The 144,179-nt window shown below is 37.2% G+C and overlaps 4 protein-coding genes and 1 long non-coding RNA gene across 6 annotated transcripts; 2 read left to right on the top strand and 3 right to left on the bottom strand.

The window, feature by feature from the left end:
• Window positions 1-14,559: 14,559 nt before the first annotated feature.
• Window positions 14,560-71,490, bottom strand: LOC120357067. Its single transcript, XR_005574264.1, has 2 exons — window positions 71,319-71,490; window positions 14,560-14,915 (listed from the first exon to the last, which is right to left on the bottom strand). It is a non-coding gene; the product is annotated as an uncharacterized LOC120357067 (long non-coding RNA).
• Window positions 23,404-24,763, bottom strand: LOC105193147 (elongation of very long chain fatty acids protein 1). The gene is made up of 4 exons (XM_011157496.3): window positions 24,645-24,763; window positions 24,223-24,506; window positions 23,740-24,036; window positions 23,404-23,675 (listed from the first exon to the last, which is right to left on the bottom strand). Exons 1-4 carry the CDS (start codon window positions 24,652-24,654, stop codon window positions 23,508-23,510), a joined length of 759 nt encoding a protein of 252 aa, XP_011155798.2. The 5' UTR covers window positions 24,655-24,763; the 3' UTR covers window positions 23,404-23,507.
• A 3,232-nt stretch (window positions 71,491-74,722) lies between the features above and the next one.
• Window positions 74,723-76,866, bottom strand: LOC105196422 (SUMO-activating enzyme subunit 1). The gene is made up of 6 exons (XM_011162360.3): window positions 76,619-76,866; window positions 76,207-76,378; window positions 75,872-76,128; window positions 75,337-75,518; window positions 75,122-75,254; window positions 74,723-75,040 (listed from the first exon to the last, which is right to left on the bottom strand). The coding sequence occupies exons 1-6, from the start codon at window positions 76,711-76,713 to the stop codon at window positions 74,878-74,880; spliced, it is 1,002 nt and encodes a 333-aa protein (XP_011160662.1). The 5' UTR covers window positions 76,714-76,866; the 3' UTR covers window positions 74,723-74,877.
• Window positions 76,867-79,223: 2,357 nt separating this feature from the next.
• On the top strand, window positions 79,224-84,413 carry LOC105202640. Its single transcript, XM_039447629.1, has 2 exons — window positions 79,224-80,508; window positions 80,734-84,413. Exons 1-2 carry the CDS (start codon window positions 79,224-79,226, stop codon window positions 84,411-84,413), a joined length of 4,965 nt encoding a protein of 1,654 aa, XP_039303563.1.
• A 53,674-nt stretch (window positions 84,414-138,087) lies between these two features.
• LOC105203943 (protein C12orf4 homolog) lies at window positions 138,088-142,903 on the top strand. Of its 2 annotated transcripts, none has more exons than XM_011172879.3 (10): window positions 138,088-138,415; window positions 140,175-140,703; window positions 140,932-141,153; window positions 141,241-141,444; window positions 141,559-141,674; window positions 141,786-141,922; window positions 141,999-142,119; window positions 142,188-142,306; window positions 142,376-142,501; window positions 142,594-142,903. In XM_011172879.3, the coding sequence occupies exons 1-10, from the start codon at window positions 138,373-138,375 to the stop codon at window positions 142,705-142,707; spliced, it is 1,731 nt and encodes a 576-aa protein (XP_011171181.2). In that variant the 5' UTR covers window positions 138,088-138,372; the 3' UTR covers window positions 142,708-142,903. The 2 variants fall into 2 exon arrangements, with proteins under 2 accessions (XP_011171181.2, XP_025994888.2); XM_026139103.2 differs by having other exon boundaries at window positions 138,088-138,313.
• Window positions 142,904-144,179: the final 1,276 nt, after the last annotated feature.

Raw genomic sequence — 144,179 nt, forward strand, 5'->3', positions numbered from 1 at the left:
TATAATACATTACGCCGGCCAAATGTGTTCTCGATATTACATATTACACGGCATACCGCAGCCATTAATCTCGGCCACTTGCCGCTACCGTAATTAATGCTAAACCAACACGCGCGATCGCGCACTTTCTCTAGCGAAACCGAATGGAACGTCCACCCTGATGAAACCGCATGCCGACGGTAAGCGTGACGCGCGATTCGACGCGTATCTGCAACAGTGCCGATAGGCAAATCGAATGGCGATCGCTATTGGGGAGGGAACGGTAGTCCTGGCTTGTGCAACTACGCACAGGACGGACAGAAACGAAGACATGGAGGGATAACGAACGAACGGGAGAGAAGATGAGAGAGAGAGAGAGAGAGAGAGAGAGAGAGAGAGAGAGAGAGAGAGAGAGAGAGAGAGAGAGAGAGAGAAAGGAGTCGAAGCAGAATGGGGCGCCCGCAAATCGGACAAAGACGAAAGCTCGATCGTACATGCAATTGCGGTAGCGCGCGCGCGCGTCACAGGACACCCGACGCTATCAAAAGGACGGTAGGTAGGTGCATGCCGATGCATTCATTGTGCCGCGTACGCATACGCGCGCAAGGCATATATCGCCGCCCTTCCGCGCAGAATGCAACGCGCGCGCGCGGGCAGGGACCCGCAGCGTTCGGCCGCGCCAGGATGATTAATTAGTTGTCGCGCGTTCCATGTCACCGTGTCACTCTTGTCACGGCTTTGTCACTTCGCTGCGAGCACACACGCACACGCGTGTCCCGTGCCGCAGACGCGCGCTATCGCGCGCGGACCGGCCGCGTCGCGCTGCCCGCGCGCGCAAAGCAAATTGCATTGTAACCGGGGCTGCAACAGGCGCGCCATTAATCAATGCCTGGGACACGGTGCGCGATGCGTACTGCCAATTTCCAAGTCGCGCCCTCGACGACGGCCCTCGCGCGAACAAAACAGCGGATAGATGCGCGGTCGACAGTATGGAAATGAAGGCGACTGGCCTGGGGACAGCGCGCGCGGAGCCTCCCTCTTGGAACGAGGATTCGATTCTGTTAATCGATACTTGGTAGCGAGTATCGACCAACCATTAATCGTACGATATTATTATAGTAACAAGTTTTCCGAGATCAGATTCCATAAAAAAGAAAAACTAATGAAATTGATGTGCCGGGAAGAGCGCATTAATTTAAGGATTAATTTCGAATTTCGTATATTATCGGCAAAATTGCATTTGCACGGATACAACTCGCGTTGATTTTCTCTTCGCTCGCGATGCATTCAACCGGATTGCACGTCTAGAGTAGCGACAGCGATCCAACGGCAGCCCTCGTACGAAAGGTGATCGGCCAGTAAGCCGATCGATAACAGTAATGTAATCATATCCGCGTGACGTCACGGATCTGCGTCGCGCCCGGATGGTGCCGATTTCTTTTAACGACGCTTGATCACTCGATTTACCTGTTGCGTCGATGGCCAACGGCACTTCGTCGAGACGCATCCCCGCCATAAATATCGGACTCGACGAGAATAAAGATATCCGCGCGACGTCGTTTTCCTCTCTTTCTTCCGCTTTTCCATTTTCTTTTTCTTCTTTTCCTCCAACGTTCCGTCGGGCCACGTGTTAGATAGCTTCAACACGCTTTCCGTTTTATCTTTCCAGGGAATGAAGTTGTTAACTACGTAGCTTCATCCACTTACCATGTTTACTTCCCGTTCTATATCTCTCTATTCTCTTTTCTCCCTTTTAAATATCTCTTTTTAACTATGTCTTGTCCGGTTTGTAATTAGTAAAAGAGCGTTTGTATGCATGTGTATATAATAGAACCATTTTAATGCTGTTTTATTTAATCGAAAAGATTGAAATAAACTCTCATTAACATGGTTAAAAGTATCATGTAAAATGTAATTTAGACGAATTAAAGCTTAACATACAATTCATTTTTAATACTAATTAAAATTAGAATCTACCTTTTGAGCCAGATTAATTATTTGGTACAAATTTAATTAGAAGTCTAATTAAACTACGTTGAATTAATTTCGAAGCAACTTTTAAAAGCGATAAAATATAAATAATAAAACAAAAACAAATTATAATTATACATAATGGCGTACAAACTATGATTTTCTATTCTATACACATTTCAAAATGGTACATCTATTTTTGATTTCACATGTGAAATATATTTGCTCGTTACGTCAATACAATTCACGGAACACGCCGATTCAAGTGTCCAATGCTTGACAGTTAATTAAGAATCAATTTACAGGATTGCGGGTGATGCCTGTAACGCATAGAAATCAATCAATCTACATGCAGATGTATTCACGGCATTCAGAATGAACACTTGCGCCCTTCGTATTTTGAAACATTCTTGTCGCAGCAAATGCTCGATCATGTGCAAATCAATTAGCGGAAATCAATCAATTTATCAGCTTACGAAGAGTTTTCTCGCTTACAAACGTTTATAAAATGTTCATATGCGGAGTGAGGAAAAAGCATGGAAACGTAAAATATCTCGAAATCAAGGCATCTGAGAAAAAAATGTTTCGTGTAAAAGTTGCGGAGTTTCAATAAATATTATACATCAAATAGACGGCAATACCCAATTGATATGAAGGAACTTTCAAAGTTAACCCCACAACTTTTATATGAAACATTTTTTCCTCATATGCCTTGACTTGGAGATAGTTTAGCAATTTTATACTTTTTCTTTATCTTGTATATGTTGTACATATGTACGTTTTGAACATATGTTTATTATATAATACATAAATGCGGGATTAATTCCAATGTTATTAATTTAAGAAGTAAAATAGCATTTATATAATAATTATACGTATATAAGATATGATCCAATATTAAAAATTAGACAAATCTTTTAAGGAAATAATTCTCATGTGATATATACATGATAAAGTATATAATTTTATATAAATTATTTTGCGAGAAATAGAAGTGCACACGTAACATAAGCTGAAATTTTTTAGACTCTGCAACATGAAATATGGATACCACTGTCGGAAGGTAATCAAAACAAGTTAGATATTACGGACTGTCGGAAACACGCACGCTGGGCTGAATGCGATCTAATTAACCAAGAATTTCATCGGCTTCGTAAGAGCGGCTGGATCAAGCTGGATACTGATAGAGCGAGCCAGGTCCGGTGCGCCGTCAATGAGAGAGTGCGGAAATTTCGAAGAGGAAACACGAGCTCGGACTGAAATTTCAGGCGTTAAATATGTAATTGCACCAACGAGTAAATCACCGAAGTAGAGCCAAAATGGAGTAGAGATAAAATGGAGAACAGGGGAGCGTACGCGCGCGGAATGGTTACGAGGAAAAAAAGGGAAAATAATGAACTCAACGGAGAAAGACGACGCGGAAGACGAGAAAAGGACGATTCCTCTTCCACCGTCGCCTTCTTTTCACCCTCGCAGTTCGCTTGACGTGCACTGTCGGACTTAGTCATGACTTTGGCCATACGCCCACAACCTTCGTTTTATTATTTAGTCCGCACAGGAAACGAGCCGGTGGAATTAAAGCAGGTAGAAATTAATGAAAGAAAGTTGAGTGGCTGCTGAACCGACGGCGGTCTTACAGACGAGGCTGCTAGCGTTGAAAAGTCGCGAACTGTAATTAGGAAAACGAAGAAAAAGCAATTAAGGATTTCCAACTCGTGCAATGAATAGCATTTGAGTGAATGCGAAATAAAATACGTTCAATTAATCTACGAGAATATAATACCTAGAAGTAACATTTGTCACACATGTATAATAGTTAATAATCAAATTTGCAGATTGACCGACAAAATTAATCATTCCGCAATTTGTCTAATGAATTCCAAAGAAATCAGTAAAATCTTATCCCCAAGTATTCTCGAAGAGAATGCCTGGAAGATCCACATCATCACTTTCTCATTTCTCATTACTATCGCCCAGCGTGTTGAAAAATTAGATTGTTAAGGAAAGGTGGTCTCGACTCAATTAGAAACTTCCTGTCTGCATTTGAGGCAATCAATCTAGAGTAGAAATCGTCAACATATATTTATTTCCCGTCTTGCTGCACTTGACAATTTACGATCGAATAAAATAACTGAATATTTGCCATATGGCTATCTACTGTAAGACTCGATAAGCCTTATAACATTCCAAAGTTCTCTTCTGCTTAATACTGAATTTACTGCATTTTCAGAAAACAAACTAATGATCTACTTTCACTAACTAAATCATGATGTGCTCGTTATTACAATTATATCAATTGTGAGTTCCGAGTGAAATAAACATATCTGTTGGATATTAATACGTATCCAATAGAAAACGATTTCGAATTTCTCGGAATTTGTTTTCGATTAAATGTTTTAAGAATTATATATTTAAGAATTATAACACGGTCTTAAAAAATTTTTATTTGATAATTAAAATCTAACCTAGATTCCATTAATGAACTTTGATTTGTTCATATTATCTTGAAAATTTCCCACACATCAAAGTATTCATCCTCTTCAAAGGCGGTTCGCCTGGTTTGATTACGCTACCCTACACCGGCCGCCATTTTCGCGCGGGGAAAATCCATCATGATCCCGGATTTCTCCCGGACATCACCGTCATTAAATGATCGCACAAAGCGCGGCGAAGCCTCGGCTTTAAGATCTCAAGCTGTTGCTAAGGGATTGATGGTGTTACCATGGCAACTACTGAGGGCCTATTGTTGCACCCCGCTGGCAGATCCGTGCTCCCCTCCTCTTCTCCTCTCCCTCTGTCCTCTCCTTGCACCGTGTACCCTTGCACGGCATATTTATTTGCATGTACTGTAGGTACGCACGTCTTACGCATGCACACGCACGCCACGCATCTCCAAATGTACGCGTGTGTGCGTGCATGCGTGCGTGCGTGTCGTGCATTTATGCATCTATGCCAGTGGTACCAAACCCCTTGACTGTTCGGGGCAATGTCCTGAGTTTAAAGACGAGGGATCGAGTCGTTGAATCCCGATGGTTAAATTTTCTATCTCGATAACGTTCTGTCGAATCAGCATTATTCGTACCTGATCGATCCTTTTCGATTTCAAGAGAAGAGGTTGTTTGCAAGTAGTCTTATGATGGAGTGTAATGAAATTCAGAAGAGGTAATAATAAAACTCGATCTTTTTTTCATATCTGACTCGTGATTTACTACGACTGTGAAATATATTTCACGTTAAAGCTTTTTACAAATCTAATCTTTCGGCATAAAATTAGAGAAAATTTCGAACGTCAACCATTTCTCATAAATTAACACACAATCTGACATTAAACTCTGTTTCTCGTCCGTTTGATATCATTTGATAGCATAAAATAAAAAGATATTACGTACTTATTTTAAAAGTCACAATGCAGTCGTGTGATTAAATTACAAGAATCTCTCTTTCTCTCGACGTATATGAGATATCAAGATGAGGATAAACAGCAACTGGCAGTGCTATCAAACCCGCGGAAATGTTCGGGCCAACGACCTCCGTTTAAATGCGAGCAGCCGAGCTAGAAGCGCTCCACTGGGTGCGCCGAAGAAAGCCCGTTTAAACTTTTCCACTAAAGGTAAATTATATTCGTCGGGCATGGAGTATTACGGAAGTACCACGTCGGCAAACACGATATTGAACTGGGTCAGAATGAGAACGGCGAATTCGCGCTTCTTCGTGACGCTGCCGCAATCAAAGTCGAGTCGTGGACGGGCAGCTTTTTGCCCGGGTGTCGTTGCAAACCTACTGTACGACTGGTGCCGTTTGGGATAAACTGCTCATTGGGGTTCACCGCAGTTTCTAAAAATATTACGTAAGAAGAATCGTTATCGTTTACTCGACTAATCGGGGTTTCGGGCATGAGACGATAAAAGTTTATCGTCGCTCCTTACACTTTCTTAAAGCTCGTGATACTGTCTGCGGAATAAGTTCTTTGCATTTGAACTTTTTATTTTGAACGAAATATGATTGTGTTACGTGTTCAAAAATAAAGGCAATTTTACCAATTTTGCTCAAATAGGTGATATTATTAATTTAAAAAAAAGTAAAAAATTAATGTGGGCAACATTTTCTCAACAAATTTTCAAACGAACGTTCCATCGGAATATCAAAAGAAATATCTTTGAAGTAATAGAGAGAGATATTTTGACCGTTGCTGTATCAATACAAATTGAACAAGAATGCCTTCTACGGTCGCAGCTAGGTCTTCGTGCTTGTATTTGCTGTGTGATTTTATATACTTTCCTCAAGTTCAATGAACTGCGCGCCGAATTAATTTTCAGTCATAACACAATTCTAAATTGAACAAGATTAAGTAATATCACGTATTATTAAATATTAACTCTTTTCTTCTCTGAAATCTCTTTGTATCCGCGACGATGGCGAATCACAAAGCGGGCGTACGAGAAAATATAAAAAATCGCGATAGAACGCACGCATAATGCATCGTTGAAACGAGAAAGGAGCTGTATGCGCGACACGCACTTTCATCCCGCGTAATTACAATCGTTCTTTGACCGGGAAGAGACCGAGCATAATCGCAAAAACTATCATTGTGCTCCATTCGCTCGTGCACCTGACGCGATCTTCCATATATTTCTATCAATGTTTGAGATATATCGAATCTAAATGTAAAAGATATATTTTTAATATTTTTATAATCCAATAGAACCGCATAAAATTTTATTTTCAAATATACGCGCGTATTTCTCGTACTACATTTTGTAAGCTGTGGTACTACAGGTATAAATAAGGCGAGGGTATCTTCGATGATTACCCTGAGTTATTACTCAGATGCACTCTTATTATATAACAGTCAACTCGCGGCATCATCAACGGATTCCAACTACGATTTGCATTGTGCGATGCATTGTGAACCCCATCTCGGCGAGGAAGAACGGGAGGATAGGGAGGAAATTCTTTCTCATCAGGACCATCATTTCCGGCCTATCTCCACGTCGCGTCCGCTTTGTCGTACTGATTATACGTCGGATTGATTCGCAGAACGCGGGCGCCTTCGTGCAGATGCGTAACGAGGATACGCGCGACGACGTCGCGATGACAAGCGAGCGGCTCCACGAATGCCGTCATGCGTTGTAGATAACGTGCAGTCTCCTTGACTTGAAAGGTCTCCTCATTACGGTCTTCTCATTCCCAGCATAAAGAAGAGAAAAAAATTGGTATCTAAAGCGGTCGATTTTTCCACGACGATTTTATTATGAAAACTAAAATAATTTACGTTCAATGTTAAAAACGTTGCTTTTAAAAGTATAGAAACGCAGAGTTAAATGAATAAATTCAATTATTTCTTCACATAATTAATACGCATAGCGTTGAATTAAGGTGGGATTGGAGAAAAAACGTAATTTGAAAATAAATTGCGACAGAAACTCTCTCTCTCTCTCTCTCTCTCTCTCTTTCTCTCTTGCCGTGAAAAATAAAGTTTGGTTCGGAACGCTTTAAACTTTGCGCGGCACTTTTCGCCTTCGAATGCGTTTCTCCATAGCCGGTAGAAGTTTCCTAACATAAAAAGGTAAAAAAAGCGTCGTTAAAGTGCAAGTTGACTAAACTTAACAACCATTGGTCGTTGGAGTGGCAACAGCAAGCCGCTTACCAAGTATCGCACAACCCTTTTTTTTAAGTACGCGATGTTGAAGCAATTTTGTAAGGCAGGAAAGGAAAAGGGCCGATTTTTAAAGTGAAAAAACAAAGAAACGAAAGCAACGAAAATTAAGACAAGAAGGAACAGAAAAATTTTCCGCTCTGTGTACTGTTAATGGAATGAAATTTAAATAGGCGAGTACGTTCTATTTTAGCAATTATGTGCTTTATAATTCACCTCCAAAAGAATTTTGTTAATTAATTATGCAGTAACGGAACAACATTTCTGGAACTATTTTCCCGTTTCGCATAACTGAAATGAACTTTGTTAAATTGAAAAGAGCGAGAAAGAGAGAAAGAGAGAGGGGGAGAGAGAGAGAGAGAGAAAGAATGGTAAATGCGCACAAAATGCATAAAATATCGCAGACACACAGCGAGAGATTAAATGCGCCCGTAAACGGAAGAAGGAATTATTACGGCAAAGAAAAATTCGAAATGAAAAACAGAAGTACAACGGATACCGACCGGCGCGGCGACCGACACGAAACGGGAGAGAGAGAGAGAGAGAGAGAGAGAGAGAAAGGATCGCTCAGGCTACTACCGGGTCGTAACTTTTTCGCCAGGATTATAAAATTAACGTCGAACCTCGTCCTATCCCGCTACCCTCTCGTATCTCGTGGAAGCCCGTGCAAACCTCCCCGGAGGGCTGCAATAATCGTGAACGTCAAATTTAACGTTTGCGCTCGCCCGATGCAATCCATTAGATATTGCTCGTAAAGAGGCCTCGTATCTCGGCTGCGCATGCGAGCGTATACACGTCCGCCGGAGCGCGAACGGCTTTTTTTTCGGGCGGCCACTTTTAAAAGCACCCCCGCTTTCCAACAGTCCTCCCCCGTCACCGATTCGTTCCCGCGGTCCAGCAGCCGCGCCCGTCAGTCCGGGTGCTCTCGCCGGTGGCAATCAACGATCGCGACAGCTACGTAAAAATTTCCCGGTTTTCGAGGATCGCCCGGGCAATTTGTGCGCGACGCACTGCTGGACCCACTAGTAAAGCAATAGCAAAATCATATTCGCGATGCAACGCTGGAATTTTGCCGTCGGCCGTATTTTTCATAATGACGCTTCCGACTGATTCGTGAGAGATCGACATAGGGGATGAGATTACCGTATCCGTTCGTGACGGTAGCGTCACGTCAATGCCGCGATCCTTCATAGGGTTCTCTCGTTACTCGCGCCGACGCGCGACGCAAATTCTCCGCACCGAGCCGAATCGCTGCATTCGTATATATGTATGACGTTTTCAAATATCGTTTTTTATCGCTTCACGTCTCTCGTGCAGCAGTAGCATTTTATGCCCATGCAACTCGAATTGAACATTGCTCTCGTATACATATCCAATTGCATTGCGACGATTCAATCTATTCGTTAAGCGAATAATTTAAAAGCGCGCATTTTGTTAAAGGGAAACCTTGAATCAGGATTCGATATTCGCATCCTGTTATTTTATATATACATGTATCCTGTTATTATGTTGTGTTTGTCGAGTTTTCGACGATCGGCCATTCGGGATTCACCTGAAGCCTAACCGTTATCTCGATCAATTCCACCCTCCTCGATTCGTTTGTCCATAAACCCGCGCGAGTTCTCGCCGAAAATCGCTCGTTCCAAGTCGTTACCGGATATAGACGGCGCGGTCGTTCGACGTTGGTATATCGTGCTCGATATCTTAACGATACATCAGCCCCGATATCGCGATTCGTCCAGTGTACAATCTACACGGATGCGTATAGTGCAAATAACCGCGGCTGCAAGCCGTGGTCAAACACGGACTACGATAATACGAGTACTAAACACCGGTTATATCGCTGCATTATTGCTCGTACTTACACGCGTATAGCGCTGTGTATTTCAGGAAGGCATCAGAAAAGCAATTCCACCCACTCTTATGAACCCGAGTTCGATAGGTAGTATAAATCATGAATGATACATTGCCTAGACGGTGCAAATAGTTGTACACAGAAAAAATAGTATTGAATATTAATATCTAATTAAAAGTAATATATTTTATTTGACAATCATTCTTTTATGTATAAACAAGTATGTAATTTCTCATAATCTTGCTTATATATAATTTAATCTTCTTTAAAGATTTTTATAATCTTAAATCTCAATAAAATTTTATATTTTTATCTTAATATTACAATGGCCATCTAAAGAATAATATGACTCTTTTGATAATAATAACGTTAAAATATTCCAATTCTTGGTTTGAAGATATTGTTTCTTTTCAACTCATAAAAATTATTATTGAATAATAAGAATATATTTCTTGATGAAATCTATACAAAATTCTTCATGTAAGCAAATTATGTCTGTTTAACGCGCTATTTAATTTTTTTATTTCAATATTTAAGATCTCAAAAATAAAGATATTTTTTAAAACAGGAACGTCTTTTTTGTATAATAATCGTTAATTACTAAATATTTCAGTTTGATACAATTTCATGACGATTAAGATAAAGTCCTGCTAAATATTCTTTTTCGTTTTGATAATTTCATCTTTCCGTTAAAATATTCCGCATTTCTTTCCCCTACGTCAATTATCGATCGCGAAATAATATGACGGAACCGGAACATAGCGACGTGATATAACGTGAGTAACATTTCAGCGAGAAATACACACATACACACATATACGTTCACACAGAAAAACCCTCATAAAAGAACGTCGAGAAGGGTAAAATCCTCCACCACTCCGCTCCGCATATTACTTAATCCAACCGACCTATGCACGCGCATACGTACGTGTTTACGCACACAAGCTATTTGCATTTACGAGCGACGAGCACTTTTTCACGGCCGACGGCATTACGTTTAATTCATAATAAACCAAGCAAAATCCACACTTTTAATTCCTTATCTCCAACGGGTCAGACGAGCGGTCGGGTTACGCATTTTTCGGGTAAAAAAAAATGAGAATTTTTCAGGTGAAGAAAGCATGCAATTCCTGGCGTGTCTGCGTGTACTTTCATTCGCGAACAATGCACGTTTATCGGTATCTCTAGCTTGAAAAGCAGAAGAAAATTGCACGTTCAACACAGGGAACGCAAAACTCGAAGTCAACGATGCTTGAACCGCTGGTTTGTGACCATCGAAAGAAGCCACGATATTCCGTTTGCTGATTTCTTTGGATTTCTTCACTATCACTTTCGCATGTATTTTAGATGGAAAATACAGATGGAAAATATTAAAAAATTTCTGCGCGGTATTTAGAAGGGATATAATTTCAGTAGAAATTACTCTCAGAAAAATACTCGACGGATTAATAATAAATAGATAATATCGTTTCCCCTCTGTATAAGTGGCGTACACATCAATTTTTAGGATTTCATATAAAAACAAAAAAATAAAGATAGAGGGAAAAATTTTATCTTATTAGCAGAGATTATTATGTTTGAATTTAGACATTTGCGCGTAGGAGTAAACTTTTTTTTACGGAGAGAAGACAAAACGTTAAGTCAATTCTATCGCTTTTGATAGCCTTCTTGAAAAATGATCATCATAATTTGATACGATGAGTATGCGAGCATAAAACGCGCGACTAACTGTGGCGCTCTATAAAAAGCGGTGCTTAATGTCAGTTCCATGCAGTTTGTTCTGCAGCAATCTTCGTGCGAGGGAAAAAGAGTAAATACATCGTTACTTTGAAAACGCGTCCAATTAACGGGCGTAATCTCGTTATACTCATCTTAATAAACGTCAAGCCTTTTATCATTCGTCAGACGCGCGAGGATAATGACACACTCTACTTTTCGTCGACCCCGTCTTTTTAAAAAAGAAAATAACTTGCTCTCGTTTATAACAAAAAAAAAAAAAAAAAAAAAAAAAAAAAACGTTGAATCGGAAACGAGACGTGGACGCGGTGGATCCAATCGCAGACGCGGCTTTATTCATGTAACAGGGTAAACAAGCTTGTAGATCAAACGATATCCAGGAGAGTGTATGCGTTATGCATAGAGAAGAGCGACAAACCGTGCTCGGGTTATTTGATCCCTGAAAGCTTGAAATAACAGAGAAAAGATATACGAAACGGAAAGGATAAAGCAAAAAGAAAATTTTCTCATAATTCAACGTTGAATCTAGTCGACGCGTAGATCAGATGCTTGAGCGTCGAGGATCAAACGCTCAAGTGAAACTGTCGAATGACCACGGCGGCAACCGTGGCTTTCACCGCGACTCCAGCCACCAAATGATCGTGATAGATAGAGGTAAATGGTGGGTTTCACAACGTGGGGTCACAGCGTGCAAAATACCGCGGACATCATGACCGCACCGGCTGGCAATACAGAGAGATCCCGGCCTAGGCTTGGATGTTATAACGCTGTTAACACCAGCGATCGCTTTCAATCCACGCAGTTCATCATCCCATATTGATTCCGCTGGGGACCAAGAACGACGGGGGTTGAAAAGAACGCCGGATCACACACCGATTCGTGCGGCTTGCGAGTGACCGCGCGCGTGGTAAAATAAAATCTTTATTACATTTAATCACGCGCCACATTTTGAAAAATACTAATGAAAAGTGATCATGGTGAACAAATTTTTTCTTCACACACATACACACACACATACACAAGAGCCGACATTAATTCCATTGATACTTTTATCCACTTCGAAACGTTGCATTATATTGCATGCATCATCCACGGCGAAAGCCATCGTGGCGAGGCCTAACGAGATCATCAGCGCAAGCTACAATGATAGTCATCATCATCATCATCGTTCTGCACGTGGATTCGATCGCCTACTCAACTGTGTCCCGAGGGTTAGGCGTGGACGATGATGATTGCGCGGGGCTTGATTTATACTTTCATTTGGTTACACCGCGCAGGAAAGATGAAAACATTAATCCTGTTTATTTCATCGGTTTCAAAGCCGCATCTAACGAACGTCCGATAGAGTTAAGTTTCGTAAATAATAGATCGTGAGTGTGATATTCGCAATTCGGCTGTCGTACGCGATCATCCACCGTTCGTTATCTCATATTGACGGCGGCGCGAGGGAGAGGAAGAAAGAGAGAGAGAGAGAGAGAGAGAGAGAAAGTGAACGAAAGGGTAAGAGAAGTAAAGGGTGATAGAAAGAGATAATAAGGGAGAAAAAGAGAGAGAGAGAGAGAGAGCCGAGAGTCGAGAGCTAATAAGCGTTCGTGAATCATCGGTACTGCAGCAGCGGGGTCATCGTATCGAAACACCGCGGTAATGATGATCATCGTCATCATCATCATCGTCGTCTCTGCGGCCAACAACCACTCATTTGCTTTTCATCGAGGGGCACCGTGGCGTAAAAGCCACGTGATTGCACGTCCGTCCGATTCGTCGAACGCGCGGACATGGTGGAACCACATTTTCAGCACCTTTGCAGCGCACCACTCAAATCTCTATCGTTACGATTGGAAATTGTCGATAAATATTCAGATATGTGACATTTATGAATAACAATATTGTACACCTTTAATTTTACTGTAAATTATAATAGCGATAAAGACTCAGTCTTATTGTAATAGTAAACGCAATTTTCTCCATGTCGTATACGAGCTTTTGTAAGAAGAAAAAGAGATGTGCGCCGAATTCCCGCAAAGTGCACCGCTACGTCCCGTATAATTTTGTTTACGATGCACAAAATTGCTCCATACGCCGAGCAGTTTTCCGAAACAGCCCAGGGGACGAGAATCCCTGGCGCGGGCTAAACGGATTATTGAAATTCGAGTTAATTCGTTTACGTGTTTAAATGCGACAGCGAGCAGGCGCGTCATGCGATCGTATGCAGGGAGCGTTGGGCAAATCTTTTCCGGGCGTCCGCGTCGGCTTGCAAAAACAGCCGGTATACGTCCACGGTAATGGCGTTAGTGAGAATTTTAAAAAACAGAGGAAAAAGAGAGAGGCCTACCCGATAATACACCGTGAAAGTTCGCGAGGGTGAAATAGCGGGATGCTATTTCGATAGCGGTGCGCAGATGGCTGCGTCAGGAAACCCGGGAAAATTCGACGCGAAAAATCTTGTAAAGCGTACCCTGCACCAAATTGAGAAGTTAAAAAAAAATTTCATCAAGTTCGGTGGCATTCAGACTATGTATTTTAGACACAATGACTTTTAATAGTAAAGCAATATAACGATATAATTAACTTAATTTTGCAAATCCTTTTTAAACGTATTATCGTATTATCGACAAATCTCATGATATTAATATTTTTTATATTTTCAAATGTATTATTCCAATGTTAAAAAAATGACTATTTCCTATGACATTTTCCTCAAAATGCTTCGCGAAAGAAATAAGAATATTCATTTATCTTGCAATACTTATTTGTAATACTGCTTACAAAAAATCTATTTTAACTTCTAATAAAGGAATATTAAATCTCTGTATACTCTATTATATTGTATACTTTGCTGTGACGCAAAGTAAAGGATTAATAGAATTTCTATCGAAACGGTCAATTCTACGTTCGTTTCAGCTTTTAATTTCACAAAACGGAGTCGTGAACGTCGAAGCAATGGCGAAATGGCTAACGTGCGATTTCAAAGCGTTGACGAGCGCGTTGAAAAATCTGGAAAATCTCGAGCCCGAAAATTCCATTGAACAAAAGGGGGGAGGGAGGGTTACTAGCGATGGTGCTCAACGCTGGACGGTTTATAGCCATTGTGCTTTCGCCCATGGCGCAATCAAAACGAGAATCGAATGGCGGTCCGAGTGAGCGCAATTTCACAGGGCATGAAACACTGACTTCATTATCCGGTTGTTAATCCTACGCCATAGACTCCTCTCCTCTCTCTCGCTCCACCTCTCGCCGCGCTGTTAAATTCGAAATCGACGAGCCACCCGTCAATGTAAAACTATAGTTTGAGGTGTTTGTTGGTTGAGGACAGTTTTCGTAATTTTGTTTGTTCAGATTTGTTCAAATAAACTGACAGGTCAGGTATAGATTTAGTATATTGATTGAATATATGTATTAATAGCACACACATAAAATTTAAATCTATATATTATAATAAATTATTTAAGCATGCTCTTATAAAATGAAATGAATAACACAGATAATTATAATTTTCAAGAAACGTATGTGTATCATTATTTAAAATAACTTTACATAAATGTACAATAATTTTACAAAAATAAATTCTACTAAAACTTGCGACAAATAAAATAATGTTGCTCAAAAACATTCTCCATACACATTTTGCTTACTCAATAATGTCGTAAACGCAATATCAACTCAACATATCCCTCGGACTATTATCCTGGACGACGTCACCGCCTTTAGGTTGCTGACCTGTAACATGCGGAAAGGTTGGTTTATTATTTATCAGTCTATCGTATCCCACGACTAAGCTACCCGTACACGTGCTTTTGAAAAATGCAAGCGTTGTCGCGCACAAACTCCCGCGACTATCACCGATTTACTCGCGAAGAGAGGGGAAATGAGTCGAATGAATTCAGGAAATTCCGACCGGCTCGACACTCTTTTCTTCTCTTTCTCTTCTTCCTTTTTATTTTTTTTTTTCCTACTCTTTCCTGTTCTTCCGCGGACTGACCGCAAAGTTGCCGCACGCGAACGGCCGTTGATGCGCGTTCCTTGAGAACGAAACGCGTGCGTGTGACGTTTCGTGCGTACCTGGGTAAGAGGGCCGGTATGTAGGAAGTAATAAGCGGGGTGAATAGTGGCGTATCCATAATGCACAATACCCGTCCTCCCCCTCTACGTTATGCGTTTCCTACCGCGCGCGCTTGACGCTACGATCTTTCGCTCCTTCCCTTCCCGTGGTTCAGCATTACGTCCCGACCTCTCCAACCATCGGCCACCCTTTTCTCGCACGTATTGCGTAAGACTGCACTTACGCGCATTCATCGCGACAGCCGGATTGACCGGGTCAATGCGCTCGGCTGTGCGTGAATGTTGACACGTCGCATCGCGCATGATGATTCGTCGCTGTATTCAACGACGGTGTTTACATCTATGCTTTGATATTGGCCATATATTGACCAATTTCTTTGACATTTGTCAACTGCAGTTGTACAGATAAAAGTTACACAAGAACGCACACGCACGCGCGCGTTATTACGCATTATAAATATTTTAAAGAGAAATAATAGAAAAAAATCTACGTGAAATGCTCCATTGCTTCTTAATTAATTGTTAGAAACAGAGCTGTTGACTTTTGACAAAGAAAAATCATATTATTAAGTAAAAAAAATGGAAATATAAAATTTTTGTTTACGTACTGTCCACAATATTATTGCGTATACGTAGGTGAGATGATGAAAAATGAGATTACATTAAAGGATAAAGTCAAGTAAAGTATATTTCATCAGAGACGACCGAAATGAAGTTCCTGAGGCAACCAGCCACTATTTGATCGCTATTAAATTATTCATTCGAACAGTCCTCTTCGTGTCCTCCTGAAATGTCAGGAGAAGGTTCAAAGCCCGACGGCGCACGGTTACGAATAATAGAACATATAAATCGCATACCGGTTTTGCAAGCACACGTGTATTGAATTTCCGGCCCATGTCTATTTGTAATCGCGCGCGTACTGATGAAAACTCACAAGAAGTAGTCGGAGAATCGCAGACGAGAGAGGAGCTGCGCTTCGTTCAGGACGAGAAAAATTTAATCAGCGCGCCGCGTTATCGCGCGATTATACATATAAATCACCGAGTACGGGACATACATCACCGCGTGACTCGTTGCCAGGCTTACGCACGTCCTATATTCCCGAGAGCACGGGGTGCGAATGAACGATGCTTCCAGAGTGGAGAAGACAGAAGAAGAGGAGAGGAAGAGGAGGAAAGAAGACGTATTCAACGGAGAAAGAGAGGCTCGCCTGCGGTGCGAATAAACGACGTTTCGCGAGTGCACGTAACGAAAGAAGGGAAGGAAGACTGTTCGAATGGGGAAAGAGAGAGAAAGATAATTTAATGCGCATGTGACTCCTTTCGCATGTGAGTGCGCGCTTCTTTCCTCCTCTCTCTCTCTCTCTCTCTCTCTCTCTCTCTCTCTTTCCCTTTCATATTTCATCCGGCCGTTCACCACCGCCTACCCCTTTCCGTCGTAAAGGAGTCTCTCTGTAAAATCCTCTCATCTGAACGCAGCGTACGGTTCAGAGTCCGCGTAAGGATCCGCGTATGTGTTTCACCAGGTCAGGTCAACGACCCATGCGCCCGGCGGGAAGGGAGTGGAGGCGGAGGGCTGAAGAGTGGAAAAGGGGCGAACGAAGGGAGGGATGGCGAAACGCGGTCCTCCAGATATTGCGCCCTCCTGGTGAATGCACTACTCTCCCTGTGCACGATGCGACATAAAAAAAGAGGAAAAAGCGCGCGCGCGCGCACGCTTCGTTGTAGTTTGTGCGTCACGTGCGTGCGCGGAATCGCGCTCGTTGCTGTCTGCATTATTCAATGGTACATTCGCTTCTGCCAACCCGAAGAAAGCAGCATGATGCTTCCGTGCGTCGACACGATGCGTTAGGCGACGCGAGGTAATTATTCTCTCTCCTTGAAATTTGAATGCAAGGCAGAACGCGCAATGTCCAACGTCGTTACGGTATTATTTATTTTAGAGCGTTTTCAACACAGGTCACGTATTAACAGCAAACGAGGTGGAACTTGTGCTTCAAGATCTGAATATAATGCAAAAAATGTGAAAGTCAAATTGGATAATGAACGGCGCGTTCGCCGCTGGTCTGACGTTGCAAACGCTGAGAGTAAATCGTAATAAGCGAATGAAAGGAAAAATATCATAAATATTTTATATCCCCATTTCAACGTATTAATATCTCATTATTTTATCGCGATTAGAATCGTTTTGATCAACGACGAATGAAGTCCTCGATGAATCTGCCCCAATTGAGGTGGGTCTTATCAATCACCAATTTTAAACCGCACCCTCTGGGAAGCAAACAGGTGCACGTGCCTTGATATCGTCATCACATACATATATGTGACGAAATAGAGATACTATAGAAAATGAAATTCTGTTGCAAATATCAGAAGCAAATTTTGCATACATGTCATATTATTATTAATAAATTAAAAAATTTTATATTTGAGCGCACAAATTTTCTATCAGAGCATGATATTTTCCTCGATCGGTTTACTTTAAGATAGTTATATGCGGAAACGTATTAATAGAGATGTGAGTTCAATATCACGACATTCTAATCTCTTCAGTTGAAGTTGTTTGTTCGACCAGATGACCGGTCGTTAGCGCGTGTATGTGTATTCTACGAGTGAGCCGACCAAGATCCCTTTCATCCCTCTAAAGCGGCCGGATTGAACGCGGAACGGCGCTTTTCGAAAACGAGACGCATCGAGTGAGAACACACACTCTCTCTCTCTCTCTCTCTCTCTCTCTCTCTCTCTCTCTCTCTCTGGAGAGACGCGACGCATCAAGCAACATGAAAAGCAGCATGGTCAAAGGAAAAGAGGCAGAGTGGATTGGGTGGAAATACGAAGGAGTGGGACTCGGTTCGAAGGCGTGGCGTGGGCGCCTGTGGGTGCCCCCGACGAATCACTTCTCGAATCGACTACATTCGCTTTCGTTCTGACTCACATTTCAAGCTTCCCACCGCGATGGCCCTTCGGGACATGACACGGTGGCGATCCCAGCCGTCGCGAAAGGAAATGCGGATCTAATATTTCGCATACGCCCTGCGTTTCTACATGATTGGTACTGAATGGAGAACACCTTTCGACGGAATGCAATATGTGAGGGCAACGAGTACGTTCGTAGCTTCGATTCGAATTCTATGCTATTACGAATGTATGATATTGAGAATGATTGTGCGTTTCCACGCTTTAATATTGTTGCGCCGTACGCGTACGAAGATAACTGTGTAAAAAAAAGTTAAAGTGGAAATATCTGGATAATTGTAAATTGATTGCATACCTTACGCCAAAAGGAATATCTGATAATTAATTTTTAGATACAGACAGACGATACCGTGGATGTACGACCCAAAACACACGGATAATTGGAATTCCTGATATATGTCGTACTGATCGACGGCAACATAATGCAGAGAATGTGCGAGCGAGGAATTGCGGTATTCCATTAGTGAGCGTTTTACTATCCTAATGCACGATAATCTCGCGTGTATGCGTCAAGCTGAAATGGTTACGTAAGTCCACGTGCTGAAAGCATTAGCATTCAATACGTCGAAAAACATTGAACGAAAAAAAAAGGAATAGCATTTTGGTGTAAGAATATTTTCAGGTAATTAAAGTACTCGTGACAATCGTGTGTTATTAAGATTAGAGTATTGACAATTATTAAAATTGACGTACATAATAAAGACTAATGTATATTTAATTCGTTGCAACTATCGCAAGAACCGGTTATTTATCGTAATATCCGCCGTTCCATCAAGAACAATTCTCAAACCGTGGCGAGCTCGCCGACGACATCTTTCACGACGTGACGAGCAATAAATCGACGTGGAAAAAAGAAACTTAGTAGGTTGATACGAGGTTGGCGAACCGGTTTCGGGTTACGTTTAATGCAGATGCGCCGGGACCCCCTACGAAATCTTGTAATGAAACGATTTAGACGCGGAATCTACACCTAAATCGAGTGCTGGCGAGCTTTTCTTTCGCGACCGGTAGAAATAAAGACTGATCCTCTCCTTCAAAAGAACGTCACGAGCCTTTTCAAGTTCGTGCAGCGACATTGTTGACAACTTGGTGCAATCATAAGGGAAAGGTAATATCGCAGCCCCCTAGAGTTCCCTCAGCTGTCGACTCTGCTTCGTATTGGCTAGCTGTAATACTGACTCGCGCGCAAACTAAAAATAAAATTTGATGGTCACTGGTGGACGTTGAAAAAAAATTAGAAGAGTCTAATTTTACGATATCCGTTCAATAAAAAAAAATCATGCAATTTCTCAAATTTTATTAAAATCCCGATGAGCAGTTGTAGGCGTTGAAAGAAAATTGTACAAAGAAGCATAATATAAGAGGATGAGTGGAACTTTTGTAGGATATGGTATCGCCTAATTCTATTCGTATGCAGCGTCAGAAGTCTTTCCTCGAGTATTCGCGGAGAGGAACGAAACGATCGTCTGCGTTTCTGCCGGCGTGACAAATCGCTAGCCGCGGTATCGTTTCGCGGCGACAACGCAACTATTCCATTAAAATTCGCAGCGGTGGCGGCGGCGAACGATAACGACGTCGGAGGTATAGCCGGTGCCGCACTCCGTCGCGGCGTCGTCGCCGTCGTCGTCGCGTAGTCATCGGTGGCGGCGCCGGCTAAGCGCACGCGAAAGTTTCGTCCGTCGCGATGCGCGACGTGACACGTCGCACGTCGCGGCGCTGCTTCAACCGTCGGCGAGATTATATGCGGAATCCGTACCTCGGCGATAAACGGGTTTCTATAGGCTCGTGCGAAATACCGGATGGCTTGACAAGAGCAATTTATCATGCTCGATCTGTATTTGCATACGTCGTCGGAGAGCCCCGTCGCTCATGCCCGCCGCGACATCACATAGTCGAGTGCCTTTTGAAATTTGCGTGTTTGCGAATACGAGGCTGCTCTCTATCTCTCTCATTCTCTTTCACTCCTGTTCCTCCCGCCGCACTCCCGTTCGTTCCACCTTCCGTGCTACGCACGCACACACGGCGATCGCCCTCTGAACTTGGCAAACCCACCCTCTTTCTCTCGCTCCGCAGCTCATCGCTTCAAACGTCCCCGACGAATGCTTGCGAGCTTCTGTTCGAGACAAACGATGCGCGAGATATGAATTCGTGCGCGGGACTTAACTCGATCGTATCGAGGGACCTCCGCCACCGCCGCTGCCACCGCCGCGTTGGTAATCGCGGGACTGCCGGACGCTGAAAGAGATCCATCTATATTCTATAGCGTCCGTCTGCGGTGTCGAGAGAACGTCCGACGACCCGTAAATTCAGTTACGCGTAGGTGCCGTATTTGCTTCTCATCAGACCCACCACCCCTCGTTCGCACGAACGGATGAAGCGATGAACGAGCGATGAAGCAACTTGGAAAACGATGAACAGACAGGCTAACTTGGGTAGATCATATCGGGACTATATTTCACATTTCCGTTTACACCCGAGAGATCTTAAGCCCCTTCTATCTCTTCTATACGCGGCACGACCAGAGCGTCCAGTTTTCTCTCTCGATCAGAATATGTCTAGAGAGCTCGAAGCTCTAGGGCCACAGTGGTCACGCCTCTTTTCAAACGGCCGCCAGGCACAATCTTCGATACAGATAAGTCATGTCCGTCATTTTTCAACACTCGCGCGCCCGATTCTCCCGGAGAATCCTTCCCTCTTTCAACGGTCACACCGGCAATATCGGACGGGCGAACGCGTACGGTGACGATTTCTCATCGGCCGCACCGCCGGACTTTTCCAGCGACGCGAGTTTTATCTCGCGCTTCCACCCTTAATTTGATTAATCGACGAGGATCTTGACCCTCTACGGTGGCATTAATCACCGTCCGGTCGTATGCATACATGGCCGCGGCATTAGGAGCGCCACGTCGGGAGACGCGGACGCGGATGGTCTCGCCATTTGTTAGAACCGCTTGTTTAGAGAGAAGCTTTACACACTCGACCGGCTCTTCCGCCTCGGCGCGCGGATATTAATGGCGGATTAATTCGGCGGAGGTACATCTTCGATGTTACGTGAGAGACTCGTACAAGTTAGGCTCGTAGTGTATCTCGTCATCTGCCTGCAAACTTTTTAGTTGCCGTCACTGTGGCTCAATACCTTTTGAAATTACAATTAGGTTATATATATTTTTTTTTTTTTTTTCTCTTAGAGATCCTTATTTCATAGGCTTAGAAAGGATCAATCAAAAAAGACGTGAAAAACTTAAAGTTGAAACCTATTTAAATAAAAAATAAAGCAACTTAAATATTATAGTTTAATTCATTACGGAATAGTCGATCGTAATGTATATTTTACAAAGTTGTATTTTGATGAATTGTATTTAAAAAAAAAACGAAGGAGAGAAAGGGTTGGAAAGAGAGAGGGACAGTAGGAGAGAAAAAAAATTTTATCGCAGACATGTTATCTTTTGCATAAAAACAATTTTTAAAATTACACAATTAACTAGTAATACTCGTGCAATGTTTAATGCAAACACACATGCATTTGTTTCTATTTTCTTACATTTTATATAAGATCTTATCTCTCCTTATCTCTTTTCCCTTTTATTTTTTTTTACATTAATTTTTTTACAGTGGAAATAAATAATGTCGCATGCATATTATTGTGGTTTTTAATGTTACTTGCAAATTTTTTTCGCGTTATTTTATCTGCATCGTCGAAGCGCGACTTGTTACATTAACGCATATGATGATGTCAGCGCGACACGACCACCTGCAAGAGCAGCAGGCGGGCAAAAACGGCCGATTAGAAAAGACTCACTCGCTATTGCGAGGCGCTAAACGTTCGCCCTGATTTCGAGTCGGTGGCAGACCCCTGCTGCCGGAGGGTCGCAGGTCTTGATTTACTAGCTGTTTATACCCTTTCCAACCCCTGGGGCCTGCATTATAACCGTATTTATACTAATAGCCTCGCCCAGAGTTGCGCTAGGTTCACAGGTCTAGGTGTGATTTACTGACAATGTTGTCGCTATTAAACGCGACGGCGAGAAAAATAAAAAAGCAGCACAATAGCCGTGTGTACGCGGACCAAAGGGTAGCGACAATGACGTTCGGCTATTACCTGTCAGCCATGTAAGATTATGACTTCCGTCTCAAAGAACATCGAAAGGAGGAGAAGCTTTTGGAAGTGTCGAAATAAGCAGCTAACTGTTGATGGAAATTAAACTACGTCCGTTTAAATATCGTATATCACTGTCTGCGAAGAAAAAAAGGAACTCCCAATGATCTGAATAATAAACGTAAAATCAAAGTATCTGTGTGTACGATGCAAATCCATATCAAAATATCTTTGTGATCCTATTTCAATACGCACGATGTATGATCGACTTAAAATCGACCCTTAGTAGTATCTGTCACGCATAATTAGAAATTAATTTACGATTGAAACTGTTGAGCGGTGGACGATATAATCTCCTCTAGAATAAATTGGCGCGACGCTTTGTCAACGAGGCGGCGAAAGATTGAGCTATTCTTCCGCAGGATCGATAAATCAGAAAGTTCTGGAGGATGTCATCGGAGATATAGAACGGTCGAGCGGTACGCGAGCGATTCGAGCGAATGGATGGATGCATGGAAGGAAGGAAGGAAGGAAGGAGGAAGGAGGAAGGAGGAGCCGTGGTGCAGGGATCTCTCCAGTAACAGGATGTAATTATGATGGGTGAGATACGTCACGCATAACCCCCGTATTGACGTCCACAAATCACGCTGCAAGGCCGGCCATGCGGTATCTCGCGCCACTCGAGGGACTACGATCCTCAAACTCAGACGGCCTAACGCGACACTAAATCCAGAATTATGTACGCCGCTGCGCGTGTAGACATCGACGTGGACGCGCGGGATCTCCCGAGGATTCGCCGTGTCAAACGTGGGAAATGTGACGCTCGCGAAATTAGCACTTAAGGCGCACTCGTGAGATACTATCACCTGCACGACGAGGCTAGAATGCACGATACTGGAGTGTGCAGCACGTGCACGCAGACTCAAAGTACGATTATTTACCTTGCAACTTTCGAGATGTTCTCTTACATGCAAGATGCAACTCTTCATGCACGAAACATCATTCTATGCTACTTCATCGTTGTACATGATGAATGGATGTATAGGAAGATTGTGGGATAATAAACACATATGCGTACCCACCTACACATTTAATATTTTATTACAGCAAATATAAGGAGAACGATTTTATTCAGTTAACAACACTCACTTAACAACATTAATAATCTTTACTTCATAATCAGACTACTTTCGACTTCTTATAAGAATTATAATAAAAATTGGCAAATAATAACAAGTTCGCAGTGCCATGAACAATTGATATAATAGAGAGAAACTTCATAATTTCATTATCGCAAGTAGGATAAATACCTTGCAAACAAACTGCCATCAAAAATGCGATATGTACCTAGTTTAATAAGAGCAATATTTAGTATGGATGAATATATCAATGAATTAGATTCAATGCTTACCATTTGCATAAAAGTAAGCCACTTCTTATACGGTAAAAGTCTTGGTTGTATATTTTGGAAAGTACTCAAATAAAAATAGGAATACATTATGACGTGTACAGAACAATTTAATGTCAGCATCAGCATTATAAAACTATAGGAGTATCTCAGTGACAGCCAAACGTAGTATACAGTGACTACATGATGGTATGTGTGTAAAAATGAGACTTGATGGTCTTTTTTCCTTAAAACAAATACTATAGTTTCAATGAGATCAATTAACTTCATCAATAATCCCCACCATATAATTTGAAGTAGCTGCAATAAAAAAATGTTTTAAATTAAATCTATTTATCGTTGCTATTCCAATTGTATTAATCTTTGCAGAATTATATTATTCGTGATATTCAAACGTTCAATTTTTCGATATTACTATTAGTTAATTTAATGCACTAATTTAAATCAAGACTGTCCCTTAGCTTTAACAATTTAAAAGTTTAGTACCTCTTCAGTGTTACTACCGCAAAGTTCATCAAATGGCACGCAGTACATCCACACGACAGCGAATGGTTTACCTTTTGTCACGAAATTAAACACTAGCAAAAAATTTCCAATAATTTGGAAAAGATTGTAACCCTGCATAAATGCTTTACACGAGTACGGTTGTCTATTTTTCATAAATCGTGGACCAGCAAAATAGACGACGAATAGATAAACTAGCGATATAAAAATTATTAACATTGGTGAAGATACAAATAGCCATTTTACCGTTCGTACATCTGTAAAATCTATATAATATAAATTAATACAATTTTGGGAGAAAAAATAATAAGGAAACTTTGTAGTATTCTTTAATTTTTTGTAATAATTTTCTAAAAAAAGATTTTAAAGCTTTAAAATTCCTTTGATCTACATTTAAAACTTACTTGTCATCATTTCTGGAATATAATGATCAAATCTGACAAGTTGAGATAAGTTTCAGACTTAACAAGTGTTTCTCTTATGATTGCTCACATAAAACTAAGTGATAGCATAACAAACTACAGTTTTAAAATCATCAATGCCATGAATATTTATAATAGCTTTACATACGTAAATATGTAAAGTTATTAAATAGATAGACTAGCGATATAAAAATCATTGATATTAGCAAAGATGCAGATGACCACTTTACCATTCGTGCACATGTAAAATCTATATAATACAAATTAATACAATTTTTTGAGAGAAAAAAATAATAAGGAAACTTTGTAGTATTCTTAGGAGCAGCCAATTGTATGGTTTTCAATCGAACAATCCAGTTTTGAAGACTTTTCCAATGTCCGATTATGAAGAGTACAATTGACCATAATTATGCAATATACACCCACATCACAAAATTATAATTTTTTGTTGTAGTTATTAGGTAGTCCGTACATTTTTCTACATTAAACAAAAAAAATTCGAGCCTAATATGTACTTAAAATTAATACAAAAAGTTTTTAAACACAAATAAGTTAAAAATAGGCTAATAAGAATCAGCGTGTGTAGGAAGTGCGCAATCACACGTATTAATATACAATCATTTCTATTACAATCGAACTCGACACATTTCGACTCACTTTGGACTCACCTTCAACGTAACCGCTATAATACCAAAAGTCGTAAATATAAAGTTAAAAAAAGATGCAGTATTTTGACGCATTTTGCAGCCAGCGTAAATTAACAATTAATTAGTGCAGGATTCTCAAAATTTAAACACAATTAAATTAGAATTGAGGCTAATGAGAGTCAATGCGGGTGAAAAGTGTACAATCACACGTATTAATATACAATCATTTATTCATTTCTATTACAATCGAACGTTTCGACTCACTCCCAAAATGAGTAAATGTAGTAATTAATTGTTAATTTACGCTGGCTGCAAAATGCGTCAAAATACTGCATTTTTTCCAACTTTATATTTACGACTTTTGTTATTATTACGGTTACGCTGAAGGTGAGTCCAAAGTTAATTAAAACAATTCTATAATAGGAATAAATAAATGATTGTATATTAATACGTGTTATGATTGCGCATTTCCTACCCGTGCTGATTCTCATTAGCCTATTTCTAATTTAATTGTTTTTAAATTTCGAGAGTCCTGAACTAATTAATTATTAAAAAGTTTTTATTGACAACTTTTTTCAAGAAATACTAATTTTGATCTCAAACTCGAAAATTATGGAGATTAGTAAAATTGATTTCGTGGAGTTTTTTTTTACCTAGGATGCAAAGTTTAATTTTAAGAGAAAAATTATATTTTCGTTGATGGTTTTTTTTATATGCGTAAAGGGAGTTAAATTAAATTTTTCAAGTTTATAACTTTTTATTTATCTATCTGATTATAAGAAATTATAATAAACTAAATTAAAGAAGACAACATTTTAAAAAATAGGACAACAGAACTTCTAAAACTTAAAGATAAAAACAATTCAATCCAAACGGCAGTTCTCAAAAATGATATCTCGATCTTATTCTGTTTCGGCCAATTTTTAAGAATTAAGATTGTCAACAAAAATTTTAAAGGAAAAATTAACTGTATTTGTTTTAACTCCATTTTCCAGACAAATTTAAAATTTTAAGAGAGATCTAATCGACCAAAGAAAAGTTGGTGACCAAAGCAATACTATAAGTGACATGTAAATATACAAAACATTTCTGTCTGTACATGTTTTATTATCGTGATTAAACATTTATGTATACCATATCAGTACAAAATTATCTTTTCAAAAAAAAGTAAAAAAAGGTGCCAATTTATGTGTGTGCGCGCGCACCTTATCTTTAATTTTTTTTAAAAACTCAAGTGGTACTATTTTTTAATCCAACCTAAATGTATTTTTTCCAAAAAATGTATGAAATCTTTAAATTGTGCCAATTATAAAGAGAATATATTGCTGTTTGAAATAACTGCTGTACTACTTTTAACGAATAAAATGCAAGTGATATTATATTTGTTTTTTAAGTAAAACCCAAGTAGCGGTATCTTTAATTCCTTTTTAAATAAAATTCAAGTGATACTGTCTGTGTATTTTTATTGAAACATTTTTCTGTTCTAACCTAAGTGGATGTACTTAATTTAAAAAAGTTTCAATGAAATATGTAACATTTAATCTCAAAGAATTAAAGAGGAAACAGAAATGAGAATGTTTTATTAAAATAAAAAATTTTTAAACTACAAAAAATTGGCGCTGCTAAATGTCTAAATATAATCTAAATAATGTTGTAAAAGATCAGCGCCAATTTTTTGTACTGAACAAGATTCGCTTGGCGACGATAATGACGTATCTTACATGTAAAACATGTATATTGGACTTTGCGTCGCGATATCTCCGCTCGTAGGACACGGAGAGAAAAAATAAAAACACTTTTATTATGCAATTCATCACCAAACTATCGATTGAGACTACTCAGACCTTGATCGGTTCAGCCGTTACTGAGATCTGATAACTCGTTAATGCTTGAAATCGCTGCCTCGCGTAAAAGAGGCGCGGATTTTTCTCGCTTTGCGTTTTTTATCTTTCGTTTAAATTGGCACGAGACGCGATCGCACCTCTTGATCTAAATTTCTAAATAAAAAGTAAATACTATACTAAAAACAGATTTGCATTTGCGCAAATGCAAATCTGTTTTTAGTATAGTATTTACATAAATATTAATTTTAATGATAACGAAAAAACGCATAAATGTATATTTATAATAGAATTTTTATTGACTCTATGCTAAAACGAAGATAAATGAAATAAAGTTTCAAACGGAGGATCTTTTCAAATACCTCCAAAAAATCGTAAATTTCATGAAATATTTCATATTATTATGCTCTAGTAGATCTATATTTTATTAAATTCAATGAATCAATTAATTTATACTTGCTATTTAAGCGGCACGCAGATACAGGAAAGCTGAAGCTAGCCTAGATCTTACAATTTATGCGTGATTTTCTCTGTCGCCTCATTGCGCAGCGTCCTCCATGCAGAACGTGAATATGTTGCGGCGTCGTTCGCAGACGCGAGCTGTTCAATCGTCGCGGATAATTGCATTTGCGTGATGCGTCGATGCAACGCGAATGTGTCTCGGTGGCCGTAGGCGCCACGAAGCATCCGGAGGCTGTCCGGGACTTCCGCCTCGCCGGATGCACCCACGGCTCTACTAGTCCTCCTACCCCCTTCCCCGGGTCCCTTTAAATTCCCTTCGATAATGCCGCGTTCCTATGCGGCTCCGGCCATTAACTGCGATATAGCGGACGATCACGTGACGTAACCGTGGGTAACATCAAAGCCAAAGGCATAGTTGCACCCCAGGGACGGCCTATGACGTTAGCCTATCTCGCTGCAGCTCGCTGCCTGCAACTGCACCGCCTCGAGGCGTCGTCGACGTTACCGTCCGTCCTCCTGCCGTACAGTTGGCTCGAAATTTCGGCTTTAACGCTTAACCACTTTCCAAATTGTCGAGACACACGTGTGCGCAGTTACTGTAGCTACAAATTATTTAGTCAACACGTCCTTCTGTAATGGGAACTTGCTTTTGCACAATATAACTTTTGCGACATCAGCCAGAAATGTGTAACAATGTTTATAGGCGTTCTACAAAAAATAATTGATCATAAATATTAGTTGTTTTACGTAGATATTAGTTAATGCTCAACAATCATAATTGCATCTTGCGTTAACCAATACTTATGATCAATAATGTGATAAAATTTTTTTGTAGAATGCATATAAATATTCATGCCCAATGTCGCAAAGTTATATCGTATGTGCTACACGATGCATGTCATGAACGAACTTCAACGTGTGAGCGGAAGTCGAGAAGTCTCTAACCAAAAAGAAGTACAATTGATATATTCCGGAACCTACAATCAAACATCCGCACGAAGGAAGTAGCAAAGAAATAGAGAGACGCTCTTACATACTACTTACGTGCTCCACACTAGCTTTCTTCCTTCCACCCTTTCCTGCCTTCATTGCGAACGACGAAAAAGTTTCACGGTATTTAAGCAAGTTGTGCACAAAATAGTAACGAACCGTCAACCATATGTCGCCTACTACACAATGTAAAACCGCCCTGCGGGACTTCATAATCGCTCTCGTCCCAATTTGTTCCGTTCTGATTGCTCATGGGACTGACCTGGGATAACCATTACTTACATGGTTCACTTGCTCTACATATTGTGTGTCTACGACATGTTATTTTCTTAAGGCTTCTAAAGGGTGAATAGAGAAAACATCGATTCTTCGGAATCCTATATTTTATAACTTTACGTAACAAATTTTTTTTTTAAGATGATCAAACAAAATAAAAATTTATAATTTAAAGATTTTGCTTGTCAATTAATTGCATTTACTTTTTGAAAAATTAAAAAAAATTGTTTGTATTCTTTTTTGATAAAGATTAAATTATATAATTATTACAAGTAAAACTTATATTTATATCTCACGGCACGTGCTGCAAGCATTATATAAATATTAAAAGTAATATTTATATAATACTTGCAGTATGTTTTATGATTACGCAAGTATAATCACTAATGAAGAGGAGCTTAAAAAAACAGAAAAAAAAATTCCAGAACAAGTGCAAAGAAGCAGGGGAAAAATAGAAAACACAGCAGGAAAGGAGGAAGCGGTGCAGGCGCGCGAGCGAGCGTTTTCGCGACAATAGACAGGATGTGCGAAGGGTTACCATTGCAAATCACAATAGCGACCGCAAAACGCGAATGACAGGTTGAATAGACGTGGCTAGAGAAGCGAGTCCTGACGGTAACCTATTATTACCGGGATCTCTTTTATACGGGCTATTCTGTGGGAAAACCACGCTCCCTAAGAACGGTTTTTAATTCATCAATAGGATAGAAATACCGCATCCTCGTCTTGTAGATTTTCTTTTTTCTTCTTTATTTTTTTTAAATTCCCTAGGTTTGATAAATACAAATATACAATATGCACGACTATAGATCACGTAACGTAATATAAACACGTATCTATATAAAATGAAGAAAATCTACATGAGTCAACTGTTATATTTATTTAATAAAAATTTATTTATTCGAAATGAGAATTACATTTAGATGTCTGTATGAACATTTAAAGAATAATATCAAAATCAAAAAATTTAAATTACAAAAACTCCGGTCTTTCTCGACATGTACTCATTTGCATAAAATTGAGATCATTACACGTATTCGCTCTTATTCCACAATTCCTATTCAAATTGCGAAGAATAATATTTGCTCAGCACTCCTTTGTTCGAAGATCATTCTGTGCAAGCACACGTTTCCAAATTCAAGTTCTGTAAATAGTATTTATCTTTTATTACGAATGTTTTATCCGTTGAATTAATTTTTTTAACTATCTGTCGAATTTTATTCTCGTGATATTACTCGTCTGCAAACAAGTGGACTTGTGTGAGAAGACTGAAAATGAAATAGTCCGACAATAAAATATATCTGCTCGTCTCTTTCCTTCCATTCATGCGTCGTGACATTTTCGTCGGCGTTGTAGAGCTGAAGGCTCAGGTGTGTCGACATTTAATTTGAAACGCTTCCGCGCGGAACACACGATGCTAATCGCCGTCCAAAAGTCAAAACTCGCTTTGTTCGCGCGAAGGACAGGAAGGGTAGGAAATATTATTAAAGAGCGTCGTCTGTGCAAAACCGACTACGGGAGCGAGCGTGATAATACTTGGTGACACGCCATACGTGAACGGATGGCGCATCATCGCGGAAAATTGTGGACCCGAACCTGAAACCCTGCAATATTCCACCACGCAGCCAGGTACTCCGCCTGATTACCAAGCAGCACGTGCCGTGAGATATAATGCCGTCTCCATTTGCCAAGTAGCCGGCGATATAATGCCGCGAAATCGCTTCGCCGTTAATTCACCATCCGCAGTCACGTACGCCTGAGTTATCCCGCCACGATACCGTCAGGGATTTCCGTAAGGGAGTATAGATGGTATTCATCACAGACTATCGAGAATAAATCACTTGCGTCAACGACATCTCGAATTTCTTTTTACACAATTTTTTTCGTAGGCATATTATGTTACAATTTATATGCAGATACTAGTGTAGCGCAAGAGTACAGTATTAATTTAAAATAAATTGCATATTTAATTTAAAATGAATTTTATATTTATCAGTATATAATTATTATATAATTTACATCGTGACATGCGTGATATTTTGATTTGCATATTTCGCATTGCAAAGAAAAAGGACTTAAATATGCATCTTTAAAATATGAGAAGTAGCAGCATTACTAAAGTGATTATCAATTACGTATTAGTTGACAACAATCTTATCAAAAAATCTATAACAATGTTATCTTCATTCATGCTTTTTACCATGAATGAGTCACATCGTCACAGCATTATAACTTTAATAATAGCGCGATTCTAAGCAGCATTGTTGGCGCATAACATTATTGGTAGACGTTAGAAAGGTACACAAATGCACTCCATACACAGTTATTACTCCTCTCTCTTCACCTCTTCTCCTCTTCCTCTTTCTACTGCAGACTTACGAGCCTTCGGGGCACTTGGATAACAGCCATTACGGTTTATAATACAGTTCTGCGCGGAATAGCAGTTGGCGCAATACGAGCCACGGGAAGAGATAACACTGATTTCATTAGCGCAAATGAACTCGCATCACGGCACTCGGCCCGGCCGTTCGTCTGATTAAAAGTCATAAAAGTTTTCGGTCCGCGTCCCGCTTTCCTTCATACGTACGTGCACGCGAGAATACGTCACGCTGACAAATGATCATCGCGTATCAAACGACATTCTCCAGAGTCGCCAGAATACCCGTGTATCCTCGAAAATTGAACAGCCGCGTTCTTCATGGCCTCGACAGTCTCGATAATAGCTAACGACGATAACGTATCGTAGAAAAAACGATGTAATCGAAAAAAAGTTGACTCGTACAATTTATACACAACTAATATATATATAAATGAATCGTATAGATAGATTTGTTATTATATCTTTGTTATTTTAAATATTCAAATATAGTAATGTATGTACATACTGTCCGCGCCATTTATTCTTGACTTATTATTTTCCTGTTATTTTCTTTATAATGTTTAAAAAAGATTATATTGTTATTATTAATACAAATATATGTATAAGATGTTATATTATATATTCTTGACATGTATGATAAAGACGTGTATTTTCGTATACATTTTTAGATTATTATGATATTTCACATTTTATGACGTTATATTAACAATATGACATCAGTATAATCGTACTTTTATGTGAGATATTGGAGTAAGTCATTTTAAATGCGTATGAAAATTCAATTTAGAATCAAAAATTCTAATACAAAATATCCATCGTAATAATTTTAATCTTCAATGACTCCCAGATAAACTCTGATATCAATAACTTTTTGAAATGAAATAATTATATATTGTTCTTCGGTTCATGAATGATTCAGTTAATATTAATTTTAATTACTAATGATTTTCAACTTAATCTTTTAATTGCAACCATGAATCAAAACAGAATCTAAATTTATAATATCTACTCGTAACATTTTAATTATTACATACAAAACGTAAAAATATTTCTGGTTACGTTTCTGTTAAAGAAGTCTAACATGTATTTTAAGATGTATCTTAACAAGTAGCTGTTACACGTGAATTTTACATATAGAAAAATTGCTGAAATGAAATAGTTGTAACAATCTATTTTATAATAAATAGTTAGAATAAATTAATTGTAGTAAAAGCAACCCCCCCTCCTTTAATTTTTATTAACGTATATATTATAAAAAAAATACATATAAAAAATAAATATATTATAGAAAAACTAATAATTCGATATGGCTTAGTGATGTCTTTAAAATTATAAATCTGAATTATTTTTTATTATTCTATTCGTTTTATTTCTTTTCAAACAAAGTTTATAGTAAGTAATATAAATACATCGATAGTGATAATATGTGAAACTATCTTATTGTTATATAAACATAATTTATCGTTTTTAATCGTTTAATGAGCTATAGAAAAAGATATTGGAATTACGACTGAATTTGTAAATGCAGCTGCACGAGTTCAATGAAATGAAAAGGAGGCGGAACGCTGATGGAAAGTAAACGATAAAACGACGTGAGGAAAAAGAAGCGAAAGATTGAACCGCGAGACACTTTGAATAATATTCCAATTCAAAGTCCGTGAGGAAACGAATTTCATATTTCTCGCGTTTCGTGCACCGAAACTGCACCAGCGGTGCCAGCCAGTCGGTCTAGTTTTCTTTATTCGTGTACAAACGAGAGAGATATAACGAACACCTTTGTGAGACGCGCGAAAATATTCTATCTCATTCGCACTTAAATGCATATGATTAACAACAATAGCTAAACAAAATTTAAAAAACCAGCTTTATTTTACAATACATTACAATTTCAAATAATAGTAATTTCTTTTCTTTTTAAAAATTTATCTCGTATTAAAATACTAGTATATATATTTTTCTTCGGCGCATAACGATAACGACAGCCATTGGGAACTGATGATAAGACTTCAATCTCACGAATAAATGTACCGTTCTTGTCGGTAGGAGATAATCATAGGGATGACCACTAAAACGTAATCGCTCTAGTGGGTTTGCATACGCAAAACTGCCGATTACACGGTCCACGATAAGTGTGCACTTCTGACTCTTCTTTGGTCTGTGAAACCATATTCGACAGTAATTAACTGTAATTAATGGTAATTAGACCAACGACAAGAAAGGGTCGGCGTCACCACCTTTTCCCCTTTCGTACGACCTCCGTCAGTGGGATAGGTCAGCACGCCCTTTCGCGCGTGCTAATGCCATATTACCTTCTCCTACGGCTAATGGATCATACTCTTATCCGTGCACTATTCCGTCGTACACATTTACGGTGCACAAGCGATTTCACGTCAATGTACCGCGACGAACTTCGTCACGGCATGCACCTTTTACGAATTTTCAAGTATAAATAATCGAAAATCGATAACGAATTCAGATAATAGTAAAAAAAAGTAACGGATGATGAGAAATATTTAAGGGAGATATAAAAATGTCCTTTGTATATAAATTTAATAAATATCGATAGTAATTATTAAACGCTGGTAATATCTCAATTATTCTGGAGAAATACGAATGGATACAACTTTCGCAATATATAGAAAATCAGGTGAAACAACAAACGAGTGTAAAATTAATAGCGGCTCCAAAGTAAACCAGCACGAATGATACTTCTTATCACGATGATTCGGCCTCGAAACTAATTGAAAGTGGCGCAATTTGAGCGAGTAGCCTCGAGGCTCTTTGACGTTCAGAGTTTCTCAAATTCAGATGTGCCTTAAAGTGGTCAGAGGTATTTTCGTTTTGCGCAAGATCGTTTACTTAAAAGCAAACGTGGTTTGCATACTTCTTTGAAGTATCACGAATATTTTTAAATTCACCCTCGTGAAATTGAAGCATCTTAATATTTTCCTCTTTGCAGTCAACGATCAAAGGCTTGAGAGACACTGTCCCTTACGTACGCGCTGTTGCGAAGGTCAGTCTGTATGCACGCAACCGTCCTCGCACGTCCGAAGGAGAGAGGACCGGGCATCGGCTCGAGCAGACACGCAGCACGCACCGTAAGGCCGTGCGTGTCTCACGCGTTAGACACGGCGACAGGAGGGTGCCCGCGGGGACACACGCATTCGATCTTATCGCCTTCCCGCCTTTACGCAAGCTACGCAGCTACGTACGCGATGCTACATGCTCTTCCACGGCTTCCCGATCGTAATAATTACTGCACGTCGTATCGTTGCTGCCGTTACCCGCCTGACGCTGCAAATGCACTTCGCTCGTCAGGAGCGCACGTTCGCGGGAGGGCGTGAAAACGAGCGAGAAAAGGTTAAGGGATGCTTACGTAGCTACATTTTGTGATCGCAGTTTGTACTGACTAGAATAGTTTAGTTAAACACGATAGTAAAACAAAAATTTAGTTTATATAATTTTATATTGACCTGTGATACATTCGCGATTTAGTATTAGATTTCACAAAAAATTTATCAATCGGTTTATCAAATTTTTAATATACAGGGTGATCTTAATGGTTGTACCCATTTTTTACCGTAGGTGCACGCATTTGTAATTTCTAATATATGTTAGAAATATATATCCGTCGGTAAATCATGCTCCTATGGTAAAAAGTAGATACAATCATTAAGAATCACCCTGTATATATAATATTTTAGAAATTGTCCCAACGTGTTAAGAATAATATTGAGATCTATATCTAACATATTTCACACAAGTTAGAAATCACAATTCTTTTTCACATCTTCGAGATGTGTTCGCAGTATTAATAATTCATTCCGCGCGATGTATTGGACAGAAACACGTAACGGCGCGTAATTTGCATAGAGAAGAACATTAGTTAATTATCGGAGGCATAAACAATGATTGGTGATCGAGGGAAAACCACAACTCACACCACGGTTAAGCCCGAAGTTATTGCCCGGATCATCGTTAAAACTCGAAATGTATCAGTCAGCCACATGTACGCGCGCACAAACGCCGATACGTGCCTGAGTTTTAATCCTGTAAAATGTGTGAGAGCTATCGCGATATCGTAGTCAGTTATCGCACGCTGATATTTGAAGGGACTATCTTTTTTTCCATATACCGTTCGTGCGATATCGAAAATACCTAACTCGCAATAAAATTGTGGAAAAAAAACTCAAACTGAACATAATCTTCGCGCCACACGACACACAACAAAATAAGTCACGTAAAAAAAAAAATAAAATGTAAAATAAAATTAAAAATGTAATCTTACGTATTGTTTTGTTAGTCACATTTGGTAAAATTATTAACTTATTATTGTAAAATTATTTAAAAATTACAGGTAAATTATTGATATCGCAATTAATGTTGCAATAGCGAATCTTTGCAATTACGCATTTGCTTTGCTTATTTAAAAGCTAACAAAATAAAAAATAACTCACGAAACCATCGATGTAATCCCGGTAATTATCCGAAACGCTAGATTAAGAGCCATCGTCGAAATGAAAAAGCTGTTATATTCCGAGGAGATTGATGCGGATAGCGGCAATAAATTCTTCTCTCTCGTCGAGACGCATAACGAGCGCTCCACGTGTACAAAAGTTTATACACTTCACAACCACCACGGAGACGATCAGGGTGACGACCATGACGACGACGACGACGACGACGACGTTACCCGTCCGGTATATCTTGCGACTTTTCGAGTTATCAACGGGGGTTTTATTAATGGCATCTAGACGGGGACCGCCCGGGTTTATGGAGGGACATAAACTCTAAACTGATTAACAGTAGCCAGTAGCCTTCTCTTCCTCTCCCCCTCTCTCTTTCTCTCTCTCTCATTCAGTTCGCTCGGGATATGCAATATATATGCAATCGCGGCTGAACCCAGGGAAACCGAACTACCCCATGCTGCGTCTCGTTAGCAATACACCCACAGTTTATAGGCCATCGTCGGCGGAATTAACATTGCCCAATTAAATTGATAGATGTCTCCGACAGTATTAAATAGGCGATACCCGAACAGGAACGGACGTAAATCGCAAAATCGAATGCGGAATTGGCTTATCGGATTTTATCTTAAGAATTGAAGTTTACTACAAGTTTTCATGAGACAAGAACTTTCAAAAAAATAAGGCATCACATTCTTCAAGAAAAATATGCAGCAAAAAAATATGTGTATTTTATGAGAGGATTAAGTAATCAAAAAAGACAACGTAAAACGTTGATAGAGTGATTAAATGTATCTCGTGCCAATGACGATGACCGATTTTCGTGCTCTTTGATCCACTCTCGTTGTAGTTAAAAAAAAAATCTCCAAAGCTCTTTCTGACCACCGTGAAACGCAAAAGAGGATTAAAAGGTGGCATGAAAATGCCCCCTCTGAAATTTCGCCATTCACCGCGACCTCTTTCTGCTCCACCTTTCTCGCGTAAAAATGAAAGGGTTCAACGGGAGGGTAAGACCTAATTAAGTCATGAACTACACTGCAAAAATCATAATTTATCAATTTAAAGTTGAGAATTAAAAAAAAACAATAACAATGATAATAATTTTATTGCGCGTGGTATTGTATAACTTTGACAGCTAACGAGAAACTATATAAAAAAAGAACGAGAGAAAAAATAACAGCATGTCACGTACAAGAGATAACGCGTTAGCAATACTACCGCTATATGATATCTAACCACAATAAAACAAGGTAAAAGACATAAAATAGCAAAAAACAGAGATAAGATCTGATATTGAGGTTTTAACCTGATAAGAAGATATAGATTGCTCTATCGATTTGCCATTCGACCGATTATCGGTGCAACGACCGCACGTATAAACACACTACGAATAAATAATATCTATTAATTACACTAGCCCGGATGAACTCGTCGCGCACGAGTGCAGAGACTCGTACGATCCTCCGGGTGAGGGTGGTTTTCCGAGGGGGTGGCAGAGTGACCCGGGATGGCGCAGGCAATAAACGGCGAGCGCGGTTTATCACGGTGCGGAATTAAACGGTTTACGACTGGACCACAGATTAGTACGGACGCGATGGACGAATGCGCGGGTGGATCACCGCCGCGCCATCCCCGCGCCATCCCTCGGCGTCACCCCCCTCGATCCGATATGGGTTAGGTTACCAGAGAGTGCGAACCCTCCCCCGCGCCCCGAGACCACTACCGTTGCTCGTCGCCGCGACCCTATCGCGTATTCACGCAACTTTGTCGCGCCCGGTGCCGGTGGTGGAACGCTTTCGATACGAATCGGCCGATCCGCTCGCACGGTCAAAATCCTCGAAAATTTGGGGCTCGATGATATCGCTGGAATCGGCGCGAGATAAAATGTTACTGCGCGTCGATATTTCCGGCCATCTCGCGGTGGTAGTTGCTTAACGCTTCCGCCTCCATTACACACATAAAGTGAAATATGTTTTAATTTTAAACGCGCGCGAAACCGAAATTCTCGTTCGCCCAGTTACTACGTCGTCGTCATTGTTTTCATATAATCTTCTTCCTTTTTCAATTAACTTTCAATCTTTTCAAACATAAAATGTATTTATATAATAATCAATTTTTGTACAACATAAATGATGGACACAAGATCCGTTCGTGTCCGTTCATGACGTGAAATCTCATTGTTATTAAAAGTGGCAAATTAGAAACGAAAGAGTTCAACGAAGACGTATGATATCGTGATCACTCGACGATATCGTTTATCTACCAGACGCAAATCAAAGATGCGGGTTATACCGCGCAATCGACGATCGTTAATTTCGGAAAATTCTATGGAAATGCTGACCGCAGTAACATTCATCGCCCAACGACTGCGTCCCGCAATAATGTATTCTCGGAACATTTCGTAACGAGTTCCGCGACGCGCGAGTGAAATTCACGATAAACGCCGGGGACGTCGCGGCAGTAAAGCGGGATGCACGTTACATGGCCGTAAAATCGGCCCGGATGAGCTCGTCACGGACAATCAGCCCCCGAAGTTTATTCCAATTCCCGATCCCATCCCTCCCTGCAGGCACCGACTGCACACGCGATCACGAAATCGGATCGGGAAGTTCGGCGGCCGGCTGATTTATTCGGGGGCCATTTTCCGAGTTCCTCCACTTCGCGGCGAGCCGAGGAAGGTACTCGATAAAGAGAATCATGATAATTGAACACTCGCGCGCCACTCCACCGATCGATCTAACGAGCTTCTCAACGCTCCGCACCATAGCCGCGCGACTTAGAAGGATGCGACTTAGAAGGATGACGATTCGATCGAGACGATCGTATAAACTCGATAACGGAAACATCTTAGACGCGCTCAAGCTCCGCGAGACAAGCGTTATCAGATTTCTTCCAGCTGATCAGAATTTTCTGTCACGAACGGAAATCCGGAAGGATAGTACGCTTGAGCATTCGTCGATATCATCACCTGTCACTGTAACTTGAAATCTTGCGTTCTCAATATCTCGTGGTTGATAAATTTTAACAAAAATAAAAAATAAAAATAAAAACGTAAATGATAACTTGGTAGAGAATAAAAAATTTTACCTGTATTCAAGTTCTCAAATTTAAATAATTCAATAAACTTTAATAAAAATTCAATTCTCAACAATTTTGTCACGTTTCGTATTGTTACTTATAATAGAAATAATTGTAAGCGTATGCGTTCGCTCAAATATATTTACTCCACTATCGTTAGAAGTGATTACCTCCCCGAGACACACATCATCTCCGCATTGCCCGTGTTTGTTCGGCGCACAATAGGAGCACGTACGCAAGTAAGGTGGCATATCCCATTTCAGCGCGGCGTATTATTTCAATGATCGTCGTGTTCTCATTACCGTGGAGCCGCTGATAGAAGATCGTGGATATAACTCTTTCCACCCTCGCGCGCGCGAGTAAACGAGCGAGGGGTCGGAAAGATATAACGGAGTATTATGCGCGGCGCGGCGTCGGTTTCGCGGTCTGCTCGCCGACGTAGGGCGGAGACGAAAGATACCTGCCGGGGTGGGTATACCTGCGGGCGATCCATGTGTATTAAATTAACCCTCCACGAGGAGCTCGCGTGTCCGGGAATGCTCGAGAGCCCGAGCGCGCGGACACTAAGAATTCATTAGCCGGCATCGCGACGACATTATTTGCGTCCGCGTCCGCGGAGATCGATATATCACGTTTTAGGGTTGATACGAAGATTGATCCGATGATAACGATATCATCTACCTAAAATGAATTCCCCGGGCCTGACGTGAATAGTCGCATAAACTGAGAGCGTAGATTTATTATCGAAAAATTGTTAATAAGAACTTAAACGATATTCGCGTATAAAAATATTTTTGATTATTATATTATAATATTTGGATTATTGCTCTATTTTTAAACGAAGAGTTCGATATTCAAATGCTCGATATGGTACACTTTAATTTTATTTTAAAATAAAGTGGGGCAACGTGTTGCTGCCCATGCCCTCGTGTTTTATTTCTACTTGTCATTCGTACAAAATATATATTAAATATTATCGGTATTGCAGTAAAACAGCTTGATAATCGTGCAAAGCTGCGAGAATTATTTCACAACAACGGCACAAGTGTTTTGAACGTGAATGATAAATATGCAGATTAATAATTCGCGAGCGCTCATGAAATGCAACGATAACAGCTTAAGTGCGTGCATGGCTTGAGTAGGTATGGCAGTAGCCGAATTAAGCGAATTTGACACTGCCCATTTCCTCTTCATTTGCTAAAACAAATCGTACGCGCGTAAACCGGTAGGAGACAGCGCCTGGAGCACTTAGCTGATGAGCGCGTACGTATACCTATTGCACTACGTGCACGCAAGTCTCGCGTGTCCGTCGCGCGCGATGCGCACGCTTGTTTTCCGCGTGTCGAACCGAATTTGAATAAACACACCGCAGGCCCCCCCTCCCGCATATTTACCGGCGCCCAATCGGCTTCTTTTGTCTCACGTGCGTGTCGGCCGACCGTTCTTTTGAAACACGTGTAATCCCACGTCCGCGTACCGTCCCTCTGCAGCAGAGAGTAAATCGCGCGCAAATGCATGCCTAACGTCTCAACTATAATTAACTACATGCAATAATTTTAGACTAGGACACTCGTCGTTTAGTCAGAAAAAAATTTCACGAGAGCTGCATAATAACGTAAAATCTTTGAGATAATTGTAATTGCAATTTAATTTTTCATGCGTGAAATACAAAAAATTTCGTAATCCTCTACCGACGCATCCATAACTAGATCGAACGATGTGAATTCACCTCACCGAGAATTTATTTCAACCCGCACAATCTATAAATACTGTACATCTTGAATTCAAAAGAATCAGATTATTATTAAACATCGATTTTATTCGTGCATTCGGTGACGAATACAATTCGTTGGACAGAAAAAAATCGATAAGACGCAAGAGGGGGTAAATACGTTCACAAATGCGAAGGCGTACGGAGTAGCACTCACGCGTATCCGACGTATATTCATAATGCGGCTGAACGAGGAAGGGGTTAAACGTACTAGTGGTACCGAACCTATCGTTAACTCTTTCCAAAGATCACGTGCACACGGGGGATAACCGAATATTACGGGCTTACACGCGTCAAGAGAAACACTGGATACCACGATGGCGGTATATATTTTTTCTCGCGAATAATAACTCACGACTACCGCTGCCCTATCGATGACACACCGCATTATAAATGCTATAATTGAGTACGACAGGCAACGCCGATCGTGGGATTTTGATTTAACGTACAAGAGAGAGTTGTATGGAATAATTGCACGTTACTAAGTGAATTTCCGGTATCGCGAAACCTGCGACACGTTCATTAGCACGCGAGAATTGTGGGAAAATTTGATCTCTAGAGCAAATATATTGTTTTACGAGACACCATAAATATTGAGCAATGTTACAATTTACTCATATTTTAAAATAATAACTGTTAATAAAAATGTATATATGGCTCTTTGAATTATTAGTCAAAATCATAACAAATGTTTAAGTCTTTTACTGAGCCGCCGCTGTTGCTCATGCGTAATTTACAATGAAAATTATCGTTGCAAAGATATCAAGAACGTCAATACAAGGAAATCATTAAAATAATAATTTGCAAAACGTATGTAAATGACTGAAATTTGATATAAAACGTTTGCATACTTCTTCGCGATGGAATCCAGGAAAAACAATTTACATATAAAATATGAAAAAAGGCGCCGTTCAATCATAAAAAATTTATCCGCCCCAAGTTCTTTCGTAGACTCGTCGATACACGGACCGGAAATACGAAGCGATACAACAATAGTAATAAAAGAACAATTCAGAAGCATCGGCATATAATTACTCCGTATCATGGGATGATAATAATGTATCATCATCGTAATCGCTTTATCGAGTGAACACGCTGTTGTTATTATATGCCATCGTCCAGCTGTATCATCACTCGCATGTTATCATCTTTCATCGACGTTTATTTTCATTATCACTTAAATTACGCACTATGAATAATATTAGAACTAAATATTAAACTCGTGAGCAAACAAATATTGAGAAATGTATAAATAATGAATAATTAATTTACCAAATATCACGATTTACAATAAACGTAATTTCAATTGCGTTAATTGTTTTCAACGTAATCAATTGTTTTCTGAATTTTATTTTCTCTCCATCAAATCATTCTTTCATTGCAATTTAATTAAACGATTGCACGCTGCCGCATATACATATTACATATGCGCAAGAAGTTAAAAATCTGCAAGAGATCTCTTATAAGAGATCAATACACACATTCTGCGTTTTATTCTCCGATTCCATTAGTAAGGGGAACGACAAGAAAGTGCGCTAACTACCGTATCAAATAAACGCACGTCATTAGGCACGAGTCATTATCCATCTAACCCCGCGAACGTCTGTGACAGCAGAACGGGGTTAGAAAAATCGCTGCTGCGCCACACAATGGCGCACTTTATCCGCGTAATTGACTCAATGACCATTTACCAACGTAGAGACCCATCGCGCGGCCGTCGTCGTCATCGTCGTCGTCTTCTTCATCGACGTCGTCGTTGGCCGATGTTACTGCACAAACGACTGCGACTAGAAGGAGCGTTCTTTATCCAGCTGACCCGCTCGAATCGCCGCAATGCAGAGGACAGCCACACGTCACACAAACGAAGGCGAACAATAAGAAAAGAGCGAGGGTGAAGGAGATAAATGAAAAATTCGCGATACGGACGACTGAATGCGCCATAAACTTTTAAATTTAATTTTTAACATTTGTCAATTAAATATGAAAGACCACCGCGTCTGTAATTAACAATTCTACATCTATAATTTGTAACAATTTCTAGACACATGATTTATCAGACGTTATAGAAAAATCGACCGCTCGCGCAAGATAAAAAGAATTCTTCGATTGACATGCTGACGAGATGTGGAACGTTAACCGATAATATGCTGCAACATCCGACTGTCGCGATTTTCCGATGATGGAGGAAGGCTGACATTCGCAGGAAAAAGAAAGTAGCGACCGTGCAGAGAAACAGGGAGCAAGAGATATGGTTGATAGGATGGAGAAAGATCCGAGTGTGTCGCGGAGACGAGAGAAGTGCTCGAATCGCACACATACTCGTACGGACGACGAGCGAGAAGAGAGCGGCGCGTTATTATTTTTCAACTAAATGAATCACGGTTCCGGCGAAAGAGAGAGAGAGAGAGAGAGAGCCGCGGGGAAGAAACGATTCACTTGGCAAGAACGACCGATAACCCGCTATCTATATACCCGCTATCTAGCCGTACATATACGACCGAGATTTACATACGAGGCGCATCGGCTAACGAGCGATTAATGAAATTCGATGCCTCAATCAATCAGTAGCGTCGCGCCTCCGAGATAACTGCGGCCGACATTTGCACATCCGGGAAGCGCGAGAACGTGATCGCGGAATTCTACGAACATCGTTACCGACAGGAGGGGACTCGGACTCGCAGAAATAAACGTATTAGCGCATCGGAGACGATGCGTCGACCAGTGGTTTACTCATTAATGCGTTTTCTGTGGCGCCTTGCTGATTGGTACAGTCGGAGATAAAATCCTGCTGCGATTTTACATGAGAAAGAGATACAGCACCCTCTTCTGTTCTCAACAGTTTGATTGCGATCGATAATTTGCGATTTGGTCGTAAATAATTTTTAGAAAGAAAGGCATTAACACATAATTTCATTCAATCAGTTGACTTTAGCAAAAGGGGCAACAGACTTATATCTCGCAACCATCCTACTGTCTCTCCCTAATTCTTCCCTCAACTTCGATTTCCTTTCTCTGTCTCTTTACTTCCCTTGATCCACGACGGGGAAGTAAATTCCTACTACCTCGCGGGAACAAACTCCTTCTGTATGGAAGTTCGGGAACTTTAAACCGGGGTTTATCGACTAATTTTGCTCGACTCAGGGACAGTACGGGTCTCGGGAGACAGACTTTGCGCGATACCCCGTCCGATTGGACGGTCGACTAGTTTCGAACTCGGTAAACTCGGGGCGAGAGAATCGCGCGCACAGCGCGGCGAAGTTTCGATTCTGAGCGTGGCCGGTGCGATGCACGAGAACGTGGCAATCGGGCGAGGGGTGAGGAACGAAGATTTCGTTAAAATCAACACGGAACCTCACTCAACCTCGACCTCGCTCCCCCCCTCTCTCTCTCTCTCTCTCTCTACTCTCTACTCTCTACTCTCGACTTTAATCCGGTTAAAGTAGTCCGCGTTTCATTTCTGGCATTATACAAAAGATTCGATAGTTATCGGCCAACGCCGATTCAATATACGCCTTTATATCGATCTAACTCGTGCGCGCTCGTTTAGATATTATTAACGACCTACGTGAGAACCGAATCTCTCGCGAACACGTTTATCGAAAACTGATAATGGCCCGAAAAAGTGCTGCAAAATTGAACAGTCGACACGTAAATTATCGCGCGTCAGCGTAATCGTCGACGACGGCGATTGAAACGCTTGAAATACCTATGTGTAAATACGCGAACGGGTCAATATGTATGTATATAAGCGCGGCGAGAGGGCATCGGCCGATTGCGAAATACAGTACGGTAGTCGATTTTCACGAGAACGTGGCAATTTACTTCTTTCATTGTAGACGGAACTGCGTACGGTCGCTGAGATACAAAATCCGACATACATACGCTCTGTGCGCAATCTTCCTCGCCTCTTTCTCGCAAAACAGAAGCGCATCGCGGCCTCGCCACCGTTTCTTGCGCTCCTGCCTACTACTTACGTACGAGCAGGCTCTAATCGAGGCTCGCCCCGGCTATTATTACTGCACGCGCGATGTGCGTAACGCTCGCGCGCGTACATCACGCACACACCCGAACCGCGAAGTCGGTTCTCGCAACGCAAACACAGCCTCCTCGTGTTCCTGTTGTGAAAGTCGATACGATCGCCTGCTTCAACTGCGTCGCGCGCGTCGCCTTGTCTTCTGCTCCATCGTAAATTCGAGTAGCGAGGAGTTACGAGGAGCTCGCTTATTGTTTTAAGAAATTCGATAGCGTTGTCATTATGACGCGTAAAATGATGATAACAAGATCGAAATCGATGTTCACTTTAGCTAAAACGAAGAAAAATCGATAATAAATAATGAAATTGGGGCCAATAAAAAAATCTTGGCACGGCCTGTAATCGAATTGAATGCTTGCACAGAATATACAAAGTTCCAGGTTCCAAGTTGAGGTGTTGTTTTTCGCAATAAATTCTTTACAGCCTTTTAAGATGCTTATGAGCATCGGTATTATTAAATTGCACGTCGATTTAAATTGTGATATTACTTAATCCGGCTTCAATTAAAAACTGTTTTAAAACCGATGAATATGTAGCGCGCAGTTTACATGAAGAGATTGTAAAAAAGTTATTAGTAAGCATCAAGGTCCGCTGCAGATATTGGCTTTCTCGTCTTTGTGATTTAAAAATAAATTTTATCAAAATTACAGAGAGATACAGTAAATATCTGTTTAAAAAATAATCCGAAAAAATCAGACGAATATAAGACTGGAGTTCTATAAGTTCTGTGTTGAAAGGCTTGTCGGACTGCATTTCGAATTTGCATGCAATTTCGTTGAAAGGCCGATAAAGGAGATTAACGCGTTCAACGCCGACGACGCAAACGCGTAGCTCTTCGTCTAGCAGCAAATACTATCTCCCGCTTTCCCCGTCGATTTGTTTTGACACTCGGTGACAATTTCAGACAAATCCATTAATCTATTGCGGTCTTTTGTGTTCGAGATAGGTCCCATTACATTATCAGTGTAAAGTAGAGGCAGCGCGCGGACTGCAGTCCGGGCTACAGCGAAGCCTCGGTCCAGCTGTTGGCATCCAATTAGCCTCGCTTGATAAGCTCAACAATACTAGCATTATTGCAGAACAACCGGCCGTTTGTACGTGCAGCTCGTAACGCCGTGTTACATTTTGACGTTTCCATCGGCCGCTCCCCTTTCGCCTACGCGTTCGTTTATTGTTGCCCCATTTCGTTTACTTCCCCGCGTAGCTTTTTACAGAGCTGCCGTTAAGCTCGCGATCCGATGCGCAACCACGTTTCGCTCCGCCAAGTCCCGGAGAGACTAACGTTCTTTTACGTACAAGCCAAAATTGTTATCGTAAAACGTGGTGAAATCAACAGTGGTAATGTCGCACACACGTGTGCAAAGTGTTCTTTACAACTACATAATATCTGAGAAAATATCTGTTTATTATTCTTTTTTCATTTAAAATGCTGCCAGAGATGGATCTATATGACAAGATGGATCTATACGCAAAGAGTAAACGTTAAAGGAGAAACGTGCCCCACATTCGTTGAATAACGATGAAAACCATTTGAAATTAAAACTCAATAGAATGCACGACAAATACACAGAATGATGATAAAAATCATTTTGTCGAAAATTAAAATAGCAGAGGAAATTCGAATTTCATCATATTCATCTTGATGGTAGAAGGATTAAAAGCAACGTATGTGTCTTTCTTAATAGTAATCTTTTACGTCTCTACAGCGTACTTTGACAATATATACCACGCTCGTTGTCGCATCGGACTTTAGATTCGTAATGTGTCGTGATAAAGAAAACTTGTGTGTCCGTGGCCTCATCCTCGCATCTCTACCCACGCATCCGCAACATCCTCCCGCGATATGAAAGCTATCAGTCATCCTGCAGAACGCGTTATCGTTGCACCGTGCACCGCGAAGCAACTCGCAGGCCCCTGCTCTTCCTCTTTTCCTTTTTTTTTCACGCTCGCCCTCCGGCATCCTCGCCCGTCTCCTCCCCGCCCTCTGCGTCTGTCTTTCTCTCGTATTCGCCATCGTATTACGTGTTACGCAGATACGAGCCATTATTACTCTCAGGGTCGGACCGCCGAACTGACATATGTAAATCGCGTGTAATGCAATACGCATTCGCGCGTGAATCTGAAATAGACGCGCATAATCAATCGACGATCGATCGCTCCGTATTGACGACGCGGGGTCATTCCCCTCCCTCTAATCGAGTGTTAAACAATTCTGAATTTTCTGTCTGCACCATCTCCGGAAGATGAATTTTCAACGAAAGATATAGTTGAGGTAAAAATTAGAAATTGTAATGATCACAGAATATAGCTTTAAAAAAAGAAGTGATCGTCTTTCAGATGCTTAAAAATTTGAGAAAAAAATTTTGCGATAAATTTGACGTAAGTCACGTTCAATCGGTTATCGATTCAAACAGATGCAGTTATTATTCAAGCAAAGTTAGAAGAAAAATGCATTTCACGAAAAAACTAAAAGTTCATTTTTCGAGAATGTATTTCGTGTTGCGGCATATCTCGTCATATCTGTATCTCCCCTAACAAAGTCGTTCATTGTCGAATGGTCTGTGCATACAGCCCCGAATTCTCCGAAGCCTGAAAATATTTCGAGACCGGGGGAAAAAGTGGGCATGCGAGATCGCTCAGTCCAGTTATCACCGAAAAACCGCGTCCGAAGCGTTCCATTTTTGTTGAAAACACGAACACATTTCTCTACCCATGGATCCGGATGGCGCGTCCGACCCTGATCGAGCCTCGCTGCGCTACGCGTATCAACGCGAGGCACACACATGCATGTGTGCACGTACGCGTATGTGTGTATGTGTGTATGTGTGTGTGTGTGTGTGTGTGTGTGTGTGTGTGTGTGTGTGTGTGTGTGTGTGTGTGTGTGTGTGTAAACGCGCGCGTTCGGGAGCCAATGCGTGCACTCTCGTTATCGTCTTACACACGCACGTGCGTGTAGTACGAGGCGTAGTACTACGCCCGCCGCCCTTTCCCCTCAACACCGTTCTGCAGCCACCCTTTCCCCGTTGCAACCAGCGGACCAGCCAGTTCCTTCCCGCTTGCCCCTCCTGCCCGCTTATCCACCGTGCTACACGTGGTCCCCACCCGTACGATCTGTTTTATCACCGTCACGTGGTTCCCTCCCTTTCGCCTCCCTTCCACCGCACCCATCTGACGTCACGCGGTCACTAACCATATTATGTTCGCGGCACTGACCTTAGCCCGCCGCAAAGACTACTTTTAAAACCTTTCTCCAACCTTCGGCAAACGCTCAGTTTTGATTTTGCGAACGGTAAACGGCATTTACCGTTAAGCGCTACCGATTAAACGGCGGAAATAATCGGTATACCGCCGCGATCGCCGAAGGGTGGCTATCAGATATACGGTATAATGCGATATCGACGATTAAATCAGAATTGAGAAACGGAGAGCAAGAGCTAAATTCATCGTCCGTTGGTTATCTTTCGAGAAAAAATATCGCAAACATTCTCCAAGTCTACCAAGCGATATATTTTCATCGTTATAAAGCAACTTGTATTATAAATATTCCACACTCGAGATGAAAATATCATTTTAATATTAGATGAGGAGAGAAAATTGTTCTACATCTCAACGATCTTAACGTCAGATCTTAACGTCAGAACCGATAACACCTCCTCCACTTTCATCCTAGTTTCTCAATTTTATGTACATTATAAAATCGCAATTATTCTACGTTTAAAATATCGTTCGAGATAGCGATTGAAATAATAAAGTAATTACGTTGTAAAGTAATTCATTAAATTGATATTTGAGGATCGCGATGTTAACCCGACCAAACAGGGACCAAGCAGGTTTGTGAACAATTAACTAGCTAAACCGAGGTCTTATACACAGTACGCTCTAACTTAACCAATTTGAAGTGTATTGATTGGACGAATTAATTAATTATTCAGGAAACTTTCGCGGAAAGGATCTCCTTAGAACAGGACAGCAAGAACCGACTTGTCCTCGAGCGTTGCGCCGTTTCAAAGGCATCCTTACGCGAACGGATTAAAGTGTCATTAGGCTCATTAAAATGTATTCAGTATCGGATTCGGGGAAGACGACGTAATTCCACGTCTAACGACCATGAAGTGACATTCCAGTCATCGAGCGACAGTGATTAAAGCGGTCTCTAATCGTCCCTCCTTTTATTCCGCGAGCTCGTATCGACGTGAAAATGTTGCGACTTGATATATCATTATTTTCATGGCATTTGTGTAAGTGAGATTGGAGCGACTATTCGCTGCGATGTCAAGGTGTACGCAACGTCTTACGACGACAGCAAATGGGAGTAGCAATCGCAGAACGAAGAGGGGCACGACGACAAAAATTAGAGGGTAGCCAAGAGGATCGTAAAACGGAGGGTTTCGCTGTCATAAATCTTTCGATGGCCATCGATAACCACACGTTAAATGAATTTATGCGGTCCACATATACGCGAGCTGTCGTCGCTATCATCGCCTATATTGCATCGCCTCACCGCGTTCATCATCATAACCGAATAAATATAGGAATAGAGCGTAATGAATTATGCATTTTATGGCTTATAAATTTGCCGATGACGAAAAAATTATTTGATCAAAGACTACCAAATCTATTAACAACGTATATTTTTCTTCTATATATTTTGCGCAAGAGACAATATTTAAAAAAAAAAGAAGGAAACAAAACTCGTAACTTTATATAGCTTCAGGAAAAAAAAGACCCTATTCATAAATTTCATTTCACACATAGGAAAATTTATGCAGTCAATTACGCGGCTCGGTTGCACGTACAATAAACCTCACTGCGCCGTGTATCAATTTCATACGATATTTTGCCACAGGACGATCCAAGATCCGTGGCACCGTTGACGCGGCTATACTCCACTTCTCCCTCGTCTTATTCGCGCGCGCGCGCGATCGCAATATACTGACAAACCCGTTCTATAATAAAATAATAAAAGACCTTCTCCACGCAGGAAGCAAAAGGACGATGAACATGCGGTACGTGTGCGCGCACACAGGCACATGTAGTATATAAGAGAATATATAGGGTGTGTCTCGAAAAATTATCATCTTTCTCTCAGATAACACAGTCAATACGGGTTTTCTGAAAATTTCCCACTCAAATATCACCAACTCATGGAAAATAAATTTTTTGTAAATATATTTATTTGTATATCACATTTTAGTAAACTGCTTTGTGGAGTTTATTAATCTCATTATTAATCAAGAAAAAACAATGAAAAAAACAAGAACACTGAAAATATCATTGAAATATGTGATATATCTTTTCTAATAAACTTTGATACTGATTTTAAATAGTACTATGCCTGTTGTTTAAAAGTTATCGTAAATTAAAACAAAAATTTAAAAAGTGCCTGCAAATTAAGAAATATCATAATCTTATTTTTTAATATTATATTTCTCTGTCCTGTGTATCATGCTCGGCTACTTCCTATCGTCTCACCCTATATAAGACATGAGCTGCGTGCATAAGTGGAAAAAGGACGAGCGTAGCTGGACGCAAGAAGCACGAGAGGAGAAAAAAGACAGAGGAACTTTACAGTGAGTCAGGAGCAGCGAGCAAAAGAAAAAAAGAAGAGGTAAAAAGGCAGAAGTAACGGCCGAGGGGTCGGAGCACACGTGGTTGAACACGTGTCCACGTGGAAAGAGCATACAACGCGCGGCAAGTTCGTTCCTACCAACTCGGTTGATTCTCGAGTTCGATTAGTCCCAGCGCGTCTTCGTCATCTGAATGTGTGATCGCACGATCCAAGATCCTGCATCTCAAGGGTCATACGTCTGCTTACGAGCTTGAATTTATAAATGAATCTGCCCACTAGTGTGCTATGAATATTGAGAGTAAATTGTTAGACATACGCTCGATAACTGTAATAATAATTACGAAAGAAAAAAAAATTCAAAATTTTAGTATAATATAAAGAGTAACGGCAGGCAGTTAAATTGGAAATATTGTAAGAGTACGAACGAATTATCATGAAGCACAGAGGGCTTTAAAACGGGATTTAAATTCTACAATCATTGTAAAAAGATGTCTCGTGAGCGAGACACAAAAAACGTCCGACAATCTCGAAATTAATTTGGTAAATAAAACTTAAGGATCTGCTATAATTCCGTTAGTTAACGACCGCGGTCGCGTATCCTGCGGCCAATAACTATATCTCAGATTGACAGGGCGCATAATTATTACCGCAATTCTGCTTAATACGGTTCATTAAGCGGGCATATCCATTAGAACTCGCGGCAGATCGGTCAGGAAATACGAATGGTCATCAATAATAAAAACGATGGAGGGGACGGCAAATGCGCGTGCAACGTAAGGTGCATCGGACACGCGATTATGCTCGCTCGCATTATAAATACCGGTAGCGCGACGGATTTACATTAGCAAACACAGATATCACGATTACATCTCCATCATGCGACCCGCTGGGATGCGCGGCTTGCCGTAATATGTTTGCCGTAATGAACGAAGTAATCCTACGAGCGGAGAAACGCGAGTTCAAGAATAGCACCCTCATTCTGTGCTCGAAACCAAGCATCAAGATGTTCTCTACCACTCTTCATCTCGCGAAAGATCAGACTCGCGCCAGAGGAATTTAATCACTTGCGACATTCGTGACATTCTAATAAATCCCTTAAATTCTAATAAAATTCTCATAAAAATATACTCTCATTTTAAATAATCAAGTGAAAGGCTTTTACAACTGACTTTGGAGAGACGTCCCTTTCGTGCGAATATGCAATCACCATATTGCAACGTTAATAAACAGCACAAGAATGTCCAGAATCGCGGTTTTCCTCGTTAAGCCGCATTAGCGTGACCAAACATTCACGTAAAACATTCGCACTGTCTCACCTCTCAGTCATTAAGAGATACTCGATGCGACCCTTTCGGCAGTAACCACGTCCAATCCAATCAAGGTAGCGTCCGACCACACTTACACCTGGACAAGCGAGTCAGAAACAATCACCTATTCTCCCCGTAACCGGAACGTCTCGAATTTCCGATTGCGAAACGGACACGTTCAAATGCTCACCCCCGGGCTCCGGGGGCGCAGAACCGCAGTAGTCAAGGAGACTCGTAGATGGAGGGAGAGATGGCATCGCCGTGGTCGGGCTGGCCAGATCGTACCGGATCGGACTTGGTCCTCGACTACTAGATAGCCCGAAGGATCTAAGCCCGGATCAAGTAGCAGAGACCAATCAACGGATTCTACCGATCTGTCGCGCACAGCCACCATCGCGATTATAACGCACGCTGGATCCTCGCGCATTTGCACAATCGTACCTCACCTCTTCTTCCTCTCTGTCCATCTCTCTATTTCTCCCTTCGTATTTTCTCTATTGCTCGCTCCCACTCTGTCTCTCACTCTCCGACAACACTCACGCGTATATATACGTGAGCGTGCGGTGTACAGTTGTAGGTAACCCGGTCCGATAATTGCCGGTACATCCAGAGGTCCAGATGCTCCCCAATCGAACCGTAGTCTACCTCACCCTCGTCCCTCTTCCTCTTCCTCTTCCGCCTGCTCCTGCATCAAGCCGCCGCGGTTACTCCTCTTACGGAGAGAGAAACCTCAGTGCTGTGGAGATGGACGTGCGTGCGCGTATGCGTGCAGATCCATGACCGTGTTGAGAACGGCCGGTTAGTTCCTGACCATACGCATGGCAGCACCGTTTAATTGGCACTGGACACAATGGATTATGGAACGCCGTGCCGCCCTGGTCGCCGTACCATACCCTCATCGCCGTTGCTGTCGCTCCCGCACTCCACGTCAAAACCATTTCGCTCGTTTTATGTCGGAGAGCGTACTGGTCGGACGAGACGAGCGAGAGATGAGCCGTGGTGGACCACGGAAGGATCCGATCGCGCTTTCGGGATATTGCACCGGATCGTCCGAGAGACACCCCCTGGGACGAAAGTAACAGTGGCGACGACAGCACGTAAACGAAGAAACGATCTCGTTCTTTTCCGCTCTAGCGGAAATCATTCGATCATGTCTGATTCGACGAGGAATCAATTTGGTTGACACGCACGAATGAAAATGACATCGATTCACTGACGTTTCCCTCCCTTCGCTTTGTGCCTTTGGTATTATCGGTCATCGAATTATGAGTATTATCAAAGTGCATATAATAGTACAGTGCAATTGTCAAAATGCCTGGCCGAAAGGATGTCATTGCTCGGCTCATCATTTATCATTATCATTTCTCGTCATATATTTTCGATTATCGAATGATCGTTTATTGGTATTCGTTTATTGGTATTGCAATTAGCCATTAAATGGCATTTTTCATTCATCTCGAAAAAGACCGCACAGCAATAAAGCTTTTTTTTGGCATTTTTACACAACAAAACGATACGGTTTCTCACTTTGTTTCTCTCTATCGCTCATCAATCAGAAGGTATTTGCTTACGCGAATCGTACGTTTGCATTTTAACGAGAAGAACATGGTGATCTATTAACACCAAGACGATCTTACGTGTTTCCTCGCGTAGGACTCAAAATAAGACGAAAGAAACGGACCGTCCGTGACGATTCGTAATTAGGAGAAATACTCTGAATTTTACGAGGATACTTTTCTCTTTTCCTCTCCGCGGACGTGCATTACGATAACGATAATAATGATGGTAATAAAAATGCGACCTCACCTTTTTGCCGGTTCGACAAACTACGCGAACTCATGCAGCCGTGGCCGCGAGACGAGCGAAAAAGATAGAGAGATAATAAGAGGTGACGGCGCAACCGGGCAATATCTGCGGCAGCGCAGATAAATCGTTACAGTTAGGAATTCCGTCTAATAAAACGTGTCCCGGTACCGATATTCTCCCTGGTGACGTGGCAATAACAGACAAGCGAGAGTAGAGAAAAAAAGAGCGAGAGAGAGAGAGAGAGAGAGAGAGAGAGAGAAGAGTTCTCGCTCAACCGAGACCGGCCAATCTAGATGCGCGAGCTACATTTCCAATTTCAGCGACGGCCGAGTACACACGGGTGGAATATTGCCAATTTGGCGTGCAACTGTTTTGTCTGGCTCCGCGAGTAGGAATAGTGCCTACGGTGGTACGGACCGTATTTTTGCGTCCCGCGTTTACCGAGGCCAACTATTACGATAAGCTACGCCGCTCGAATTGAACGTCTGAATTACCGTTGTACACGTGAGCCTCGTGACAAATCGTGTATGTCACGTATTCCATCCACGTGAGTTATTTTATCGGAGAACGTCATGTTAATAAACGTTTTATCATTTCAACTTGAAATTTATATATTTTGTATAGATAATTTACAGCTTCCCTCAAATTCTTCTCAATACGAGTAAAGATATTTGTTGAAAAAGTATGATGCTAAAAAGAAGCGTAGAATTAAGTTCAATTCCTGTGCAACATACTAAAATAGAGGCTAGTATCTATCAATCAGTTTGACTTTAAGGTCGCGAGAGAAGCGCGGGACACCTTACCGGTACTAGGAACTCAAGGCAACCACCGAGATAAATTTCAGGATCGCAACCTTTGCTCTCGCAGATAACGGTGCACCATAATTCTGCCGGAGTTATCGTTCCGTCTTATTTTCTCTCAATATTTCGGAAGCTCATCGTCGCAGTTACTCAATCCCGTTCTTCACGTCGCGCCATTGGGCAGGCAGTAAGCGTCTTGAATTTATCGTTCGGCCGTACCGACACCGCGACGCGTCAAGGGGGCGAATAGGGAGTGAGAGCGCCTTTTCAAAAGGGAGAATCGCATTATGAAAGAGAGAGAACGTGAGGAAGAAGGCGAGGCGGAAGGAAAATAATAAAAATGGACAGTTGCAGTTAGGGCACGGTAGACTGACCCTCGACAATCGTCCTTGGCTATATTTTGAGAGTCTCATTACGCGCTTTTCCCTTATTTCCCGCTTTCCTCTTTCTCTCGTCCGTTTTCCCATATCCTACTCCCTATACCGTCTAACGTGGCGGCGGCGATTCGCCCATAAAACTTGGCCTTTTCCTGCCTCCGGTCCCTCGTTACCAGACACGAGACACGAATTCTGGCGAAGAAAGGGATAAGACAAATCAGGTTCTAGGGGTAGGGAAATCGGGGCGCGCTTCAATGACCCCGGACTCCTGTTCGAGATTTCTTATCGTGACGAAGCGTCTCTCCCGCTGTCGTTTACACTTTTCGAAAAAGAAAAAGAAAACGTTGCTGCAACAAGACTAATGCTTAAAGTCAAGAGGTTCTAAATATAGATAATGAAACAATGGATTATTTTTAGTATTTTTTTCATTAAAATTACATTAAAAGAAAATTAAATTTGACTTTTCAATATGCTAAAAAAATTTTTCTTCCAGAAACACTTAATTGATTATTTTTCTTAAAAAAAAATGATGTCATAAAATTAATTATTTTATAATAATAATTTTAATATTAATCAGTTGAATTAAATAATTAATTGCACATGTAATTACTTAAAGACAGAAGAAAGGCAATAATTCTAACTATTTACATTTTCTTCGTGAAAGTTTCGCGCATTCAAGGATCTAGATGCATCCTGTCCCGGTCGAGACAAGGCATAATTTAACGCGCCCATTGGCCAGGGGTGGACAGTACATAACTCGAACTCCACGACTCTCGTTCTATTCGGGAGACTTGGCGCCCTTCTCACTTATTCCTCATCACCCCATTCGACCCTCGCGCCCATCTTTCTCCCTTTTCTCTCCTTCTACTGTCTCCTCCCTCCCTCTTGCCGTTTCCCCGTCGCTCTCGTAATATCGTACGGTCAGACTACGCTATACAATGCGTCGCATTCAATTCTACACCCGAGCCTGTGTAGGATCCTCCTAGGGTTGTACGGTTGAAAAGAAAACAAGAAGGAGGGAGTGACGAGAGACGGATTTAGCGTAGAAGAGCGAAACGGAAAAGGAGAACGCTATAGGGACACTCTCATGTGTCATTTAACTGAAATACCTCCGATGCGCCGAATTGATTTACAACCGGACGTACGCGGGCAAAAATGGGCGATGTTGTGTGGTCCTGTGCGTGTGTGTGGGTGGCTGGGTCAGTCGGTGCCGATCCACGAAATAGTAGGTGGTGCCCGGAGTTCTGTAGTCTGGCGAAGAATTGTGAGAGTGTCGCGTGGCGAAATTTATTTATTGCCGAGACCGCCGGAGCGGGTCGCACGAGGCACTGAAAGGGTGGCGATAAATACGGTGCGGAGGATCGATGATCGATATCGTGCCAGCGAAACGTTTAATGCCTCGGGAAAAATAGACCGCAATCACGTACAAGTTGTTTGACGATTATTTGCAGATTAATGATTTATTAATAATAATAAATAGCCTTCGTTTAGAATCGCTGATTCCAGTCAATGTCAAAAAATCGATTAATTACAATTTTTCTTTTCATCAAATATATTAAATTTTCATTCCATTTTTTAAATTTCCTTTTCAAAATAAAATTTTTTTTCAAGATAAAAACATTGTTGTCAACGTTAATGTCATTAAGAAGATCATATGACTAGAATTCTCTAGGATAATACATTTCATTTTATTCCTGATAAAATGGATAATCGACTATCCAAACTATGTGTCCAAACTGTGTTAGACTTAGTCTACGACCGAGTTAGACGCCAAAATCAATTATTAATGCTTCATGCCAGAGGCTATTTGCTTTCAACCCGAACTTCCGCGACGTGTGCGTGCAGCAAGTCCACGGTGCGCACGTGCAAGAGAGAGTCTCGTGCTCGCTTGAGCACGCAGCAAAACGTAAGGATGAACAGATACATAGCGCGAGTAATGTAACGCGATATATCGGCGTGCGTGAACCGTGGCAGCCGGTTACATTCGTTATCCGACTCATAACACCATATCAGAAAAGGAAGAAAAAGAGAGGCAATATCTGACAGCAATCGCGGAGCATTTCCTTGATATAACTAATCTAGAGCATTTGATCGACGGATCACATGCTATTAAATAATTACAGTAAAAGAGCTGCGGAGAGCTTCTGTAAAATTAACACTTAAATGTTTTTTTTTTAAGCAGAATCAATTACAAAATTTTAAAGATGGCATGCTAAATTCAGAAGACGAAATATATAAAGCATTTTATTGCGCTAAATCTCGGAGATTTGCGCATTTATATTTCTAAAAGAATGTTCAATCAGTGCTTGCTATAATTAAAAATGCATACAAAATGCAAGATATTGCAAGATCTTCGCGAAAGTAGTATTTAAGACGCGGATCCTTTAATTTACAAATGAATGTTCAGGCGCATAATCCTATATAATTGTAATTAATACATGCGTTTCCGCGAACTTCAAAAGTAGCAATCACGCAGAGTGCTGTAGGTATCGATCAATCGTCAAATTGAAATTGCTACCTAGGTTGGCAAAGTCAAACGTTCAAACCATGACTATCAGCCAATGGTAGTAGTGATGGAAAATTTTTACATACAAATACACTACCGTATATAAGTATATAATAGAAAAAATTACAGATTCATTATTCAGAAAAAAATTGTTTTATCAAAATCTGTTATTTATAGCCGGAAACGACAAATGCTGTTCGGGGCTACTGGTAGATAGCAGTTTCGCATTAATCCTTTGAAGGGCGAACGCCATTCATTACCACAATACTGCATCCCCAACACTGCAACCGTGTCGTGCAACACGTTGCCTTCTACCGAACTGTAGACTCGCATTAGGGAATGGTAGAGCGCAGATGACAGTAGCTCGGTTGATGATGATCATTTCGAATGGATACGTGATCGATCAATCTTTCTAAATTGCATGTGAGTTGCAAGATATCATCTCTCCAATTCTTTCTCTCTTTTTCTGTTCATCTCGCTTGTGCTTTTATATATATATATATATATATATATAATATATATATATATAATTGCCATCTCAGATTTATGCGAATTGCATAACGTTTTCACGTCAAAGACGCAATTCGTTCCAAATAGCGATGCACCGATTGTACCTTGAGGGAGATTAAAGTTTAATGATCATAGCCAGCACTGTCATTTGTCATGAGAGATATAAGCGGCGATGTATCGATACGCGATTGCATCGCAGAAGAGCAGAGGTCTTCTGCCAGCAACACTAATCATGGTAATCTCATCGTGATAGATCCGACAACACGATGTATCGCGAACGGACTCTAGAGTCATTAACAATCTATGTTTTGTGAGCCTATACTTCTTCAACGTATCTTCTTCCGATTTATAAATCGCACGATCTACGATCCCGTTCTACAGGTAGATATCGCACGTTGCACGCGTTATGTCATGGTACATGTCGCACGACGCATTGATTTGTCGGATGCACATTGGAGAAGGCACGCGCGTGCGCGTAAAGCAGATACAGATAGAGATAGATAGAAAGAGAGAGAGAGAGAGAGCGCAGGGGCACAGACGGACAAGCACCTGTAGCAGCTTCCTAGGCTATAATTATCTTGAGTAGCCGGGATCAATCAGGCGTATTTGGAAATTGCATGGAATTGATTAATACTGATGTCACGCTACTGTATCTCAGGTGTAATCGTGTGTACAAGCTGCACGCTTAAATCAAATTTGAGCTCAGTAAACCCATCATGGATTCTGCTTGCCTTTCGTTTGATCGTTGAACATCAAGGTGAATATCGCTAACAATAAGATATAAAAAGGCAAAGAAAAATTGGCCGCTTAGCATTTATCTACATCCTCTTAGTTCCGGTGTGGCGTGAGGTATACGCGCTAAATACGTTATGTACGAAGGTACGCATAAAACGTAGCGTAACAGTGAGCAAGAAACACGAGTTCGCATGACTCAGGGTTTATCGTAAGCAGCGTTGTTATCACAGCGGACCGTAGCATTTGCTCCGTAATGTACAACCTGCTGTGTATTCAGGTTTAGGCTGGATCGAAGCGCACATAACACTATGTTGCATTAACTGCAAGCGCGCGATTATCATCTGCGTAGACTACAATGTTACTGCCTGGACGCGATAAATTGATCTTGATACCCTCGCGACGTACTGGCCGCTCTATCTGTTTATTCCGGACCAGCCGCCGCATTCAGGAGCCGTGACTGCGGCATTGACGGAAGTGCGCCGAGAAAAATGACGAAAGCGTCCTCCTCATTTATGATTCGGAAAAAAACGTTTGTTTTGAACGTCCAATGGCCGATGTAATCCCGTAACGCTGGAATAACATCGGCCATCCTCGCGCCATGTAAACGTCAAAGCGTACTGTCATACGCGGTCGATACCACGGCAGGTCGACGCGCAATACACAGCTGTGTGTATGTCGAGATTAAAGAAAATGAGACGATAACTAGCGTTATGCACCAGCCAGATAATTATCATAACAGGTCGTGCTGCAACACGCAGTAATGCGATCGAACCTGCGCGACGAAAGGGTTTTAGTTACAAAGTTAAGAATCGCTGTCATATTAGCATACGTTATTAATAAATTATAACGCATCTATAATAGTAGTCCATTACGATATAATTTGTCCTTAATCACATGATTTGGAAAATTGCTTAATATATCGTTTAATGTTTACATTTAAAACGATGATTATTTTCCCGTTCAAAATTTTAGTTAAGTTTATAAAACTCTCAAATATTTAATAATCTCCAGACAATTCTGCTGCCTCAAAAATCAAATTCAACAAAAAATATAGCAAGTGTAAAGCGCTTTTTATACCTAAAATTTATATACTTGTACGTGCAATAATCTTCTACCTATAATCTTACTTAATTGATTCAATTTTTAGATAACAATCTCCTTCCAGACGATCCTGTTTCGAAAGTTGAACAACCCACGAAAAAATATGGCAAAGGCGAAATTACACTTTTTGTACCTAAAGGTCTAAATATAGCTGCGGTCGTACATACACACACACACACACACACACACACACACGTATGTTACACCATGATGTCACATGCACGCGGTGCATCGCGTGCGAAGCTGCTGCGACGCAGAACCTCGCGTTACCCGAGGTTACCGCCGCGCGCTCCTTTTAATCTCTTTCCATTATCAGCGATTAGAGTAATACCCGCATCTCGCGCTGCCAGTTCTATGAGCAGGATACGGCGGCCGTTACGCGATTGCGTTTAATCGAAGCTCTAAAACATCGGGACGACGATAAAATTGCGAACGTAGCCGCGCTGTACGCTACATACGCATCCGCGTCAATATATGCAGACCGTGTATCAGAAGAGGGCGAGGAGTTTATGATATTGGCCGCGGTCGCATTACCGAACGGTAATTATATAATTATTTCGCGCCGCTTGAGTCCCACGTGTGTCGGAAATTACGAGCAAGCATATTGCACCGCGTTTCATTACATTAATTTTGTCGCCGCTTTAATTTTCCCCCGCCATCCTTTTCTCATTCGTGAAAGACCTCCGCGAAGATCGATCGGACCAGTCATCTCGCTGTTAAGTGCGCATTTGGCATGGTAACTATTTCCAATCTGATAGAGACGATGCATTCATAGAACGCAAATAAAGAATATCATGGTGGTACCTATTGTTCTGCCATGTTAACAACTTTCATTCGGGCAAACAGCGCGCGAACCCTCTTTCGCTCAATTTCTTTCCACTATCACCGATCGCTTAAGCGCATGACGTGTTTCCAGCTCCCACTGCCGGAAGCACCATCCATTAAGAGCACCGTGTTTAATCAGAACTCTAAAGTTTCTCGTTGGCTCTCGTCGGCTCGGCATAATTGGTCGCTCGTCGAGCGAGTATTTGCGTGGCGCTTTTGACTAAACTCGCGGAAATAAAAAAAGAAAGAAAGAGAGAAGAGAATATGCAAGGAAGAACAGATGGAGGAAGGACAGATGGAGGAAGACAGCGGCAAGTGGGTGGGAGAGATGCCGAGTACGACTGTATCGCCCTCCCTGAAAAAGAATAGAAGGTAGGAGAGGCTCAAGGGGGTTGCGTCCAGAGTAAACATGTCAAGCACAGTGCCACCCATTAATTAGAACCCTCCCACTTCCCCACTCTCTTCTCCCGTTTCGCGTCCCTCCGACTCTTCGCGAGAGAAAGAACGCGAGAGGAAACGCGAGGAACGGTGCATGGGGAATACATATATGCCTCTCTTTCTTCAACCCCCTCCCCCTCTTGTCAACCTTTCGCGGATGTATCGTGCCAAAATCTATCGAGCCAAGAGCCGCCTCCGCGACGAATCAGGGTGGGTGACGCGATGCCAACTCTTCTCTCGCTTGCTGATCGTGCGACAGAGAGTTTAATTAATGGCGCCGCTTTTCGGCCCCGTTCTAAAGTAGACAGAGCCGTGTAGGACTTATACACCGAGACGTTTGTATTTATCTTCAAACGTTTCCCGCAAAAGTAATTTGATTTATGACGTGCGTATGTCTTTCGCGAAGGGGGTATAAATTTTCAGAGTTTCAACCAGTTGTGGAAACGCACCGCGTACCTTCGGAATGAAACCGGCGTCAAAATGTTCATGTACCAGCTGCAACGTAATGTAATAAAGAATTTATCATCGACGGAAGAAGATTAATAAACGTATTTTTGAAAAAAATGTTAGCCTATAAAATTAGTGTTTCTTCGGCAATACGAGCAATCAGATTTGCAAAGTGTTGTCGAGAAAAGACTGATTTTATAAAACAAGAATATTTGTACTGCTTCACATCCATATATAATAAATTTTTCATTATATTTATAATTGTATTCGGACTTTGAACATATATAAACTTTAATTTCGATGCAACGTGTTTTGCGACTTCTTTTATGTAGAAAAATGATTTATAAAGCACAAAATCAAAATTACAAGGACCTCGTTTATCAAGATTCATTCGGGAGACCATTCAGTCTAGAGTAGTCGGTATTCTCGAGTATTCCGGTAAAGCGGCTTCCCACGCTTCACCTGTTCGCAGATCCATATTTCTCGACCGCGATTAAAGTGTACTCGAAACTGTATTACGAAACGAATCGATACCGCCATCCTCGAAACAAGACCGATTTTGGCCGAGACAACGAGCAGGAGAAATGTATAAAGGAGTGGAGCACATGAATACGGTACAAAAGGTTGGACAATCAAAGGACTCGTGCTCGCAGAATGACTGAGAAAGCGACACAACGAAAGGTCGATAAGTCGCGACCGGGCGCTTTCGGCGGGAGCAGAGAAGAGAAAGAGAGAGAAGGGAGAGGGGATCGCCAACCAGGACGACAATATTAGTCGTTCATTATTTCTTGAGCACGTAATTACGCTACCACGAAAGGCCTCTCGTAAAGGCACGCGACCAGCGTGACATATGGCGGACGAAGTGTGCATGCGCGAGGATCTTTCATTTCAGCTGTCTCGAATCTGACTCGTGTGACAAGTCGAAAATTGACATTGGCAATTAGGGATCAGTGGCGGCGGCGTTTTTCATCGAACGCACGCTCTAGTATTGGAAACAAAAAATTACTACAGCTCCTACAAGACAGCGATCATAAATGTCGGATACAATAAATTTTATTATTTAAACACATGTGAACATAAAAAAAGCTTTGATTTCTTTTTTTTTAATATAAAATATTTACGCGGTTCTCTTCTCGATTTTTCTCGATTCGAACAATTAAACATAAATCGGTAATTATTTAATCGATTAGTCATTATGAGCGTTTTTAATAATGTAAAATGTTGGGTTAATATAATAATTGCAAAATCCAATGTATCAAGATTACACCTGAATTTCATCTGGCGACAATCAAATATAAGCGCTCCCTTGATGGACGTGTTTCCATTTGTAACGCAATTAGCGGCGCCAGTACAATTCGCTTAAGTTTCCAGCACGATCATCACGCGAGCAAAGTGAATTAAGACAGACAGAACAGAGGAGCACCGTGCAACGTGAAACTGCGCGCGTCGGCGGACGTGTCAAATTAGGTGGCAATGAAGAAGCCGGTCGTAGGAGCAGCGGGCGTCGCGCAGTTTAAGAATAATACGCCTCTGCTCATCGCGGGTTAATGCCCGAGATGCGAAACAGGCGGAACGATAAAATCCTTGGTGCCGTGACGAGAAACGCTAGCGCCGCCGGTCGGCGTTGGATCGCGGATAAGATTAAGACACGAGACACGGAAAATGAGAGGGTGAGGCGAGCGAGGGGAATCGGAGGAGGTTCCACGGGTTTTGTTTTGAGTTTAACGGCCCCCGACGCGGAATAAACTCCTTGGAAGGAAACCCTTTGGACCCCCCAAGCGTCACGACGCGATGCGAGCCGTCGTCGGCGGTGTCTTCATTACTTTAATGGAGTGCGAGCGCTATACGCCGGAAGCGCCGGTAGGGCTGAGAGGGTGAACGAAGAAGGAGACGGCATCACCTCGAAAGATGTTATGAAATCGGCAGGATAATAATCTCGTGGATGGAACCGGAGAGGAGAATTCGACGAAAACGCTAATAATGGAAGAGCGTCATTCGGCAGTGCCTTTCCTTTGCGAAAAACTCTTAAGAAGTGTTTTTCGCAAAGAACTTAATAACGACACAAAGTAATATCATTTCGAGGACAACGGAGAATAGAAATGATAGCGAAAAACATTTAAATGAAATAATAATTTAAAAAGAACGCGCTTAGTTTACTAAAAGAAAAATCTCATATAATATTCAATACATGCAAACATGTTCGCTTCAATATTTCCGCGCACACTCCGCCTGCAACTTTGCTACGATCAATGTGATTCTCGTGCAATCTCTTTCTTTATAGTTATTAAATCACATGAACTCTTTGACGCGTGCATATACCGCACGTATATATCTCAAGAGGATCGAAGGAGTCGAAGAAATTCAATTCAGAACGGGGAAGAAAAGGAAAAGCCCGATCTGACGCGCTGCATGGAAACGGAAATACATGAGCTTCCGGTCGACGGCCCGCGCTCTCCGGAATACCAATACGAATATCTGTCGGTGACATATTGCTAGCATCGCCGTTACGCCGGAAAACGGAGCGAAGCACGGCTCCTCGTGCTCTCTTCCCTCGACCCATCTCTCGAACGGGGGCCCCGGCTCTCATTCCGTCTCTCTATCTACCGCCACCCCCTCGCGAACTGCCATTTTACTGACAGCCTCTTCTGCGAAAATCGTCTCCATTCGGATTCAAATGAGGCCTCGTTCACACCACGCCACGCGTCATATACCCCTTAGGCACTCGCGGCAGTTCAACGCGTCAGACGAGGGGGCACATAGCGATTCGTCCATTGACACTCAGCATTTTATCGTTATCAGTTCTTCACCGTGCCGCGTCGAAATCCATTCTAATTTCACGTTTTCACGTCGCAAAATGATCAAACGACCAAGGTATTATGGAAGCCAATTTCTCCTCGAATTAAACGCAAAAAGTGCACTCAATTATAATTTGGAAAATGTAATCTTGATTCGAAAAATTTTCAATTCAAATCAAAATAAAATTGTTTATGTAATTAAAATGGATTCTTTGTATACATTTTTTTTTTTTTTTAATGTAACTGCAAGCTCTTCTGTTACCTGGGAATACAGGAGCAAGAAATATTGCAGGGAAAGCATCATGATTTTTAGATTAATTAAAAGCACCATAAAATGTTTATAACACCCGCGCGCATTACTCAGCAGCAATTATTACTCTTTTTATTTTACCACCACCTTTCCGGACAGTCGCGCGCTTGTCCATCGTCTCTAATGAATACCTAACGCGCCCGAAACTCTTCTCGCGAGCCCATAAACTCAGCAGCCCGTGCAGCGAGAGAACAGGCCGGATGATAAAAGGCCGGACAGCAGCCTTTTTTAATTTACATCGGCGCGAGTCTCTCCACGGAGGTGTTTCGTCGTCGGTCTCGTAGCCGGGCGCGAGGGGAGACAGACAAAGATGAGCTGTTCGAGAGAGAGAGAGAGAGCTGCGCCTCTTGAATTATTTAGTTAATTTCCGGTAAACTGAAACTCACGTCGTCGGCAAAGCCAGCCAGCCAGCCAGCCAACGTCTCTGGAACGACGCAGCTTTCCAACGCTTTACGAGGCGAAGAGGAAACTCGCGGAGTGTATAGATAACTATAGGCGCGATCTTAAAGACCGAGAAGGGCGAGAAGTGAAGATGGAGCGGAGTTGAATTGAGAGAGTAAAGTAGAATAGAATTTATCAAGTGTTCTGAAACCCGTGTTCTTTCAAAACACTTGAACATTATAGCCAAGTAACGGCAAGTGGTTATGAATGTAAACATGAAATGCGAGGACAAAGCTACGTACAACTTGAATGTTAGCCAAAATCAATAAGATGAACGTATGTACGCGTCCTGAATTAAAAAAAAAAAGAGGGGAGAAGCGTTGCAGGTATCAAGAAGTACTACCGAAGAATTATCAGACTGTTGCGATAAAATAGATTACAAACAGTTTACGACAACATCGTTAGCCATTCGAAACGAGACACGAGAATGGTATAAAGCAAGGTGCTTAGAAACGAGGAGGAACACGATAGGACACAAAATAGTATCGTAGGAGAAACAGATAGTGGTACACGAGAGATACGACGGCGGAGAAAGAGAAGCTCGGAGAGAGGAATCACGGAAGATGAAGTAGCGAGCGAGGATGGGAGGGAGGAGGAAAGGGAGCAAGACAGCCGCAGCCAGTTAGTACGGTAACGGATCAGACCTAAGTACGTACTTAGTAGACCCCAAGCGCAGCCGGAGGCGTCTTAATCACGTAATTGCTCGCGAAATCCCGTGGCAGTGCAAGCGACTCCCCCTTCTACCCCGTTCACGTCTTGTGCCTAGCAAAGCACCCCCTGTCCTCCGATCCCCCTCCTGATACCCTCATCGACGGCGGTCGAAGTACAAAGTGGGCGCAAACGGCTCGAGGCTCGATATCTTCTTACTTATTCATCCGCCGTTTCGCCTCGGCAATCGAAAATTACTCGGGCGCCGGATTTCAGTGCGAGGGATGGGCCGCCCAAGGCAGCCCAAGGGGTTGCCTCTCTCCGCATGGTGCGGCTCTCTTTGGAGAAACGCGAATCTAATTAAAATCACTGCATGATACTTTTAATGGAAACGCTTAATGGAGCTATTTAAGATGCAACGCGCGATTGATCTGCAATCGATAATACTGGAGATTTACACGATTTAAATTCGAGTCTTTTAGAGCTGTTGTGATAGAGAAAGTCAACTTTCTCAGATTCCGTGCTCTTTGGGCCTCGTTTCTTAGCACGTAATTATTTTACAGCTACCTGTAAAGTACAACATGCATAATGGAACGAAGTAATGTCCTTTTAACTTATTCATCCACCCTTTCGTCTGTACGAACGAAAATTATTCGGTTTGGCGGCGCTCACCGCGTAACGAAACACTGAGGGTGCAGGAAGCGACTCCGCGCTCTAAAGAGCGCCTTTTAGAAGCGCGAATCTAATTCCGAGGAGTGCTTAGAAAAGGACTGACGGTACAGCGCGGGGAGCGTAATTTCATCGGGGTGGCGAATTAAGAAGCCAGACAGTAAACGACCGCCGCTGGGTCGGCAATGAGGATTAATTGTTACAAGACATAAACTATCCGTAACTCAAGTGGATCTGCCAATTGAGAATGAATGCCATCATCGAGTATAGAACGTTAACTTCTCAATGAATTCTGATGCAACAGTTAAACTGAACAAATCGTAAACGCAGAAATGTCGAATAATATTAGCGAAACGTAATAATGAAAGTTTCCTCGTCGTAAGGAATCATAGAACGGAATTGCTGTTCCGCGTGATGAATTAAGAGATTACGGTGCGCGACATAAATGTACGCGTGTCGAATAATATCGCGTCAGAGGTCATTTCTTCCCTGAGCTATATCTCGGTCCGAGCGATATTTGCACGTAAATCACAGCGCGTCGGGAACATTGTCTCTCCGCTACCCTTCGAATGGCGATCACGAAGAAGTGGCCCCGTGCTCAATATTCAATAATTCGCTCGACCATCGAGCACGATGCCGGCGACCCCGTCGACGTTCGCTGACCCCTACTCGTGGACTCGCATAAAATATAACCGAATCAAATCGGAAGCCACTAGGAAGCATTACGTTCCGGTGGGCAGCACGAAATCGAGGTTAAGCTCTTCCGGTTTTCGAAGACGTTCATCGATATCTCACATTAATGACGCCATAAACGCTAATGCCTGTCGGCGGTAGCCGATTATTCGTAAGCGCGTTCAACAAAAGGGCGGTAATTGTTGCGGTGGTTTTACGATCAGCGCAACGATACGAATGACGTTTAATGGTGGCCGCATGAATGCGCAATTCACTGATCTGTTTCGGCAGCAAATATCGTTTCGTTTCGCTGGTTAATTCTCTGAATATTAAATCCGTTTTAGATAATCCTGTAATTCGTTGAAATTTAAGTAAGCCTGTTTATAATTTATAATTTTAATACAATATATGCAGAATTCCATTTATAATTTTATGCGTCGTGTAATACACGAAAAAATTTTTTAATACACTAAAATGCAAAATATATATACTTGATAAAATTAAATGTAGAATAATTTAGTGAAAAATGTTCACGTATATGATGCGATAGGAGTTTCAAGAGTACATCTCGAGCAGCAGTAGTACAAGCGTGCGCTGCAAGTTGGCGACACCAATCGGGCGCACGCTGTCCGTAACTACTTCCATTAACTCGCTATCTCAGGATATTAAAAAAACATTACTGTAATACGATTCAATTAGCCTCAGATTCCTCATTTTGCTTAGATCTCGTAACAACAATGTTGCTCATCAATTTTTACATAATTTATGCACTTTATGCATATACCTTTATATATTTTTAAACTTATATGTATTCATTCTCTAATGTTAATATTTATAATCCTTTTTGTACTTATCTAAAATTGAAATATTATAAATAAATTAATTGTCTTTGGCACAATGGGGGGCAATTCACTTTTACATTGTTCCATTTCTACCGTTCTACCCAGCAATTGAGAATATACCGTGGCACAAATGGTCGCAATCGGAACAGCTAAGGAAGATATTTCACGTTCAACTCGCAATAAGCTGCGGAGCGCAGTAAGAGAACGGCGTGTGAGTCGCGACTTCGTCGTTCGGATGGTGTCGTTTCCTCCCCGGAAAATAATATCCCGGTGGCGAACGCGCGGATATTCGCCCGCTTGAAAATGGTGCGGCCTTACGTCCCAATGGCTTTAACGTTATTTCCGACCGAGATTTGCCTGAAATTTGCTTCCGTGCCGGGACCAGAAGCCCATAAATATGTAATACCTCCCATATCGTGCGGCTCGGTTGCCCCGCTCCCTATTCTCTCTTCGCCGAGCCCCCCTGCCCGTCGAAAACCCCCTCCGTTGTCGTCGTCGCTTTTGGTGACTCTTGCAACCCCTTACGTGTTTTTGCGGGGCTGTAGCTCGCGGCGATGTACAAGGGGAAACGCGGTAAATCATTTGTCCCGAAAGAAAACACAATGCAATATCCCGGTCGTCCTGCTCGAGACGCCGTCGTCGCCCGCGTCTCTCCCTCCTTCTTTCTCCTCTATTTGCTGCCGATAGCTTCTCTTTTCTCTCTTTCTCTCGCTCTCTATCTCTCACTCCATTTTTCGAGGGAATTGCAAAAGCCATAAGTCAGCCCTTATATTGCCGAAAATACTTTAAAGTGCCTCGCAGAGACTCGTATAGGCGCACCTCGAGAAGGCGCGCTTTGCCTCTTACGAAAGCCTAGGACATGTTTTATCGCTGCTGTTAAACGAACAGCAGAAGAATGACACACACAGGCCGAACGGAGGTGGATGCGCTTTCGGGTGACGATTTTCGAGAAGCGCGACGCGCTCGGGGTCGTTAAAATCGCACGAGACCCGCCGCGAAAAGGATAACGCTCCCTTCGGTTATTTATAACGGACATTTTTTACCCCCAACACTTTACGAGTACGCGATTATCGGTCGAGGTTGACAGTGATCGTGCAAATTTTGGCACGCTGACACCGAGATTATAAAATAAATGAGGAAATAAAATATGTTATATGTGTAGATTGATGCTAACTTTCTAAAGTATGCTTGAATTCGCGTATACATTGGTAAAGGAACATTGAATCGCTAATTTTTTCGTGAAAAAATAAAAAAAAAGTGTAAAAAAAATATTTAATCTCTGTGTCAGATCTATGCAATTTACAGATCAATACTACTTTTCCGACTCGAGTGCCGAGCGATATAACGCGGACGCTCTACCATTTATGTACCATCGAGTCGTGCGTCGAACAAGGGTGGCGCGCATTAGAATCCTGGTAAACTTGGCGAGGCGGCAGGAAACTCGGCATATTTTTCTCCCGGTTATCGAGAAAAGAAGGAAGGAGGACGGTAAACCGCGATCCCGAAAGCATTTCTCGACGTAACCTAAAATAATGCCCGACAGAATCGAACAAAAGCATGAATTATGGAGCCGAACCCGTCGCCATAGATCTCACCCACCCGGTAACTTATGATACACTTCCTTTCGGCATATGTGAAGGAAAACATTGTAGCCCGGGCACCAACGATCCTTTTGTAATTTAACAGACGAGCTCTCCTCCCGACCGTGATCTCTTAAGCTTTTTGCTGTGAAAGAACCATCGAGGAGGAGTTCTCCTCGCAATGCGTAGCGAAGTAACAGGGCTTACGTGGAGGGGAAAAAGTGAAAAGCCGATGACAAAGTGGCGCAAAACATTTATCAGTTTATCCCGTATTATCGCGTCGTATAAAATCGGCGAAACGCTTTTCGTCGATTTAAGAAACGCGCGCTTATAGAATAATCGTTCATAGAATCACTCGAATCCTTAAAATTTCGTGAAATAGCAAAAGTTTTGTTGTGCCAACGAAACTTTATATCACTAAAACGTCGAGTTGAACGTCCGCGAGATCCGAAGCTTTCTCTTTGTACAGGACGACTCGGCGCAGAACGGCACGTTAACGTACGACAAATGTTCAACTCAAAGTTAGTTCGAGGAAGTCGACGAAAGCGATTCCGTCGTTTCATCGCCGGCGGTAATTTCGCGATTGATTCGCCATTAGATTCATGGCCCTCATGAGGAATTCATCGGCGGCTTGGCCGCCGAAACTCCTCGCTGGTCATGAATACTTAGCCCGCTCTCTGATGTTCCCAGCCTCGATCGATTCGCGTACGAGCCAAGAGTGTCCAGAGGCTGTTGACCCCCCTTTCTACCTCTTCCTCTTCCTCCCTTGCTAGCCTCCCGCCTCTCCGCCTCCTCGCCTCCCCGCCTCCTCACCTCCTCGCCGCGCGTTTTCGGCTTGGTTCCAGTTTGCTCTCTGCATAGGCGCAAATTATAATGCCGGGGCTTAGAGACCAACCGCTCTGACAAATTACAGGTTTGTTCACCGGGCAGCAGTAGATAGATTTCGTCGTTCCATCACCGTCGCTTCCAAGCGGACTTGCGCGCAGGCATGCATATTAATTCGATTTTAATCTGAATCTCTCTCCCTCTCTCTATCTGTCTATCCATCTCCGTGACATTGCACGTTCGACATTTTTTTATGTCATCCAACGGCGACAAGGCTCAATCAATGAAGCGCAATTTATCGAAGAGTAGCAAAAGCGATTATTTCCGTTGTACGTTAATATTTCGTGAATTTATGAATTCCGAAAGTTGGTACAACCGATCGCGATCAACATCGATGATCATCACGAACACTAACGCGTTCATCTTTGATTTATTGCGTGCTCAATTATATTCTAATAATTAATGCGTGCTCGATTATAATTGCTATATGAACCGATGCTTTTCGGGTCTCCACAAATCAGCGTGTATTCAGAGCCGCCACGAAACACTACAAGATCGTTATAGTTGGTCACATGCGCAATCCCATTCATGTATACGTCGCGATGCGAAGGAACGTTCCTTTCGTATAAGACGACGCCGTTTCCGTCTACCATTTCCAAAGGGAGGAGACAGGGTGACCATGGAATTAATTGCAACGACCGTGTCTTAATTGATAACGAAGGGCATTAAGATCTCGCGTAATGCCTGTAGCGGGGGCGAAGAAAAGGATAGATAGACAGACGGACGAACGAAGGAGCAAGGAGAAATAGGAGGAGGATGAGGAGGAGGAGGAGGAGGAGGAAGATCCTCGACGCCGAGAAACTCAGACTAACAGCCGGTTGCGGAAGGGGGAGGTGAAATAATGCCGGGCGCGAGAAGCCGTATTTGCATTAGCTATTCGTTTGACCCTAAAAACTGCCTGAATTGCACCGATGGCTGCTCGTAAAGCCCTGGCAATATCGTGGCGAATCGCGTTCCTCGGGCGTGCTCGAAATCCGAAACTCGGAAGCCGCTGCAACGGCTTGGACGAAATTAATGTCGCGACCTGGAGGCGCAACCCCTTCTCTCAGCACCGGTCTCGAATAGCTTGGAAACTCCGAAGAAGAAACGTCGGTTTATCGCAAACGAACTTTACAGCCGTAGCGCGACGCGTTCGTATAGCCCGCGAGAGACGCGACGCGCGACGTTTCTCGCGCATATTTATTTTCTACGTATCCTAACGTCGAGAGCCAGCCACGTAATATTTATGTGCACGCAAGCGGTAATACACGAACAAATATTCTTTACCATGATTAATGTGTGCGAAGGGTTTTACGAATAGGAGAGGGCAACTCTATATAATCGAAGACACCCGTGCTAAAATGTTAAAGACGAACGCAGGATGGAGTCAATAAGTCATAGAAAGAAGTAGCGAACACGCTCGTACAGTCGTCGTCGGTTGTGAATTAATCAGGAAAAAAGGCGACTCACCGTCACGTGCCGCTACCGACTGATCGCAGACGTCCCAGGACATCGATCCTTTCGCCGATCGCGTGTCCACCGCCGTCGACAGTTACAACCATGACGAATATAACTCTCGGCGCACAATGTATCGGACTTTACGAGTGCCCACCTAGAAAAAGAAAAAAGACGAGGTGATGGAGGATAGCTGCGGAGAGACGAGGATGGGGCTTGGGGAGGGGAGGGGGGTGGGTGGGCGAGATGGGCAGAAAGCAATGGAGAGCACTCAGATTTTATTACGTTATTTTGTTAATGCAGCGAGCGAGAAGGAAGGTAGAGAGAGGTGGTCCACGCGCCTCGAATGTCCAACCACGAAAAATATTATGTCCCTCAGTCAGAAAACGAGCCATGAAATCTTTTTATGCCCTCCGCGCGTTCTGCGACGTCACCCCCAGAGCCGCAGAATTTCACCTATGCGCCTTCCTCGTTGAGGCATTACGAGTCGCTTCAAATAACGCGAAGCGGCATGTAATGGAATACCGCGGCACATATAAGGATGTCTGGCAATTCAGTATAATAGGAAAGTGGTATTGGAAAGAAAAATTACGTCTTTCTTTTATTATACCTAAAGTCGCCGCGCGTATCCTTTTAATAATAAACTCGATTTCGAAATACTGTGTATAATACATGGAAGAAAATTTATTTTCCAAATAATTGAAATCTTGAATCATACAATCAAATCGAAATTGCATTTAGTTAAACTCTTATTATTAAAAAGTAAATTTACGTTTGTGTGTTACTATGACACTATATTTCAGATCTAGTTATAAAAATTAAAACGCAATCTTTTCTATCAGACACAGAGAACGCTTTAATTCCACACGTGAAGTAACTGCCCCAAAACATTTCTCTTCAGCAATCGCGCTATCAGAATGCACGGTTCCTTTTTTTTAAGCAGCGGTCGCGGCGGCGGCAAACCACGTACAAACAAGGTTAATAAAGAAAGCGCAGTGCAGTGCCGACAATAAGATACTGATAAGCGGAAAACATGTTACGGCATGGTATAAGTAGAAACCGCTACCGGCAAAAGAAGTCGTAAGCAGTTGCCGCACGTACGCAATTTTTGCCGCAGCGACAATGCTTTTTCGTGACTCCGTGGATTTTTTGCTCGAACATCGCGTCCACACACGGGATTTAAAAGCTCCCGTCCGACGATAACGTCGGAATTTAATGTCGCATTTCCGGCACTGCAAGAAGGAAACGATATCGCGCATAAATTTCGATAGTAACGCTAAACGCTGCGTTAACATTAGCACCGACCGTGATTAGCTTCATGCCGACGCGGCGCTTAAGATCGGCTTTTTAGTACAAATACAATCTTCAGAGCCATAGTGCCTTCTCGACAAGGGCGCAAAGGGCGACGTATGTCTGTCAATAAATGTGCCTGGTGGTATTTTAACAGCGGCAATAATTTTCGTCGCGTCATAAATCAACGCGCGGGTACGATGCGCGCGCGAAGGGCGCACCCTTCGGAAACCTTTTCACGCGAAGGATATGACAGCACAGGAGTGCCGGATGAATTTCGGGATGTGACGCCCGTTCTCTCAAACATTTCTAATAATATATCTAATCCAATCTTTCCCAGCGTTTACAAGATCGCGCAAAACGTGAAAAATATATAAAGATTTTTTTTATGTATTGTATTGTATATACTATATAATTATGTGTATTATAAAATGAATTGCACAATATAAACAATTTTAATGTTTTTAAGAAATCTCAAATACATTTAAATTTATTGTATTGCGCAATTAGCTTTAGAAAACGTTTAAAACCAGCACGAGTTGTAAACTGTAACTAACGTGTATAAATGAAATCATATAAACTGCGAGGGAAACTCTAGTTTGTTTAGCATTCCTGAAAGTGTACGTGTCATATCGATTCTGCAACGGGTATGTATAACGATAGTCGCCTCAGTAAATTCCTTGCATGAGTCACGGGAAGTACCAGTACGTCTCCTACTCCACTTAGAGTCAGATAATAATCACGCGATCGCATAAACCGTGAAGGTTCTTAAATGCATATCTTTTAACAGTGATCTATGTATTTCCGCGTATAGAATTCATGATACACGTCGAATGAATTTCCACCGGAAAGCACGCATCGTTGTGGAATCCGCAATAAAAATTTGTACGAAAAAGAGCGAATAAAGGTGCATAATTCACACATAAAAATATATCAGATAAATTTTTAAATAAAACAAAAGGACGTAATCCATCAAATCGTAATCTCATCTCTTGAGTAATCCGAGTAAGCCGCGTTAATGAGAAATTAAAGGGTCTATCTAATCCTGATAGAACGAAGTGAATTCGACGCGGTGATCGCGAATTTCAAGCGACATCGTACTATTAAATTTACATGAATCGCCAGTCGATGCGATTCGCCGCGCCCGTCGAAATGTGACGGCAAATCCATCACAAACTACCATCACCCTCTCAATGAGCGACTTACGTTAATACGGTATACTAACAAAATGTCAAATTAGAGGAGCGTTTACGTGTCGCGCCGGCTAATGGTTTCTCGACGAGCACGAAATAAAACGTCGCGAGGGATAATTCGACAGCCGTGAACGCACGTGGCCGCATCGTTAAGAAACACGTCATGTATACCTGCGATGGGAGAGAGTCGAGAGAAACGATTTACATGCCTGCCCTTGCATTTACATAGCGCGGTGATAGGCTCGATACGCAACGACATCGTGCGCACGGGAAAAGACGATACATCATAATTCCGGGCTGAAGATCAAATCAATCACTTCGTTCGCGTGCATATATGGGAATAAAATAGCACACGTAACACACGTACTTTGTCGAACATACATAGTTTCGTATAAAGAGAAATATTGAAGATGACTCAATAATAATTCACAGCGAAGCTAGATTGTAATATTCCATGATTGTTATTATTACGCGATAAAATCTTTTATTACGAATACCCATGCGAATTAAACTATAGCAAAAATTTAAGTATACGTTTTTATAAAAATTTCGGAGGAATAGAGTGCAAACAAGCAGAATGCAATCCCTTGAAAATAATGTCGGTGAACCGATAAAGCATAACGAGGCATACCCTAATCGGCTCCCCTTCAATTTTTCAATCCCCGTTTTACGTTTCGCGACGCGTTTTCCACCCGAGAGCGCACGAAAAAAATCCACAAAGCGAGCTCGAAATTGCCTTGCCGGAAGTTTCGACAGTGAGTCATATATGCGCGCAAAACGTTTGTACTTTCTGTACTCAAATAAAAAAATATATCACATAAACGCGTGTATGTGTGTGTGTGCGTGTGTGTGTGTGTATATATATATATATATATATATATATATATATATATATATATATATATAAAAAACCCAATGGATATTAAATTTATATAATTGTTATATAAGAAATTTTATTTTTTAAAATATGATGAAATAAAATTCTTTTTGTTATTCATACAAAAAGGATGGAAAAATAGGAAAACATAATGTCAGAGTATCACAATATTAAAAAATTCTTTAGCATACTCAGCTCCACACACCATGTTTGATTAATAGCCCAATTTCAAAATGGCTCCGCACAATGTGTTTGGATTAAATGTAAATAAATTATTGAGTGGAGCGTGTTTCTGCGACGCTGCCTTGATTATTTCCTGAGCCATAACACCACCGACGATAGAACAAACTGGACTAAGTTGTGCGTATAAATCGCTCCTATACAAAACATACATAAATACATCATATAATATATAAACTGTATAATTAATTTATGTGCATCAAAGCTATTATACATACTCCATTAAGCAATCTATTTTGTCGCCTAATTCATATTTTTTAATAATTGCAGCAGCTTCATTTTTTAGATTTTCACAACCTCTATCACTAGGCAATGGATCTTCACCATATTTTTCACGATAATTTAGCAGTACTAACAAAAAAAAAATCATTATGAAGAATATTAATTAAATATATAAACTTTTACTTTAACATAGTCTTACTTTAAAACATACTTAGCATCATATAGTAGATTTCTTCGTCTCTAACTAAAGACGTTTTCGGAACATTTAGGATAAACTCAAACGGTACAAAAATATCAGTACATTTCTTATTAACTATTATAGTTTCAATCTTTTCTTTTCCCATAGAGTCACCACCTTCTGATACTGTCACTTTGTTTGTTCTTGACACGTCCCTGAAAGATTTCCCACAATTCATTTACAAGAAATTTACTTTTAACCCTAGATTGCTATTCATATTTCTGACGTTAATATTTTTCTGGATAAAAATTCATACATAATTCAAAACTTTTTTAAATTTATTTTACTTTAAAAAATTTTTCCTTTATAAGTTGCAAAGTGAATAATTGACTAACACTATTTTAATGTAAAAAAAATTATTAAACATTATTTTAAACTAGCAAAAGTTTAATAACACAAAAATTGTACTAAACTCAAATCAGTAAAAAATTTTCTAAATAAAAAATCACAGTAGCATTCCAAGATTAATATAACAGCAAATAAAATTCATAAATATAAGTATACACACTCTACATATTCGTGTTCCTGTAAATCTATGAATACATAACCCAATGCTCCCCATACATCACCAGCAAAGAATTTGACTTTTTGCTTTCTGCAGGCTCGATTGATTCTCTTCAGCTGTGGAATAGTACAGTGCATAGCGCATACTATATTAAACTGTCCAAAATATTCATCAGGCTTATCATCAACCTTGCTTGTGTCTGCATTAATATTAACCATAGGATTCAGATTTTGCGCTCGTGGCAATGATGCTTCAGCTCTCTGCAAGTACATACTTATTATAGTTTATACTTGTTTACACATATTTATGCAGCATCATATGTATGTTTTAACACTTACATTCTTTCCAATGTCTTCTTTTGGTACAAAAAACTGCGAACATCTATCCAACTCTGTTACATTTCTATGATCCAAAAATGTAACACTGTTGACTCCAGCTAGAATAATGTTTTTAGCAATTTCTGCCCCAAAACCATCCAGTCCTATCAAAAGAACTTTAGCAGCTCGCAATCTGTGAATAACATGATTGGAAAACGTTTGAGAAAACAATAGAATACAACTTTAAAATCTATACAAATTACATTCCAAAAAATACTTCTATCCATCATAAAATATACATATAAAGAATGTAAAGCATGTAAACAATAAATAAGAAAAACAAATCACATCTATTCTAGAAGTTTCTATAGTTGTGTTAGGCGTATTGCACTGTAAGAGTTAGGTTATATCTTTAGAGATTTATCGTTTTTACCGTTTTTGTGAATCTAAGCCCCACAGACGAAGTTGCCTATCGTACAACTCAGCCTCGTGATCCGTCAGCTCTTCCGTCTGCTTATGATCCAGCATTGTGACAAACTGTTTATTTATTATCGCGAAATACCTGCTGAATTGCCGGTAAAAGCATCACAAAAATCTCCCAGCAGAGAGGAACCTGAGAGCGGCCACGGCCGCCTTTTTCCTATAACGCTTCGAAACTCCCGTACACTAGTGACGCACATCTATTCTGGTCAGAATGGGAACTACGTGTCACATCCATTTTGCAACCCGCCGTTAAAAACAGTGTAGATGTTAGCACGGACAACAACCCACATCCATCTCTCGAGAAATGGATGTAGGTTGTTGTCCGTGCTAACATCCATTTTGCTGCAAATAAAATCTGACGCGTATCGCGTATGTTGCATCCAGAACAGGGGTCGAGAATGTGCACAAATGATTAATTACGTCTACTTTCGCGTAATTTTTTATTTATTATAGTCTGAATTATTTACATTAACATTAATATTAATACATATCAATACGTTTGCACATATTTTGCACAATCATATTTTTACTTAAAAAAGATGTTTAATAGTAACAGAGAGAATTTGGTTCTTTAATAAAGAAACATTCATTTTACGTATACTTAAAAAATAATTGTAATTAACATCGCATCATATAATGAAGAAGAAATAAATGTCTTTCCACGAATAAATATACCATCTTTTTATTTTTACATAATTCTTTATTATTTAAATGTCTTCAAATTATGCTTTTGAAAAAATTAGTTTTTTTAATTTTTTTAAATCTTGACGAAACTCTCTCTCTCACTCTTTCTCTCTTTCTCTCTTTCTCTTTTAACGTGATTGTCCTATAATTGTTTAGGCCTTCAGTTAGAGAGAGAAAGCATCGCGGTGATAGACATGAGCAAGCGGCGATGTTATCTCTATGGATACCCTCCTCTTCACTCCCCTCTCGACATCAAACGTTTTCCGTGCTACGTTTAGGCCGTAAAATTCAGAAAGAGGATTTCGGACAATTTCTGCGCAGGGACGTAGAGAGACTAGAAAGCGCCCACTCTTTTTTTATTATGTTACAATGGCATATACATGCATACGCATGATTTACAAATGACAATACGCGCGATTAATATGGCACAATAAATAATAATAATAATAATAATAATAATAATAATAATGTAATAAAAATCAATTAAATATATGGATACTTGAGTATTATTTTTATTCTCTAACTTACAAACGTGAAGATTATTGATCTGATTTTAATACAACCTTCCAACAGTTTTTACGAAATATCACGTAAAGATTAATCAAAACTTTACAAAAAAAATTAATAAAGAATTATATAATAATATACGATATAAGGTATTAAAGTGTTAATCAGTAAAGTAACGGATTTTAATCAAATTCTTCTCGATATTAATCGATGGCAATTGTGGAAATGATGGAAATGGGATGGCAATGGGATGGAAATATTGGAATGAATGTAATGATGTTAATGGAATGGCAATAATGGAAATGATGACAATGACAATATATATAGCCTGACGGCAATGACGGCAGTGGTGGAAATGATGGCAATTATGACAATGTTCTCGATGTTAATGATGGCAATGGAATGGCAATATGGAAATAGAATTGCATAATGAAATGAATGCAATGATGGAAATGTTATCAAAAAAATGGCAATGATGGCAATAATAAAAATGGTGGCAATGTCGGCAGTGGCGGCAATGGCGTAATAATAATGGCAATGATGAAAATGGGATGACAATGATGGCAACGATGGCAATAATGACAATGATGGTGTTCGAGCGCAAGCTCTTTGGAATAATAGCATATAGACGATAGATGGCGTGTAGAGCGCACGCAGCGGGACCAAAGGGAGATTTTAGCCAATATGGCGAATAAACGTTAGCGAGAGAAACACGTCTTTTTGTGATCTGTCTACATCAGCGAAATTTACTGCCGTATTCTACAGCAATACGCGACATGGTCCTTCGAGCCGGATAACAGGCAACGTAGTAAACAACAAGAAGTAGTCAAAGTCGCTGAGTTAGTAATAAAATCGATAGTCGGATCGATCGAAGACGTGAGCACGTGGCGTGGCTGTTACTAAGGGCACCGCTACGGCATAAAACTCGCACTGGGCCACAGCTACAAAGGCACAGTGCATCCTAACGAGAATATTAGAAATACAAGCAACATTGGGATAGCAGCAATACAATTGGCTCATCAATCAAGCAAGCAATTAGCAGCGAAGATTGAAAGGCGAGTGACGATTGGAATCGCCACGCTGAGAAACGACCGAGAGAAGGCTGCCTGCGACATTCACGCATGAGGTCGAAGATCGTCAAGGAGGTTAAGTCGGACGGGCCAAAACGAGCTACATCGTGGTGGTTATATAGAAAGAAGAGCACTTCCACAAGGAAAGTCAGATAAGTGAGCCGTCCCTTACCCCCCCCCCCCTTTCTTATCCTCGCACCTTCTTCAAAACATAGAATAGCAAAAATATATAAAATTGCATGCCAGTTCGTGAATCGATCCATCGATTGTTTGATAGAGTAATTAGATTAAAACATGGAGACTTTAATTAAACAGAGAGGCGCTGCAAAGGGTAAAGTCACCACATTCAGAAAGTATTTCGTAAAGTTGCGTGCGGCGCACCCGGACGGTGAGCAGCCATTGGATGAAATAACACAGTTAGAGTTGCGTGAACGTCTTGATCGGTTACGAGAGGTGTATCAGAATTATGATCGGTTGCAAATTCAAATCGATGAACTTTCTACTGAGGAAACAGAGACTACTCAGTATCGTGAGGGTTTCGAAGATGAATATTTTAGTTTAGTGGCGCAAGCAGAGCATGTTTTAAAACGTAACCCTGCTTCGGCCAGGGGTGCGCATTCATCGAGGCAGCAGCCTGAGCAAGCGAATTTAGAAGCAGGGCAAATACACACGAATATGGATTATGTGGCGCGAGCTCTTCCAACCGACGCAAGACAAGCGAATCAAAATATCATTTTTAAGACACCAGGTATTCGATTGCCGACAATTGAATTGCCTAAATTCACTGGTGACGTAGCAGAATGGTTAAGCTTTCGTGATACATTTGAATCGCTCATCCATAGAAATGAAACGGTTGATCCTATTCAAAAGTTTCATTATTTGAGAGCGTCGTTGGATGGGAACGCTGCACAGATAATCAAATCTTTAGAATTTACGGCACTTAATTACAATGTAGCATGGAACGCGATATGTGAACGGTACAATAATAAAAGACTGTTAACACACAATCATATCAAAGCAATATTTGGAATAGGTACCATGAAGCAGGAGTCCTCACAACAAATACGCAGTGCAATTGATACTCTAAACAAGCATCTGCGAGCATTGAATGCGTTAAATCAATCAACGGAACACTGGGATGCATTATTGATATATCTAATAGAAACTAAATTAGATGAGGTCACGGCAAAGGAGTGGGAAAAGGAGCGAGCAGGTAACGAACTTCCTACTCTAGAAGAATTTAAGCAATTTCTGAGTACACGAGCAGAATTATTAGAAACTCTCGAATTAAATAGTAAGGACACATTTAAGCAAAAGCAACAGATAGCTAATAAAACAAAAACATTTTTAGTCAAACCTCAAGGTTGTATCTTATGTAAAGAAGCCCATAGAATACAAAACTGTCCAAAGTTCTTAGCTCTTAACGTTACTGATAGATTAGAATGCTTAAAGAAATCAAAATTATGTATAAATTGCTTGAGAACGGGTCACTTTATAAAAGATTGTATAGCGAGCACATGTAAAAAATGTTCTGGCAAACACAACACACTCATACACATAGAAAAGCCATCAGCGCAAGGTACAAATCAACTAAGTACTAATAGCGTAGCAGTTTTATGCTCACATAATAAAAAGGAGGTTAAAGATGTTCTACTAGCAACAGCTTTAATAACAGTTAAAAATCATAGCGATAACGTTTGTAAGGCACGGGCAATTTTAGATACAGGATCTCAATCAAGTTTTATTACAAATGAATTATGTGAAAAATTAAAACTCAAAAAATCAAAAATAAATATAAATGTAGAAGGCATCAATGGAATGTCACTAGGAATAAAGTATATATGTGAACTAGAGATTAGTACAGAGCACAATGACTATCAGTTAGAAATCTCATGTCTTGTCGTACCAGAAATAACAGAGCAATTGCCGAATACAAAGATCAATAGAAACGAATTATCAATTCCTACGAATATAAAACTAGCAGATCCGTCCTTCCATACACCTGGAAAAATAGATATGTTAATAGGCGCGGACTATTTTTGGAATCTTTTGAGTGTAGGCCAAATCAAGGCAGGAAAACTTACAATACAAGAAACTAGACTAGGTTGGGTAATTGCAGGCCCATTACAAAACATTAGATCTCGATCGGTAAGATGTAATACAGCAAAACTGCAAACTATAGAAAAACAAGTCGAAAGATTTTGGGAAATTGAACAGTGCAACAACACAAATCATTTATCAGAAGAGGAAAATAGATGCGAGGAACATTTTTTGAAAACAGTTAAACGAGATGCGAATGGAAGATTTACAGTAACAGTTCCATACAAGGATAGTTTAAGTAAATTAGGAGACTCTAAGAAAATAGCACAACATCGATTTGTCAACCTCGAACAAAGACTACAGAAAAAATCGGCACTTAAAAGACATTATGAAACATTTCTGGCAGAATATCAACAATTAGGCCACATGAGTAAAATTTCAAATGAAACAAAGGTTAAATACACATATTATCTTCCTCACCATTGTATAGTTAAAAACGAAAAGCTAACAACAAAGACACGAGTAGTATTTGATGCTTCCGCGGTTACTGATAGTGGAGTTTCATTAAATGATTTACAATTAGTAGGTCCAAAAACTCAGAATGATCTATTTACAATATTAATCAGATTTCGAATGCACAGTTACATCATCTCAGCAGATATTGAGAAAATGTTTAGGCAAGTACTAGTTAACCCGGAACAACGTTCTCTTCAAAGAATTTTATGGCGCTTCACGCAAGAAGATCAAATACAAACTTACGAATTAAATACACTTACATATGGTACAGCTTCAGCACCATTCTTAGCAACCAGGTGCCTGATACACTTAGCGGACGAAGTCAAGGAACAATATCCAGAAATAGCAAAAATTATACGCGAAGATTTTTATGTTGATGACGTGTTAACGGGCACTGAGTCGATCGAGAAGGCCAGACAAATAATAGAACTAATTTGTAAAGTCTTAGATTCGGCGGGTTTTAAGCTAAGAAAATGGGCTTCAAATGAACCTAGCATACTAAAAAACATACCTATAAACGATCATAATCCAACTATTGTCAATTTTGAAGAGAACGGTCAATTTAAAACATTAGGTTTAACATGGAAACCGAGTACAGACATTTTAAAATTTGATATAAAGGACCTACGAGAGGCAAGGTTTACAAAGAGGCAAATACTGTCAGATATAACGCAAATATTTGACCCATTAGGTTTATTGGGGCCGTGTGTCATACAAGCAAAGATTATATTGCAAAAGCTATGGCTTCTAAAAATAGATTGGGACGATCCGTTACCGTCAGGGTTACACTATAATTGGGATGCTTTCCGTAAACAATTAATAGAATTAAGACAACTCGATATACCTAGATGCATTTCGATTAAAGATAGTATAAATGTAGAAATACACGGATTTGCAGACGCGTCTCAAAACGCCTACGGGGCGTGCATTTATATGCGTGTACAAGATTCAAAGGACAATGTTAGTGTAAAACTGGTATGCTCAAAGACTAGAGTTGCTCCTCTTAAACAACAATTAATTCCGCGATTGGAACTTTGTGCGGCGCTTCTGTTGGCACGTTTAATACATAAGATTACTAATGAAGCAAAAATAATGCATAACAGTAGAACATATTGGAGTGACTCAACTATAGTGCTCGGTTGGTTACAATTACAACCAAATAAATTACAAGTATTTGTTGCAAATAGAATCGCGGAAATTCAGCGTCTTACAAACGTAGCTGACTGGAAACATGTTCCAACGGAGAAAAATCCAGCGGACTTCTTGTCTCGTGGCATGACTCCTAGTCGGCTAATATCATCAAAGTCTTGGTGGCATGGGCTAACATTTCTAATGAGTACGAAGGATAAATGGCCTAAATGCCCAGCATTAGAAAATAAAGTTACTGAATTAAAAAGGAAATGTTATGCGATAAAGACTCAGCAAAAATTAGATTGTTCTATATTCGAAATTACTTCAAATTTAAGTCGTCTTATTCGAATCTTAACTTATTGTAGACGCTTCATACATAATTGTAGGAATAAATCGAAACAAAAAACAGAAGCTCTGTCAGTCATAGAATTAAATGATACATTAAATTCAATAGCAAGGTTGGCTCAACAACAAGCTTTTCCGTCCGAAATACAAGCAATTAAGTCTGACTTACCAATTACAAAGGGAAACTTAGTTTCACTTAATCCATTTATTGATGAAAAAGGAATCATGAGAGTGGGAGGGAGATTGCGAAATTCGAGCCTTTTCTATGAAAAAAGACATCCCATAATTTTGCATGCTAGTCATCCGTTGGCTAAAATGATTGCTACAAGAGAACATGTACGACTGCTTCATGCGGGACCACAACTCCTGTTAGCTACAATGCGACAGCAATTTTGGATAATAAGTGGCAGAAATCTTGCGCGCAAGGTTGTACATAGTTGTGTGCAATGTTTCCGCAACAAGCCGCAACAAGCGCAACATATTATGGGTGAATTACCCAGTCAACGAGTAACAATATCGACTCCGTTCCATGCTACAGGCGTAGATTACGCAGGGCCCTTCCTAATAAAGGACAGGAAGGGTCGAGGTTGCAAGACAACCAAGAGTTATGTGTGTGTGTTTGTTTGCTTTGCCACTAAAGCTATGCATTTAGAACTAATAACAGATCTGACGAGCGAGGCGTTCATAGCGGCACTAAGACGTTTTGCATCCAGAAGGGGCAAGCCAGCCCACATATATTCAGACAATGGCACGAGTTTTGTCGGTGCCAATCGCGAATTAAAAGATTTAGGCGAATTTTTAAGTAAAGAAAACAAAAAATTGAGTCAAGCAATCGGTGAATTGAGCATAGAATGGCATTTTGCACCGGCGTATTCACTTCATTTTGGAGGGATTTGGGAGTCGGGAGTGAGATCCACAAAGCACCATTTGAAACGAGTGGCGGGTAATGTAATAATGACATTTGAAGAATTTTATACCCTCCTAACCCAAATAGAAGCCGTCCTAAACTCAAGACCTTTAACCCCGCTGTCCAACAATCCTAATGATCTTACACCATTAACACCAGCTCATTTTCTGATTGGTCGACCGTTGACAGCTATACCAGACGTTTCATTGACGCATCTTCCAGAAGCCAGATTGTCCAGATGGCAAATGATCCAAAAAATGCAACAGCATTTTTGGAGCCGGTGGAGCAAGGAGTATATCACAGAGTTACAACAAAGAACAAAATGGAGGCAACCATATCCAAACCTAGAGGAAGGAACGGTAGTCCTTATAAAAAATGAGAATCTACCACCCCTGAAATGGAAGCTAGGACGAATCATCGCAGTCCACCCGGGCAAGGACAAGGTTGCAAGGGTTGCTACCGTGAAAACATCGACAGGAACCATACGGATCGCGATACAAAAGATATGTCCGTTACCACAAGAAGATTGTAAAAATCAAAAATAATTGTAATGGTCCATACGCTCAATAATTTGCAATTTATTATTAGATTATTTTCATTTAAAGTATTGAGTACTCCCGGAACTCATGTTTAAAATATTAACAATTTTAGAGATTAAGTATCAGTCAGTTATGATGTCAATTTTATTTTCTTCAAGATTATATTTAGTTGTTTTGAATGTAAACCTTCAAAGTCCGGGAGTATGTTCGAGCGCAAGCTCTTTGGAATAATAGCATATAGACGATAGATGGCGTGTAGAGCGCACGCAGCGGGACCGAAGGGAGATTTTAGCCAATATGGCGAATAAACGTTAGCGAGAGAAACACGTCTTTTTGTGATCTGTCTACATCAGCGAAATTTACTGCCGTATTCTACAGCAATACGCGACAGATGGAAAAGATGAAATGTAGGCCATCCCATTGGATGGCAATGATGGAAAGAATGCAATTATGGAATGCAATTATCGATTCCTGAATGACATGAGCTTGCTGTATTTGGTCTGCAGCCATATAATATTTCCGTTTCATCATAGAATGGACAACGTTTAGTTGCAGCTCCACTAACATTATTATCTCTTTAGCATTTAAAATATGCAAGTTTTAAATTTTTTAAGTTTAGCTTTATCTGCTCTGCAGTTTTATTGTAACCTCTTTGTTCCATTTCTGAAACAAGTAGCCGGAAAATTTCAACATGTTTATGTCTTTTTCCAGCCATTATTGATAATATTTGTTTTTCTGTGCATAATTCTAAAAAAACACGCGTCTCCTCTTCTTCCCAATTTTGTCTTTTTTTACACATTATATTAATTATCGCAGATTTATTCTCACAAGACGAAGACATTATTAACTATTAACTGAAAAAAACTTGAGAAAACCTAAATCGCCTATTACATAATACGGAAAAGTTTACACCGTTACAAGTGTGCTGAAAATGGGTACTATTTTGATACGATACGTCTGTTTGATTTGTATCGTACCAGACTATACGTCATCGTTTACACCATCGAATTAAATTAATTTAGTACGTATATTGTACTTAGTACGCGTATCAAACAACCGGTGTAAACTAAGCGATTGCCATCAATGCCATCATTGCCACGATTGCCGTCATTATCACAATTACCATCATTGCTATCATTGTCACAAATGCCACCATTTCTGCTACTGGTATCATTGCCATCTTTTTGATAATGTTACCAGGCATTTATTTCATAATGTGCCATTCCATTTCCATATTGCCATTTCATTGCCATCATTAAAATTATCGAGAACATTGCCCTAAGATTGTCAGGCTATAGGCTGACTAATGGCACTGATGTTCATCATGTGCATTGTTGAAAAATTGAAATGAATGCAATGATGGTAATGGGATGGCGACGATGGCAAAGATGTCAATGATGGCAATAATTGGAATGATGGCAATTGTAGAAATGACGGAAATGGGATGGAAATAATGGAATGAATGTTATGATGGCAATGATGAAAATGATGGCAATAATGGGAATGATGGCAATAGTGGTAATGATGGCAATAATGGGAATGCTGTGAATGAGAGACTATCTCACATATTCCAAGCAGAACAGGGAGTCACCACTACATCAAAATAATATCAAAATGATCATTAAAAGTCACTTTTCGATCAATTAAGATTTGATGTCATTTTCACTTACTGTTCTGCTTGGGATTAATCTTTAGCGGACAAATGGTGAGACAATCGACCAGAGACATTTAGTCGATTTTTTGACAAAAACTTGACGAAAAATGATGAATTTTTTCAAAATTAAAAAAAATTTTGAAAAAATTAACTTCTGACATTTCGTATACGACAGGCGAAAGGGTTATTAAAACGCGGAATGGTCCATAAAATTTCGGTAACAATTTTGCCGTAATGCTTTGAGTCGCGGAAGATAGGACGTGGTATCCCTTCCAAACGAGCTCCGACTACAAAAATTGTACCACGCCGACGCTGATTATAATACATAACTTGTTTTTGGTAGGCTTGCTCGAGATTTACCGATACCCATTCAACGCTCGTAAGTCTTAAATACGTCGTGACCGATATTTTGCCACTATAATGACATGAATAATCTTTAGCGGAAAAACGGTGAAAGATAGTCCAACTTTGGTCAATTTTTTGACAAGAATAGATGTCAGAAGTGAATCCTTTTTCAAGTTCTTTTTAATTTTGCAGAAATTCAGTGGACTATCACTAACGCCACAATTGCCATCATTCCCACTATTGTTATCATTTCTATCATTGCCATTTCAATTGCCGTAGTAATAGTGACAATACGATGGCCCGATCATCATCGCCATCATCGCCATCATCACCATCATCGCCATCATCATCGCCATCATCGCCATCATCATCGCCATCATCATCGCCATCATTGCCATCATCGCCATCATCATCGCCATCATCGCCATCATCGCCATCATCATCGCTATCATTGCCATTATCGCCAAAAGAGTTATATCAGTCAAAGTTCGAAATATTTGAATAAAATTTTTTTTGCGAATTTCTCCAATATCTTTGTATTCTGATAGCCCCTCGAAGAGTTCTAACTCTTATGATAATGGATCGAATCGCTAAAGTGAAAAAGAGTTATATCTGTCAAAGTTCGAAATTTTTCATAAAAATTTTTTTTGCGAATTTCTCCAATATCTTTGTGATCTGATAGTCCCTAGAAGAGTTCTAACTTTTATCATAATGGATCGAACTGCTAAAGTAAAAAACGAAAGAGTTATATCAGTCAAAGTTCGAAATTTTTGAGTAAAATTTTTTTTGCGATTTTCTACAATATCTCTTGTTCTGATAACCCCCAGAAGAGTTCTAACTTTTATCATGATGGATCGAATCGCTAAAGTGAAACACGAAAGAGTTATATCAGTCAAAGTTCGAAATTTTTGAGTAAAATTTTTTTTGCGACTTTCTCCAATATCTCTGTGTTCTGATAGCCCCCAGAATAGTTCTAACTTTTATCATGATGGATCGAATCGCTAAAGTGAAAAACGAAAGACTTATATCTGACCAAAACTTTTGAGAAACATTTTTTTTGCGAATTTCTCCAATATTTCTGTGTTCTGATAGCCCCTAGAAGAGTTCTAACTTTTATCATGATGGATCGAATCGCTAAAGTGAAAAACGAAAGAGATATATCAGTCAAACTTCGAAAATTTTGAGTAAAATTGTTGTTGCGAATTTCTCCAATATCTCTGTGTTCTGATAGCACCCAGAAGAGTTTTAACTTTTTTCATGATGGATTAAATCGCTAAAGTGAAAAACGAAAGACTTATATCAGACCAAAATTTTTGAGAAAAATTTTTTTTGCGAATTTCTCCAATATTTCTGTGTTCTGATAGCCCCCAGAAGAGTTCTAACTTTTATCATGATGGTTCGAATCGCTAAAGTGATAAACGAAAGACTTATATAAGATCGAAATTTTTGAGAAAAATTTTTTTTGCGAATTTCTCCAATATTTCTGTGTTCTGATAGCCCCCAGAAGAGTTCTAACTTTTTTCGTGATGGATCAAATCGCTAAAGTGAAAAACGAAAGACTTATATCAGACCAAAATGTTTAAGAAAAATTTTTTTTGCGATGTTACATCCGGAGGATTTCACGATTTCCCTTTTCGTATCCATTATATAAATTATGCTAAACAAGCTAAGGAATTGTCTGTAAAATTTACAACACTTATATCCGGAACTCCACGATTTCTCTTTTATAAATAACACTATCACCCGGCTATTATAAGGAAAAAATCAAACATTGTTCTCGGAATATATATATAATGGCCACATATTACATCCGGAGCAATAAATAGAAGCAAAAAAAGGAGAAATCGTGCGACGACAAAATTACAAGCAACGATGCTTATTTAATAATTCTTATGGACGAACAAAGCCTGGACTCGAAAGAGAAAAAATTTAAACGTTATTAAAGTCTGGCAACAATCAGAGATAAGATTGAGTCGCGACGCCGGACGGAAACTATAAAACTATAAAATCGAAATTTACAACCCGGCTTTGTTTGTTCGAACCTATGTTTCATCACGAACGGAAAGATGATTCATATGGAAAGCGAGTCCCAAATAAACGGACGCAGCGATATAGAAAATCGAGACCGAACGTTCCAAGAAGAGGAACCGAAGATAACGAATCCCTTAAGCGATTGGGTGATGCAACTGCTCGCCCCTCTTAGAGTTAAGAAAAATCGGGAGAAGATGGAAAATTAGCCAACGAAAGATCATACAAGAATATGATTGGTAGTGAGCGTTGGTGAACTACCCAACGAATAAGCTCAAAATTTCAACAACAAGGAATCTCCAGGGAAAGGGAAAAAGCTCAAAAAGCTTCACCCAATCAAATCCTCATCTCACCCACCAATCTAATCTCACGCCCTTTTCCTAAGCCCTATAAAATACGCAGCTTCGAACGGCTCGAGCATTCATTCATTCATTCATTCATTCATTCAAAAAATTCAAAATTCAAGTTCGCACTCACATCCACGCGTTGCACGTGTCGAAGCTGTGCGCGTTATTTTCAAAATCTTTTTAAACTTAGAATCTGTGCTTAAGAATCACATACATTAAAACTCCGAGCAGCCCACCGTTGAAGCATCTCCAGAGCGGACAGCCTGCGCTGCGTCAAGCACCTTTCAACCCGCAGATTTCCATAGTTCTTCCCTTTCTCTTCTTGTCTAACTAATAAGTAAGTTTTTTCTTTTTTTTCTCTTTTTCGGTTTTACTTCAATTTTCCATTCAACTCGACAGGAATCAATCGCTAATGAGCAATCACAGCCGTTCATGTCCCAGCTCCTTGTTCCCAATATTATTATTTTTATTTCGGATTAATACAGTAATTCTCATTTTAGACAATTCCCGACTTTCCCTCTAAATATTTCTTAAATCTCTATGTAAATGAAATGTTCTACTTCCATTCTTAAGTCTTAGGTTTTGATTTGATTTAATAGTTAAAATATGAATCTCAACGCATAATTACAATTCCCGTAACCGAAATCAATCAATTCCATCTTCTCCTACTCAAATGTAATAGAATTGAGTTTTTTATTTTTTATATTTTATACTATAACTCCTACCGATAATGCGTAATACTAATTTCTTCAAGAACCTTTAATTAATTTCTTGTTTTGTTCACTTTTACAATTATGTATCGATATTAAACAATGTATATAACTTTTAAACTTCTGAATAATCATTACCTAATCGTTTCGTATTTTAAACTAACCGATTACGTACTGCTGTCTTAATTAATAATGATTACCTTGTTATATTGTTTTCTTTTTTCCTTTTAAATAACCATAACCGATAATGTATTCATCTGCTAATTCCTTTTGAACCTTTATGTATGTAAAATTCAAATATTAGAATATATGTGTTAAATTTTAGTTTAAAAGAAGCTCCAATGTAAAATTTTATTTCATCAAACACATCTCGTACTCACACACTAACCTCCCAACTCGAAAAGATTACACTCGGTCCGATCCCGAGTTATAGAGATTGAATTCTCTGATTCAAATTAGGACCAACGATCGCACGATTTTGAAAAGGCGTTAAAGCGTGTCATTACACGTTGACGCATAATTTCGGAATCTTCAAAAGTGCGTTCGGCTCGTGCCGCACGTCCCACTAGTGCGGTCACGAGAATAAAAGAGTTTTTGTTGCATCCTTCCCTGCCTTCCTTTCCTTAAGGCTGGATGTAACAGCGATTTTCTCCAATATTTTTGTGTTCTGATAGCCCCCAGAAGAGTTCTAACTTTTATCATGATGGATCGAATCGCTAAAGTGAAAAACGAAAGACTTATATCAGACAAAAATTTTTGAGAAAAATTTTTTTTGCGAATTTCTCCAATATTTCTGTGTTCTGATAGCCGCCAGAAGTGTTCTAACTTTTATCATGATGGATCGAATCGCTAAAGTGAAAAACGAAAGACTTATATCAGTCAGAGTTCGAAATTATTGAGTGAAATTTTTTTTGCGAATTTCTCCAATAATTCTGTGTTCTGATAGCCCCCAGAAGAGTATTAACTCTTTTCATGATGGATCGAATCGCTAAAGTGATAAACGAAAGACTTATATAAGATCGAAATTGTTGAGAAAAATTTTTTTTGCGAATTTCTCCAATAATTCTGTGTTCTGATAGCCCCCAGAAGAGTTCTAACTTTTATCATGATGGATCGAATGGCTAAAGTAAAAAGGAAAGACATATATCAGTCAAACTTCGAAATATTTGAGTAAAATTTTTTTTGCGACTTTCTCCAATATCTCTGTTTTCTGATAGCCCCGAGAAGAGTTCTAACTTTTATCAATATGGATCAAATCGTTAAAGTGAAAAACGACAGAGTTATATCAATCAAAGTACGAAATTTTTGAGTAAAATTTTTTTGCGAATTTCTCAAATATCTCTGTGTTTTTATAGGCCCCAGAAGAATTCTAACTTTTATCATAATCGATCAAATCGCTAAAGGCAAGACGAAATAGCGAAATCAGTCAAAGTTCGAAATTTTTGAGTAAATTAGACTTATATCAGTCAAATTTCGAAATTTTTGAGTAAAACTTTTTTTGCGAATTTCTTTAATATCTCTGTGTTCTGATAGCCCCGAGAAGAGTTCTAACTTTTATCATAATGGATCAAATCGCTAAAGTGAAAAACGAAAGAGTTATATCAATCAAAGTACAAATTTTGAGTAAAATTTTTTTGCGAATTTCTCAAATATCTCTGTGTTTTTATAGCCCCCAGAAGAGTTCTAACTTTTATCATAATCGATCGAATCGCTAAAGTGCAAGACGAAATAGTTATATCAGTCAAAGTTCGAAATTTTTGAGTAAAATTGGTTTTTTTCCGAATTTCTCCAATATTTTTGTGTTCTGATAGCCCACAGAAGAGTTGTAACATTTATCACGATGTATCGAATTGTTGAAGTGAAAAAGGGAAGACTTATATCAGTCAAATTTCGAAATTTTTGAGTAAAACTTTTTTTGCGAATTTCTTTAATATCTCTGTGTTCTGATAGCCCCGAGAAGAGTTCTAACTTTTATCATTATGGATCAAATCGTTAAAGTGAAAAACGAAAGAGTTATATCAATCAAAGTACAAAATTTTGAGTAAAACTTTTTTGCGAATTTCTCAAATATCTCTGTGTTTTTATAGCCGCCAGAAAAGTTATAACTTTTATCATAATAGATCGAATCGCTAAAGTGCAAGACGAAATAGTTATATCAGTCAAAGTTCGAAATTTTTGAGTAAAATTGGTTTTTTTCCGAATTTCTCCAATATCTCTGTGTTCTGATAGCCCACAGAAGAGTTGTAACATTTATCACGATGTATCGAATTGTTGAAGTGAAAAAGGGAAGACTTATATCAGTCAAATTTCGAAATTTTTGAGTAAAACTTTTTTTGCGAATTTCTTTAATATCTCTGTGTTCTGATAGCCCCGAGAAGAGTTCTAACTTTTATCATTATGGATCAAATCGTTAAAGTGAAAAACGAAAGAGTTATATCAATCAAAGTACGAAACTTTTGAGTAAAACTTTTTTGCGAATTTCTCAAATATCTCTGTGTTTTTATAGCCCCCAGAAAAGTTCTAAATTTTATCATAATAGGTCGAATCGCTAAAGTGCAAGACGAAAGAGTTATATCAGTCAAAGTTCGAAATTTTTGAGTAAAATTGGTTTTTTTCCGAATTTCTCCAATATCTCTGTGTTCTGATAGCCCACAGAAGAGTTGTAACTTTTATCACGATGTATCGAATTGTTGAAGTGAAAAAGGGAAGACTTATATCAGTCAAATTTCGAAATTTTTGAGTAAAATTTTTTTTGCGAATTTCTTTAATATCTCTGTGTTCTGATAGCCCCGAGAAGAGTTCTAACTTTTATCATTATGGATCAAATCGTTAAAGTGAAAAACGAAAGAGTTATATCAATCAAAGTACAAAATTTTGAGTAAAACTTTTTTGCGAATTTCTCAAATATCTCTGTGTTTTTATAGCCGCCAGAAAAGTTATAACTTTTATCATAATAGATCGAATCGCTAAAGTGCAAGACGAAAGAGTTATATCAGTCAAAGTTCGAAATTTTTGAGTAAAATTGGTTTTTTTCCGAATTTCTCCAATATCTCTGTGTTCTGATAGCCCACAGAAGAGTTGTAACTTTTATCACGATGTATCGAATTGTTGAAGTGAAAAAGGGAAGACTTATATCAGTCAAATTTCGAAATTTTTGAGTAAAATTTTTTTTGCGAATTTCTTTAATATCTCTGTGTTCTGATAGCCCCGAGAAGAGTTCTAACTTTTATCATTATGGATCAAATCGTTAAAGTGAAAAACGAAAGAGTTATATCAATCAAAGTACAAAATTTTGAGTAAAACTTTTTTGCGAATTTCTCAAATATCTCTGTGTTTTTATAGCCGCCAGAAAAGTTATAACTTTTATCATAATAGATCGAATCGCTAAAGTGCAAGACGAAATAGTTATATCAGTCAAAGTTCGAAATTTCTGAGTAAAATTGGTTTTTTTCCGAATTTCTCCAATATTTTTGTGTTCTGATAGCCCACAGAAGAGTTGTAACATTTATCACGATGTATCGAATTGTTGAAGTGAAAAAGGGAAGACTTATATCAGTCAAATTTCGAAATTTTTGAGTAAAACTTTTTTTGCGAATTTCTTTAATATCTCTGTGTTCTGATAGCCCCGAGAAGAGTTCTAACTTTTATCATTATGGATCAAATCGTTAAAGTGAAAAACGAAAGAGTTATATCAATCAAACTACGAAAATTTTGAGTAAAACTTTTTTGCGAATTTCTCAAATATCTCTGTGTTTTTATAGCCGCCAGAAAAGTTATAACTTTTATCATAATAGATCGAATCGCTAAAGTGCAAGACGAAATAGTTATATCAGTCAAAGTTCGAAATTTCTGAGTAAAATTGGTTTTTTTCCGAATTTCTCCAATATTTCTGTGTTCTGATAGCCCACAGAAGAGTTGTAACTTTTATCACGATGTATCGAATTGTTGAAGTGAAAAAGGGAAGACTTATATCAGTCAAATTTCGAAATTTTTGAGTAAAACTTTTTTTGCGAATTTCTTTAATATCTCTGTGTTCTGATAGCCCCGAGAAGAGTTCTAACTTTTGTCATTATGGATCAAATCGTTAAAGTGAAAAACGAAAGAGTTATATCAATCAAAGTACAAAATTTTGAGTAAAACTTTTTTGCGAATTTCTCAAATATCTCTGTGTTTTTATAGCCGCCAGAAAAGTTATAACTTTTATCATAATAGATCGAATCGCTAAAGTGCAAGACGAAATAGTTATATCAGTCAAAGTTCGAAATTTTTGAGTAAAATTGGTTTTTTTCCGAATTTCTCCAATATCTCTGTGTTCTGATAGCCCACAGAAGAGTTGTAACTTTTATCACGATGTATCGAATTGTTGAAGTGAAAAAGGGAAGACTTATATCAGTCAAATTTCGAAATTTTTGAGTAAAACTTTTTTTGCGAATTTCTTTAATATCTCTGTGTTCTGATAGCCCCGAGAAGAGTTCTAACTTTTATCATTATGGATCAAATCGTTAAAGTGAAAAACGAAAGTGTTATATCAATCAAAGTACGAAATTTTTGAGTAAAACTTTTTTGCGAATTTCTCCAACATCTCTGTGTTCTGATAGCCCCGAAAAGATTTCTAACTTTTATCATAATAGATCGAATCGCTAAAGTGCAAGACGAAAGAGTTATATCAGTCAAAGTTCGAAATTTTTTAGTAAAATTGGTCTTTTTCCGAATTTCTCTAATATCTCTGTGTTCTGATAGCCCACAGAAGAGTTGTAACTTTTATCACGATGTATCGAATTGTTGAAGTGAAAAAGGGAAGACTTATATCAGTCAAATTTCGAAATTTTTGAGTAAAATTTTTTTTGCGAATTTCTTTAATATCTCTGTGTTCTGATAGCCCCGAGAAGAGTTCTAACATTTATCATTATGGATCAAATCGTTAAAGTGAAAAACGAAAGAGTTATATCCATCAAAGTACGAAATTTTTGAGTAAAACTTTTTTGCAAATTTCTCAAATATCTCTGTGTTTTTATAGCCTCCAGAAGAGTTCTAACTTTTATCATAATAGATCGAATCGCTAAAGTGCAAGACGAAAGTGTTATATCAGTCAAAGTTCGAAATTTTTTAGTAAAATTGGTTTTTTTCCGAATTTCTCTAATATCTCTGTGTTCTGATAGCCCACAGAAAAGTTGTAACTTTTATCACGATGTATCGAATTGTTGAAGTGAAAAAGGGAAGACTTATATCAGTCAAATTTCGAAATTTTTGAGTAAAATTTTTTTTGCGAATTTCTTTAATATCTCTGCGTTCTGATAGCCCCGAGAAGAGTTCTAACTTTTATCATTATGGATCAAATCGTTAAAGTGAAAAACGAAAGAGTTATATCAATCAAACTACAAAATTTTGAGTAAAACTTTTTTGCGAATTTCTCAAATATCTCTGTGTTTTTATAGCCGCCAGAAAAGTTATAACTTTTATCATAATAGATCGAATCGCTAAAGTGCAAGACGAAATAGTTATATCAGTCAAAGTTCGAAATTTCTGAGTAAAATTGGTTTTTTTCCGAATTTCTCCAATATTTTTGTGTTCTGATAGCCCACAGAAGAGTTGTAACTTTTATCACGATGTATCGAATTGTTGAAGTGAAAAAGGGAAGACTTATATCAGTCAAATTTCGAAATTTTTGAGTAAAATTTTTTTTGCGAATTTCTTTAATATCTCTGTGTTCTGATAGCCCCGAGAAGAGTTCTAACTTTTATCATTATGGATCAAATCGTTAAAGTGAAAAACGAAAGAGTTATATCAATCAAAGTACAAAATTTTGAGTAAAACTTTTTTGCGAATTTCTCAAATATCTCTGTGTTTTTATAGCCGCCAGAAAAGTTATAACTTTTATCATAATAGATCGAATCGCTAAAGTGCAAGACGAAATAGTTATATCAGTCAAAGTTCGAAATTTCTGAGTAAAATTGGTTTTTTTCCGAATTTCTCCAATATTTTTGTGTTCTGATAGCCCACAGAAGAGTTGTAACATTTATCACGATGTATCGAATTGTTGAAGTGAAAAAGGGAAGACTTATATCAGTCAAATTTCGAAATTTTTGAGTAAAACTTTTTTTGCGAATTTCTTTAATATCTCTGTGTTCTGATAGCCCCGAGAAGAGTTCTAACTTTTATCATTATGGATCAAATCGTTAAAGTGAAAAACGAAAGAGTTATATCAATCAAACTACAAAATTTTGACTAAAACTTTTTTGCGAATTTCTCAAATATCTCTGTGTTTTTATAGCCGCCAGAAAAGTTATAACTTTTATCATAATAGATCGAATCGCTAAAGTGCAAGACGAAATAGTTATATCAGTCAAAGTTCGAAATTTCTGATTAAAATTGGTTTTTTTCCGAATTTCTCCAATATTTTTGTGTTCTGATAGCCCACAGAAGAGTTGTAACTTTTATCACGATGTATCGAATTGTTGAAGTGAAAAAGGGAAGACTTATATCAGTCAAATTTCGAAATTTTTGAGTAAAACTTTTTTTGCGAATTTCTTTAATATCTCTGTGTTCTGATAGCCCCGAGAAGAGTTCTAACTTTTGTCATTATGGATCAAATCGTTAAAGTGAAAAACGAAAGAGTTATATCAATCAAAGTACAAAATTTTGAGTAAAACTTTTTTGCGAATTTCTCAAATATCTCTGTGTTTTTATAGCCGCCAGAAAAGTTATAACTTTTATCATAATAGATCGAATCGCTAAAGTGCAAGACGAAATAGTTATATCAGTCAAAGTTCGAAATTTCTGAGTAAAATTGGTTTTTTTCCGAATTTCTCCAATATTTTTGTGTTCTGATAGCCCACAGAAGAGTTGTAACATTTATCACGATGTATCGAATTGTTGAAGTGAAAAAGGGAAGACTTATATCAGTCAAATTTCGAAATTTTTGAGTAAAACTTTTTTTGCGAATTTCTTTAATATCTCTGTGTTCTGATAGCCCCGAGAAGAGTTCTAACTTTTATCATTATGGATCAAATCGTTAAAGTGAAAAACGAAAGTGTTATATCAATCAAAGTACGAAATTTTTGAGTAAAACTTTTTTGCGAATTTCTCCAACATCTCTGTGTTCTGATAGCCCCGAAAAGATTTCTAACTTTTATCATAATAGATCGAATCGCTAAAGTGCAAGACGAAAGAGTTATATCAGTCAAAGTTCGAAAATTTTTAGTAAAATTGGTCTTTTTCCGAATTTCTCTAATATCTCTGTGTTCTGATAGCCCACAGAAGAGTTGTAACTTTTATCACGATGTATCGAATTGTTGAAGTGAAAAAGGGAAGACTTATATCAGTCAAATTTCGAAATTTTTGAGTAAAATTTTTTTGCGAATTTCTTTAATATCTCTGTGTTCTGATAGCCCCGAGAAGAGTTCTAACATTTATCGTTATGGATCAAATCGTTAAAGTGAAAAACGAAAGAGTTATATCAATCAAAGTACGAAATTTTTGAGTAAAACTTTTTTGCAAATTTCTCAAATATCTCTGTGTTTTTATAGCCTCCAGAAGAGTTCTAACTTTTATCATAATAGATCGAATCGCTAAAGTGCAAGACGAAAGAGTTATATCAGTCAAAGTTCGAAATTTTTTAGTAAAATTGGTTTTTTTCCGAATTTCTCTAGTATCTCTGTGTTCTGATAGCCCACAGAAAAGTTGTAACTTTTATCACGATGTATCGAATTGTTGAAGTGAAAAAGGGAAGACTTATATCAGTCAAATTTCGAAATTTTTGAGTAAAATTTTTTTTGCGAATTTCTTTAATATCTCTGTGTTCTGATAGCCCCGAGAAGAGTTCTAACTTTTATCAATATGGATCAAATCGTTAAAGTGAAAAACGACAGAGTTATATCAATCAAAGTACGAAATTTTTGAGTAAAATTTTTTTGCGAATTTCTCAAATATCTCTGTGTTTTTATAGCCTCCAGAAGAGTTCTAACTTTTATCATAATCGATCGAATCGTTAAAGTGCAAGACGAAATAGCTATATCAGTCAAAGTTCGAAATTTTTGAGTAAAATTGGTTTTTTCCGAAATTCTCCAATATCTCTGTGTTCTGATAGCCCACAGAAGAGTTGTAACTTTTATCACGATGTATCGAATTGTTGAAGTGAAAAAGGGAAGACTTATATCAGGCAAATTTCAAAATTATTGAGTAAAATTCTTTTTGCGAATTTCTTTAATATCTCTGTGTTCTGATAGCCCCGAGAAGAGTTCTAACTTTTATCATTATGGATCAAATCGTTAAAGTGAAAAACGAAAGAGTTATATCAATCAAAGTACAAAATTTTGAGTAAAACTTTTTTGCGAATTTCTCAAATATCTCTGCGTTTTTATAGCCGCCAGAAAAGTTCTAACTTTTATCATAATAGATCGAATCGCTAAAGTGCAAGACGAAATAGTTATATAAGTCAAAGTTCGAAATTTTTTAGTAAAATTGGTTTTTTTCCGAATTTCTCTAATATCTCTGTGTTCTGATAGCCCACAGAAGAGTTGTAACTTTTATCACGATGTATCGAATTGTTGAAGTGAAAAAGGGAAGACTTATATATGTCAAATTTCGAAATTTTTGAGTAAAACTTTTTTTGCGAATTTCTGTAATATCTCTGTGTTCTGATAGCCCCGAGAAGAGTTCTAACTTTTATCATTATGGATCAAATCGTTAAAGTGAAAAACGAAAGTGTTATATCAAACAAAGTACGAAATTTTTGAGTAAAACTTTTTTGCAAATTTCTCCAACATCTCTGTGTTCTGATAGCCCCGAAAAGATTTCTAACTTTAATCATAATCGATCGAATCGCTAAAGTGCAAGACGAAATAGCTATATCAGTCAAAGGTCGAAATTTTTGAGTAAAATTGGTTTTTTTCCGAATTTCTCCAATATCTCTGTGTTCTGATAGCCCACAGAAGAGTTGTAACTTTTATCACGATGTATCGAATTGTTGAAGTGAAAAAGGGAAGACTTATATCAGTCAAATTTCGAAATTTTTGAGTAAAATTTTTTTTGCGAATTTCTTTAATATCTCTGTGTTCTGATAGCCCCGAGAAGAGTTCTAACTTTTATCATTATGGATCAAATCGTTAAAGTGAAAAACGAAAGAGTTATATCCATCAAAGTACGAAATTTTTGAGTAAAACTTTTTTGCGAATTTCTCCAACATCTCTGTGTTCTGATAGCCCCGAAAAGATTTCTAACTTTTATCATAATAGATCGAATCGCTAAAGTGCAAGAAGAAAGACTTATATCAGTCAAACTTTTATTGCGATTTTCTCAAATATCTCTGTGTTTTTATAGCCCCCAGAAGAGTTCTAACTTTTATCATAATCGATCGAATCGCTAAAGTGCAAGACGAAATAGTTATATCAGTCAAAGTTCGAAATTTCTGAGTAAAATTGGTTTTTTTCCGAATTTCTCCAATATTTTTGTGTTCTGATAGCCCACAGAAGAGTTGTAACTTTTATCACGATGTATCGAATTGTTGAAGTGAAAAAGGGAAGACTTATATCAGTCAAATTTCGAAATTTTTGAGTAAAACTTTTTTTGCGAATTTCTTTAATATCTCTGTGTTCTGATAGCCCCGAGAAGAGTTCTAACTTTTATCATTATGGATCAAATCGTTAAAGTGAAAAACGAAAGAGTTATATCAATCAAACTACAAAATTTTGAGTAAAACTTTTTTGCGAATTTCTCAAATATCTCTGTGTTTTTATAGCCGCCAGAAAAGTTATAACTTTTATCATAATAGATCGAATCGCTAAAGTGCAAGACGAAATAGTTATATCAGTCAAAGTTCGAAATTTCTGAGTAAAATTGGTTTTTTTCCGAATTTCTCCAATATTTTTGTGTTCTGATAGCCCACAGAAGAGTTGTAACATTTATCACGATGTATCGAATTGTTGAAGTGAAAAAGGGAAGACTTATATCAGTCAAATTTCGAAATTTTTGAGTAAAACTTTTTTTGCGAATTTCTTTAATATCTCTGTGTTCTGATAGCCCCGAGAAGAGTTCTAACTTTTATCATTATGGATCAAATCGTTAAAGTGAAAAACGAAAGAGTTATATCAATCAAACTACAAAATTTTGACTAAAACTTTTTTGCGAATTTCTCAAATATCTCTGTGTTTTTATAGCCGCCAGAAAAGTTATAACTTTTATCATAATAGATCGAATCGCTAAAGTGCAAGACGAAATAGTTATATCAGTCAAAGTTCGAAATTTCTGAGTAAAATTGGTTTTTTTCCGAATTTCTCCAATATTTTTGTGTTCTGATAGCCCACAGAAGAGTTGTAACTTTTATCACGATGTATCGAATTGTTGAAGTGAAAAAGGGAAGACTTATATCAGTCAAATTTCGAAATTTTTGAGTAAAACTTTTTTTGCGAATTTCTTTAATATCTCTGTGTTCTGATAGCCCCGAGAAGAGTTCTAACTTTTGTCATTATGGATCAAATCGTTAAAGTGAAAAACGAAAGAGTTATATCAATCAAAGTACAAAATTTTGAGTAAAACTTTTTTGCGAATTTCTCAAATATCTCTGTGTTTTTATAGCCGCCAGAAAAGTTATAACTTTTATCATAATAGATCGAATCGCTAAAGTGCAAGACGAAAGAGTTATATCAGTCAAAGTTCGAAATTTTTTAGTAAAATTGGTCTTTTTCCGAATTTCTCTAATATCTCTGTGTTCTGATAGCCCACAGAAGAGTTGTAACTTTTATCACGATGTATCGAATTGTTGAAGTGAAAAAGGGAAGACTTATATCAGTCAAATTTCGAAATTTTTGAGTAAAATTTTTTTTGCGAATTTCTTTAATATCTCTGTGTTCTGATAGCCCCGAGAAGAGTTCTAACATTTATCATTATGGATCAAATCGTTAAAGTGAAAAACGAAAGAGTTATATCAATCAAAGTACGAAATTTTTGAGTAAAACTTTTTTGCAAATTTCTCAAATATCTCTGTGTTTTTATAGCCTCCAGAAGAGTTCTAACTTTTATCATAATAGATCGAATCGCTAAAGTGCAAGACGAAAGAGTTATATCAGTCAAAGTTCGAAATTTTTTAGTAAAATTGGTTTTTTTCCGAATTTCTCTAGTATCTCTGTGTTCTGATAGCCCACAGAAAAGTTGTAACTTTTATCACGATGTATCGAATTGTTGAAGTGAAAAAGGGAAGACTTATATCAGTCAAATATCGAAATTTTTGAGTAAAATTTTTTTTGCGAATTTCTTTAATATCTCTGTGTTCTGATAGCCCCGAGAAGAGTTCTAACTTTTATCAATATGGATCAAATCGTTAAAGTGAAAAACGACAGAGTTATATCAATCAAAGTACGAAATTTTTGAGTAAAATTTTTTTGCGAATTTCTCAAATATCTCTGTGTTTTTATAGCCTCCAGAAGAGTTCTAACTTTTATCATAATCGATCGAATCGCTAAAGTGCAAGACGAAATAGCTATATCAGTCAAAGTTCGAAATTTTTGAGTAAAATTGGTTTTTTCCGAAATTCTCCAATATCTCTGTGTTCTGATAGCCCACAGAAGAGTTGTAACTTTTATCACGATGTATCGAATTGTTGAAGTGAAAAAGGGAAGACTTATATCAGGCAAATTTCAAAATTATTGAGTAAAATTTTTTTTGCGAATTTCTTTAATATCTCTGTGTTTTGATAGCCCCGAGAAGAGTTCTAACTTTTATCATTATGGATCAAATCGTTAAAGTGAAAAACGAAAGAGTTATATCAATCAAAGTACAAAATTTTGAGTAAAACTTTTTTGCGAATTTCTCAAATATCTCTGTGTTTTTATAGCCGCCAGAAAAGTTATAACTTTTATCATAATAGATCGAATCGCTAAAGTGCAAGACGAAATAGTTATATCAGTCAAAGTTCGAAATTTCTGAGTAAAATTGGTTTTTTTCCGAATTTCTCCAATATTTTTGTGTTCTGATAGCCCACAGAAGAGTTGTAACATTTATCACGATGTATCGAATTGTTGAAGTGAAAAAGGGAAGACTTATATCAGTCAAATTTCGAAATTTTTGAGTAAAACTTTTTTTGCGAATTTCTTTAATATCTCTGTGTTCTGATAGCCCCGAGAAGAGTTCTAACTTTTATCATTATGGATCAAATCGTTAAAGTGAAAAACGAAAGAGTTATATCAATCAAACTACAAAATTTTGACTAAAACTTTTTTGCGAATTTCTCAAATATCTCTGTGTTTTTATAGCCGCCAGAAAAGTTATAACTTTTATCATAATAGATCGAATCGCTAAAGTGCAAGACGAAATAGTTATATCAGTCAAAGTTCGAAATTTCTGAGTAAAATTGGTTTTTTTCCGAATTTCTCCAATATTTTTGTGTTCTGATAGCCCACAGAAGAGTTGTAACTTTTATCACGATGTATCGAATTGTTGAAGTGAAAAAGGGAAGACTTATATCAGTCAAATTTCGAAATTTTTGAGTAAAACTTTTTTTGCGAATTTCTTTAATATCTCTGTGTTCTGATAGCCCCGAGAAGAGTTCTAACTTTTGTCATTATGGATCAAATCGTTAAAGTGAAAAACGAAAGAGTTATATCAATCAAAGTACAAAATTTTGAGTAAAACTTTTTTGCGAATTTCTCAAATATCTCTGTGTTTTTATAGCCGCCAGAAAAGTTATAACTTTTATCATAATAGATCGAATCGCTAAAGTGCAAGACGAAATAGTTATATCAGTCAAAGTTCGAAATTTCTGAGTAAAATTGGTTTTTTTCCGAATTTCTCCAATATTTTTGTGTTCTGATAGCCCACAGAAGAGTTGTAACATTTATCACGATGTATCGAATTGTTGAAGTGAAAAAGGGAAGACTTATATCAGTCAAATTTCGAAATTTTTGAGTAAAACTTTTTTTGCGAATTTCTTTAATATCTCTGTGTTCTGATAGCCCCGAGAAGAGTTCTAACTTTTATCATTATGGATCAAATCGTTAAAGTGAAAAACGAAAGAGTTATATCAATCAAACTACAAAATTTTGAGTAAAACTTTTTTGCGAATTTCTCAAATATCTCTGTGTTTTTATAGCCGCCAGAAAAGTTATAACTTTTATCATAATAGATCGAATCGCTAAAGTGCAAGACGAAATAGTTATATCAGTCAAAGTTCGAAATTTCTGAGTAAAATTGGTTTTTTTCCGAATTTCTCCAATATTTTTGTGTTCTGATAGCCCACAGAAGAGTTGTAACTTTTATCACGATGTATCGAATTGTTGAAGTGAAAAAGGGAAGACTTATATCAGTCAAATTTCGAAATTTTTGAGTAAAACTTTTTTTGCGAATTTCTTTAATATCTCTGTGTTCTGATAGCCCCGAGAAGAGTTCTAACTTTTGTCATTATGGATCAAATCGTTAAAGTGAAAAACGAAAGAGTTATATCAATCAAAGTACAAAATTTTGAGTAAAACTTTTTTGCGAATTTCTCAAATATCTCTGTGTTTTTATAGCCGCCAGAAAAGTTATAACTTTTATCATAATAGATCGAATCGCTAAAGTGCAAGACGAAAGAGTTATATCAGTCAAAGTTCGAAATTTTTTAGTAAATTTGGTTTTTTTCCGAATTTCTCTAATATCTCTGTGTTCTGATAGCCCACAGAAAAGTTGTAACTTTTATCACGATGTATCGAATTGTTGAAGTGAAAAAGGGAAGACTTATATCAGTCAAATTTCGAAATTTTTGAGTAAAATTTTTTTTGCGAATTTCTTTAATATCTCTGTGTTCTGATAGCCCCGAGAAGAGTTCTAACTTTTATCATTATGGATCAAATCGTTAAAGTGAAAAACGAAAGAGTTATATCCATCAAAGTACGAAATTTTTGAGTAAAACTTTTTTGCAAATTTCTCAAATATCTCTGTGTTTTTATAGCCTCCAGAAGAGTTCTAACTTTTATCATAATAGATCGAATCGCTAAAGTGCAAGACGAAAGAGTTATATCAGTCAAAGTTCGAAATTTTTTAGTAAAATTGGTTTTTTTCCGAATTTCTCTAATATCTCTGTGTTCTGATAGCCCACAGAAAGGTTGTAACTTTTATCACGATGTATCGAATTGTTGAAGTGAAAAAGGGAAGACTTATATCAGTCAAATATCGAAATTTTTGAGTAAAATTTTTTTTGCGAATTTCTTTAATATCTCTGTGTTCTGATAGCCCCGAGAAGAGTTCTAACTTTTATCAATATGGATCAAATCGTTAAAGTGAAAAACGACAGAGTTATATCAATCAAAGTACGAAATTTTTGAGTAAAATTTTTTGCGAATTTCTCAAATATCTCTGTGTTTTTATAGCCTCCAGAAGAGTTCTAACTTTTATCATAATCGATCGAATCGCTAAAGTGCAAGACGAAATAGCTATATCAGTCAAAGTTCGAAATTTTTGAGTAAAATTGGTTTTTTCCGAAATTCTCCAATATCTCTGTGTTCTGATAGCCCACAGAAGAGTTGTAACTTTTATCACGATGTATCGAATTGTTGAAGTGAAAAAGGGAAGACTTATATCAGGCAAATTTCAAAATTATTGAGTAAAATTTTTTTTGCGAATTTCTTTAATATCTCTGTGTTTTGATAGCCCCGAGAAGAGTTCTAACTTTTATCATTATGGATCAAATCGTTAAAGTGAAAAACGAAAGAGTTATATCAATCAAAGTACGAAAATTTTGAGTAAAACTTTTTTGCGAATTTCTCAAATATCTCTGTGTTTTTATAGCCGCCAGAAAAGTTATAACTTTTATCATAATAGATCGAATCGCTAAAGTGCAAGACGAAATAGTTATATCAGTCAAAGTTCGAAATTTCTGAGTAAAATTGGTTTTTTTCCGAATTTCTCCAATATTTTTGTGTTCTGATAGCCCACAGAAGAGTTGTAACATTTATCACGATGTATCGAATTGTTGAAGTGAAAAAGGGAAGACTTATATCAGTCAAATTTCGAAATTTTTGAGTAAAACTTTTTTTGCGAATTTCTTTAATATCTCTGTGTTCTGATAGCCCCGAGAAGAGTTCTAACTTTTATCATTATGGATCAAATCGTTAAAGTGAAAAACGAAAGAGTTATATCAATCAAACTACAAAATTTTGACTAAAACTTTTTTGCGAATTTCTCAAATATCTCTGTGTTTTTATAGCCGCCAGAAAAGTTATAACTTTTATCATAATAGATCGAATCGCTAAAGTGCAAGACGAAATAGTTATATCAGTCAAAGTTCGAAATTTCTGAGTAAAATTGGTTTTTTTCCGAATTTCTCCAATATTTTTGTGTTCTGATAGCCCACAGAAGAGTTGTAACATTTATCACGATGTATCGAATTGTTGAAGTGAAAAAGGGAAGACTTATATCAGTCAAATTTCGAAATTTTTGAGTAAAACTTTTTTTGCGAATTTCTTTAATATCTCTGTGTTCTGATAGCCCCGAGAAGAGTTCTAACTTTTATCATTATGGATCAAATCGTTAAAGTGAAAAACGAAAGAGTTATATCAATCAAACTACAAAATTTTGAGTAAAACTTTTTTGCGAATTTCTCAAATATCTCTGTGTTTTTATAGCCGCCAGAAAAGTTATAACTTTTATCATAATAGATCGAATCGCTAAAGTGCAAGACGAAATAGTTATATCAGTCAAAGTTCGAAATTTCTGAGTAAAATTGGTTTTTTTCCGAATTTCTCCAATATTTTTGTGTTCTGATAGCCCACAGAAGAGTTGTAACTTTTATCACGATGTATCGAATTGTTGAAGTGAAAAAGGGAAGACTTATATCAGTCAAATTTCGAAATTTTTGAGTAAAACTTTTTTTGCGAATTTCTTTAATATCTCTGTGTTCTGATAGCCCCGAGAAGAGTTCTAACTTTTGTCATTATGGATCAAATCGTTAAAGTGAAAAACGAAAGAGTTATATCAATCAAAGTACAAAATTTTGAGTAAAACTTTTTTGCGAATTTCTCAAATATCTCTGTGTTTTTATAGCCGCCAGAAAAGTTATAACTTTTATCATAATAGATCGAATCGCTAAAGTGCAAGACGAAATAGTTATATCAGTCAAAGTTCGAAATTTCTGAGTAAAATTGGTTTTTTTCCGAATTTCTCCAATATTTTTGTGTTCTGATAGCCCACAGAAGAGTTGTAACTTTTATCACGATGTATCGAATTGTTGAAGTGAAAAAGGGAAGACTTATATCAGTCAAATTTCGAAATTTTTGAGTAAAACTTTTTTTGCAAATTTCTTTAATATCTCTGTGTTCTGATAGCCCCGAGAAGAGTTCTAACTTTTGTCATTATGGATCAAATCGTTAAAGTGAAAAACGAAAGAGTTATATCAATCAAAGTACAAAATTTTGAGTAAAACTTTTTTGCGAATTTCTCAAATATCTCTGTGTTTTTATAGCCGCCAGAAAAGTTATAACTTTTATCATAATAGATCGAATCGCTAAAGTGCAAGACGAAATAGTTATATCAGTCAAAGTTCGAAATTTCTGAGTAAAATTGGTTTTTTTCCGAATTTCTCCAATATTTTTGTGTTCTGATAGCCCACAGAAGAGTTGTAACATTTATCACGATGTATCGAATTGTTGAAGTGAAAAAGGGAAGACTTATATCAGTCAAATTTCGAAATTTTTGAGTAAAACTTTTTTTGCGAATTTCTTTAATATCTCTGTGTTCTGATAGCCCCGAGAAGAGTTCTAACTTTTATCATTATGGATCAAATCGTTAAAGTGAAAAACGAAAGAGTTATATCAATCAAACTACAAAATTTTGACTAAAACTTTTTTGCGAATTTCTCAAATATCTCTGTGTTTTTATAGCCGCCAGAAAAGTTATAACTTTTATCATAATAGATCGAATCGCTAAAGTGCAAGACGAAATAGTTATATCAGTCAAAGTTCGAAATTTCTGAGTAAAATTGGTTTTTTTCCGAATTTCTCTAATATCTCTGTGTTCTGATAGCCCACAGAAGAGTTGTAACTTTTATCACGATGTATCGAATTGTTGAAGTGAAAAAGGGAAGACTTATATCAGTCAAATTTCGAAATTTTTGAGTAAAACTTTTTTTGCGAATTTCTTTAATATCTCTGTGTTCTGATAGCCCCGAGAAGAGTTCTAACTTTTATCATTATGGATCAAATCGTTAAAGTGAAAAACGAAAGTGTTATATCAATCAAAGTACGAAATTTTTGAGTAAAACTTTTTTGCGAATTTCTCCAACATCTCTGTGTTCTGATAGCCCCGAAAAGATTTCTAACTTTTATCATAATAGATCGAATCGCTAAAGTGCAAGACGAAATAGTTATATCAGTCAAAGGTCGAAATTTTTGAGTAAAATTGGTTTTTTTCCGAATTTCTCCAATATCTCTGTGTTCTGATAGCCCACAGAAGAGTTGTAACTTTTATCACGATGTATCGAATTGTTGAAGTGAAAAAGGGAAGACATATATCAGTCAAATTTTGAAATTTTTGAGTAAAATTTTTTTTGCGAATTTCTTTAGTATCTCTGTGTTCTGATAGCCCCGAGAAGAGTTCTAACTTTTATCATAATAGATCGAATCGCTAAAGTGCAAGAAGAAAGACATATATCAGTCAAACTTTTATTGCGATTTTCTCAAATATCTCTGTGTTTTTATAGCCCCCAGAAGAGTTCTAACTTTTATCATAATCGATCGAATCGCTAAAGTGCAAGACGAAATAGTTATATCAGTCAAAGTTCGAAATTTCTGAGTAAAATTGGTTTTTTTCCGAATTTCTCCAATATTTTTGTGTTCTGATAGCCCACAGAAGAGTTGTAACATTTATCACGATGTATCGAATTGTTGAAGTGAAAAAGGGAAGACTTATATCAGTCAAATTTCGAAATTTTTGAGTAAAACATTTTTGCGAATTTCTTTAATATCTCTGTGTTCTGATAGCCCCGAGAAGAGTTCTAACTTTTATCATTATGGATCAAATCGTTAAAGTGAAAAACGAAAGAGTTATATCCATCAAAGTACAAAATTTTTGTGTAAAACTTTTTTGCGAATTTCTTAAATATCTCTGTGTTTTTATAGCCCCCAGAAGAGTTCTAACTTTTATCATAATAGATCGAATCGCTAAAGTGCAAGACGAAAGAGTTATATCAGTCAAAGTTCGAAATTTTTTAGTAAAATTGGTCTTTTTCCGAATTTCTCCAATATCTCTGTGTTATGATAGCCCACAGAAGAGTTGTAACTTTTATCACGATGTATCGAATTGTTGAAGTGAAAAAGGGAAGACTTATATCAGTCAAATTTCGAAATTTTTGAGTAAAATTTTTTTTGCGAATTTCTTTAATATCTCTGCGTTCTGATAGCCCCGAGAAGAGTTCTAACTTTTATCATTATGGATCAAATCGTTAAAGTGAAAAACGAAAGAGTTATATCCATCAAAGTACGAAATTTTTGAGTAAAACTTTTTTGCAAATTTCTCAAATATCTCTGTGTTTTTATAGCCCCCAGAAGAGTTCTAACTTTTATCATAATAGATCGAATCGCTAAAGTGCAAGACGAAAGAGTTATATCAGTCAAAGTTCGAAATTTTTTAGTAAATTTGGTTTTTTTCCGAATTTCTCTAATATCTCTGTGTTCTGATAGCCCACAGAAAAGTTGTAACTTTTATCACGATGTATCGAATTGTTGAAGTGAAAAAGGGAAGACTTATATCAGTCAAATTTCGAAATTTTTGAGTAAAATTTTTTTTGCGAATTTCTTTAATATCTCTGCGTTCTGATAGCCCCGAGAAGAGTTCTAACTTTTATCAATATGGATCAAATCGTTAAAGTGAAAAACGACAGAGTTATATCAATCAAAGTACGAAATTTTTGAGTAAAATTTTTTTGCAAATTTCTCAAATATCTCTGTGTTTTTATAGCCCCCAGAAGAGTTCTAACTTTTATCATAATCGATCGAATCGCTAAAGTGCAAGACGAAATAGCTATATCAGTCAAAGGTCGAAATTTTTGAGTAAAATTGGTTTTTTTCCGAATTTCTCCAATATCTCTGTGTTCTGATAGCCCACAGAAGAGTTGTAACTTTTATCACGATGTATCGAATTGTTGAAGTGAAAAAGGGAAGACTTATATCAGGCAAATTTCAAAATTATTGAGTAAAATTTTTTTTGCGAATTTCTTTAATATCTCTGTGTTTTGATAGCCCCGAGAAGAGTTCTAACTTTTATCATTATGGATCAAATCGTTAAAGTGAAAAACGAAAGAGTTATATCAATCAAAGTACAAAATTTTGAGTAAAACTTTTTTGCGAATTTCTCAAATATCTCTGTGTTTTTATAGCCGCCAGAAAAGTTATAACTTTTATCATAATAGATCGAATCGCTAAAGTGCAAGACGAAATAGTTATATCAGTCAAAGTTCGAAATTTCTGAGTAAAATTGGTTTTTTTCCGAATTTCTCCAATATTTTTGTGTTCTGATAGCCCACAGAAGAGTTGTAACATTTATCACGATGTATCGAATTGTTGAAGTGAAAAAGGGAAGACTTATATCAGTCAAATTTCGAAATTTTTGAGTAAAATTTTTTTTGCGAATTTCTTTAATATCTCTGTGTTCTGATAGCCCCGAGAAGAGTTCTAACTTTTATCATTATGGATCAAATCGTTAAAGTGAAAAACGAAAGAGTTATATCAATCAAACTACAAAATTTTGACTAAAACTTTTTTGCGAATTTCTCAAATATCTCTGTGTTTTTATAGCCGCCAGAAAAGTTATAACTTTTATCATAATAGATCGAATCGCTAAAGTGCAAGACGAAATAGTTATATCAGTCAAAGTTCGAAATTTCTGAGTAAAATTGGTTTTTTTCCGAATTTCTCCAATATTTTTGTGTTCTGATAGCCCACAGAAGAGTTGTAACTTTTATCACGATGTATCGAATTGTTGAAGTGAAAAAGGGAAGACTTATATCAGTCAAATTTCGAAATTTTTGAGTAAAACTTTTTTTGCGAATTTCTTTAATATCTCTGTGTTCTGATAGCCCCGAGAAGAGTTCTAACTTTTGTCATTATGGATCAAATCGTTAAAGTGAAAAACGAAAGAGTTATATCAATCAAAGTACAAAATTTTGAGTAAAACTTTTTTGCGAATTTCTCAAATATCTCTGTGTTTTTATAGCCGCCAGAAAAGTTATAACTTTTATCATAATAGATCGAATCGCTAAAGTGCAAGACGAAAGAGTTATATCAGTCAAAGTTCGAAATTTTTTAGTAAAATTGGTCTTTTTCCGAATTTCTCTAATATCTCTGTGTTCTGATAGCCCACAGAAGAGTTGTAACTTTTATCACGATGTATCGAATTGTTGAAGTGAAAAAGGGAAGACTTATATCAGTCAAATTTCGAAATTTTTGAGTAAAATTTTTTTTGCGAATTTCTTTAATATCTCTGTGTTCTGATAGCCCCGAGAAGAGTTCTAACATTTATCATTATGGATCAAATCGTTAAAGTGAAAAACGAAAGAGTTATATCAATCAAAGTACGAAATTTTTGAGTAAAACTTTTTTGCAAATTTCTCAAATATCTCTGTGTTTTTATAGCCTCCAGAAGAGTTCTAACTTTTATCATAATAGATCGAATCGCTAAAGTGCAAGACGAAAGAGTTATATCAGTCAAAGTTCGAAATTTTTTAGTAAAATTGGTTTTTTTCCGAATTTCTCTAGTATCTCTGTGTTCTGATAGCCCACAGAAAAGTTGTAACTTTTATCACGATGTATCGAATTGTTGAAGTGAAAAAGGGAAGACTTATATCAGTCAAATTTCGAAATTTTTGAGTAAAATTTTTTTTGCGAATTTCTTTAATATCTCTGTGTTCTGATAGCCCCGAGAAGAGTTCTAACTTTTATCAATATGGATCAAATCGTTAAAGTGAAAAACGACAGAGTTATATCAATCAAAGTACGAAATTTTTGAGTAAAATTTTTTTGCGAATTTCTCAAATATCTCTGTGTTTTTATAGCCTCCAGAAGAGTTCTAACTTTTATCATAATCGATCGAATCGCTAAAGTGCAAGACGAAATAGCTATATCAGTCAAAGTTCGAAATTTTTGAGTAAAATTGGTTTTTTCCGAAATTCTCCAATATCTCTGTGTTCTGATAGCCCACAGAAGAGTTGTAACTTTTATCACGATGTATCGAATTGTTGAAGTGAAAAAGGGAAGACTTATATCAGGCAAATTTCAAAATTATTGAGTAAAATTTTTTTTGCGAATTTCTTTAATATCTCTGTGTTTTGATAGCCCCGAGAAGAGTTCTAACTTTTATCATTATGGATCAAATCGTTAAAGTGAAAAACGAAAGAGTTATATCAATCAAAGTACAAAATTTTGAGTAAAACTTTTTTGCGAATTTCTCAAATATCTCTGTGTTTTTATAGCCGCCAGAAAAGTTATAACTTTTATCATAATAGATCGAATCGCTAAAGTGCAAGACGAAATAGTTATATCAGTCAAAGTTCGAAATTTCTGAGTAAAATTGGTTTTTTTCCGAATTTCTCCAATATTTTTGTGTTCTGATAGCCCACAGAAGAGTTGTAACATTTATCACGATGTATCGAATTGTTGAAGTGAAAAAGGGAAGACTTATATCAGTCAAATTTCGAAATTTTTGAGTAAAACTTTTTTTGCGAATTTCTTTAATATCTCTGTGTTCTGATAGCCCCGAGAAGAGTTCTAACTTTTATCATTATGGATCAAATCGTTAAAGTGAAAAACGAAAGAGTTATATCAATCAAACTACAAAATTTTGACTAAAACTTTTTTGCGAATTTCTCAAATATCTCTGTGTTTTTATAGCCGCCAGAAAAGTTATAACTTTTATCATAATAGATCGAATCGCTAAAGTGCAAGACGAAATAGTTATATCAGTCAAAGTTCGAAATTTCTGAGTAAAATTGGTTTTTTTCCGAATTTCTCCAATATTTTTGTGTTCTGATAGCCCACAGAAGAGTTGTAACTTTTATCACGATGTATCGAATTGTTGAAGTGAAAAAGGGAAGACTTATATCAGTCAAATTTCGAAATTTTTGAGTAAAACTTTTTTTGCGAATTTCTTTAATATCTCTGTGTTCTGATAGCCCCGAGAAGAGTTCTAACTTTTGTCATTATGGATCAAATCGTTAAAGTGAAAAACGAAAGAGTTATATCAATCAAAGTACAAAATTTTGAGTAAAACTTTTTTGCGAATTTCTCAAATATCTCTGTGTTTTTATAGCCGCCAGAAAAGTTATAACTTTTATCATAATAGATCGAATCGCTAAAGTGCAAGACGAAATAGTTATATCAGTCAAAGTTCGAAATTTCTGAGTAAAATTGGTTTTTTTCCGAATTTCTCCAATATTTTTGTGTTCTGATAGCCCACAGAAGAGTTGTAACTTTTATCACGATGTATCGAATTGTTGAAGTGAAAAAGGGAAGACTTATATCAGTCAAATTTCGAAATTTTTGAGTAAAACTTTTTTTGCAAATTTCTTTAATATCTCTGTGTTCTGATAGCCCCGAGAAGAGTTCTAACTTTTGTCATTATGGATCAAATCGTTAAAGTGAAAAACGAAAGAGTTATATCAATCAAAGTACAAAATTTTGAGTAAAACTTTTTTGCGAATTTCTCAAATATCTCTGTGTTTTTATAGCCGCCAGAAAAGTTATAACTTTTATCATAATAGATCGAATCGCTAAAGTGCAAGACGAAATAGTTATATCAGTCAAAGTTCGAAATTTCTGAGTAAAATTGGTTTTTTTCCGAATTTCTCCAATATTTTTGTGTTCTGATAGCCCACAGAAGAGTTGTAACATTTATCACGATGTATCGAATTGTTGAAGTGAAAAAGGGAAGACTTATATCAGTCAAATTTCGAAATTTTTGAGTAAAACTTTTTTTGCGAATTTCTTTAATATCTCTGTGTTCTGATAGCCCCGAGAAGAGTTCTAACTTTTATCATTATGGATCAAATCGTTAAAGTGAAAAACGAAAGAGTTATATCAATCAAACTACAAAATTTTGACTAAAACTTTTTTGCGAATTTCTCAAATATCTCTGTGTTTTTATAGCCGCCAGAAAAGTTATAACTTTTATCATAATAGATCGAATCGCTAAAGTGCAAGACGAAATAGTTATATCAGTCAAAGTTCGAAATTTCTGAGTAAAATTGGTTTTTTTCCGAATTTCTCCAATATTTTTGTGTTCTGATAGCCCACAGAAGAGTTGTAACTTTTATCACGATGTATCGAATTGTTGAAGTGAAAAAGGGAAGACTTATATCAGTCAAATTTCGAAATTTTTGAGTAAAACTTTTTTTGCGAATTTCTTTAATATCTCTGTGTTCTGATAGCCCCGAGAAGAGTTCTAACTTTTGTCATTATGGATCAAATCGTTAAAGTGAAAAACGAAAGAGTTATATCAATCAAAGTACAAAATTTTGAGTAAAACTTTTTTGCGAATTTCTCAAATATCTCTGTGTTTTTATAGCCGCCAGAAAAGTTATAACTTTTATCATAATAGATCGAATCGCTAAAGTGCAAGACGAAATAGTTATATCAGTCAAAGTTCGAAATTTCTGAGTAAAATTGGTTTTTTTCCGAATTTCTCCAATATTTTTGTGTTCTGATAGCCCACAGAAGAGTTGTAACATTTATCACGATGTATCGAATTGTTGAAGTGAAAAAGGGAAGACTTATATCAGTCAAATTTCGAAATTTTTGAGTAAAACTTTTTTTGCGAATTTCTTTAATATCTCTGTGTTCTGATAGCCCCGAGAAGAGTTCTAACTTTTATCATTATGGATCAAATCGTTAAAGTGAAAAACGAAAGTGTTATATCAAACAAAGTACGAAATTTTTGAGTAAAACTTTTTTTGCGAATTTCTTTAATATCTCTGTGTTCTGATAGCCCCGAAAAGATTTCTAACTTTTATCATAATAGATCGAATCGCTAAAGTGCAAGACGAAAGAGTTATATCAGTCAAAGTTCGAAATTTTTTAGTAAATTTGGTTTTTTTCCGAATTTCTCTAATATCTCTGTGTTCTGATAGCCCACAGAAGAGTTGTAACTTTTATCACGATGTATCGAATTGTTGAAGTGAAAAAGGGAAGACTTATATCAGTCAAATTTCGAAATTTTTGAGTAAAATTTTTTTTGCGAATTTCTTTAATATCTCTGTGTTCTGATAGCCCCGAGAAGAGTTCTAACTTTTATCAATATGGATCAAATCGTTAAAGTGAAAAACGACAGAGTTATATCAATCAAAGTACGAAATTTTTGAGTAAAATTTTTTTGCGAATTTCTCAAATATCTCTGTGTTTTTATAGCCCCCAGAAGAGTTCTAACTTTTATCATAATAGATCGAATCGCTAAAGTGCAAGACGAAAGAGTTATATCAGTCAAAGTTCGAAATTTTTGAGTAAAATTGGTTTTTTTCCGAATTTCTCCAATATCTCTGTGTTCTGATAGCCCACAGAAGAGTTGTAACTTTTATCACGATGTATCGAATTGTTGAAGTGAAAAAGGGAAGACTTATATCAGGCAAATTTCAAAATTATTGAGTAAAATTTTTTTGCGAATTTCTTTAATATCTCTGTGTTCTGATAGCCCCGAGAAGAGTTCTAACTTTTATCATTATGGATCAAATCGTTAAAGTGAAAAACGAAAGAGTTATATCAATCAAAGTACAAAATTTTGAGTAAAACTTTTTTGCGAATTTCTCAAATATCTCTGTGTTTTTATAGCCGCCAGAAAAGTTCTAACTTTTATCATAATAGATCGAATCGCTAAAGTGCAAGACGAAAGAGTTATATCAGTCAAAGTTCGAAATTTTTTAGTAAAATTGGTTTTTTTCCGAATTTCTCTAATATCTCTGTGTTCTGATAGCCCACAGAAGAGTTGTAACTTTTATCACGATGTATCGAATTGTTGAAGTGAAAAAGGGAAGACTTATATCAGTCAAATTTCGAAATTTTTGAGTAAAACATTTTTGCGAATTTCTTTAATATCTCTGTGTTCTGATAGCCCCGAGAAGAGTTCTAACTTTTATCATTATGGATCAAATCGTTAAAGTGAAAAACGAAAGTGTTATATCAATCAAAGTACGAAATTTTTGAGTAAAACTTTTTTGCGAATTTCTCCAATATCTCTGTGTTCTGATAGCCCCGAAAAGATTTCTAACTTTTATCATAATAGATCGAATCGCTAAAGTGCAAGACGAAAGAGTTATATCAGTCAAAGTTCGAAATTTTTTAGTAAAATTGGTTTTTTTCCGAATTTCTCTAATATCTCTGTGTTCTGATAGCCCACAGAAGAGTTGTAACTTTTATCACGATGTATCGAATTGTTGAAGTGAAAAAGGGAAGACTTATATCAGTCAAATTTCGAAATTTTTGAGTAAAATTTTTTTTGCGAATTTCTTTAATATCTCTGTGTTCTGATAGCCCCGAGAAGAGTTCTAACATTTATCATTATGGATCAAATCGTTAAAGTGAAAAACGAAAGAGTTATATCAATCAAAGTACGAAATTTTTGAGTAAAACTTTTTTGCAAATTTCTCAAATATCTCTGTGTTTTTATAGCCTCCAGAAGAGTTCTAACTTTTATCATAATAGATCGAATCGCTAAAGTGCAAGACGAAAGAGTTATATCAGTCAAAGTTCGAAATTTTTGAGTAAAATTGGTTTTTTTCCGAATTTCTCTAGTATCTCTGTGTTCTGATAGCCCACAGAAAAGTTGTAACTTTTATCACGATGTATCGAATTGTTGAAGTGAAAAAGGGAAGACTTATATCAGGCAAATTTCAAAATTATTGAGTAAAATTTTTTTTGCGAATTTCTTTAATATCTCTGTGTTTTGATAGCCCCGAGAAGAGTTCTAACTTTTATCATTATGGATCAAATCGTTAAAGTGAAAAACGAAAGAGTTATATCAATCAAAGTACAAAATTTTGAGTAAAACTTTTTTGCGAATTTCTCAAATATCTCTGTGTTTTTATAGCCGCCAGAAAAGTTCTAACTTTTATCATAATAGATCGAATCGCTAAAGTGCAAGACGAAATAGTTATATAAGTCAAAGTTCGAAATTTTTTAGTAAAATTGGTTTTTTTCCGAATTTCTCTAATATCTCTGTGTTCTGATAGCCCACAGAAGAGTTGTAACTTTTATCACGATGTATCGAATTGTTGAAGTGAAAAAGGGAAGACTTATATCAGTCAAATTTCGAAATTTTTGAGTAAAACTTTTTTTGCGAATTTCTGTAATATCTCTGTGTTCTGATAGCCCCGAGAAGAGTTCTAACTTTTATCATTATGGATCAAATCGTTAAAGTGAAAGACGAAAGTGTTATATCAATCAAAGTACGAAATTTTTGAGTAAAACTTTTTTGCGAATTTCTCCAACATCTCTGTGTTCTGATAGCCCCGAAAAGATTTCTAACTTTTATCATAATAGATCGAATCGCTAAAGTGCAAGACGAAATAGTTATATCAGTCAAAGGTCGAAATTTTTGAGTAAAATTGGTTTTTTTCCGAATTTCTCCAATATCTCTGTGTTCTGATAGCCCACAGAAGAGTTGTAACTTTTATCACGATGTATCGAATTATTGAAGTGAAAAAGGGAAGACTTATATCAGTCAAATTTCGAAATTGTTGAGTAAAATTTTTTTTCGAATTTCTTTAATATCTTTGTGTTCTGATAGCCCCGAGTAGAGTTCTAACTTTTATCATTATGGATCAAATCGTTAAAGTGAAAAACGAAAGAGTTATATCCATCAAAGTACGAAATTTTTGAGTAAAACTTTTTTGCGAATTTCTCCAACATCTCTGTGTTCTGATAGCGCCCGAAAAGATTTCTAACTTTTATCATAATAGATCGAATCGCTAAAGTGCAAGAAGAAAGACATATATCAGTCAAACTTTTATTGCGATTTTCTTAAATATCTCTGTGTTTTTATAGCCCCCAGAAGAGTTCTAACTTTTATCATAATCGATCGAATCGCTAAAGTGCAAGACGAAATAGTTATATCAGTCAAAGTTCGAAATTTTTGAGTAAAATTGGTTTTTTTCCGAATTTCTCCAATATCTCTGTGTTATGATAGCCCACAGAAGAGTTGTAACTTTTATCACGATGTATCGAATTGTTGAAGTGAAAAAGGGAAGACTTATATCAGTCAAATTTCGAAATTTTTGAGTAAAATTTTTTTTGCGAATTTCTTTAATATCTCTGTGTTCTGATAGCCCCGAGAAGAGTTCTAACTTTTATCATTATGGATCAAATCGTTAAAGTGAAAAACGAAAGAGTTATATCCATCAAAGTACGAAATTTTTGAGTAAAACTTTTTTGCAAATTTCTCAAATATCTCTGTGTTTTTATAGCCTCCAGAAGAGTTCTAACTTTTATCATAATAGATCGAATCGCTAAAGTGCAAGACGAAAGTGTTATATCAGGCAAAGTTCGAAATTTTTTAGTAAAATTGGTTTTTTTCCGAATTTCTCTAGTATCTCTGTGTTCTGATAGCCCACAGAAAAGTTGTAACTTTTATCACGATGTATCGAATTGTTGAAGTGAAAAAGGGAAGACTTATATCAGTCAAATATCGAAATTTTTGAGTAAAATTTTTTTTGCGAATTTCTTTAATATCTCTGTGTTCTGATAGCCCCGAAAAGATTTCTAACTTTTATCAATATGGATCAAATCGTTAAAGTGAAAAACGACAGAGTTATATCAATCAAAGTACGAAATTTTTGAGTAAAATTTTTTTGCGAATTTCTCAAATATCTCTGTGTTTTTATAGCCTCCAGAAGAGTTCTAACTTTTATCATAATCGATCGAATCGCTAAAGTGCAAGACGAAATAGCTATATCAGTCAAAGTTCGAAATTTTTGAGTAAAATTGGTTTTTTCCGAAATTCTCCAATATCTCTGTGTTCTGATAGCCCACAGAAGAGTTGTAACTTTTATCACGATGTATCGAATTGTTGAAGTGAAAAAGGGAAGACTTATATCAGGCAAATTTCAAAATTATTGAGTAAAATTTTTTTTGCGAATTTCTTTAATATCTCTGTGTTTTGATAGCCCCGAGAAGAGTTCTAACTTTTATCATTATGGATCAAATCGTTAAAGTGAAAAACGAAAGAGTTATATCAATCAAAGTACAAAATTTTGAGTAAAACTTTTTTGCGAATTTCTCAAATATCTCTGTGTTTTTATAGCCGCCAGAAAAGTTATAACTTTTATCATAATAGATCGAATCGCTAAAGTGCAAGACGAAATAGTTATATCAGTCAAAGTTCGAAATTTCTGAGTAAAATTGGTTTTTTTCCGAATTTCTCCAATATTTTTGTGTTCTGATAGCCCACAGAAGAGTTGTAACATTTATCACGATGTATCGAATTGTTGAAGTGAAAAAGGGAAGACTTATATCAGTCAAATTTCGAAATTTTTGAGTAAAACTTTTTTTGCGAATTTCTTTAATATCTCTGTGTTCTGATAGCCCCGAGAAGAGTTCTAACTTTTATCATTATGGATCAAATCGTTAAAGTGAAAAACGAAAGAGTTATATCAATCAAACTACAAAATTTTGAGTAAAACTTTTTTGCGAATTTCTCAAATATCTCTGTGTTTTTATAGCCGCCAGAAAAGTTATAACTTTTATCATAATAGATCGAATCGCTAAAGTGCAAGACGAAATAGTTATATCAGTCAAAGTTCGAAATTTCTGAGTAAAATTGGTTTTTTTCCGAATTTCTCCAATATTTTTGTGTTCTGATAGCCCACAGAAGAGTTGTAACTTTTATCACGATGTATCGAATTGTTGAAGTGAAAAAGGGAAGACTTATATCAGTCAAATTTCGAAATTTTTGAGTAAAACTTTTTTTGCGAATTTCTTTAATATCTCTGTGTTCTGATAGCCCCGAGAAGAGTTCTAACTTTTGTCATTATGGATCAAATCGTTAAAGTGAAAAACGAAAGAGTTATATCAATCAAAGTACAAAATTTTGAGTAAAACTTTTTTGCGAATTTCTCAAATATCTCTGTGTTTTTATAGCCGCCAGAAAAGTTATAACTTTTATCATAATAGATCGAATCGCTAAAGTGCAAGACGAAATAGTTATATCAGTCAAAGTTCGAAATTTCTGAGTAAAATTGGTTTTTTTCCGAATTTCTCCAATATTTTTGTGTTCTGATAGCCCACAGAAGAGTTGTAACATTTATCACGATGTATCGAATTGTTGAAGTGAAAAAGGGAAGACTTATATCAGTCAAATTTCGAAATTTTTGAGTAAAACTTTTTTTGCGAATTTCTTTAATATCTCTGTGTTCTGATAGCCCCGAGAAGAGTTCTAACTTTTATCATTATGGATCAAATCGTTAAAGTGAAAAACGAAAGTGTTATATCAATCAAAGTACGAAATTTTTGAGTAAAACTTTTTTGCGAATTTCTCCAATATCTCTGTGTTCTGATAGCCCCGAAAAGATTTCTAACTTTTATCATAATAGATCGAATCGCTAAAGTGCAAGACGAAAGAGTTATATCAGTCAAAGTTCGAAATTTTTTAGTAAAATTGGTTTTTTTCCGAATTTCTCCAATATCTCTGTGTTCTGATAGCCCACAGAAGAGTTGTAACTTTTATCACGATGTATCGAATTGTTGAAGTGAAAAAGGGAAGACTTATATCAGTCAAATTTCGAAATTTTTGAGTAAAATTTTTTTTGCGAATTTCTTTAATATCTCTGTGTTCTGATAGCCCCGAGAAGAGTTCTAACTTTTATCATTATGGATCAAATCGTTAAAGTGAAAAACGAAAGAGTTATATCCATCGAAGTACGAAATTTTTAAGTAAAACTTTTTTGCAAATTTCTCAAATATCTCTGTGTTTTTATAGCCTCCAGAAGAGTTCTAACTTTTATCATAATAGATCGAATCGCTAAAGTGCAAGACGAAAGAGTTATATCAGTCAAAGTTCGAAATTTTTGAGTAAAATTGGTTTTTTCCGAATTTCTCCAATATCTCTGTGTTCTGATAGCCCACAGAAGAGTTGTAACTTTTATCACGATGTATCGAATTGTTGAAGTGAAAAAGGGAAGACTTATATCAGGCAAATTTCAAAATTATTGAGTAAAATTTTTTTTGCGAATTTCTTTAATATCTCTGTGTTTTGATAGCCCCGAGAAGAGTTCTAACTTTTATCATTATGGATCAAATCGTTAAAGTGAAAAACGAAAGAGTTATATCAATCAAAGTACAAAATTTTGAGTAAAACTTTTTTGCGAATTTCTCAAATATCTCTGTGTTTTTATAGCCGCCAGAAAAGTTCTAACTTTTATCATAATAGATCGAATCGCTAAAGTGCAAGACGAAATAGTTATATAAGTCAAAGTTCGAAATTTTTTAGTAAAATTGGTTTTTTTCCGAATTTCTCCAATATCTCTGTGTTCTGATAGCCCACAGAAGAGTTGTAACTTTTATCACGATGTTTCGAATTGTTGAAGTGAAAAAGGGAAGACTTATATCAGTCAAATTTCGAAATTTGTGAGTAAAACTTTTTTTGCGAATATCTTTAATATCTCTGTGTTCTGATAGCCCCGAGAAGAGTTCTAACTTTTATCATTATGGATCAAATCGTTAAAGTGAAAAACGAAAGTGTTATATCAATCAAAGTACGAAATTTTTGAGTAAAACTTTTTTGCGAATTTCTCCAACATCTCTGTGTTCTGATAGCCCCGAAAAGATTTCTAACTTTTATCATAATAGATCGAATCGCTAAAGTGCAAGACGAAAGAGTTATATCAGTCAAAGTTCGAAATTTTTTAGTAAAATTGGTTTTTTTCCGAATTTCTCTAATATCTCTGTGTTCTGATAGCCCACAGAAGAGTTGTAACTTTTATCACGATGTATCGAATTGTTGAAGTGAAAAAGGGAAGACTTATATCAGTCAAATTTCGAAATTTTTGAGTAAAATTTTTTTTGCGAATTTCTTTAATATCTCTGTGTTCTGATAGCCCCGAGAAGAGTTCTAACATTTATCATTATGGATCAAATCGTTAAAGTGAAAAACGACAGAGTTATATCAATCAAAGTACGAAATTTTTGAGTAAAATTTTTTTGCGAATTTCTCAAATATCTCTGTGTTTTTATAGCCTCCAGAAGAGTTCTAACTTTTATCATAATAGATCGAATCGCTAAAGTGCAAGACGAAAGAGTTATATCAGTCAAAGTTCGAAATTTTTGAGTAAAATTGGTTTTTTTCCGAATTTCTCTAGTATCTCTGTGTTCTGATAGCCCACAGAAAAGTTGTAACTTTTATCACGATGTATCGAATTGTTGAAGTGAAAAAGGGAAGACTTATATCAGGCAAATTTCAAAATTATTGAGTAAAATTTTTTTTGCGAATTTCTTTAATATCTCTGTGTTTTGATAGCCCCGAGAAGAGTTCTAACTTTTATCATTATGGATCAAATCGTTAAAGTGAAAAACGAAAGAGTTATATCAATCAAAGTACAAAATTTTGAGTAAAACTTTTTTGCGAATTTCTCAAATATCTCTGTGTTTTTATAGCCCCCAGAAGAGTTCTAACTTTTATCATAATAGATCGAATCGCTAAAGTGCAAGACGAAATAGTTATATCAGTCAAAGTTCGAAATTTTTGAGTAAAATTGGTTTTTTTCCGAATTTCTCTAATATCTCTGTGTTCTGATAGCCCACAGAAGAGTTGTAACTTTTATCACGATGTATCGAATTGTTGAAGTGAAAAAGGGAAGACTTATATCAGTCAAATTTCGAAATTTTTGAGTAAAACTTTTTTTGCGAATTTCTGTAATATCTCTGTGTTCTGATAGCCCCGAGAAGAGTTCTAACTTTTATCATTATGGATCAAATCGTTAAAGTGAAAAACGAAAGTGTTATATCAATCAAAGTACGAAATTTTTGAGTAAAACTTTTTTGCGAATTTCTCCAACATCTCTGTGTTCTGATAGCCCCGAAAAGATTTCTAACTTTTATCATAATAGATCGAATCGCTAAAGTGCAAGACGAAATAGTTATATCAGTCAAAGTTCGAAATTTTTGAGTAAAATTGGTTTTTTTCCGAATTTCTCCAATATCTCTGTGTTCTGATAGCCCACAGAAGAGTTGTAACTTTTATCACGATGTATCGAATTGTTGAAGTGAAAAAGGGAAGACTTATATCAGTCAAATTTCGAAATTTTTGAGTAAAATTTTTTTTGCGAATTTCTTTAATATCTCTGTGTTCTGATAGCCCCGAGAAGAGTTCTAACTTTTATCATTATGGATCAAATCGTTAAAGTGAAAAACGAAAGAGTTATATCAATCAAAGTACGAAATTTTTGAGTAAAACTTTTTTGCGAATTTCTCCAACATCTCTGTGTTCTGATAGCCCCGAAAAGATTTCTAACTTTTATCATAATAGATCGAATCGCTAAAGTGCAAGAAGAAAGACATATATCAGTCAAACTTTTATTGCGATTTTCTCAAATATCTCTGTGTTTTTATAGCCCCCAGAAGAGTTCTAACTTTTATCATAATCGATCGAATCGCTAAAGTGCAAGACGAAATAGTTATATCAGTCAAAGTTCGAAATTTTTGAGTAAAATTGGTTTTTTTCCGAATTTCTCCAATATCTCTGTGTTATGATAGCCCACAGAAGAGTTGTAACTTTTATAACGATGTACCGAATTGTTGAAGTGAAAAAGGGAAGACTTATATCAGTCAAATTTCGAAATTTTTGAGTAAAATTTTTTTTGCGAATTTCTTTAATATCTCTGTGTTCTGATAGCCCCGAGAAGAGTTCTAACATTTATCATTATGGATCAAATCGTTAAAGTGAAAAACGAAAGAGTTATATCCATCAAAGTACGAAATTTTTGAGTAAAACTTTTTTGCAAATTTCTCAAATATCTCTGTGTTTTTATAGCCTCCAGAAGAGTTCTAACTTTTATCATAATAGATCGAATCGCTAAAGTGCAAGACGAAAGAGTTATATCAGTCAAAGTTCGAAATTTTTTAGTAAAATTGGTTTTTTTCCGAATTTCTCTAATATCTCTGTGTTCTGATAGCCCACAGAAAAGTTGTAACTTTTATCACGATGTATCGAATTGTTGAAGTGAAAAAGGGAAGACATATATCAGTCAAATATCGAAATTTTTGAGTAAAATTTTTTTTGCGAATTTCTTTAATATCTCTGTGTTCTGATAGCCCCGAGAAGAGTTCTAACTTTTATCAATATGGATCAAATCGTTAAAGTGAAAAACGACAGAGTTATATCAATCAAAGTACGAAATTTTTGAGTAAAATTTTTTTGCGAATTTCTCAAATATCTCTGTGTTTTTATAGCCCCCAGAAGAGTTCTAACTTTTATCATAATCGATCGAATCGCTAAAGTGCAAGACGAAATAGTTATATCAGTCAAAGTTCGAAATTTTTTATTAAAATTGGTTTTTTCCGAATTTCTCCAATATCTCTGTGTTCTGATAGCCCACAGAAGAGTTGTAACTTTTATCACGATGTATCGAATTGTTGAAGTGAAAAAGGGAAGACTTATATCAGGCAAATTTCAAAATTATTGAGTAAAATTTTTTTTGCGAATTTCTTTAATATCTCTGTGTTTTGATAGCCCCGAGAAGAGTTCTAACTTTTATCATTATGGATCAAATCGTTAAAGTGAAAAACGAAAGAGTTATATCAATCAAAGTACAAAATTTTGAGTAAAACTTTTTTGCGAATTTCTCAAATATCTCTGTGTTTTTATAGCCGCCAGAAAAGTTATAACTTTTATCATAATAGATCGAATCGCTAAAGTGCAAGACGAAATAGTTATATCAGTCAAAGTTCGAAATTTCTGAGTAAAATTGGTTTTTTTCCGAATTTCTCCAATATTTTTGTGTTCTGATAGCCCACAGAAGAGTTGTAACATTTATCACGATGTATCGAATTGTTGAAGTGAAAAAGGGAAGACTTATATCAGTCAAATTTCGAAATTTTTGAGTAAAACTTTTTTTGCGAATTTCTTTAATATCTCTGTGTTCTGATAGCCCCGAGAAGAGTTCTAACTTTTATCATTATGGATCAAATCGTTAAAGTGAAAAACGAAAGAGTTATATCAATCAAACTACAAAATTTTGAGTAAAACTTTTTTGCGAATTTCTCAAATATCTCTGTGTTTTTATAGCCGCCAGAAAAGTTATAACTTTTATCATAATAGATCGAATCGCTAAAGTGCAAGACGAAATAGTTATATCAGTCAAAGTTCGAAATTTCTGAGTAAAATTGGTTTTTTTCCGAATTTCTCCAATATTTTTGTGTTCTGATAGCCCACAGAAGAGTTGTAACTTTTATCACGATGTATCGAATTGTTGAAGTGAAAAAGGGAAGACTTATATCAGTCAAATTTCGAAATTTTTGAGTAAAACTTTTTTTGCGAATTTCTTTAATATCTCTGTGTTCTGATAGCCCCGAGAAGAGTTCTAACTTTTGTCATTATGGATCAAATCGTTAAAGTGAAAAACGAAAGAGTTATATCAATCAAAGTACAAAATTTTGAGTAAAACTTTTTTGCGAATTTCTCAAATATCTCTGTGTTTTTATAGCCGCCAGAAAAGTTATAACTTTTATCATAATAGATCGAATCGCTAAAGTGCAAGACGAAATAGTTATATCAGTCAAAGTTCGAAATTTCTGAGTAAAATTGGTTTTTTTCCGAATTTCTCCAATATTTTTGTGTTCTGATAGCCCACAGAAGAGTTGTAACATTTATCACGATGTATCGAATTGTTGAAGTGAAAAAGGGAAGACTTATATCAGTCAAATTTCGAAATTTTTGAGTAAAACTTTTTTTGCGAATTTCTTTAATATCTCTGTGTTCTGATAGCCCCGAGAAGAGTTCTAACTTTTATCATTATGGATCAAATCGTTAAAGTGAAAAACGAAAGAGTTATATCAATCAAACTACAAAATTTTGAGTAAAACTTTTTTGCGAATTTCTCAAATATCTCTGTGTTTTTATAGCCGCCAGAAAAGTTATAACTTTTATCATAATAGATCGAATCGCTAAAGTGCAAGACGAAATAGTTATATCAGTCAAAGTTCGAAATTTCTGAGTAAAATTGGTTTTTTTCCGAATTTCTCCAATATTTTTGTGTTCTGATAGCCCACAGAAGAGTTGTAACTTTTATCACGATGTATCGAATTGTTGAAGTGAAAAAGGGAAGACTTATATCAGTCAAATTTCGAAATTTTTGAGTAAAACTTTTTTTGCGAATTTCTTTAATATCTCTGTGTTCTGATAGCCCCGAGAAGAGTTCTAACTTTTGTCATTATGGATCAAATCGTTAAAGTGAAAAACGAAAGAGTTATATCAATCAAAGTACAAAATTTTGAGTAAAACTTTTTTGCGAATTTCTCAAATATCTCTGTGTTTTTATAGCCCCCAGAAGAGTTCTAACTTTTATCATAATAGATCGAATCGCTAAAGTGCAAGACGAAATAGTTATATCAGTCAAAGTTCGAAATTTCTGAGTAAAATTGGTTTTTTTCCGAATTTCTCCAATATTTTTGTGTTCTGATAGCCCACAGAAGAGTTGTAACATTTATCACGATGTATCGAATTGTTGAAGTGAAAAAGGGAAGACTTATATCAGTCAAATTTCGAAATTTTTGAGTAAAACTTTTTTTGCGAATTTCTTTAATATCTCTGTGTTCTGATAGCCCCGAGAAGAGTTCTAACTTTTATCATTATGGATCAAATCGTTAAAGTGAAAAACGAAAGAGTTATATCCATCAAAGTACGAAATTTTTGAGTAAAACTTTTTTGCGAATTTCTCCAACATCTCTGTGTTCTGATAGCCCCGAAAAGATTTCTAACTTTTATCATAATAGATCGAATCGCTAAAGTGCAAGACGAAAGAGTTATATCAGTCAAAGTTCGAAATTTTTTAGTAAAATTGGTTTTTTTCCGAATTTCTCTAATATCTCTGTGTTCTGATAGCCCACAGAAGAGTTGTAACTTTTATCACGATGTATCGAATTGTTGAAGTGAAAAAGGGAAGACTTATATCAGTCAAATTTCGAAATTTTTGAGTAAAATTTTTTTTGCGAATTTCTTTAATATCTCTGTGTTCTGATAGCCCCGAGAAGAGTTCTAACTTTTATCATTATGGATCAAATCGTTAAAGTGAAAAACGAAAGAGTTATATCCATCAAAGTACGAAATTTTTAAGTAAAACTTTTTTGCAAATTTCTCAAATATCTCTGTGTTTTTATAGCCTCCAGAAGAGTTCTAACTTTTATCATAATAGATCGAATCGCTAAAGTGCAAGACGAAAGAGTTATATCAGTCAAAGTTCGAAATTTTTGAGTAAAATTGGTTTTTTTCCGAATTTCTCCAATATCTCTGTGTTCTGATAGCCCACAGAAGAGTTGTAACTTTTATCACGATGTATCGAATTGTTGAAGTGAAAAAGGGAAGACTTATATCAGGCAAATTTCAAAATTATTGAGTAAAATTTTTTTTGCGAATTTCTTTAATATCTCTGTGTTTTGATAGCCCCGAGAAGAGGTCTAACTTTTATCATTATGGATCAAATCGTTAAAGTGAAAAACGAAAGAGTTATATCAATCAAAGTACAAAATTTTGAGTAAAACTTTTTTGCGAATTTCTCAAATATCTCTGTGTTTTTATAGCCCCCAGAAGAGTTCTAACTTTTATCATAATAGATCGAATCGCTAAAGTGCAAGACGAAATAGTTATATAAGTCAAAGTTCGAAATTTTTTATTAAAATTGGTTTTTTCCGAATTTCTCTAATATCTCTGTGTTCTGATAGCCCACAGAAGAGTTGTAACTTTTATCACGATGTATCGAATTGTTGAAGTGAAAAAGGGAAGACTTATATCAGTCAAATTTCGAAATTTTTGAGTAAAACTTTTTTTGCGAATTTCTGTAATATATCTGTGTTCTGATAGCCCCGAGAAGAGTTCTAACTTTTATCATTATGGATCAAATCGTTAAAGTGAAAAACGAAAGTGTTATATCAAACAAAGTACGAAATTTTTGAGTAAAACTTTTTTTGCGAATTTCTTTAATATCTCTGTGTTCTGATAGCCCCGAAAAGATTTCTAACTTTTATCATAATAGATCGAATCGCTAAAGTGCAAGACGAAAGAGTTATATCAGTCAAAGTTCGAAATTTTTTAGTAAAATTGGTCTTTTTCCGAATTTCTCTAATATCTCTGTGTTCTGATAGCCCACAGAAGAGTTGTAACTTTTATCACGATGTATCGAATTGTTGAAGTGAAAAAGGGAAGACTTATATCAGTCAAATTTCGAAATTTTTGAGTAAAATTTTTTTTGCGAATTTCTTTAATATCTCTGTGTTCTGATAGCCCCGAGAAGAGTTCTAACTTTTATCATTATGGATCAAATCGTTAAAGTGAAAAACGAAAGAGTTATATCCATCAAAGTACGAAATTTTTGAGTAAAACTTTTTTGCAAATTTCTCAAATATCTCTGTGTTTTTATAGCCTCCAGAAGAGTTCTAACTTTTATCATAATAGATCGAATCGCTAAAGTGCAAGACGAAAGAGTTATATCAGTCAAAGTTCGAAATTTTTAGTAAAATTGGTTTTTTTCCGAATTTCTCTAGTATCTCTGTGTTCTGATAGCCCACAGAAAAGTTGTAACTTTTATCACGATGTATCGAATTGTTGAAGTGAAAAAGGGAAGACTTATATCAGTCAAATTTCGAAATTTTTGAGTAAAACTTTTTTTGCGAATTTCTTTAATATCTCTGTGTTCTGATAGCCCCGAGAAGAGTTCTAACTTTTATCAATATGGATCAAATCGTTAAAGTGAAAAACGACAGAGTTATATCAATCAAAGTACGAAATTTTTAAGTAAAATTTTTTTGCGAATTTCTCAAATATCTCTGTGTTTTTATAGCCTCCAGAAGAGTTCTAACTTTTATCATAATCGATCGAATCGTTAAAGTGCAAGACGAAATAGCGATATCAGTCAAAGTTCGAAATTTTTGAGTAAAATTGGTTTTTTCCGAAATTCTCCAATATCTCTGTGTTCTGATAGCCCACAGAAGAGTTGTAACTTTTATCACGATGTATCGAATTGTTGAAGTGAAAAAGGGAAGACTTATATCAGGCAAATTTCAAAATTATTGAGTAAAATTTTTTTTGCGAATTTCTTTAATATCTCTGTGTTCTGATAGCCCCGAGAAGAGTTCTAACTTTTATCATTATGGATCAAATCGTTAAAGTGAAAAACGAAAGAGTTATATCAATCAAAGTACAAAATTTTGAGTAAAACTTTTTTGCGAATTTCTCAAATATCTCTGTGTTTTTATAGCCGCCAGAAAAGTTCTAACTTTTATCATAATAGATCGAATCGCTAAAGTGCAAGACGAAATAGTTATATAAGTCAAAGTTCGAAATTTTTTAGTAAAATTGGTTTTTTTCCGAATTTCTCTAATATCTCTGTGTTCTGATAGCCCACAGAAGAGTTGTAACTTTTATCACGATGTATCGAATTGTTGAAGTGAAAAAGGGAAGACTTATATCAGTCAAATTTCGAAATTTTTGAGTAAAACTTTTTTTGCGAATTTCTGTAATATCTCTGTGTTCTGATAGCCCCGAGAAGAGTTCTAACTTTTATCATTATGGATCAAATCGTTAAAGTGAAAAACGAAAGTGTTATATCAATCAAAGTACGAAATTTTTGAGTAAAACTTTTTTGCGAATTTCTCCAACATCTCTGTGTTCTGATAGCCCCGAAAAGATTTCTAACTTTTATCATAATAGATCGAATCGCTAAAGTGCAAGACGAAATAGTTATATCAGTCAAAGTTCGAAATTTTTGAGTAAAATTGGTTTTTTTCCGAATTTCTCCAATATCTCTGTGTTCTGATAGCCCACAGAAGAGTTGTAACTTTTATCACGATGTATCGAATTATTGAAGTGAAAAAGGGAAGACTTATATCAGTCAAATTTCGAAATTTTTGAGTAAAATTTTTTTTGCGAATTTCTTTAATATCTCTGTGTTCTGATAGCCCCGAGAAGAGTTCTAACTTTTATCATTATGGATCAAATCGTTAAAGTGAAAAACGAAAGAGTTATATCCATCAAAGTACGAAATTTTTGAGTAAAACTTTTTTGCAAATTTCTCCAACATCTCTGTGTTCTGATAGCCCCGAAAAGATTTCTAACTTTTATCATAATAGATCGAATCGCTAAAGTGCAAGAAGAAAGACATATATCAGTCAAACTTTTATTGCGATTTTCTCAAATATCTCTGTGTTTTTATAGCCCCCAGAAGAGTTCTAACTTTTATCATAATCGATCGAATCGCTAAAGTGCAAGACGAAATAGTTATATCAGTCAAAGTTCGAAATTTTTGAGTAAAATTGGTTTTTTTCCGAATTTCTCCAATATCTCTGTGTTCTGATAGCCCACAGAAGAGTTGTAACTTTTATCACGATGTATCGAATTGTTGAAGTGAAAAAGGGAAGACTTATATCAGTCAAATTTCGAAATTTTTGAGTAAAATTTTTTTTGCGAATTTCTTTAATATCTCTGTGTTCTGATAGCCCCGAGAAGAGTTCTAACTTTTATCATTATGGATCAAATCGTTAAAGTGAAAAACGAAAGTGTTATATCAATCAAAGTACGAAATTTTTGAGTAAAACTTTTTTGCGAATTTCTCAAATATCTCTGTGTTTTTATAGCCCCCAGAAGAGTTCTAACTTTTATCATAATAGATCGAATCGCTAAAGTGCAAGACGAAAGAGTTATATCAGTCAAAGTTCGAAATTTTTTATTAAAATTGGTTTTTTCCGAATTTCTCTAATATCTCTGTGTTCTGATAGCCCACAGAAGAGTTGTAACTTTTATCACGATGTATCGAATTGTTGAAGTGAAAAAGGGAAGACTTATATCAGTCAAATTTCGAAATTTTTGAGTAAAACTTTTTTTGCGAATTTCTTTAATATCTCTGTGTTCTGATAGCCCCGAGAAGAGTTCTAACTTTTATCATTATGGATCAAATCGTTAAAGTGAAAAACGAAAGTGTTATATCAAACAAAGTACGAAATTTTTGAGTAAAACTTTTTTTGCGAATTTCTTTAATATCTCTGTGTTCTGATAGCCCCGAAAAGATTTCTAACTTTTATCATAATAGATCGAATCGCTAAAGTGAAAAACGATAGACTTATATCAGTCAGAGTTCGAAATTATTGAGTGAAATTTTTTTTCCGAATTTCTCCAATATTTCTGTGTTCTGATAGCCCCCAGAAGAGTATTAACTTTTTTCATGATGGATCGAATCGCTAAAGTGAAAAACGAAAGACTTATATCAGACCGAAATTTTTGAGAAAAACTTTTTTTGCGAATTTTTCCAATATCTCTGTGTTCTGATAGCTCCCAGAAGTATTCTAACTTTTATCATAATGGATAGAATCGCTAAAGTGAAAAACGAAAGAGTTATATCAGTCAAACTTCGAAATATTTGAGTAAAATTTTTTTTGCGACTTTCTCCAATATCTCTGTGTTCTGATAGCCCCCAGAAGAGTTCTAACTTTTATCATGATGGATCGAATCGCTAAAGTGAAAAACGATAGACTTATATCAGTCAGAGTTCGAAATTATTGAGTGAAATTTTTTTTCCGAATTTCTCCAATATTTCTGTGTTCTGATAGCCCCCAGAAGAGTATTAACTTTTTTCATGATGGATCGAATCGCTAAAGTGAAAAACGAAAGACTTATATCAGACCAAAATTTTTGAGAAAAACTTTTTTTGCGAATTTCTCCAATATTTCTGTGTTCTGATAGACCCCAGAAGAGTTCTAACTTTTATCATGATGGATCGAATCGCTAAAGTGAAAAACGAAAGACTTATATCAGTCAAAGTTCGAAATTTTTGAGTAAAATTATTTTTTAGATTTTCTCCAATATCTGTGTGTTCTGATAGCCCCCAGAAGAGTTCTAATTTTTGTCATGATGGATCTAATCGCTAAAGTGAAAAACGAAAGACTTATATCAGACCAAAATTTTTGAGAAAAATTTTTTTTGCGAATTTCTCCAATATTTCTGTGTTCTGATAGCCCCCAGAAGAGTTCTAACTTTTATCATGATGGATCGAATCGCTAAAGTAAAAAACGAAAGAGTTATATCAGTCAAAATTCAAAATTTTTAAGTAAAATTTTTTTGCGAATTTTGCCATTATTTCGCGAGTTCTGATAGCCCCATAAGAGTTCTAACTCTTATCATAATGGATCAAATCGCTAAAGTGATAAACGAAAGAGTTATATCAGTCAAAGTACGAAATTTTTTAGTAAACTATTTTTGCGAATTTCTCTAATATCTCTGTTCTGATAGCCCACCGTAGAGTTCTAACTTTTATCATAATGGATCTGTTGGGTTTAAGTGTTTTTAGATGGCGATGATAAGTAGTTTTTTGTTAGTTTGTGAGATTATCTAGCGTACTCTTGTATCTCTATGCACTGTGTGTACGGTCGTTCTTCTTCTTCTTTGTCTAATCGTAAACGTGATAAATCAAAATTTTATACGTTCAAGTGTATAGCATGTAATATTCTTTTAATTACTAAGTTGCAATATTTTTAGTTTACTTTGCGACAAATGAATTACTTGTATTCTTTTTGCAGGCGCTAGCCCATTGAATGTACATTGAGTATAATTTTAATAAAAGTTCAAGTTGCATTTCTCTCTCAATTGGTCCGATTCAAGATTCCCTGATTTTTGCACGGATCCTTGAACATCATTTGTATCTCACAATAACGACAGGTTATGGGCCCAGGTGCAAAAATAGCGGAAATAGTAACGTAACCTCCAAAAAAAACCGAGTAAAGCAAGTAAGATTCAGTAAAGTAAGGTTATATAGACAAGAATAAAGCAAGTATTAGTATTGAAAGCTAATCATGGTTGAAGCAAAATTGAACTTGGACAAGCTAGTCAAAAAGTGTGATATTACAGGTCTAAGTAATTACACATCATGGCGCTTCAAAGTAAATCTTATACTAAGAACGAAAGCACTCTATAATATAGCCACAGGTGTTACAGTCAAGCCTTCTGAAAACGATGCTTCGTGTGATGAATGGTATAGGTAAGACTTGGAAACACAAACGATTATAGGCATAAACGTTGATGAAAGTATAGCATTGAAAATATGTGTATGCAAAACTGCTTCGGAAATGCTCGAACGTCTGGAAACGCTGTATGGTAAAAGGTCTAATCGACCAAAGATGGACTACGCATGCAATTCTTCGCTTATAAATACGATGATAATAAAACTGCAGTCGACAACTGTCTTGCCATAGATGGGTTATCGCAAGAGCTGGGTGCTATTTGTGGAAAAATAGAAGATGATTGGATTATCTCTCGAATTTTGAATAGTCTACCAGAAAGGTTTAGTCACTTCCATTCTGCCTGGAATTTGACAGTATCAACTGATAAAACAATTTCAAAATTAATAGAGCGACTTCAACAAGAAGAACAACGTATAAAATTGAGAGACGGCAATTTAGTAGAAAGTGCATTAATTTCTAAAGGCAAAAATAACAAGCTTTATAATAAAACTCATCACAAGAAAAATTTATCACAATGGAAAGGAAATCAGAATCAGTCATCAAGCAATTACAACCATAAATGTTTTAAATGTAGGTAAAAGTTGGACATCAGAAAAGTCAGTGTCATGGAAAGCCGTGTCAAGAGTATTTGAATTATTGTAAAAGAAACTATAAATGTAATAATTGTCAGGAAGTTGGCCATTTTATAAAAGAGTGTCCTAAATTGCAAAAGGAAGATGTAAAAGCTTTCATATCAATTGCCTTGTCCGTAACGGAAATAGAACAAATATCAGATGACCATAAATCATGCTATCAAGATAGAGCAACACATCACATGACTGGAAATCTAAGTTGGATGTCAAATCTCACAATGATAGAAAATTCTGCAACGATAATTTTAGGCGATTCAACGAAACTAAAATCATATAACATGGGCGATGTACACATGACAGCTTATAATAGTAAGGAATGGTATTCCATAGTGCTTCAGCAAGTCTTGTATGTACCAGAGTTGACATTCAACCTCTTCTCGTTAACAACTGCATTGGATAAAGGATACACTCAACAAGCAAATGCAAGTCAGTCAATTATCCTTGAAAATAACAATCCAGTACTAATAGCAGACAGAACGAAAGGATTATTTCGAATGAGAGTAAGGAACAATAAAGATCAATGTTTGACAGCTATATCAATAAAAGATTGGCACAAATGACTTGCACACCAAAATGTCACTTATGTCAGAGACATACTGAAAAGAAACGACATAAAATATATCGACGACTGGAATGGTTACGTATGTGCTTACGGCAAGCAATGTCGCACTACACACAAAACGAATCCGAATACAGCTACAGAATGTCTGGATGTCATACACGTAGATTTAGGAGAAATGAACGAATTTTCATTAGGAGCCAAATACTTTCTCTTGTTTAAGGACAACTATAGCCATTATCGAACCATATATTTTTTTTAAAATAAGTCAGAAGCAATTGAAAAGCTCAATATTTTTCTAAAGTTGGTTAACAATCAATTTGGTCGACAGGTTAAAACTCTAAAGTCAGATAATGGAAAAGATATTACAAATACTGAAAGTCGAAAGATACTTGAAGAACTTGGAATATTTCATGAACGTTCTGCAAAGTACACTCCAGAACAGAATGGACGTATTGAAAGAGAAATGAGAACTATAGTGGAAGCTGCTCGTGCCGAACTACATACTGGAAATCTTAGCAAGCAACTTTGGGATGAAGCTATGAATTATTCCGTGTTTACCATAAATCGTACAGGTACCAGCTCGGTCAAGTAGCAGAAATGGTGGCATTTGTGACAATGATAGCAATGATGGCAATTGTGATAATGACGGCAATCGTGGCAATGATGGCATTGCTGGCAATGGCTTAGTTTACACCGGTTGTTTGATACGCGTACTAAGTACAATATACGTACTAAATTAATTTAATTCGATGGTGTAAAGTCTTAATTCGATGACATATAGTCTGGTACGATACAAATCAAACAGACGTATCGTATCAAAATAGTACGCATTTTCAGCACACTTGTAACGGTGTAAACATTTCCGTATTATGTAATAGGCGATTTAGGTTTTCTCAAGTTTTCTTCAGTTAATAGTTAATAATGTCTTCGTCTTGTGAGAATAAATCTGCGATAATTAATATAATGTGTAAAAAAAGACAAAATTGGGAAGAAGAGGAGACGCGCGTTTTTTTAGAATTATGCACAGAAAAACAAATATTATCAATAATGGATGGAAAAAGACATAAACATGTTGAAATTTTCCGGCTACTTGTTTCAGAAATGGAACAAAGAGGTTACAATAAAACTGCAGAGCAGATAAAGCTAAAATTAAAAAATTTAAAACTTGCATATTTTAAATGCTAAAGAGATAATAATGTTAGTGGAGCTGCAACTAAACGTTGTCCATTCTATGATGAAATGGAAATATTATATGGCTGCAGACCAAATACAGCAGCAAGCTCATGTCATTCAGGAATCGATAATTGCATTCCATAATTGCATTCTTTCCATCATTGCCATCCAATGGGATGGCCTACTTTTCATCTTTTCCATCATTGTCATTATTGCCATCGTTGCTATCATTGTCATCCCATTTTCATCATTGCCATTATTATTACGCCATTGCCGCCACTGCCGACATTGCCACCATTTTTATTATTGCCATCATTGCCATCTTTTTGATAACATTTCCATCATTGCATTCATTCCATTATGCGATTCCATTTCCATATTGCCGTTCCATTGCCATCCTATAACATCGAGAACATTGTCATAATTGTCATCATTTCCACCATTGTCGTCATTGCCGTCAGGCTATATATATTGTCATTGTCATCATTTCCATTATTGCCATTCCATTAACATCATTGCATTCATTCCAATATTTCCATCCCATTGCCATCCCATTTCCATCATTTCCACAATTGCCATCGATTAATATCGAGAAGAATTTGATTAAAATCCGTTACTTTACTGATTAACACTTTAATACCTTATATCGTATATTATTATATAATTCTTAATTAATTTTTTTTTTGTTAAGTTTTGATTAATCTTTACGTGATATTTCGTAAAAACTGTTGAAAGGTTGTATTAAAATCAGATCAATAATCTTCACGTTTGTAAGTTAGAGAATAAAAATAATACTCAAGTATCCATATATTTCATTGATTTTTATTACATTATTATTATTATTATTATTATGATTATTTATTGTGCCATATTAATCGCGCGTATTGTCATTTGTAAATCATGCGTATGCATGTATATCCCATTGTAACATAATAAAAAAAGAGTGGGCGCTTTCTAGTCTCTTTACGTCCCTGCGCAGAAATCGTCCGAAATCCTCTTTCTGAATTTTACGGCCTAAACGTAGCACGGAAAACGTGACGGGTCGAGAGGGGAGTGAAGAGGAGGTTATCCATAGAGATAACATCGCCGCTTGCTCCATGTCTATCACCCCGATGCTTTCTCTCTCTAACTGAAGGCCTAAACAATTAAAGGACAATCACGTTAAAAGAGAAAGAGAGAAAGAGAGAAAGAGTGAGAGAGAGAGAGAGAGTTGCGTCAAGATTTAAAAAAATTAAAAAAACTAATTTTTTCAAAAGCATAATTTGAAGACATTTAAATAATAAAGAATTATGTAAAAATAAAAAGATGGTATATTTATTCTTGGAAAGACATTTATTTCTTCTTCATCATATGATGCGATGTTAATTACAATTATTTTTTAAGTATGCGTAAAATGAATGTTTCTTTATTAAAGAACCAACTTCTCTCTGTTACTATTAAACATCTTTTTTAAGTAAAAATATGATTGTGCAAAATATGGGCATAAACGTATTGATATGTATTAATATTAATGTTAATGTAAATAATTCAGACTATAATAAATAAAAAATTACGCGAAAGTAGACGTAATTAATCATTTGTGTACATTCTCGACCCCTGTTCTGGATGCAACATACGCGATACGCGTCAGATTTTATTTGCAGCAAAATGGATGTTAGCACGGACAACAACCTACATCCATTTCTCGAGAGATGGATGTGGGTTGTTGTCCGTGCTAACATCCACACTGTTTTTAACGGCGGGTTGCAAAATGGATGTGACACGTAGTTCCCATTCTGACCAGAATAGATGTGCGTCACTAGTGTACGGGAGTTTCGAAGCGTTATAGGAAAAAGGCCGCCGTGGCCGCTCTCAGGTTCCTCTCTGCTCCCGGTATGCAACTGTGTGCAACTAAGATGGCGTGCAACTCACATATGTATATATACATATACACACACGTTGATAGTCGCGTTCAGAAAACATACTAATTTTAACCAAACTCTAAGGGGAAATTCACACCGACAAAAAAGCAGAAAGTGGAAAAGCAGTTAAACAATAGGCTTGTTTTCTATTCCTGCACTAGACTGCACTAGACTGCACTAGAACAATCTTTCTTGCTTTCACTAACTTTCAAATATATATCTATTTCATTTTAAGCACACTAATTCAGAGAGTTCAGGAACAGAAAACAAACAGAATCAGAACTCGCGCTGATAGTAAGTACATTCTACAGCAAAAAATTGAGACTGTACACCCATGGAATTTGATTCTGTCCATGGGGAAATTTTCCAAACTAAGAAGTCGCTACCTTTCTACATACTTACAGTTTATGATTAATGTAACGACCAATAAAATCTAGTCGTTACATTAATCATAAACTGCGAGTACGTAGAAAGTGGTGACTTCTCAGTTTAGAAAATTTCCCCATGGACAGAATCAAATTCCATGGGTGTACACCTACGGTCATTGATTTCTGTCCCTCAGAAAATTTTCCAAACTGAGAAGTCATCATCTTTCTACATACTCACAGTTCATGCTTATTGACCAATCATAATTGAGTATGGGGAAAATAATCGACCATAGTTGGTCAATATCTTACGTCTTAAGCTGCGAATTCATGCAGCGATAAATGGCTGGCGACTTGGAAGAAGTGGGGGAAAAGTAACGCCAGCGTCAAGTATCTGTCGCTTTTCTCCCAGTACATATTCATGTGGCGACAAATCGCTAGCGACTAAAAATACAATAAATATAAAAAAAGTATTAAAAAAGTATAAAATAAAATAAGTATTATTTTTATTAAAAATAATACTTATTAATCTGTAATTATTAACTGCAAAAGGCGCAATAGGCGTTTTAGTGTCAATAGGCGCAATCAACTCAGTAAATTATTAGTTAATAATTACAGAGTAATAAGTATTATTTTTAATAGAAATTGAAAAGTGAAGAAAAATGAAAGTGACAATACGTTCAAATAAGTTGTATTCTGCTGAATGCGCAAATATTTTGGGAACAGCAGTAGCAAGAGCAATTAAAAAGCGACGAATAGTGATTACAACTGCTATAATGTTGGAATTGCAAAAAACACAAGAGAAACGGCATTACAAAAAAAAGCAGTATTGGGTAGCTCCATACTTAAAAGACCGTCAGGATCATAGCTTTTTTCACGTATCCGTTCCTAAACTAGTATTTGAAGATTCCATACTGCTCACGATTGTGTCGACTTGTCGCTGAAGTTCAACCAAGTTGAACTTCTGACGATTTGTCGACGAATTCGGCACAAGTATGTGTAGAAGGGGAAAATCGAGGTAGAAGGGGAAAGTCGCCAGCGATTTATCGCTGTATGAATTCGCACCTTTAAAGCTTATTACTCCTATTGTAGACCGGGACGTAAAGTTTATGTAAGCCGTAACCGCTAACTTGTGCCGGAATCTGTAAGAAATTGACCAATTATAGTCGATTATTCTTCTATAAATCGATTATGATTGGTCAATTTCTTATAGGCTTTCTACAACAAGCTATTAAGGTTGGTTTATGCAAACCGTAACCGCTAACTTATGCCGGAATCTGTAAGAAATTGACCAATCATAATCGATTTATACAAGAATAATCTTCTATGATTGGTCAATGTCTTACAGATTCCGGCATAAATTAGCGGTTACGGCCTACATAAACCAACCTTTAGTCAGTATCATAAGTCATAAGCCATAAAAATTGACCAATCACAGTCAAATCTAAAGAGAATATTCGACTGTGATTGATCAATTCTTATGGCTTATGACTTATGACACCAACCAATAGCTTATTGTAAAAAGTTTATTACAGAATCTCGCTACAGACTTCCTAATGAAACAGCGCGTACTGAAACGTCCAATGAAACACGTTACCTGCGGCGAGTTTATTAGCGTTTTCAACTGTAGTGGGTTTTAACCCAGGTTTGTCGCCATTTGCCAGAATCGTCCAATTAGAATGAACGATTGTCCGTTTTAATTGGATGACTCCAGCAAATGGCGACGAACCTAGATTAAAACCCACTGCAGTCGAGTCGAAAACGCTATTAATCTGCATTGGTGGAAATAAACATAAAAGAACAGATCTATTGTATTTTTTGAACGCATCAATTGTCAAAAAGTTGTCGGAAAGGAATGGTAGAGAAGAGAGGGCGTAAAGAATTGTTGATTGTTACGTAGATAGCGTGTTCTCAAATTACTGGAAAAACGTGACAAATAAACAATATTACTATTTCGGGTTTATTTAAGAAACCATTTTTTAAAAATCGTCAAATTGCATCGTTTGATGATAGTGCGAAGAGCCTGTGTGTGTTAAAGAGGTTATATTCATTAACAGAATAAATTAACAGGTTGATCACAATCGAAACATGATAATTGGATGTCATATATGAATATCAATACCAATAGAACAATGAGTATCAGTACGTGAATTCATCATCATAGTATACGTCTCTTTTCATTTTTTATAGTATTTTTTATAGTATTTATAATACTATTGGTTATAAAACACATGAAAAATACATATCAAATGATCAAGCACAGTGAATCGAAAAAATCTTGTGAAGACAAAAGCATATAAAATATAAAAATATAAATAGATATAAAAGAATTCAGTAGAACGTTCAATATGCAATCAAAAACATTGACAACATTTAAAAGTAGAATATCTGAATTTTCTTTGGATTATCTTTACAAGATTTGAATTATTTGAAATAAATATTTTTTATTTTTTAAAAGAACATTTTTGTTAATGAACACATTAGTGGAGCATCTTTTCCAAGATATTTTAGAAAACATTCTTTTAATTACTGCAGAATATTCCCTTAGTTTTTCTAATCTTTTCTATTTAATTTTCCTTTTTATTATGTATATAAATCTATATAATTAAAAAAATAATTCTGATTTGACTGTAACTTTTGATATATAAATATTCCAATAAATTGTGAAAATCTTCTATTTGTGTCTGAATTATCCTACAGTACAAACTAATAGTGAATTCAATTGGACTGCACTAGTGCACACTGGTGCATATTAAAACCATGGTACACTGATCTAATCTTAAAAATAAAATATAAGTATCTTGAATGATAAAATATATATCTATTTTACCAAATAACATAATAAAATATTGATTGAGTATTTCACAATTTAATCTGTTTATATATTTATAGCGATTTTGGCTGAGGCGCATCGGTGTGCCACAACTGGTGGCACACAAACTGGCTCCGATTATTTTCTCAGGTCCACTTTGTGTATACCCAATGTGCACTTATGAGGTGTATCAAACCCAGACGAACATTTGGCACCATTGAGGGACTGCATTATTTGACTAGCCAAACATAAAAGTTGCACTGACACCTGAAATGTGCAACCAGTGTGTCCCAGCCGAAATCGCTATTATATTAATACATATCGTTCGTCGATTAGTGTACGGCGGTTTTAATGTGCGCACTAGTGCGTCCAACCGAATTCGCTATAAATTAGCATGAACTTATTTACTGTGCAGTGGTCAATATTTTGATGTTTTTTTTTTTTATCACATATTGCAACTCGTACTAGCGCCCCCGTAAATCGATAAAACAGGAACGATTGAATGTCTTAACATAAAAAAAAAACTTTGCTCTATTTTGTTTCTAAATTTTTACAATTGAAAACGTTCACGATCTATCAAGTGTATGTTTGAACTGAAATTAAAATAAAAGCTGATTGAAAAAACATTTTCTTATTTCAAATAGCAAGAGTACTCGATGTTTACTGTCTGGATGCTATTTTACAGATTTTTTACATGACAAACTTTATCATATGATTTACTTGATTTATTTGATGGATTTATATGTTACATGAACGTACAAATTTGTGGTCAATTAAAGTTAATTTATAATTGACTGCCGCTATCGTTGAAATAAATATAGATAATAAACATAATCGGAAACTGCTACTGAGAATTATCTTTGCCCTTTTAACCCGAATGTTGCGAAAGTTGACCTTCGCAAGCAGAATAACTGTACCACTCTTTTCGAGTCTTATAATATCTCATGTACATACTGATAAAAGCTAATTATGTACAATTTATTACTCTAATCGCGGTTATTAATCATATGATTGCTTCGCTCTACTACTTAGAATGTATAATGTAATTTTACATATCAACTTCTCATAAATTTATTACCAAATTTACAGATAAACAAATATTATTAAAGACGATGAATAAAGCAGAAGAAGAATATGTTGAGAAAACGTTTGTCTATAAATTTCCGACATGTACTACAAATCAAGAATATACGCTGGAAATTCCATTAAAAATACCGTATCACGGCTCCATAAAAGAATTGATGCATCGTATAATGTCATCATTCAAACTGCCGTGTTATGTGGAATCAGATTTGTTGGAGGCCCTACAACATAACATCAAGGAGCTTACGCTACAGTTTCATGATAAAAAGGCGGAGAAACTTATCGAAGCCGCCAAAGCAGGCAATCTGGATTTAGAAGACATAATAAAGAATTGGGAGAAAATATATAAGCAGAAGACAGTAGAATATTCCGATCCTATTGGGACCACAGATGAGGAATTATTTGCCGCAGCGTATCACAGATTAGTGCATTCTCCGTCTTTAGAACCAATTCTGCAGGCAGAACACAAATTTGGACGGGATGTTACTGAAGTAATTCAAATGAGGGATACTGACTATGAACATCTCACGCAAAAGTTAGTACGATTCTTCTTTCCATTACTTACACTTTTTAATATGTACTTCACCTATATATACTTAATAAATATGAAGCATAAAAATATACAAAGTTATATAGAAATATAAACACTCAAAAAAATGTAACAGTTTATTATTTATCAGTTATCTTATTCAATAAAAAAAAAATAAAAGTAAAGAGAAAATGTCAATTTTTTTCGGAAAGAAGGATCGTACATAAATTCCAGACAAACCGACGAAATGCGCGTTGCCGTCGAAACTCTTGAAGCAGGATCTACCGAAAAGTCCATAAACGACATGGCCGGTCGTCATTTCGAGGAGCAGAGCTTGTTGCAGGGTTATTGGGGATCCAAAATTGATGCTTTGAGATTAGATCAACGTCGACAGTACCGAAATTGGATCATGAGGCTGCTCGAAGAACAACAGACCAGTATGGTGTCCACGCCAATGTAGGTTTCTTTTTCGTGTTTCGATAATCAATTTAGAAAAAGGAAAAGTCTCATTGAGCTAAAAGAAAAATCATTCTTGCGCAATAGGGGTTCGCCTATGGTGCCGTTGCCGCCGTTACGTCCGGCTTTAGACAAATTCGTTCATAGCGAAGAGAAGCAGACAACAGATTATCCTCTGTTAGAAGAAAGCTTCACCATACATTTGGGATCTCAAATGAAACAAATGCACAACATACGCATATTGACCGGAGACGTGCTCGATTTTTGTCGTACGAAAAATAGCGAGTCCGGGTACGTCTAATAATTTTTACCAAAGCATTAACACATTTATATCAATTCGTTAATATCTTTGATAATATAAATTTTTTTCTCGATCGATTGTGATGGAAAATATATTAAATTTAGGATGGATCCAACGCCTCAACGATTGCAAACAGCATTAGGACTGTACTCGAATGATCTCTGTGGATTAGTTCTCTTAAGCGATAATCATTTAGGCAGTTATTCCGGAATAACGAAAGGTGCTTTCTAATAGACTTCGAGAGTTAATATTCTATATAACGTTAACATAGTTTTTATTAATTATTTTATTAGCTTTTTATCTAGCTTTTTATGATATCATATCATTGCAGAATTATGTTCGATATGTCAATTAACCACGGAATTTCATTTTCCATCTATCGACGAGCAATTGGAAAAGATTCGAGAAGACGTGAAGGATGCCGTTGCATGGAGGCAGGCGCATTATAGGGAAGGAAGCGATCCCCACGTAAACGAATATAAATTTTATTTAACAATATATCGTTGACAATATCGGCATACTAAATCGTACGTGTTGTTTACAGGCGAAAAAATCAACCACGAGCAAGAGTCTGCAAACAGGCGACGTTTTTATCACAAGACATTCCAATCTGGCGCAAGTTCACGTAGTGTTCCACATGGTGGTCAACGATTCTTTGAGATCCGGTAAATAATTGCCAGTTATAAATTTCCTGTGTAACGGATTACAAAGTTAAACATGATATTAATTTTAGGCGATATCAACTCGAGACATCCCGCTATTCTGGGATTACGAAACATTCTGAAAACGGCGTGTTGCAACGACGTGACAACACTGACAATACCCGTGCTGCTCGTCCATGAAATGTCAGAGGTAACCTATCGCTTGGATAATTCTTAGATAATTAGGTGAAAAATATAAATAATCTTCATCGTACCGTAGGATATGACGGTCGCCTGGTGCACGAAGCGGGCCGAGCTAGTCTTCAAATGCGTGAAAGGTTTTATGATTGAGATGGCGTCCTGGGGTGGAGCCGAATTGAAAAATCTCCAGTTTCTCGTGCCGAAAGTAAGTCCGGCGATAAGCGTAATCTGAGATTGAAAGTGTACAAGGAAAAAGATTCCACTCTCTCACGTCAATATCATTATTATCACTTGCAGGGAATGTCAGAGGAGGTATTTGGAACGTTAGCCACAATGTTGCCCAGCATATTTCGGGTGTCGAACCCGTTGGTTTTCAAGGCCACCAGCACACCGCAAACCCCGAAAAAGTGAACGATTTCCCTTTGTTATCGCAGCATGCGTCAGGAACGCTGTTTATAATTATTACTAAGTATGTGATATGCAGTCGCAATTATCCGTCACGGGCGCGAAAAAAGATACGGCTCTGCATATGTCTGACTTTTAATGAGCTTTTTGTTTATATTATTTTCACACAATTGATTTCCCATCGAATGGAGCCGATATTTGCTAAAAAAAAGCTTGCATCAAATATCTCGGAATTTACCCAATGTTACATTTCTCTCTTTTTTAAACGTTATTAATAAAATATATCAACATATATTTTATTTCTTCATCTGAATTAATTTCCCAAAACTGTGTTATACCATCAAAAATAATCCTCTTAATTATGTAAATAATTATAATCTCTAAAATATCATAAAACTTTGAAAAAGGTGATGATAACTTTTATCATTCTAATCTCTATAATCTATATATATATATTTTACGTGTATACATACATACATACATACATACATACATATATATATATATATGTATATGTATATATGTATGTATGTATGTATGTATGTATGTATGTATGTATACACGTAAAATTCCAAAAATAATGCATAGATTTATAATCAAATTTTACTCTTCAAAGTTATAAATTTTCGAAAATAACGTTCAAAAATAATTTTACGTATGATCCACCGATAATTACAACATTAATCATGACGAGATGCATGAATAACATTATCGCCGTTGTCTAACGCGCGGCACGGAGAGCGAGGTTTATCGCTCTTAGCTCGTATTTTTATTCTCCGAAGCATGGCAGAGCAGATATGTTAACGTTTTTCGGGCACGAGTCTCGTTACGAGAAGCAATGTTAACTCACGTTCTAACGATCCATAAATCTCACGAATAAAAAGATATCGCTTGAATGTCACTTAATAAATTGAAAAAAATATGTGTGATTAATTAATTATGACGAAGTAGCAATCGCTGGACCGCTGGTCTGGGACGAATTTACGATGCGTGCGACTCGCGTAATCGCTAGTTTATCAGAGAACGGTGCGTTAGCCTCGGCGATTCTGAACTTCTGACCGCGAACGGATTAAATTAACGTCGCGACTTTCGCGACGTCAACGTCTCACTTTATTTAAAAAAATATATTTGCGGGACTATAACTCAATACGTGAATTCAATCACGTTCAAACCTTATCGATTTGTAGCCATACATAAGAGGTAGAGATAATTATCAATATTTATAAAAGTAATTATCGCACAACCGATAAACCACTATTGATAGTTTTTCACCTCTAATGTATAGGTAACTAAATGTTACCTGCCAATTAAATTACACGATAATCATGGTATTTCGTTACCGATTCGTACATGAATCGACGCTAAAACGACGATATTTCTATCAATGTTGTATGTGATAATGTAGTTTTGAGAGATTAGATCGCAAGAAAAATTTCTATTAAGATAAAAATCGTAATTTGAAGCGACGCAGATTTAAC

Source organism: Solenopsis invicta, chromosome 3, assembly GCF_016802725.1.
Source record: "Solenopsis invicta isolate M01_SB chromosome 3, UNIL_Sinv_3.0, whole genome shotgun sequence".
NCBI classification, from domain to species: Eukaryota; Metazoa; Arthropoda; class Insecta; order Hymenoptera; family Formicidae; genus Solenopsis; species Solenopsis invicta.

What these genes read in the sequence shown, in the direction of transcription:
- LOC105193147 (XM_011157496.3), bottom strand. An exon ending in GCGGTAGTAACACTGAAGAG is followed by an intron (nt 24,037 to 24,222) that starts GTACTAAACTTT and finishes TTTTTATTGCAG; the next exon opens with CTACTTCAAATTATATGGTG. An exon ending in GGCTTACTTTTATGCAAATG is followed by an intron (nt 23,676 to 23,739) that starts GTAAGCATTGAA and finishes TTATTAAACTAG; the next exon opens with GTACATATCGCATTTTTGAT.
- LOC105196422 (XM_011162360.3), bottom strand. Translation starts at nt 76,713, where the DNA reads ATGCTGGATCATAAGCAGACGGAAGAGCTGACGGATCACGAGGCTGAG. An exon ending in AATCTACTATATGATGCTAA is followed by an intron (nt 75,255 to 75,336) that starts GTATGTTTTAAA and finishes TTTTTTTGTTAG; the next exon opens with TACTGCTAAATTATCGTGAA. An exon ending in AAAATAGATTGCTTAATGGA is followed by an intron (nt 75,041 to 75,121) that starts GTATGTATAATA and finishes TGTTTTGTATAG; the next exon opens with GAGCGATTTATACGCACAAC.
- LOC105202640 (XM_039447629.1), top strand. Translation starts at nt 79,224, where the DNA reads ATGGAGACTTTAATTAAACAGAGAGGCGCTGCAAAGGGTAAAGTCACC. An exon ending in AGAAAAGCCATCAGCGCAAG is followed by an intron (nt 80,509 to 80,733) that starts GTACAAATCAAC and finishes ATATAAATGTAG; the next exon opens with AAGGCATCAATGGAATGTCA.
- LOC105203943 (XM_011172879.3), top strand. Translation starts at nt 138,373, where the DNA reads ATGTCATATATGAATATCAATACCAATAGAACAATGAGTATCA. An exon ending in ACGAAAAATAGCGAGTCCGG is followed by an intron (nt 141,445 to 141,558) that starts GTACGTCTAATA and finishes TATTAAATTTAG; the next exon opens with GATGGATCCAACGCCTCAAC. An exon ending in TTATTCCGGAATAACGAAAG is followed by an intron (nt 141,675 to 141,785) that starts GTGCTTTCTAAT and finishes ATATCATTGCAG; the next exon opens with AATTATGTTCGATATGTCAA.